Here is a 122,506-nt window from a genome sequence, read left to right as displayed (position 1 = left end):
ATCTGTACTCACAACCTAACCTAGTCCCTACCATCTTTCCTCCAGCTACTACTGCTAGGATCTAGCAGTCAAGTTAGGTAGCTGCGGGATTCGCCCCTGACAACAAAACTAAACTAACCGGCTGAAAAAAATAGAACACAAAAAAACTTTGTATTTTCTCTTGTTAATTCTGTGAGCCAATCATCTGCGCAAAAGGTGCAACAATGCAAGAGATGTTGTAGAAGTATTTGCAAGACTTGGCAACTGATTGGACAGAGAGGTGAGCTCCATTCACCTCATCACCTAGCACTCAGCTCCTGCCCTCAGGAAAATACAAATGTAATGGGGAGATAGGCCAGCAACACAGCAAATTAGTGCAATTAGCACATAAGGGTGTAAAGTACTAAGGCATTTCCAAATGGGGAAAGATTAGTTTCTGACTGTAAGGCAGTGACCAAAACAGGGATCAGGATGGTAGCAACTAAACTGAATCCTGAAAGATCCCTAAGGATTTCAGTAAATGAAGACAGCGAAGAGAGGGCCGTTCCAGACTTAGGACACAAACGCTTGGGATCTATGCCAAAAAAGAGCAAATCCAGATTGGCCATAGCAAGGGCAGCACAGGATAGGCTACAAATGTAGTTGGGGGCAAACCACAAAGGCTCTTGATGCTACGCTAAACAGTCAAAACCCATAAAGGGTGTCCCTCCCAACCCATCCACTCCCAATATATTATCAGTGATATAGGTGAAAAAATTATTCTGACAGGAGAATGGATTGGAAAGATGAAGCTGCAACACAGATACGAAACCATTCAGAGATAGAAGTGAAATGACCTGACAACTGGTGGGAGGTGGGGATTGAGGGAAAAAGAGGAATCAAAGTTGACCCAAGTGGCAAAATGGGTGACTAGCAAAAAGGTGGTGTCATTAAAAGAAACTAACAAGTCAGAAGGAGAAGCTAATGTGGCTGAGTGGGTTGGGGATTGAGAGAAGTAAGAGTTTGGTTTGGACATAAGTTTTTAATTGATTGCCTTCACTAGCCTAACCCTCTGCCAAGCATTATGAAGGATACAAGAAAATACATAATTCCTGCACTCAATCAGAAACAAGCCCAAAGAAACTTAGTATCATTTAGCAGACAAACATGTCAGAGTTAGAAGAGATCTTAAATAATATCTAATCAAACATTTCATTTTAAAGGCTCAGAAAGATGAAGTAACTTGTCCAGTCATTGAGCAAATTAGTTGTAGAGCTGATAAGAGAACTCAAGTTCCACCACCACCACCCCCAATCTAGTGCTCTTTCAACCCTATCAAAGTAGACTCTCCAAATACAAACAGACTTTTAAAATGTGCTTATAATAATAGTACTGTTGTAAAAAAAAAAGTTTTCCATCTCAGCTGATCCTCACAACATCCCAGGGAAGTAAAGAGAGCAAGTGTCATCACTTTCATTCGACAGAATCACCAATTAGCATTTATTGGGTATCCATTATGCACCCAGAGAAGAAAACAGCCCCGAGAAGAATCCAAATAGGTAGGATCTAGGGCTAGGCTTTGAGTATTAATATTATACAGGTTAATCCTCCTTTAAAAGACTTCTTATCCCCCACCCCCATTTAGAAATTCCATCTGCTTCAATGCCCAAGCCTCACAAGTTTTATGAAGACTTCTCCACTCAGACCCCTTTTCTACCACTTATTCTCTTGTTTAGGGCCAAAAGCACAGGATTCCTTCCCAAGCACTATAACTCCTTTTCTTCGGCACATGCTACCTTAGTCCACCCCTTAGCTTCATCTTTAGAGAGAGAAAAAAAGAGAATGGGAACTAATTGGAGCCCTAACCACCAGGCAAAAAAAAAAAACTGATTTAGCAACTAAGGACTCAATGTGGAGGGGTGCCACCATCAATGGAATTAGAAAGGAACTAGAGCAGAGGCAGCTACAGAGAGGGATGATATGAAAAGGGAGAAAAAAAAGAAATTCAGAAGAAGGGGGAAAGGACAGAAATAGGGAAGAGAAAAAGGGGGAAGGAAGAGAAGACAATGAGAGAGGAAGGTAAAAGTGGGAGAAAGGAGGTGAGATATTTGGTATTTGCTAAGAATAAAAAAAGAAAATTTTAAAAGGTATTGTACCTTTAAAAGGAAGGTATGAAAGAAAAAGGGAGATAGGAAGAGTGAGAAGAGGGTAGAAAAAAGTAACAAAGATAGGAAAAAAGAAAAGAGAAAAAAGGGGGCATTGAAAGAATGAGAAAAAAGGAGGATAATAAGGAAGGAAAGGAATTTTAAAATGGGAAAACATAGAAGGAAAGAAAGAGAAAGAGAAGGCAGGAAAGTATGTTAGCTCCTTTGCTCTTAAGTGTTTTTATTGTTGATAAAATGATCTATAGCACAGATGGTACAAAGTAAGCTTTCTCCACTATTTACCATTTCATCATCAGACATGCTTAAGGTGGGAAATCTGCACCAGAAAAATAATACCCATTAATACTATGGCTTTTTTTGAATATGAGTTAACTCATTCAATTAAATTCGATAAGCCCCTAGTATATGAGAGACACTGTGTAATAAGCTGAGGATACAAAGAAAAAATAAAAAAGTCTCTCCTCACAAGGAGCTTACATGTTACTAGGAGATATGATATGTACACAGATATATAAATACAAGAAAATTTGGAAAGAGTCACATATTAATAACTGGAGACTAAGGAAGGTCAGGAAAGGTCTCTGATAGAAGGTAACACCTGATCCTTGAAGGAAGCTAAGAATTCTTAAGAGGTAGAACTGAAGGGATTTGAATGCATTCCAAGAATGAAAGATAGCCTATGCAAAGGTGTGGAGACTGACTGCTGAGTTCAAGGAAAATCAAGCTGGCAGTCTGAGATCGAATATATTGTTTATATGAAGGGAAGCAACGTGAAATAAGTCTTGAAAGGTAAGCTGGAGACAGATTTGAAAGGCTTTAAATGCCAAGCTGAGGAGTTAGGATCTTATCCTTGAGAATTCAGGGAGCCACTGAAAATTCTGGAGCAGGAGAGATGGTCAGACTTGTTTAGGACAATTACTTTGGCAGCTGTTTAGAGGATGGGTTGGAAAGGGAAAAGCCTGGAAGCGGGAAGAACAATCCCTTGCAACGGATCAGGTAAGAGGAGGTAAGTGCTTGAACTTAAGTAGTAGTTCTGGGAGTGGAGACCAAGAGATGCCTTGGAAGTAAATTGACAAGACTTGGCAAGTGACCAGATGTAGAAGTGTAAGTGAGGGAGAATGCCCAGCCAAAGGTGATTCTGAGGTTGTGAACCTAGATGACTGGAGGGATGATTGTGCCCTCAAAGAAGTGGTGGGTTTTGTATTCATCCCTTTGCTGAGTATGGTGCTTACAGTCTAGAACAGGGGCAGGGTACCTTTGCCCTTGAGGCCACACGTGGCCTTCTAGGTCCTTGGGTGGGGCTTTTTGACCAAGTCCAAATTTTAAGGGGATTCTGTGAAGTTTGGATTCAGTCAAAGGGCTGCACTTGAGGACCTACAGGGCCACATGTGTCCTTGAGGAGGCAGGCTCCCCACCCCTGGCAGAAGGAGTCACAAGACAAGCATGCATGGGGAAAAAGTCAGAAATATACTCTTTTGTCACGTTTTTAATATAAAATTGGAACATGTAACTAAAATGTAATTTCTTGATCCTTTTACTTATACAGTCTGAATAATTAATGCCATTTAAATAAAGATCCTTCTGAGTTTACCTTTTAATTTTATCATTTCTGAAATAGTTTAGAGCTTAATCTATGCAACAGTTACCAAGATATGCTGGAAAAGTCACTAGGCATTTGAGGGAAATAAATGAAATTATAATTATCTAAAGACTAGACACTAGAAAACAGTTTGTCTTTTGCAAGGACATATTCTCCCCACTGCATGTGACTCAGCACTGCCTCAAAGGTCACCCCTTTCATAAACACAAGATTTATTTCCTACTACTTTAGTGCATATTTCTAAGAGACTTTCCGGCAAAGTCTTATTCTATCAAAATGTTGGTAAACAGCCTGGCTTAGACTCAATAGCAAAGCTATTATAACCATTCATCACCAGCTGTGACCTAATTTTACTTTGCTTCCTGCATCCTGACCAATTTACAATAAGCAAATAAAAAGTGGCCGCCTTGTTCTGTGAGAAATCAGCCCAATGCAGGATTGGAATAAAATTTAACTCCTTTGAACTTTAGCTTCCTCATTTGTAAAATGAGTTAGGGGCTACATGGTCTCTAAGACTACTTCCAGCTCTAAAGTCCATGATAAATCCACACAATCTCTAGCCAGGAAAAATTTCTCTTTCCAATCAAATTCATACTGCATCCCTTTTATGCTCAGTACTACACTGTAGGTGCTACACGGGATATTTAAAAACAAACAAACAACTGAGTCACTGACCTTGCTTTCCAGAAGTTTACATTACAATTGGAAAGAAAAGACTAACACAGATAAGACAACAGTAAGTTATAAAACAAACTAAATAATTAAGCACAAGATTATGGTACAGACCATACATAAGGACTATCTAAGAAGATACAGAGAACATTAGAGGGTTGGTGCAGTCAGAGGAGCCTTCATGAAAAAATGAGATTCAATCACATCCTAGAAAAAGAAGTAGAATCTTAGTGGACAGAAAAGAGATGGGCAGGCATTTAGGAGGTGGAAAGGAGATAGTATAGCTGTCTTTATGTACCAAGAAGGAGGTCATGTGACAGAGGGATTGGATTTGTTCTGTAATAGTAATAGAGTAATAGCTGAAAGTTAAATAGAGGCAAATTTGGGTGTGAAATAATGTGATTCAGTTAGAGCTGGCTCACAGTGGAATGAACCACCTTGGAGCTAGTGAGGTCCCCCTCAGAGCCCTCAGGCAAAGGCTGGATGACTGTGGGATTATGTGTGAAGAGGATTCTTCTTCAGTTATAGACTGGACCAGATGGCCTCTTAAGTACCCTCTTCCACCTCCAAGATTCTTTGGTAACAGATAACAAGGGCAGCTAGGTGGGTGCAGAGGATAGAGTACAGAGTCTAGAATCTGGGAGACTCATTTTCCTGAGTTCAAATCCAGCCTCAGACACTTACTAGCTGCATGACCCTAGGCAAATCACTTCACCCTGTTTGCCTATTTCCTCATCTGTAAAATGAGCTGGAGAAGGAAATGGTACCCTACCCCATTTCCTTTGCCAAGAAAATCCCAAATAGGGTCATGAAGAGTCAGACAAAACTGAAGAACAACTCAACCAACAAGATGTTTTGAAAAGTATAAAGCATCATATGATGTAAGGCTTTTACTATATTAGCAGTTGGTAAGAGAATTTGTATAGCACTTTAAGGCTACCTCATGTTATCTCATTTGATCCCCACAACCCTAGGAGGTAAGTACCATTGTTATCCCCATTTTACAGCTGAGGAAACTGAGGCAGACTACAGTTAAGTGGCTTGCTCAGGGTCACAGTTACAAGTGCCTGAGGCAGGACGTGAAATCAAGCCTCCCTGACTCCCAAGTCCAATGTTTTATCCAGTGAGCCACCTAGCTGCTCCTAAGGTGGTAAATATGAACCCTCTTTGATATAGACCTTCTCCTGCCTCTGGAATCCTCAAAAGTTTGGGATCATTGAAAGCATGCAATTAGTCCACCTTTCTTCACCTAGTCAAATCTGTGTTCAGTTCATTGCCCGTGTGCAATGCCTGCAAGATACATGCGCTGAGGGACTCATTCAATGGCTTATACAAAGAGGCAGTATGGCAGAACATCTTTGAAAGCAACATACTGAATTTAGTATATACTTCTTTTAAAAGCAAGTTGTACACAAAAGAGATTTTCAATTTCATATAATAATCTTTTTCTGTTCTTTGTAAGTGGAAAAAATGTTTTTGGTTGTTAATTAAATTCAGGGGAAAATAATGTAGGAGTTGGCCTTAAAGAAAATGGCCACCTCATTACAGAAAAAAAGCAAAGGAGAAAATAGTAAAGGATGAAGTAAAACAGTCGAGAGAGATGGCAACCAAAGGGAGATCACTGCAAATGGCCTTATTTTCTCAGTGAAGCATGAGGCAAGTTCCTCAGCTGAATCCACAAGGTCCTCATTTACCCTAAAATTTTATAGTCCACCTGTTCCTATCTACAGAGCACCTAACTCAGACTGAGTTCCTTATTAGACTAAATTCCTAGCTTCTGTCCTTAAATGTTGTCACAATTTGTTCCAAAGCTTGTTCTACAGTAATTGCCTATAGCAACTCCTTCAGAAAGGTAGATACAAAAAAAAAATATATATATATATATATATGTGCGTGTGTATATGTATACACACATATACACAGGCACATATGTGTGTATATACTCAGACATACACACACACACATACACACATATGCATGTGCACTGACTAAACTTCCAAAATTGAAATAACCAATACATACCCAGAGCCTGAAAAGGAATTAAAATAGCAAAAGAAAAATTTCCCTAAAGTTAGAAAATATAAACATGTATTACCATTCTGTGGTCCTAGGTTGACTAGAAATTTTTAGCTAATTTCAATGAACTCAATGCCATTTTACTTTCTTCTAAGCTCCAGAAAGGAAAATATTAGCAATCTCTTTACCAGCAATCCTAGCTTCCTCTCAGTTATCACCTAAAATTTTCTATGTATTTAACAAGGGATCTTCCAAACTGGAAGGGAATTTCCTTATCAGGGAGTTCCCTATTCCAATGAAATCACAGATCCAGTCCCTATCCCAATAACAAAGCAGAGAATGGTTCAAAATGTATCTACTCTGAAAAGATAAAATTACAGCTTTCAGGATCAATTTAAATAAACTCAAAATAAGCACATTAAAACAAAAGATTATTAAGAATTTAATTTCACTGAACTGGGGAAATACATAGTCCTGAATCCTAGAAAAGATTATTCTCTAAAGACTTTTGGAGCAATTTCTATTTTTGGTTTCACTCCTTCCTACTGGAGACAGTGGTAGTCCATTAGACACCATATTCAATTACATAAAAAAATCTGATAGAGAAAAAGGAAAGCCTAAAGTTTCTGGCCAGGCACATTTTTAGCAATTACAGCATGTGATGCTAGCTCGCCTGAAGGCAGGAAAGCCACCATTGCTAAACCAAGTTTCTGCCATTGGGCTCTAATTTTAGCAAACCCAAGTATTTTCTGGGAACAAATTTATAGCAAATAAATAAGAACTGTCTCAAACAAAAGTGCCAATTGAATACAATGATTTATAGGGCACAATGAACACGTACCAGGCAAGCCGAATGACCCAGTTGCCAGCTGATCAATTAAATGCAGCAAGCACTATGGCTTTCTAAATGACCTTCTTGCCTGACCCAGTTGCAAAGTGCAAAGGGAAGCATAATGAAAACACTATTCTTCCTCTTTGGTTTGAGTAGTAGTAGCTTGCTTCTGTATATGCCTTTGTCATTTGACCTACCCCCCAAAATGTATTCACTCAACAATCAATCATCTGACAAACATTTATTGTGCGCCTACTGTGTGCAAGGCACTGTGGTAAGCACTACATGGGATACAAAGACATTTGAGACATAGTCCCTGCCCCCAAGGAGCTTACACTCTGGTTGAGAAGACAAACATAAACAAATGAAAAGCCAAATAAAACAAGACACAAATAATGGCTTGAGACAATAAACAATGTCACAAAATGTTACATATAAGCATATTCTTCATCATTTGTTCAACACAGATTGCCTATGACTCCAAGTGAGAGACATGAGTTGGTGTGAAGTTATGTTCTGTGCAGAATGAAAGTATCTCATTAATTTGCTTTTCTTGGGCTTCTGGCATGCCTCCATTTAGCCATACCATTGCACATTGTTTTCTATGGAAACACTGGGATTGGACTTGGAGATGAGCTCAGCACTCCCAGTAAAGCAAAAGATGATATGGCAGGGGTGAACACTAGATTCTGTCTTTTGTCTACCTTGTACCCTGCAAATGAAGCAAGGGCCTCTAGCAAGTTTCCATTTAGGAGATAATGTCTCTTCTCTTTTTTTAAAAGTTCCAATTATGAAGAGAATAGCTTCTAGAAGTATCCATTCAAAGTCTTTATTTCAAAGGTTCACATGAGCTACAAGCAGTATTACAGGGCCCTGACTGCAAAGTAATTTCCCAATTTGTAGCTAATTACTAAATTACTTAAAAATTAAAGGCAAGGTGGCAGCCACTTTAATGGCAAGGTTTCCCACTTATCTCCTTAACGTCCAAGGACGTGGCTCTCCACCGAGAACAGAAGCTTCCTCTATTTGAGAACAAACTATTCCCAGACATGAAGTGCTGCTGTGCCAGATGTTTTCTCAACCACCATCAACTATATTGCTATCTTTGCCTTCACATGCTGAAGTCACAGAAGAGTTGAAAGACTCTTCTGATTAATGTTCAGTTAGATAAATCTAAAAATATCACACCTTGCTATCTGAAGAGGAGGTTACAGTAATGTAATTTTAAGAAACCCAAATGCTGGTCTAAGGTAATGGACTAAAGGAATAGAAAGAAAGGTAGACAAAAGCAAGCAACATCATGAATGAAGCAATAGCAGCAAAATTTGGACATAGATCACATGTGGGGGAGTTGGGAGATAACAAGAAGGAATGGAAAAGGACTCTTTTTAAAAAAAGATCTGGAATGACTGAATCTAATTCAAATGACACAAAGGTATCAGAAAGACATTTTAAGATATTGATTAATTTTATCATATCCCAAAAGTTTTTAGTTTCCATTACCAAACATACATTAGAAAGGCAGAAACAATTTGCTTTAAGTATGAATTTATTGACATCAACTTCAATAAGCTAATCATTCTAATACAGAGAGTGATTCGAGAAATAGAGACAATAATAAAACCACGACAACTAAGTTTGAATGGTCAAAAAAATTATGGAGGTTTCCATAAAGAATCTGGAGACTGCTTTCAATTATAGCAATAAACAATGAAAAGTTGCTAATTTGAACATTTTATCCAGAAACATATCTATTGCACTGATACCAAATCTGTTACCATATAATTGAGTTTGAAAATATACAAAATCTTTTTTGTTCTTACATACTGAAATTAAAGCCTAATCTTAAAAAGTGCACAGTAAAAACAGCTTAAGGAAATTTCTACAAGATCCATGGTATTGTGTACTGTTTTGCATTTTATTATTGACATCAAATTCTATATTTAACTTACTGGTTACAAATACATTCTAATTTTTTCAAAGCCATATACAGCACTGGCTTGTTACTAGGTCCAATAATACTTCAGTTTTTTGAAAAGGCTGACTCCAGAAATAGACAAGGATTTTCAGCACCTGCAGTTCTGGGCAGCAGCAGCATCAGAAAGGACAGTCACCTGACTGACCCAACTATTTGTAAACTATCGACTTTTGTTCTTTTTAGAATTGCCCTGTATGAAGAAAAACATCAACAATTAGAAAACAAACTTAAAGGAAAATATACTTCATAATTAACAAACCAGGTTACCACATTTCACTTCATCAGGCATTTCCGAAGGGATTTTTTGTTCCTGGCCTTCTTCTCCTCCCTCTCCAGCAATTTTCTAACAATACTGACCATTCCCTTCTACTTCATCCTCTCTCTTCCCTCTTGCAGGAAACTGCTCTCTTCTAGTTCTCCTGTTTTACTTTTGTATTACCTTCTTTGCAATTTCCTTTTGCTCCATCATTTTCCAAATTCTGCCCCATAAGTTTCTTCCTTCAAGGCTATGTCCTAGGCTTGCTTCCCTTCTCTCCCTGAACCCTTTCTCTGGATGAACACATTATATCCCATGGGTTCAATTAACATCATTTTGCAAATAATTCTCAAACCAAGTCCTAATCTCTCTCCTGAGCCTCAGTCTCATATAACCAATATTACCACCCAGAGGTCCAATCAATTAAGTATGATTAACATCCCCAATATGGGAGTCATCTCTCTACAGAGAACACTTTCAACTTCCCTGTTTCTGTGAGGAGCACTACTGCTATTCTTCTAGTCATCCAGATTCACAACCGTGGAGTCACCCTTGACTCTTCCCTTATCAACTATATCCAAGCAGCTGCCAAGTCTTGTTAATTCTACCTCTACATCTTTTGCAACAAATCCCATTCTATCCAATCATACTGCCTCCCCTCTAGTGCAGGTGATAATCATCTCTTGCCTGAATTACTGCCACAACCTATTAATTGGTTGGTCCCTACTTCTAGTCTCTTCCCTTTCTATTATATATTCCACACAACTGCCAAAATAATTTTCCTAAAGTAAAGATCTAACTATGTCATTCTCCTGCTCAAAAATTTTTAGTGACTCCTTAATGCCTTTACAATAAAATACAAACTGGCAGAAACTAGGCATAGACCAAAATCTCATACCACATACCAAAATAAAGTCAAAATGGGTTCATGATTTAGATATAAAGGCTGATACTATAAGCAAACTGGGAGAGTAAGAAATAGTTTACCTGTCCGATTTATGGAGAACAGAAGAATTCATGACCAAACAGGAAATACAATTGTATTATGAAATACAAAATGGATACTTTTGATTACACTGAATTGAAAAGTTTTTGCACAAATAAAGTCAATGCAATGAAGATTAGGAGGGAAGTAGAAAATTGGGAAAGAATTTTTACAATCGGTGTTTCTGATAAGGGCCTCATTTCTAAAATATAATAGAGAACCAAGTCAAATTTATAAGAATACAAGTCATTCCCCAATTGATAAATGGTCAAAGGATATAAATAGGCAGTTCTCAGATGAAGAAATTAAAGCCATCTATACCTATATGAAAAAATGCTCTAAATCACTACTGATTAGAAAAATGCAAATCAAAACAACTCTGAGGTACCACATTACACCTATCATACTGGCCAACATGACAAAGCAGGAAAATGATAAATGCTGGAGAAGATGTGGGAAAATTGGAACACTGATGCATTGTTGGTGGAGTTGTGAAATGATCCAACCATTTTGGAGAGCAATTTGGAAATATGCCCTAAGGGCTATAAAAATGTGCATAATACCCTTTGACCCAGCAATAACACTTCTAGGGCTGTATACAAAAGAGATCATAAAAATGGGAAAAGGATTCACATGTACAAAAATATTTAATACAGCACTTTTTGTGGTGGCAAAGAATTGGAAATTGAGGGGATGCCCATCAATTGGGGAATGGCTGAACAAGTTGTGGTACATGAATGTAATGGAATACTATTGTACTATAAGAAATGATAAAGAGGCAGACTTCAGAAAAACCTGGAAAGACTTGTATGAACTGATGCTGAATGAAGTGAGCAGAACAAGGAGAACGTTGTACACAGTAACAGCCACGTTGTGAGATGACTAACTTTGATATGAAAGGATCTAAGACATCTCCAAAGATCTCATGATGGAAAATGCTATCCACATCCAGAGAAAGAACTGTGGAGTTTGAATGCAGATTGAAGCACACTATTTGCTCTTTCTTTTCCTTCTGTTTTGTTTTGTTTCCTCTTTCTTGTGGTTCTTTCTATTGGTTCTAATTCTTCCTTACAACGTGACTAATGTGAAAATGTTTAATAGGAATGTGTATGTAGAGCCTGTATCAGATTATGTGCCGTCTTGTGGAGGGAGGTGGTGAGGGAGGGGTAGAAAAATTTTAAACTCAAAAGCTTACGGATATGATTTTGATAAATCAAAATAAATTCATAAAAAAAAATACAAATTCATGTTGACTTATAAAGCCTTTCACGTTTGGTTCCAACTGACCTTCCCAGACTTATTTCACATTTCACTTCCACAAACTCTATGTTCCAGCCAAACCAGACTACCAGCTGTTCCCAAAAATAGGCACATCTCCAACTTTTGTGTATCTGCCTGGGGGCTGCTGCCCATGCTCAGAATTCAGTCATTTCTCATGTTGGCCTCCTAGAATCCCAGTTTCCCTACAAGCTGAATTCAAGTACCATCTTCTAGAGTAAGCTTTTCCTGACTGACTGGACTCATCATTAGTCCTCCATATCTAGATCTCCTCTCAGGTTCCTTCCAGTTCTAGATCTGTGATTCTCTATGTTTGCCAGTTGATTATAAGATCTTTGAAGGCCGGATCTGTTTCTTGTTTGTCTCTGTACCTCCAGTCCCTTGAATATAGGGGGTATTTAATAAAGATTTGTTCAACTGGATCTTATTCACTCTCATGATTTCAATTACCTTTTCTAGTCTCCTAAATCTTTATTTCTGGCCCTGACCTGTCTTGTGGCCTTCAGACCCCCATCTCCAATAGCCTACAGGACAGGTTAGATCTTGTTCTAATAGTCACCAAACTGATATCACTGGCTTCAGGCTCTCCTCTTTCCAGGCAAGGCTTCACACAACTCCAAAAATAATCTTCCAGAATGCATAGGACTGGCCATTTCCAGTGCTCAAAAATCTTCATTGGCGCCCTATTTCTCTAAAGATAAAATACCAACTCCTTAGTTTGGAATTTAAAACACCTACAATTTGGTTCCAACCTTCCTTTTCAGATTTTATTTCACATTCTTCTTCGTGTGGTCTATGTTCCAGTCAAATTCAACTACTAGCTATTTCCCAACCTGATCTTGCCATATCCCACCTCGCTGTATTCACAAGGGCAACAACCCCCTCTCTCCCCTCACCTCATTTGCTGCAATGTATTTCTACCTTATCTCCACATTTAAATCTTCCTCTTCCCAAAGAGCTCATCTTAACTGTCAGATCTTCCATGAAGTCTAAATGATACTGCAATTAAGAGTGCTGGACCTGGAGTCAGGAACACTTGAGCTCAAATCCAGCCTCAGACACTTACTAGCTGTGTAACCCTGGGCAAGTCATTTAATCTCTGTCTGCCTAAGTTTCCTCATCTGTGAAACAGAAATAATAATAGCACCCAACTCCATAAGTTGCTGTGAGTATCAAATGAGGTAATATTTGTAAAGTACACTGCAAACCTTAAAGCATTTTACAAATGCTAGTTATTATAATAACAATATTATTATTAAAGTCTTTCCTGGTCCCCTCAGCTAGGTGTTACTTTCCTTCTCAATTTTTTCTAGAACAGACTGTCTAGATTGTTGCTTAGCTTTCATCAAATTCTACCTTGAATTATACACATACCATCCTCCCAGTAGACTGTTTACTAGTTGAAGTCAGGGTCTGTCATTTTTTCATCTCTGTAACCCTAGCAGTAACATAGTATCTTGAACACAGCAGGCATTTAATAAATGTCTGTCAAACTGAACTTGATTTCTCACTGAGGCTTCCAAATCGATATGTCCAAAACTAAACTCAGTATTTTTCCTTTAAATCTTCTCTTCCTTCTGACTTTAATATTTCAGTTCAAGCTACCACCATTCATCTAGTTTTCCACATTTTCTTCAATTCTTCCTGTTCCTTCTCTTCTAGTATCCAACCACTTACCAAATATTGTCAATTCAACCTAAACAACTTTTCTTAGATTCACATCCTCTGCTCTATTCCTTCCAATGTAAGTTTCCATTAATCACCCACCTGGACTTTTGTATCTGCTTCTTCATAGGTCTTCACACCTCTACTTTCTCCCCCCCCACCCCCATTCATCCTTCATTCTGATACCAGAACAATCTTTCTGATGTATAGATATAGTCATGTCTTGCCTCTGCTCAAAATACCTCAAAGTGGCACTCTAATACTTCACAAACAAAGTTCAAATTGTAATACTTGATATTCAAAGTCCTACACAATCTGGAACTCCTCTAGCATTCCAGCTCGATTTCATATTTTTTCTTCCTGATCCCTGAACATGCCCTGGAATTTTTTGTCTATGCCTCAGCTCATAATGTTACATAAGCTTAGAATGTTCTTCTTCCCTGTATAATTGTTGAATTCCTGACCATACTTTGAATCCACCTCAAATCTTGACTGTTACATAAATATTTTCTTGATCCATCCACTGGGTAAGGAAACTTCCTCTTTGAGCCTCCATAGAATGAGGGTTGTTTTACAACTTTAATGTAACTATCATGTAACATGTATTAAAATCCTGTTACTACAATAACATGAATTACAATAATTAGTTTTTATCTTATCCCCCAAGTGTACTGTAAACTCCACTAGGCCAATGGCCATGTCTTATCTATACTTCATATATTCCCCAGGGCCTAGCACTATGCCCCATACACACTAGGTACATAATAAATATTTATTAATTTGAACATTGTGTGACCTTAATCAAGTAATCTAACCTCCTCCCTGAGTTTGAATTTTCCTATCTGTAAAAGGAGGAAGTTGGACTAGATGATTTGTGAAGTCCCTTATATCTCTAAGCATATGTCACATTTTAACAATCTGACTTCCAAAAAAAAAAAAAAAGTGCTCCATCTGAAAACTAATTTTTATTCTCTTAAGTCATCTAACATTTCTCCTACTTATTAAACACTGTGCTTCTGTACATTTCACCAATTCCTTCTGTCCCACTCCTTGTAATTCTCCCTGCCATTTCCACCCACCCGTTATAATGAGAAAACTGACTTGGCATCCATCAAAACCACATATATTTATTTTAATCTTAAGGGCTCCATAAAGCTGGCAAAAAAACCTTTTCACCGGCACTCTTCTTTGTCGCTTAAATAGATTTTCCTGTTGTTATATTAAGTCTGAATAAACATACATGTCTTTATTTGAAAGAGGTGAGAAAAGGTTAATCAATAATATCCTCAGGAAGCCATTTTTAATCATTTTCCTACGTTTAACCATTAAACATATGTATTTAATGGAATCAATACAAATGAGAAATGCATACAATACAAAGAACATGCTAATGGCAGCCAAAAATTCTTCAGGATGTTTATGTGGTATCCAATGGTGAGAGCACTGACTCAACAATAGTCTGAGGCTTTATCTAACAGAATTAGCAGCAAACAGGAAAAAATAGGTACCAAACAAAAGAGAAAAATCAGTATGTAAATATGACTAAAATGCAGTCTAGAAGGGGAATACATGAATGGGCTGACTTTTATTAACTACTAGTGTTAGATGGTTTGAGGAATAGATTGAAAAGTTTTTCTTAAGGGTACTAGAATTCACTTGAAAATAAATACCCTATGTGCTTAAAGTAACCAAAATCCAAATACTTGGACAAGGAAGAAACTGATTTTAACAAATTTTTTCAGCTTAACTTAGCTCTTCAACCAATAAGGACAGATTATTACTGTTATCTGAATAATGGGAGATGAAATATATCATCTGTTAAAACTAGAGTTAGTGAATTATTTCTATGAGGAAATTCAAAATATAGACTTCCATAATGCTAAGTTTAAAGTTACCATCTGAACCACCAAAATGTTTGTTCCCTATCACTAATATACTCAATAGGATATTACTACTTTAATTTTGAACCTAACCTTGGCTTAAAAGACCTTACAGCAAATCAGACTTTTACTATTGTGCCCAAATAAACGACAAGAATCCACAAAATAGCAAATATCACTTGTGGCAAAATAGCAAGACAAAGGGCCCCAAGGTGCTGAAGATGAATTCATCTCTCCATTTCATTAGGTAAGCTTGTACTAAATAAACTAAGGGTGCTGTGAGAATATGGGCAGAGAGGGCCAAAACAAGAGATCCTGGAAAGATATGCCCCAAATTCAGTCTTCTTAGCTATCTATCACCTCAGAGGCCATTAAAAAGAATCATATTGGTTCATCTCATATGTTTTGCCTTCAGAGAGACATACACAAAAATAGTCTCCATGATAACCAGGGGGCCAAGCGAACACCATTAAAGTACAATGAGAAGCAACCTGGTGCAAAATAAAAATTCCTACATACTGACAGAATTGATTTCCCGATTGGTTCTCCACTAATCAGCTAGCCTACTGTAACCTGGATTAGCAATAGTGCCATAATTTGTAACTAGCAAATTACTGCCTTTGACTCCCTAATCCTTCTGATTCAGAGATGTAATCCACCAAGGTGTAACTGTAACTAATTGTCCTTTGTGACCTCTCCCCAGCATACTAACCTTTTTCCCCTAGTGTCTATTTCACTCTGTCCTTCCCTTCCATTTAGCCCCCCAAAATCTCAACCTTAAAATTCACCTTAGATTTCTCCCTCTCGTTCTTTCCATCTATCTTTCGTTTGTGCTGGCAGAGATCTAACTCCCAGAAAATACCTTATCTCTGGACATGCTCTCCTGTACTGGCTGATCCTTTCATCAGATCTCTCAAGCACATTCCTTGACTTGTAGGGACTGCCCTACCAAAAGCATTCAGAAACTTCTCTCCCTTTGAGACACACAATCTGTCAACATGGCCCTATCCAGATCCTTGTGGCTGTCGTGTCCTGGCCCCAACGTCACTCAACCTCCTTACTCAACAAGCTCAGTACCTGGCTCAGTCTTCTCTCTCCCAACTACTGCCCTCTTTCTTAGGGATGACTTCATATTTGCCTTGATAGACTCACAAATACCCTGTCTTTCAGTTCATCAATGTCCTTACTACATCTTCACTCCACCTCAGCTCCCCACAGGGGTAGTCACATATCTTAGACCTTACCATCACCTCCAATTTACACCATTTTCACAAACTTGAATGCTGAAATTTCCTTTTCTGATCACAATGTCCTGTCTTTTCATCTCTCCCTCTGCCTTGACTCCTCCAAAATATGTTCTTCACTGTCACTGTGGCCTCCAGTCACTGCTCTCAGTTCAAGTCCATCACCCCTTCTTTGGTTTAATTTTCTTTTCACAGTCTTCATCCCAAAGTAAAACAGTTATGATCATAAGCCATCTTCCATTCTTGACACTCTAGACCTGATCTGCTCTCACTTTTTCTACCCTGTCAGTCTTCACATCTGGGTCCCCCCTCATCATTCACTTTCTCTGCTCCTAGTTGCTGAAGGAAATAATGCAGTTCTTCCACCTGGACCCATGACAGGTTCATGTCACCAGGTCTCAACTGGGTCTTCACTGTAACACAGCAATCCTTTTAGTCTTCCTGGACTGACTCCTAGAGTGACTCGGTGTCACTCTCACAGCTGTTATTCCAAACCTTCTCTCTCTCACTCCTTCACCCCTTCCTTAAGCTCCCCCTCAGCAAAGGATCTTAAATCCTTTACTGAGAAAAAATAAGGCCATCTGCCATCTCCCTCAACTCCCTTACTCCATACTTCGAAATACTTCTATAGCATCTCCTCTTCCTTTCCTCCTTTGCCAATGCCAATCCCTCTGATTATACCCTGGGCCTTAGCCTCTGACAACCCCACACACACATACATCACCTCTTTCTCCTCTAGGAATTTGCACTCACATGTCATTTTCTCCCTCTTTCTCATCTTCAAACTTTTCCTTTTTACTGGCTCCTTCTCAGCAGCCCAGAAACATTCAGATATTCACAGTTTGTAAAAACCTATCCTTTCAACTACTGTACTCCATTCTCCTGTCACTCAAGGAGCTGTCTGCATTATGGGCTCCATTTCTTCTCCATCCATTCACTTCTCCACCCTTTGAAAGCTGGTTTCCACCCATATCTCTCTACTAAACTCATTGTCTCAAAAAATAATTTTAAAAAATCGAGCTGCTAAATTCAATGGTCTTTTTTTAGTCCTCACCCTCTTTAACACTTTTGACACTGCTGACCACTTCTCATTTAGGCTATGCTCTTCTTTGGCTTCCATGACATTACTCTGGTTCTTCTTCTATAGGCCTGACTCTTCCTTCTCAGTCTACCCCTGTCTGATGAAGAACTGGTGCAGCTTATGGGTTTTTCCTGGGCCCTCTCCTCTCTCTTCAGTCTCTCTCCTGATTATCTCTTCAGCTCCCATATATTCAATTTTTCTCTTTACACAGATGATTCTCACATCTCCAGCTCCAATCTTTGACCAGAATCCCAATCTTACACTGTCAATGACTGATTAGAAATCACCTGGACATCCCAACAGCACCTCAACATGTCCAAGATTATCTTTTTCTCCAAATTCTCCCCTCCTTCAAACTCCACTATTTCTATTAAGGACACAATCAGTCTCCAAGTCACCCAGGTTTACAACATCCTGGACTACCTGCCCTCCCTTACCACCTCTCTCATATCCAATCAGTTGCCACGTTAGCTAGTTAATTCTGCCTTCACAACATCTCTTGCATCTATACCACTTCTCTCCACTCAACAACCTTAGCAACAATCTTAATTCAATCCCTTACCACCTCTTGCCTGTTTTCTGCAAGGGCCTCCTAATTAATCTCCTTGTTTTTTGTTTTCCCTACTGTTCTTCTTTACAATATATTCTCCACACAATGGCCAAAATAATTGTTCAAGACACAAATGTGAATGTCATTCCCTTGCTCAAGAACCTTCAGTGGCTCCCTATTGCATATTTAACAAAAGATACATTTTTCAGTCTGGCATTTAAAGCCCTCTGTAATCTGCCTCCAACTTACTAGGTTTATTTCCTATTATTCCTTTCAAATAATTTAAAGAATACTAGCTATTCCCAGAATTCAACAAGCCATTGCCTGCCTCTATGCTTTCACATAAACTGTCTACCATGCCTTGAATGCAGTCCTCCCTCATTTCCAGATTTCAGAATCCTTTTGTTGTTCAGTCTTTTTCTGCCATGCCTGACTCTTTGTGACCCTATTTAGGGTTTTCCTGGCAAAGATACTAGAGTGGTTGGCCATTTCCTTCCGCTCATCTTATAGATGAGGAAACTGAGGCAAACAAGGTTAAGTGACTTCCCAGGTTCACACAGTTAGTAAGTTTCTGAGGCTGGATTTGAACTCAGGAGGATGAGTCTTCCTGACTCCAGGCCCAGCACTCTATCCACTGAGCCACTCAGCTGCCCTCAGAATCCTTTTCCTTCCTTAAAAGCTCAACTTCAGTGCTACCTTTTCTCGTAGCCAACTCTAATTTCCCTACTTCTTAGTGTTCTTTATCTACTCAAACTACCTTTTGTATATTTGTGAAAATGTTTTCTTTCCCCCCAGTAGAATCAATAAGCTCCTTGAGGGCAGGGTCTGTTCATTTTTGTCTTTGTATTATCAACATTTCATGTAATACCTTGCATATTTAAAGTGAATTAGAAATATCTATTGACTTAAATTGAAAGAAAAAGACAACATATTCCAAGACCAACTTAAAAGTGATCCATAAAGTCCACGGACCATGACTTCATATTTCTGTTAGAGCACTCACAATATGCTAAGTACTAAAGAATACATATGTAATATGGTACCTGACCTTCAAGAGTTTACATTCAAAAGTAATTCTATACATCTATATACAAACATCCTTTATTTGTGTATGTTTGTGTACATAGTTGATTTTCCATTGACCTGTGATGTGAATGTGGGTATAATCCCTCCACAGAAGAAGATCATAGCTCATCTATACTTGCTCCTCCAGTACAATTCTTGCCTATGTATCCAATACAAAAAAGTCCACCCAACTCATTGGGAGCCTTCTTCACATACTGTTGACATTGTGTGAATATCAATGGTGCGCACAGCCTTGTATATCAGTTACTCCTTACTCTTCCTATATGATTAGCCTATCTTCTTTTCCAGTCATATATTTCCCTCAAAATACCCTTTGTGCTACTAAGTCCTCATTTGCAATGTGCTAGAGCCTACTCATATCCACTAGGTGCTTCTCCGTTGCTTTTGGGAAGATCCTTAACTTCCATTCTTTGGAGAATAAGGTTCTGAGGCTCATATCCATCAATGAATAAAAATGCATGAAGGGCTTCTATGTGCCAGGCACAACATGCTAAGTGCTGGAGATATAAATTCAAAAGTGAGGCAGTCTCTGACAACAAAAAGCTTACATTAAAATGTGGAAGTGGTAGCCAGGGAAGGGAACTTTGGTCTCAGAATTAAAGGGATAGTGAGCTGATCCACAGGACAGTCAACTGACATGCTTTTCCAGAAGCAAAAATGTTGATCTGACTACTATTCAGAGTAAGGGGTAGAAGGTAAGGTGATGTGGGGGAGGGGAGGGTGGTTACTAAGTATGGCAGCAAGGCAGACAGCAAGAAGGCAAGATGGTCCGAATGGATAGCTGGGTGGGATGTGAAGAATGGTCTGGTCAGTGTTCAGCTGGATGAATCTGTGCTTACTCACTCATCAAGACAGCTTAACCCTCCCCCCCCCCGGAGGAGTTCCCAAACTGAACAGATTATGTCCTCCAGGGAATGGGAAGAAGAGTGGTTTCTAGAAGGATGGATTTACAGGATACTGTTCCGGGGGGAAGAAATGGGACAACGGAAAGATAGTTCACGTGAACACAATGTGAAGCACTGTCTTGAGATCAGTCAGAAGAGCCTGCACTCACTCACCAATCAAAACAATTTAGCCACATGGTGGGTAAAAGCTGAATGGATTACTTCCCCCAAGGACTAACATGCATCATCACTAGAAGAAAAACATGTTAAAGAGGAAGCCTTGTTTCAGGGAGAAGCTTGGGATCATTAAGAGAATTGTACAACTTCTTAAAGGCCATCTAGCCTGTCTTTCTGTTCCTGGTCAGCTTCTAGCCCAGTTCAGTGTGAGTGTGAGTGTGTGTGTGTGTGTTGTGTGTGTGTGTGTGTGTGTGTGTTCTGAATGAGCTCTATGGATTACACATTTAACTGTATATCACAGTCTGGGCAACAGGCATTCTACATCTATAATCAATCTAATTTTATGTGAAGAGTTAGGCTTAAATCTTTTTCAATGATTATGACTAAATTTAGGAGAGTATATAACATTCTAGGGCTTGATGCAATCAGCACAATGTCGTCTGCAAAAAGCTGCATCTGGAGGCCTTCACCATCTACAGAGAATTTCTCTTCCATTTGACTCTATACTAGGTTATCTTCCCTGATGATGGCAAACACCTTTGGCAAGAACACATTTCCTTGTTTGCCACTTGATATCAATGACAAGTTTTCTTGGTTAGAGTTTTCATAGAATTTTACATGTGTAATGGGGGTCTGGCACACACTCAGAACATCTCTGAGGGCATCTCCCCATATGAAGAGAAAGGAAACCTGCCTTCAGAAGAGTCATGACTACATGTCATGGAAGAACCTTGGAGACACTTCTGTAACTGGTTCTGGTCAGCTACCCACATGTTGGATACGAGGCTCTGACTGACTGCAGAAGCATTCAAAATGGACCAGCGGCAAGAACCTCAGCCATTTTCTCTCCAGCTGAACTATGATGGTTTGACTCCTTTGCTAGCGGCATCTGGTAAGCGACAATACTGTACCAGGAGGTTTTGTACCTTCTCCCCACTAAGACCATGTAGTCCCATGAAAATGGGCGTTGGTTCTTTTTTTGCTTCAGTATTTTCATTCTGCTCAAAGAAGGCAGTACAATAGACAGAACACTGGGTTTGAATTAGGAAGACTCGTCTGATCATGAGCTCAAATCTGATCTCACAGACTTACTAGCTGTGTGACCCTGGGCAAGTCATTTAACCCTGTTCACCTCAGCTCCTCATCTGCAAAATGAGCTGGAGAAGGAAATGGCAAACCACTCCAGTGTCTTTAACAAGAAAACCTCAAAATGGGGTCACAGAGAACTGGACACGACTGAAATGACTGAACAACAACAACAAAGGAGATTAATCCACACACTCTTGTCCTTGGGAATTTAGAGAGTTCAGGACCATAAACTTCCAGATCCCTGAGGAAGAATCCCAGGAGTCAAAATCTATTCTGAGTTCTATAGCTAGTTCAGCATCAGTGCTCCAGGGAGCAAGAAATGACCTTTGAGACCCAGTTCAGGGGGAGCTAAGAGGACTCATCCAACAGTCATGCTCCATTTGGACATAAACTTGGCAAGACCAATGTTACATAAGAACTAGTTTACTCCAAGATCACTCTTCCCAGAGACCAAGGCATGCCAGGAGAATATGCCTCTAAGGAGCTGGAGGGAAATGTCTGTACTTTTGTTACTGTTACATCTTCAAAGAAAAAACTCCTTAGAAAAAGCTAATTGATGTTAAGCGGTTAAATAATATTGAGGTGCTAGTCACTGGTGGCTAAGAGTGGGAACATAACTGCTGGGTGCTCAAGCCAAAATCATTAGAAAAGAGACATCCTCAGGCCTCTCAGAGCATCCCTAGAACCAAGAACAGACAGAGACAGAGCCAGTCTGGTTCTGGAGTGGTGGGCCAGAACATACTCGCTATGCATGATTTTGACTTGTGCATGGAAGATAGTTTGCCTTTTAGATGGCATTTTGCTCTACTGAACCAAACTTATTTTTGTAGTCAAACACAGTAAGTACAGTGGGATCCCATATTCTTGACAGCCTGAAACAAATGTGGAAAGTAGAGATATGGTCTACTGTAGAATTTGGTATTAAAAAGGAAGCATATGGGTCAGCAGTTCATGACTTTGGCTTTTTTTTTTTGGGGGGGGGATTAGACTTAAAATAAAGACCTGAGAAATTTTCCCCTGTACCTTTGGTATCCTCCTCCTCTGTTTAGTTACCTTGAGAATAGGTCCCTCAACTACTTCAAAACTGTGTCACCTCCATCATGAACCCCCTCTTACCACACTTAATTCTAGTTCAGCTGCTTTTTCTGTCTTTCTTTTCTCAATAATTTCTACCTCCTCTACAATTTTTAGCATTAATATGGTGCTTACAAGTTTGCAAAGCACTTTACAAACATCATTTCATTTAAGTCTCACCACAACCCTGGGAAGTAGGAGCTATCATTATCCCTGGGTTATGAATGAGGAAATTGAGGCAGGCAAAAGTTAGGTGACTTGAGGTCAGATTTGAACTTAAGTCTCCCTGACTCAAGACCTAGTGTTCTACTTACTGGGCCACCAGCTGCCTCTAAAAGAACAAGCAGTATTACTGACAATCAAGTCCTGTGTGGTGAGATGCTTCCCACCCCTTTACCAAGCAGAGGCTTTTTCCAATCTCCCTCAATGCTAGGGTCTTTCCTCTCTACTGATTATCTCCAATTTATCCTGTCTCTAGCTTGTTTGTAGATAGTAGTTTGTGAATGGTCTTCCCCATTAGATTGTGAGCTCTTTGTGGGCAGAGACTGTCTTTTGCCTTTCTTTGTATCCACAGTGCCTGTAATACAGTAAGTGCTTACTAACTACTGATTGATAAAAGTTTGTCCTAACTCATGATGGAAAATACTGTCCACATCCACAAAAAGAACTAGGGAGTCTGAATGCACATAAAAACATATTATTTGCTTTCTCTCTTTTTTGTTTCTTCTTTCTTGTGGTTTCTCTTATTGGTTCTAATTCTTCTTTACAACATGACTAATGTGAAAATGGGTTTAATATGAATGTACATAAGCCTATATTAATTTACATGCCATCTTGGGGTAGAGGGAGGGGAGAGATGGAGAGAAAATTTGGAACTCAAAATCTTATGGAAGTGATTGTTGAAAACTAAAAATTAATTAATTAATTAAAAAAAGAAAAAAGAAAAGTTTGTCATAAAAATTTTTACAGATTTTTCTGTTTTTTAGTCTGTTTGTTGTTCTCCTTCCAATTTCATCCTTAAATGTCACAAGGATGTCTTTGCCTCCTTGAATTAATTCTTACCAAGTTTCCTTTAAACTCTTTTTCACCTTTGTAGTTTCTTACTGTTTTATGAGACAATACCACTCATGTCTTTCAATTAGGTTTCTCTTTAAGGCTTAAAACTGAAATTATGTTCTAAACTGCTCTTGATTATACTATTGTTTTGCAAGAAGATCAAATGTTGGGGCAGCTACATGGCACAGTGGATAAAGCTCCAGTCTTGGAGTCAGGAGGACCTGAGTTCAAATTCCACCTCAGAAACTTGATACTTACTGGCTGTGTACCCTGGGCAAGTCACTTAATCCCAATTAGCTCACCAAAAAAACAAAAACAAAAAAACAACAACAAAAAGAAGAAGATCAAATGTTTGGTGGTTGGGTAGTTTCAGGGCTCCTTTGGCAATTCAGTTTAAGAAATAGTTGACAGCAATACACATTTTTTCCATTCATTTCCTATTTTTCAACCCCAAGTTTTCCTAAATCAATGACATTGGACTTATTTTCACAACACACACTTTCTTCTCATTTCTGTTCTTTCTTCTAGTTTCATATTAATTTTGATATCTGCCATATTTTTATCATTAATAGTCTATGCACAACTGATCTGAGGACTCTAACATCAATAATGAGATTTCTCTCAAAATATAATCAGTTTCCTTTCTGTGATGTTGTTTGGGGCCCACTATTTCCAGAACCTCCTAATTCTTTTCTCAAATAAATTATTCATGATATGTAGGTGCAAGCTTCTCTATAGACAACAAATTATAATTTCCAACACATTTTTCACTATGCCCATTTTTTGTTTTGTTTTTCTTAGGCAATGGGGTTAAGTGACTTGCCCAGAGTCACAGCTAGTAAGTATCAAGTGTCTGAAGTCACAAGATGACCAAACAAGAAAATGATAAATGTTGGAGAAGACGTGGGAAAATTGGAACACTAACGCACTGTTGCTGGAGTCGTGAAATGATCCAACCATTTTGGAGAGCAATCTGGAACTATGCCCAAAGGGTTATAAAAATGTGCATACCCTTTGACCCAGCAATAGCACTTCTAGGGATATATTCCAGAGAGATCATACAAATGGGAAAAGGACTCACATGTACAAAAATATTTACAGCAGTTTTCTTGTGGTGGCAAAGAATTGGAAATTGAGAGGATGCCCATCAACTGGGGCATGGCTGAACAAGTTGTGGTATATGAAAGTAATGGAATACTATTGTGCTATAAGAAATGATGAACAGGCTGACTTCAGAAAAACCTGGAAAGACTTGTGTGGTCTAATGCTGAGTGAAGTGAGCAGAACCAAGAGAACATTGTACACAATAACAGCCATGGTGTCGATGACTAACACTGATAGACTTAGCCCTTCTCAGCAATGCAAGGATCTAAGACATCTCCAAAGGTCTCATGATGGAAAATGCTATCCAAATTCTGAGAAAGAACTGTGGAATGTGAATGCAAATAGAAGCATATTATTTTCTCTCTTTTTTTTCCCTTTTGTTCTGATTCTTTTTTCACAACATGACTTATGTGGAAATATGTTTAACATGATTGTACATGTATACCCTATATCAGATCACATGTGTGCTGTCATGGGAAGGGAGGTGGGGAGGGAGGGGGAGAAAAATTTTAAACTCAAAAGCATATGGAAGTGATTGTTGATAAATCAAAATAAATCAATTTAAAAAAAGTGTCTGAGACCAGATTTGAACTCAGGTCCTCCTGACTCCAGGGCCAGCGCTCTATCTACTGCACCACCTAGCAGCCCCCATTATGCCCATTTTCGCATTAAAATCACCAAGTATCAAAACATTTATATGCTGATTTAATTTGGAGATTTTTTTTATCAAGTTCTTCATAAAATTTCCCTTCTTTTTCATCTTTTGTCACAATGGTCTAGAAATTTCCATTTTTTTAATGGTGGTCACTTGCAAATAATCAATATGAGCCATGAAATAAAAGATAAGCAAACGTCTCATGAAATGATTTTTCTTATTGCCTTTGGATACACAATAAAATCAACTCTGCCAACTCCTTTATTTGCCTCTCTAAGGAAGGCCTATGTGCAATCCTTTCATGGAGTTGCAACTTCTTGTTGTGCATATCTATATTTTTGTGTGTGTGTGTGTGTGTGTGTGTGTGTGTGTGTATACATACATATATATGAGAATTACTTATGTGTAATAACACAAATATATCACATGACATGTACTTAACTCAAGTCTAAAGAGATTTGTGGGAAAGTCAAAGAATTTCCCTCTCACAATCCAGAAGCTAATCAAGGAACCCTTGCCCTGAACGGCACAGAAACATCACAAAAGCATCTTTTTTACCCAAATACATAGAAGCAACCTTTTCAGGGAAGTATCTGACCTAAGCTACTCTGTAGTTTGTCATCAATGTAATAGCAGGCACACTATAAGTAATAAAGATGCTAATCGGCAAACACTGCACAGGGCTTCAGAGTTCAGATCTTCCTGGCATAGAATTCTACAAAGAATGTAATGTTCTACTTTTAGACACAGAATCTATTAAATGAAAGTACACATACTATCTGAGAAAATGGTTTACAACTACCTTCACAAAATGCTCTTTGGCTTTTATATTTCATGACTTAGCACTAAAATGCAAGTAAAAATATTGTATATAATAGTCTATTGATTATATGATACATAAATACACACACATAGTGATAGGGACTAGACCTATGAATTCAAAGACATAAGGAACTCCCTGAATGAGGAAACTCTGTTAGTGAAAATCAGCACCTTCTCTGCAACTTACAGAGAGATCCTCTAAAGCAATGGCTCTAAAGTGACCTCTAGAGCGGTTACTTGCTAAGAGTTACAGAGCCAGTACATGACGAGGCAGAAAACGAACCCAAATCTTCTTCACTCTGAAGCCAGCTCTTGTCCACTATGCCATGTTCCCTCGCTTATCTCTATCCACATGCAAGATAAGGTATCTACCCATATATACACATATATATGTTCAAAGATCTCTTCTTTCCAGGGAGAACAAACACACACCCCTTGTACATACCTTACTAGACATCTTTAGCGTATCAATTTCTTCCCTTTGTTTAGATAAAGTTTCATTCATACTGCAAAGGTGATCACTCATCATACTGAGCTGGTCCTCATAGCTCCTCTTAGTAGTTGTCAATTCATCCTAAATAGTAGAAGAAAAGAATCAAAAGTGGCTCCCTTTTCAAAGCTCAGTAGTATTCTTTGCATTCAGTTATTATAAAATTTTGGAGACCAAACTGCCTACAAAGAGCCTTTGGCTCAGGGGTGGGGAACCTGTGGCCTCAAGGCCACATGTGGCCCTCTAGGTCCTCAAGGGTGGCCTTGTGACTGAATCCAAACTTCAAAGAACAAAAGGATTTCTGTGAAGTTTGAATTCGGTCAAAGGGCCACCCCTGAGGGCCACATGTGGCCTCGAGGCCACAGGTTCCCCACCCCTGCTTTTGGCTGATGAGTGTGCACATTAATATATGCAGTTGCTGTGAAGCAAACGACAAAATATGTCAACAAATTTTTTTGTGTGGCTTTAAAAAATGTTTGCAATTTCTTCCAGCTAATCTTTAAAATTCTCCCAATACAATATTTAAAGTTTTACCATCAAAATCCATTTGCTCAATCTTACTTTGAAAGTGTTAAGTCTTTCTAAATATAGGCCAGTTTGAGGTGTCTCTCTTGGTAACACTCCTTCCATCATTCCCTTCTGCTCCCCTGATTCAAGGACTGCTCTCCTCCCCGCTCAGTTCTCCCTTAGTCAGTCCATTCCCAGATAAGCTGATGAAGATAAACACTAAAGTGTTGGCATCAGATAATTCCATTCAACAAACATTAATCACCTTCTACATGCATAACACACTATGCTAGGTACTGAATAACATTCTCATTTCAATAGGTGCTTAATGGAGACAAGGCCTTAATGCAAGTAAGTAATCTAATAATGAGGACTTTAGGCCTGGCTATTTTGAGGGGGACAGTCTTGCATCAGGAGGGAACTTTCAGCATAGGATACTGTTGATCAGTTATGGATCAGAAGGGGTAAAAGAGGGGGCAGCTAGGTAATGCAGTGAATAGAGCACTGGCCCTAGAGTCAGAAGGACCTGAGTTCAAATCTGATCTCAGACACTTAACACTCATGAGCTGTATGACTCTGCACGAGTCATTTAATTCCAATTGCCTCACCAAAAAAAAAAAGTGGTAAAAGAAAAAAAAAGGAGTAAAAGACACAGTGTAATGGCACAGAATAATCCCATTTGCCAACTCACCAAGTATTCATGTGGGGCAGAGAAGGATGTTAAAGTCTAGCCTATTAAAATGTTATCAGAGGATCAAATAACACAACTTCAACATTTATTTAAGCATTATTTAAACTACCTGGAAATGAGTTACTAGACAAGCATTTCTTTAACTCCTGACTGCCACCATTCTTGATAATTGAAAATTGATTTTTCTGCCCATGAAAATCCAATAGAAACCACAGATTTAAATTACTTTATTAACATTTCTGAACTTACCTGCAGTCTGCTAATGTTCTGACTGGCTACTTTCATTTCTTCATTCAATGAGTCTTTAGATTTTTCTGCTAAGGACAATCTTTTGGAGAGCGCTCGGCACTGTCAATTTAGAAAACATTAAGTTAGTGCAAGAAGAAAGGCTCTCTGTAATTCGTTTCAACTTACGGCAGAATTTGAAAACAAAAACCCAAATGCAAAAAGCTATTTTCAGATAAAAATTCAATTCAAATCAATAAATATTTATTAAGTGCCTACTATGAGACAGGCACTGTGTTAAGTGGTAGGGATACAAAAAGAGGTAAAAGACATTCCCTGCCTTCAAGGAGCTTACAATCTAATGGTGGAGACAACATGCAAACAAATATATACACAGCAAGCTATACAAAGGATAAATAGGAAATAATTAACAGAGAGAGGGCACTGGAAATCAGAAGAGTGAGGAAAGCCTTCCTACAGGAGGTAGGATTTTAATTGGGACTTAAAGGAAGCTAGGGAACTTAGTAGTCACAGTGGAGGAGGGAGAATATTTCAAATGTGAGAGACAGAGAATGCCCAGAGCTAAGAGACAGAGCATCTTGTTTATGGAACAGTCAGGAGGTCAGTGTCACTGAATCAAGGAGTATATGTTGGGGAGCAAGGTGTAAGAAGACTGGAAAAGTAGGGGATGATCAGGTTATGAAGGGCTTTGAATGCCAAACAGAACATTTTGTATTTGCTCCTGGAAGGGTGAAAAAGTTTATCAGGCAACACAAATGGTAAACTTGTTGCTGCCTTCGCCACAACTGACATCAGTAGTTTCTACTAACTGCGCAGCATGCACTATTTGTTACTTATCATCACTGAACAAGGCAAGTAATTATTTCCAAGACTACTGAAAGTTTCTGATTGTGTAAGATGGTCCAGAAGACATTAAGTGTGTTTTCTTTAATTTCTGTCCAAACTACATGAGCAACCAATGTTTTCAACAGTACTATCATTAAATCATATTATATACATATGAAAAATCTGTCATGAAATTCAAGATTCCTATTCTTTTCTTGGAAGGCTGGAACTGAATGAAAAAGAAGCCAAAAAAATATAATTCTGATTCATACTACTGTTCAAACAGGGCATATTACTGAAGTGCAAAGGATAAATCTGGCTATAAAACTTATTTAATTTCCTTCCAAAAATTTCTGATAAGCCCAAGGAAGCCAACAAAGAAAAACCAGATGGACCTCATTAAGATTCATATGTTCAGACTAATTATACTAATAAAAATCTGAAAGAAGTCATTACTTCCTATTTATAAAACAAGGCAACACTAGAGAAAATTTTTAAACACTTGTACCATAGCCATATTCAAGTGTTGCAAAGTGTTTTGGGAGTTCAGGAGCACAAGTGTCTACCCATTCTCCACTCCTTTTCTGAACAGTCTATCAGCTTCTCCACTACAGTTGTCACCTACTATACCAGGAAAGGAACAAAACCAATCAAAGACCCTTCTCCGTCTGCATATAATTCCTTCATTCTCTACCTCCCCCCAATCTACTCACTTCTTTAGCAAAGGGTATACATAAGCACAAATAAAGCAAAGAGTTCTAAGTGTCTTTTCCAACCAATTTCTTTTAGAACTTTAAAAAAAACTACAAGATTAAATGCTACAATTTACAACTGACTTTAGATAGGAAAAAAATACAACAAATGAATAATGAGGATATGTGAAGAATTCAAAGAAACATACATAGGAAGACCTATATGAAGTAAGAGGAACCCAAAACTAAACAAAAATACACAATGACCACAACATTTGAAGGCAACTTTTAAGCGGCAAAACAAATAAACAATGGTACTATCATATTAAAAGTTAAATAATATACCCTTCTTTCTTTTAACAAATGGTAAACTACTAGCATGTAAGTTTATCATCAGTCCCAATCTTACAAAGCACTTTCTTCACAATAACCCTATTAAGTATATATTTTAATTAATTAATGTACTTAATAAAAATTTTCAACAGGCATTTATTACACACCTAGTTATATGCAAGGCACTATGATACATATACAACTAATGTACTTTTTTTTAAAACTAATGTACTTTTAGCACTGTTTCCTAGTCTGGTCATGCTTACTTCAGTCCTGGCTCCACTCCTTACTCTCCAGACTTTTCCACCTCTGCTCCAATAGATTTACTCCAACCCTATCCTCCCCACTCCCTTCCCAGATGCCCTTTATAAACTGTATTTCCCCCCATTAGAATGTAAGCTCCTTAAGGGCTGTCATTTTTTCCCCTTTTATTTGTATTCTCAGAGCTTAGTACACAGTAAGTACTTAATAAGTGCTTAATCCTCATCTTTGTGTAACAACTTTATTTAAGTATTCTGGATACCACCAAGTATCTTGATTTGGAGACAGGTGGTTCAAAGGGAAAGGGAAGGCTGAGAAGGAAGGCAAGAAAGTGAAGCCCACTGTAGTCTGGATGCTACACTGCTTTTATACATAACTTCCGACCCCATCCCACACAACCACCCCCCAACCCCCACCAACAGTGGCTGAAGCTTCCATAGGGTGGAATGAGGAAAAGAGTACTGTCATCTTTTTGTTTGTTTTGTTTTTATTTTGGAGGTAATGGTGGGTAAGTGACTTGCCCAGGGTCACACAGCTAGCAAGTACCTGAGGCCACATTTGAACTTGGGTCCTTCTGACTCCAGGGCCTGTGCTCTATCCACTGCACCACCTAGCTGCCCCTGAATGCCCCCATCTTTGGAAATTAGAAATGAGCTAGGCAAGGGAAGGCCTTACAATTACCCACAATGCTATGCATTTTATTTTTCCTTCTAATCCCTCTGTGTGTTGTGTGTGTGTGTGTGTGTGTGTGTGAGACAGAGAGAGAGAGTGAGACAGGAGAGAGAGAGAGAGAGAGAGAGAGAGAGAGAGAGAGAGAAAGACAGAGAGACAGAGACAGAGAGAGAGAGAGAGATGTATAATTTTATTCTTGTTAAAAAGGAAGGGAAATTGTTTTAAAATATTTTTAAGGACTGGATTTTTTCCTAATATACCCCTGGGTTATTATGTCTAACGTCCATAATTTCACATTTTCCACAGATATTTCCAGGTGTATATTCTATACATTTAATGGCAATTAAAAACCAGTTTAAGTGTTTTGATTTTGTTTTGAAAACACTGTATAAGTGTCATACAAAAATCACTGCTAGTCTTTCCATTGTTATCCATTTATATAGATTTTGTAACATCAAGTTATTCAAACCAAAGTTTCAGAGGGATCATGGAAAAAGCTAAGGATACCTCAGTCTCTAAACTACAAAAACAAAGATGGCCCCTAAACTGAAGTATAGAATTAATTGTTTGGTATACAAGACAGGCAGTACGAACTATGACCAAGTAACTGTAGGACAAACAACTTTGACTTCACCTTCCTGTTCCTTAGCAGTGTCTGTGTAAGAGTCAGCAAAATTCTAAGGGACTTAAAAAGAAAATAACAAGAGATCCAATCATTGCCAACTCACCTCAGCATGAAAATGCACTGATTTGCTATCAGCCAACTGAAGTTGAGATGTAAGCTCCACTATCCTTGCCATATAATGATTTTTTATTAAATCCTCACGGGATTCAACATCTGCAACCTGGGGGAAAAGGAACATTCCTGAGATGGCTTAGTATTAGTGAAGGAGATAATCGTATAGCAATTGCAAAAGAGAAAAGACATTCTATGTTCAGTTAAAGAAGCAAATATGCTCCTTGCAACTGGACTTAATACTCAGTAGAGAACCACAGTTTTCCTGCCCCTTAAAGAAACTTTAGCCATACAACCAGAAAAGGAGAATGGACAGATTAAACAGGCTCAAACTGTTCAGTATCCACTACGCTGCTTGCTATCTTGGAATGTAATTGTAATCAGAGGCAAAGGAGCAAGAAACTCAATGTTTCAATAGGCTTTTACCTGTTCCCAACAAGCTTACCAGAGAAAAATGTAGGTAGATCACCATTACATAATTAATCTTTATAAGCAATGCTGTTTTCAATCTGGAGGAACTTAATATGCTACAGCACAGTTAAACAGTAACTCAAATTACAAAATTTGATTGCTTATCTAACAAGACACATTTTGGCAATTTTTATTATAAGGCATTCATTAACACAAAAATTAGCATAAAGTCTAGCCATGGTTCACACAATGCGGAAAAAAGCTAAACATTTCAGACATAACCTTGAACAAAGAAAAGACAAATCATGCCCAAAGCATAAGTATCAAGATTAATTTACTTTATGTCATCATCAAATATTTATCACATGTTCACTGAATACATGGCACTGTGCAAATGAGTCCAATTTTTACAAGATGAAAACTAATAACCCTTGTATAACAACCCAACAGGGATCTGTGTGGAAAGAGTTCATTATACAAGCTCAAGCTGTAGAGAGGGCCTCTTTGTGAAAAGTTAAGAAAAAGTTATCACAATTCTATACTCATAAGTAGAAATGAGGCAAGAGTGTCATGGATAAACCTCCTTTTAGAGAAATAAGCCACAAAAAGAATCAAAGAATTTTAGAGTTAGACTTCAAATTGTTTAAATCAAATCCATCCCTTTTTGACATACTTGATATCCACCTTCCATTTGAATAACTTTAGTGACAGGAAACTCACTACCTTCAAAGGATGTCAATGAAATTATTTGACAATTATGTTAGAAGCTTTTCCTGATACAGAGCATGAGATCATCTAGACTAAGAAATATAGATAGCAAGGGTTGTACTATTCTGAATTGCTCAGATGCCTGACAGATTTTTCTGCAGGTACACTGCCACATCAGATACATCCTGGGAGGGTTTTAATGGAACCATGAGAACCCTGTTTCAGGACCCTGGAAAGTTTTCCCAGGCTATGAAAACACAGAAAGGAAAATAAGAAACAGAGTCCAAGGTAGGGGCACAGCATTTCTCCCTAGGTGGGATACAGAAGGTAGGGAAGGGAAACATTTTCTACCTTAAATCTGAAAATGCTCCCAAATGGAGTAAACTCTCTTGGCCTCAATTTCCTCATCTACAAAATGAGGTCAATGACTAGATAATCACAAGGGTGACGTGTCTAATCAGCTCTAAAATTACATAGTCTTACTACTTATACTACCCTCAGATTTCACAAATTCATTCTACTGGATTTTCAAAGGAGAAATCTCATGCAGGTTTTCACAAAATCTCAGAAGAGACGTAACATTCAGAAGTCCCTTAAAAACATTTCATATCTAATAGGCTATTTCTCCACTCAGTGTTCAAGAGTTTTATGGTCCATAGCATTATTTATTATAATGCTGATAGATACAAACTTTTGGTTTGCTTACCAAGCAAGAGTCTGGTCAAAGTTTATCCTCAACAGCCTTGTAACAGCATTAAAGACTTTGCCAACACGAAATATATAACCAGTCCAGTATTCACCTGAGACCAAGACTGGCAGTAAAATGAATGAAATCCAATTTTAATGGTAATTTCCAAGGATATGTTAAAATTAAAAATTCAATGTGTAGATTCATTTGACCAGTGTACCTTGGTTTATTTAAACTCTTTGTATAACCTTGGAAAGAGACACTAAGTATGTTGCTCATCAATGCCCTAAAAGGCTTTACTGATTTTTCATTGTAAAATTCAAATATCATGCACTAGAAAGAAGATATGAGCAAGATGACTAATGAATGTAGCTGCTTGTCTCACATATCAAGCCTCTAAGTTTATGGAAGAATTTGGCTTGCACCTTGCTAAATTGCTAATTCAAGTCATTTAACAAGGTAATCGCAAACAGAATTGTAATTTGTCACCAACGGTTAAAACTGAATTGGGAGGGGAAAACATGGATCATTACTGCAAAAAGAAAATTGGTTTTCCATTTATAAGAATTTTCAGTAAAATGAAATGAAGATTGAGAATTTCAAGGAATTGATTTATACAAGTATGCTGACAGGTATGAACTGAGAAGTATGCTCAGAGTTGTCAACCACACAGTACCTCACTGTCTGATGTCATCACCAACATTCCAACCTAGAATACAAGAGAAAAAAATCATTTAGAATAAGCTACAATATTCCCCCTAAGGATTCAATGCACAATACTTTGTATGGTTGGGACATTTTCATGTCAGAGTGGAAAGACTGAAAGAACAAAAATTAGGAAGACAATTTAAACCCTACCTCAAATACCTATCATCTGTGTGACTTTGCATGAATTTCTTAACCTTTCTGTGTCTCTTCTTCCTCTTCTGTAAAACAAGGATAACAATACCCCAGTACCTATCTCACAGGGTTGTTGTGAACCTCAAGTAATAACATAACATTTAATATTATACATATAATGTATTTATATCATGCATCAGGTTTGCATAACACTTTATAAATATTATTTCATCTTCACACCAACTACAGGAGGTAGGTGCTTTTATTACTTGCATTTTATAGATGAGAAAACTTAGGTAATCAGAGGTTAAATGACTTGACCAGGGTCATAAAGCTGAGGCAACATCTAACTTCAGGTCTTCCTGACTCCGGGCCCAGCACTCTATCCACTGCAAACTGCCTGTCTCAACTGAAAAAGGTATGAAGTCCTATGGAAACTTTAAAATACAACGTAAATGTCAGCAATTATAAGTGTTATTATTACTCAAAAAGACTATTTATACTAGTCTTAAATGGTACGACTCATTTCACCAAATCCACCTGGGTATCAAACTCAGTTTACTGGTGAAAAAATATGTAGGTTATAATTCTAAATCAGGAAGATCTGGATGACAAAGCTCCCAGCTACTGGGGTAAAAACTACTAGGAAAACTAGAAAGTAGTCTGGTAGAAACTAGGCATAGATCATCATATCACACCATATACAAAAGATAAGCTCAAAATGAGTACATGATTTAGATATGAAGGGTGATATCATAAGCAAATTAGGAGAACATGTTAGAAATTACCTGTCAGAAATATGGATGGGGGATAAGTTCACAACCAAGCAAAAGATAGAGGGTTACAGGAGGTACAATGGGTAATTTTGATTAAATAAAATTGAAGGTTTTTTTTTTCCCCACAAACAAAACCAATGCAGCCAAAATTATAAGAAGAACAGGAAACCAGGGGGGGAAATTTTATAGCCAATGTACCCAATAAAGCTAGTATTTATCAAATATATAGAGAACTGGGCCAAATTTACAAAAAATTGAAGCTAGTCCCCAACTAACAAATGGTCAAAAGATATGAATAGGCAGTTTTCAGAGGAAGAATTCAAAACTATCAAGTCATATGGAAAAATATGCTAAATCACTAATAACTGGAGAAACACAAATTAAAATGACTTTTAAGTTTCACCTTATACACATCAGATTGACTAAGGTAACAGACAAGGACAATGCCAAATGCTGGAGGGGATATGGGAAAATAGGTACACCAAGGCACTGTTGGTAAAGCTGCAAACTAATCCTACTGTTCTGGAGGACAATATGGAGCTATGCCCAAAGGGCTATAAAATTGTGCATACCCTTTGACTTAGCAATACGACTACTAGGTCTGTAACCCAAGAAGATCAAAGACAAAGGAAAAGGATCCATATATTTAAAAATATTCATTGCAGTCCTTTTTGTGGTAGCAACAAATCAGAAACTGAGGGAATGTTCATTAACTGGGAAATGGCTAAACAAGATAGGGCATATCAATGTGATGGAATACTACTGTTCTATAAAAAATGACGAAGGGGGATAGTTTCAGAAAACCAGGGAAGACCTATATGAACTGATACAAACTGAAGTGTGCAGAACCAGAAAAATCTATACAGTAACAGCAGTATCGTAAGAAAAAATAGCTGTGAAAGATTTAATAATTCTGATCATTACAATGATCCACCACAACTCCAAAGGACTCATGATATAAAATGCTCCAGACAGAGAACTGATGAACTCAGAGTACAGACTGAAACATATCCCCCACCCCCTCTTAATTTTTTTTCTTTCAGAACATGGCTATAAAGTGGTATAGTCTTGCCTTCTCAATGGATGGGGCAGGTGGGGCTAGAGGGAAAGAAAGAATGTGAAACTAAAAATAAAATTTAAATTAAGAAAAAAAAAAAGGAAGACCAGGGTGCAAGCCCTGATTCTGACAGGTACATGAAACAGAATTTTGTGTGTGTGTGTATGGATTTATGTACCTGTCAGAAGCAGAACTTGAATGAATACAGATCTTCCTGACTCAGCAGTCTTGCCCTCTAGGTTATCTATGATGTTATGCAGCTTCTCATATGCGTACAACATTATCTACAATACACTATTATTCTATTATACATTATTAGATAATATAAATTGCTTCACTAGTTGAGTTGGATTTGATAACCATATGGATTAGGTGATATGTTACATTTGAGACCAGTATAATTAAGCAAAATAATGATTTGGTTTACTTAGCTATTCATATATATAATTCATTTAATGATTTATGAGTGTGTCTACATCCTCCACAAAGTTAACTCTGATGCATCACTGTGTCATGGAGGTGTCCCGACACATAAGCACTGGCAGGTGCTACCTCACCGTACAGACTTCAAGTATTATCCTAACAACAAACTGTGTTTTTTGAGAACCAGCCTAAGAACAAAGAAGGGAGTCTCACCACCAGCAGGCTGACCATGGCAACTCAGGAAACAAAAAAAACTATACTATAATATGGCCCTGCGCTCTATGCAACCCCCTTCTGCTTTTGCAGTAATCGTGGAAGAAAAGACGGCAGAAGTTGCTAAGAATCATGTATTTTTTAATGACCTATAAACATTAATTTAAGTGGTTGCATATAATTGTAAGATCCTTAACCAGTGACCAATTGACATAGGAGAAAATGAATCATATTAATCTTAACATTCTTTCTGTAAGTGAAAGCAGAAGACAGAAAGAGTAAAGAGTAGATAAATAGAGGGATGTCTCACAGGTTCTCCTAGGAAAGTCAAATAAAGGAATTACACAGTTGGTTTTATTGTGCATCCAAAAGAAACAATAAATATTTCACGGTACACATGATCATCTCACAGTATTCAGATGGATAAGCATTTGGAAAAAATACTATTATGAAAATAATAATTCCTTAAGCACTAATATATGCTGTAGAGGATGTGGAAATAAAGAAACTCTATTCAGAACTTGATTATACCTTCTAAATCAGGGGTTCTTAACCTCTTTATGTCATGACCACCTGTAGCAACATTGTGATACCTGTGAGACCCCTTTATCAGAATATTTTAAATGCATAAAATAAAATATATAGTATTACAAAATAAACTAATTATATTGATACTCAGCTTTCAAAATATTAAGGAAACGTGTTCACAGACCACAGGTTAAGAAACCCCTGTTCTAATTAAATCAACACAAACTTTGACACTCTAATTCAATGCAAAGGGAAGGATAGTGAAAAATGAATTAAAATGATGGTTCTGGAGTATTAAGTGCCAGAAGCCTTTGGCTTCTGAAAACTGAAAACTCATACCTATATATCTCAAATACTTTCTTTAAGAAGAAAGTCAGAGGGCAGCTAGGTGGTGCAATGAATAGAGCACCAGCTCTGGATTCAGGAGGACCTGAGTTCAAATTCAGCCTCAGACACTTGATACTTACTAGCTATGTGACCCTGTGCAAGTCACTCAACCCCATTGCCTGGCAAAAAAAAAAAAAGAGTATAAAGGAGTCCAAAGAAGAAATCAGTAGGCAACAGACATGGCAAACTCCAAACAACACAACAAAAAACTGCGCCTGACTATACTTTAACAGACAGTAATTTATTAATAACCAGGAATACTGCTGAATCAGTAATCTATGTACAGTCAGGCAAATAACATCTTAGAGCAAAGATTAAAATCAAAACAAGCTAGAAGAATTAAACTGAGACAATTACATGGCATACAATAGAGGAAATGCCAACCCAATCTATTTAAGCTATTAACATCAAAAATAGAACAGGGATTAAAAAAACTGACATCAATACAGATTTTTTCAGCATTTCCTGAAGCTTAGCCAACACAAATCACCACAATGAGGAGACTCCCCCTCCAAAAAACTACCTCAGTCAACACACAGTTGGCCTTCTTGCTAAGCACTGAGAGATGGCAAGCAAATTCAAGACCAGTTTCGAATACACATTCAATTGTAAAATCTTAGAGAGGATGATCCTAAACATCTATAAGCAGCAATGCCTCATAAAAAAGCAAGAAGCAGGGGAGGGAAACAAAGTTATGGAAAGCTTGATGAAATGCAACACAAAAGATTTTTAAAATGCAAAAAGTCTTTTAAAAATTGTTCTGTTTCCTCCTTCAATGACAGCAGAGGTACCACTCACCCCGATGGACTATATGTGAATGCAGAAACATCACTAAAAAAAACAAAGATGGAAAAAGTAGCTACTCTAGATCCAGTTTTTAGTCTGTGCTGGAGGTGAACATTTTGCAGGGAGAGAGGGAATGATTCTCAAAGTAGCTGAAAGAGTATAGGATATGCCAAAGGCATGGAAAAAATTCCAGACTTTATTTACTATTACCAAAAATAAGACTGAGAAAATATCACTACTTGCCAAACCATAAACTTATCATCATATCTATACAAAATATTTAAGAGAATAATTTACACATGCATCAAAGAGAACAGGCAGGCTTTTGCAAGTGATAGACAGCCTAAATCAGATCACATCTTTACAACGTCTCAACTGACTAAAAACTAAAAAGAACACAAGATACCACTGTATTTATTACGACAAAGGTGCTTCCTACACATATACCTACATCATGCAAAGTTTCTTAAAAGATATCACAACAGAGATAACTTTGTTCAGTGACTTTGTTCTGATTATCAAAATCAAGCAAGGCATAAAATTGGTAGACATATTTGTCAAAGGTATTTACTATCCTAACAGAAGAAGTACAGGACAGCAAGGGACTCACTATAGCTAGTGAGATCCTTTAAATACTTCTCTTTGGGGATGACACTGTGTTGATTGCTCCAAGCCCTGAAACAGTGCAGTGCCTTATAAATGAGATCGATAATCACTCAAAAGAGCTACCTAGCTGTGTACAAAAATATCTAACTATTCACATAGGAAAGACCAAGCTGATGAAGAACCTCTCTAAATGATTTCATAAAATACCAGAGGATGAACAATCACGAGGACTATTCATCAGCACACATGTCTTGGAAAGGTGTTGTATGTGGAGAATGTGCTGGGACCAGAAAGGAAGAGTCTGGACTTCCTTTGAGAAAGCACTTATACATTACAAAATGCAAAATGGATAACTTTGACTACATTAAATTGAAAAGTTTTTGCACAAACAAAGCCAATGCAACCAAGACTAGAGAGAAAGCAGAAAATTGGGAAAGAATTGTTACAACTAGGGCCTCACCTCTAAAATATATAGAGAATTAAGTCAAATTTATAATACAAGTCATTCCCCAATTGATAAATGGTCAAAGGATATGAATAGGCAGTTCTCAGGTGAAGAAATTAAAGCCATCTACAGTTATATGAAAAAATGCTGTAAATCACTATTGATTAGAGAAACACAAATCAAAACAACTCTGAGGTACCACATCACACCTATCAGATTGGCTAATATGACAAAGCAGGAAAATGATAAATGTTGGAGAAGATGTGGAAAAATTAGAACACTAATGCACTGTTGGTGGAGTTGTGAACTGATCCAACCATTCTGGAGAGCAATTTGGAACTATGCCCAAAGGGCTATAAAAACGTGCATACCCTTTGACTCAGCAACAGCACTTCTAAGGCTGTCTCCCAAGGAGATCATAAAAATGGGAAAAGGATTCATATGTACAAAAATATTTATAGCAGCTCTTTTTGTGGTGACAAAGAAATAAAAATTGAGAGGATGCCCATCAACTGGGGAATGGCTGAACAAGTTGTGGTACATGAATGTAATGGAATACTATTGTGCTATTAAAAAATGATGAACAGGCAGACTTCAGAAAAACCTGGAAAGACTTGTATGGTGAGTGAAGTGAGAAGAATAAGGAGAACGTCATACACAGTAACAGCCACGCTGTGTGATGGCTAATATTGATAGACTTAATTCTTCTCAGCAATACAATGATCTAAGACATCTCCAAAGGCCTCATGATGGAAAATGCTATCCACATCCAAAGAAAGATCTGTGGAGTTTGAATGCAGATTGAAGCACACTATTTACTCTTTTTTTTCTTCTGTTGTGTTTTGTTTCCTCTTTCTGGTGGTTCTTCCCATTGGTTCTAATTCTTACTTACATCACTACTGTGAAAACATGTTTAACAGGAATGTATGTGTATAGCCTACATCGGACTGCACGCCATCTTGGGGAGGGAGGTGAGGAGCGAAGGGGAGAAAAATTTAAAACTCAAAAGCTTATGGAAGTGATGGTTGATAATTCAAAATAAATTAATTTAAAAAAAAAAGAAAGCACTTATAATTACTCACAAGATCCTACCTAAAACAAAAGCCAAGAGGTTTAAGAACAATATTTTTCCAGTGCTGATGTTTGGCTATGGAATGGCCACAGTCACCAAAGAACTGAAGTTTAGAGTCACCCAAAAGGCAAAAAAGAGAAAACCACAACACATAACCAAAGAAGATGCATGCACCTAAAGTGGCATTAGATATACTATCAGAGAGATTTATGACTGAAAAAGATGGTTGGGCCAAATATGCAGTGAGAACTCAGGATAACCGATGTAAAGCCACATAACCCACTGGCAGCCAGTCAATGTTAAGAAATGTTGAGGCAAGCCTCTAGGATGTCAGATTGCCCTTTCCATCTATCCCTGTAGAGGACTTATGGGCAGACACAAAAAAGAACATTTACAGCCTGCATGAATACAGAGAATACCACATTGATGAGGTCACACATCCACTGAAAGCATTATATACATCTGGAAACTAAGGCTGAGAGGAGTTAAGTGACTTGCCCATGGCCACACAGCTAATAAGCATCAGAGGCAGGATTCAGATCCTGGTCTCCCTGATTTCCATCTTGCCCTCTGTCCTCTACACCATGACAAACAATGCCTCTCTACTGGCAGTGTTGTCCTTTGAACAGCATTCTGACTAGTAGGCTGCATTTTGCAGGATAGATGGAGTCTTCCTTCAGTAACATGGTATGTGTTGCATGTGTTTTTTTATGCTCATTCTGGAAAGGCAGGTGAGACCTTTGCCACTGAGGATGAGGAGAACAAGGGAACGCTATTAGCCAAGACAGAACAAAAAGCCTTACCAGACTGTTACTCTGAACAGGCTCTTGCCAAGCCTTGTCGGCTGATTCTTCCTGATCTTGTACAGTGGCATTCACTAGAACAGGATTTTCCTGGGTGCTCTGTACTCGCTGGGCCCCACTTGCATTCTTCACCTTATCTGCCATCCTCTGGTTTTCCTTCTCTAACTTGATTTTGGCTAGCTGGGCTTCCAGCATCCAATGTTCCTTCTCCTGTTCCAGCTTGGCAATCTTCTCTAAACTCTGCTGGACCTTAAGAATTGAAAGATAATTATTGATTTGAATCTGAAATGAAAACAAAACTGTAAGGTCTAGAAACTTTATGTGAGCAAATCAAAGCCGCTTCAAAGGGCACAAATATGTTTAGAAAACTGCTTAGACTTACTAGATAAACCACTGAAAGATAAACTCAAACTGCTACTTGGTTTCTGCACTTAATAGAAGTTTTTCCATTTATTTTTAAACCAGAAGGTCACAATCCTTGAAAAGTCATTTCTAGCTAAATATGCTTTGTCATATGAAATGTGAATCTAAAATATTAAAAGAGCAAAATTTGGCCTTATTAGCTATGCTCCCAAAAATACAAAAGAAAAGACAGCAATTGCCTGTCTTGGTACTCTCAAATGCCATCTTCCCCAGAGGGCCCTCTCCCAAAAAAACTCCCCAATTTCTAAGTTTTCCTCTTAAATGCATAATTTTGAATGGGGAACAAAAACTAAAATGTATATTCAGGGATAACTTTTAAGAATTCTACACTATGCTGTTTTGGTCTGAAATTAATTTTGCTAATTATTTTAAAACTGACACTTGAGTACAGCAATAAAGGAAATTAAAACTGAATATTTGAGAAAAATAATGGATATCTATACAGTAAGTTGTCCCATGTACATTTTATTCTTTGACTGTAACAATCTGACAGAAATCACAAAACAAATAAATTTGTGAAATATCTTGAATTAGTATTGCTTTGGAACAACCTCAGTAACCTTGGACTAAAAAAACAAATGACCAATTAAAGACAGAAAATCAAATAGTTTTCTACTGACTTAAGAGGCAAAAATGAACCATGTTGTCTCACTTACTTTAAAGTCATCTAGTTCTATTGCCTGCATCAATAATGATCATCAATGATCAGGGCCAAAGTATGCTAATACTATTTAAATAATGGCCTTAAGGTCATTAACTGAATCAAGATACTAATTAGCATATTAAGCAATACTTCATGCCTGAGACATTTTTTAAATGCAATACAAAATGAAAATCAACAAATATGGTTAATTTAAGTATAGTAGCAAACAGTTCATTTCAAAAATATGAACAAATCCTATTTTTCACTGGCCTCTATGAAACTGAAAACTATACTCAAACATATAATCATGAAGGAATATAATAATTAGTAGAGTTCAGAAATGATCCTCCATGTTTAATAACAACAACAATAATAGCTACCATTGACATAATACCTACTATGTACCAGGCACTGCACAAAGCGCTTGATAATTATTATCTTATTTGATCCTCACAAAAACCTTCAGAGGTAGGTGGTTTTTAAATCCTATTTTACAAATGAGGAAACTAAGGTGACTTGCCCAGAGTCACACAGCTACTATATGAGGCAGGATTTGAACTCGGGTCTTCCTGACTGTAGTCTGGGCACTGTATCCATTATACCACCTAGCTGCCCCATACGTTCATATGCAAGTCTGTCTGTATGCCCTTTAAAAAGTCATTGTGTGAAATCAGTATTTTCATTTTTCTATCACCAATGTTATTTGAGGTTCCATACCTGTTGTGTAAGACCTTCTCTGCTTTCCGTGGAACTCAAAAGGATACGACGGTTGGCCAGAGCTTCTTCATAAGGCACTGACTCCAAACGGGGCTGCAGCAAAGTCATCATCAACAATTAAGGGTGGGGGGAGAAGCTGAGAAGTGTTTTTTCTATTCTCTCTCATTCTATATGTACCAACAGGAGTACTAAATGTTATATACTTTCAAGTTCACACATTTTGGAGTTGAGAGGAAGCCCAGTATCTGTCATGCACTTTCTGAAGTTAAAGCGGTTAATTTATTCATAAACATTTTGTCAAGCTTTATTTTTATCAAGATGAATTACGCCCCTGTCCTGATCCACTGCCAAAAAGAATGCACTGAGTCTAAATAATATGGACCAAAAGGATCTTCCCAAAACACTTTGGAAATATTTCCTTCTTTTCCTTGATTTTAAATGGTGGTCTGGTAGAAAAGGCATGGGACCTGGAATCTTGGGATCTGGGTTAGAATCTCAAGTCTATCACTTCTTGGCTGTATGATTTTAAGCAAGTAAATTGGCCTCTCCTTCTGGACTTCAGTTTCCTTATCTGGGAAGTGAAAAGAGCACTAGTTCTGGAGTCAGAGGTCCTGGGTTTAAAATCTTGCTTCTCATGCATATCTCCTGTGTGACTATAGGCAAGTCATTAAATCTCCTTGCACCTCAGGTTTCCCTTGCTCTAAAATGAGAAGGCTGGACTAGATGAGCCCTTTCAGTTCTAGACTGATAATAAGAGGATACAACTCTAGGCCATCCCCGAGGTCCCTTCTGTTGCGCCATACTAGATATGCATCTAAGTGCTCTTCTCTAACCTTCTTCAAAGACTTCATATAGGCAGCAGCTTTTTGCTTGTACTGCAGCATACACTCTGCTGAGAGAGGGCTGATGAATCCACCTGTCGCCTTCGGCCCATAGCTCAGTGAAGCAATGAAGTAGTCGACGTTGCTACTGAAGAAAGATGCGATCTAAACAAAGGACGGCAAGAAGAGAGGATCACCTTTCAAACAAAAGTTTAAAAGTTGGTGGGAATGAAAATTAAATTTCATTACCCTGCCCCAAATCTCAAATGCATCCATTTGAGGTGAATACTCAGGCAGTGACTGATCAAAGAACAGGTTAAGCGTCCTAAATTCTGGGAGCAGACTTGTCACATTGCTGGTCATTTTTATTTTTCATGAAGTGACAGAATTTTGCTTTACCTGACAAATGCCTTTCATGATTTTACTTTCTTAACTTCAACTACTGCCTTGAGACTCTTAGTATTTAAACAATTTATATTTTAACTTTTTAAAAGGAAATTGCCTTCCAAAGGAAGACATCATGGGGCAGCTAGGTGGCGCAGTGGATAGAGCACTGGCCCTGGACTCAGGAGGACCTGAGTTCAAATCCGGCCTCAGACACATAACACTTACTAGCTGTGTGACCCTGGGCAAGTCACTTAACCCCACTGCCTAAAACAACAACAAAGGAAGGCATCAAAGATATACTGAAAATTGTACTGACAAGTACAAAGGCAGAGCCAAGATGGCGGAGTGAAAGTAGTGACTTGCTTGAGTTCTCCCCCAAACCCCTCCAAATACCTATAAAAAATGGCTCCAAACAAATTCTAAAGCAGCAGAACCCACAAAAAGACAGAGTGAAACAAATTTCCAGCCCAAGACAATCTGGATAATTGATCAGAAAGGTATATCACGTTGGGCTGGTAGAGGAGCGCAGCACGGCGTGGGCGCGCAGGCCGCAGCAAACCTGGAGCAGGCCTCAGAGGACTGAATCACAGGCAGCTGTGGTGGTTTCCAGACATCTCAACCCACCAACGCCAAAGACAACTTAGAAGGTCAGTGGGAAAAGTCTGTTTCTGCGGTGCTGAGAGGGGAGCTAGGTCTCAGAGCCAGTTCCAGAGCGCACAGCGCGGGCCCTGGGGTGGTGGCTGCGTCCTAAGCTTCCAGCCCACAGACTGAGGGGGAATCGGGTGGCTGATCACAGGGGGATTGCAAGGATCTCTTTGCCAGCGTTGAGGCAGGAATCTCCTGCTTTGTCCGTGCTTGGATCTGGGTCACAGTTCTGGGCGGCAGTCCTGGGGCAAGGAGGAGCACTGGTGCGATGGATCTTGTAGTGGCTGTGGAGAGGAAACCTTCCTCACAGTTCCAGGATGGAAAGGAGTGTTTGTGGTCACTAACAGACCACAGAACAGGCCAGGAAAGGAGTAAACATCTCGCCCCTTATCATACCACCTTGCAAAAACTGAAAATTTACAGGTCTCTACAAGTTTCTCTGAAAACAGCTGTATAAACCCCTGAAGCTTGGGACACTACATTCTCCACACTGGAAGCAGACTCTTACCTTAACAAAGTGTTTAAAACTCAACTAATTGGCTGGGATCATGAGCAAGCAGCACAAAAAAAGTCAGACTATATTATCTTACTTTGGTGACAAGAAAGATCAAAACATCAATCAGAAGAAGACAACAAAGTCAAAGCTCCTACATCTAAAGCCTCCAAAAAAATATAAATTTGTCCCAGGCCTTGGAAGAGCTCAAAAGGGATTTTGAGAAGCAAGTAAGAGAAGTAGAGGAAAAACTGGGAAGAGAAATGAGAGTGATGCAAGAAAATCATGAAAAACAAGTCAACAGCTTGCTAAAGGAGACCCAAAAAAAATACTGAAGAAAATAACACCTTAAAAAATAGCCTATCACAAATGGTAAAAGAGGTCCAAAAAGCCAATGAGGAGAAGCATGCCCTAAAAAGAAAAATTGACCAAATGGAAAAGGAAGTCCAAAAGCTCACTGAAGAAAATACTTCCTTAAAAATTAGAATAGAGCAACTGGAAGCTAGTGACTTTATGAGAAATCAAGACACTGTAAAACAAATTCAAAAGAATGAAAAATAGAAGGCAATGTGAAATATCTCATTGGAAAAACAACTGACCTGGAAAATAGATCCAGGAGAGAGAATTTAAAAATTATTGGACTATCTGAAAGCCATGATCAAAAAAAGAGCCTAGACATCATCTTTCAAGAAATTATCAAGGAAAACTGCCCTGATATTTTAGAACCTGAGGGCAAAATAGAAACTGAAAGAATCCACCGATCTGCTCCGGAAAGAGATCCCCAAAGGAAAAATCCTAGGAACATTGTAGCCAAATTCCAGAATTCCCAGGTCAAGAAGAAAATATATTACAAGCTGCCACAAAGAAACAATTCAAGTATTGTGGAAACACAGTCAGGATAACACAAGATTTAGCAGCTTCTACATTAAAGGACCGCAGGACATGGAATATAATATTCCAGAGGGCAAAGGAGATAGGATTACAACCAAGAAATCACCTATCCAGCAACACTGAGTATAATCCTTCAGGGGAAAAACACGGTCATTCAGTGATATAGAGGACTTTCAAGCATTCTTGATGAAAAGACCAGAGCTGAATAGAAAATTTGACTTTCAAATACAAGACTCAAGTGGAACATGAAGAGGTAAACAGGAAAGAGAAATCATAATAGACTTGTTAAAGTTAAACTGTTTACATTCATGTATGGAAAGATAATATTTATAACTCATGAGATCTTTGTCAGTATTAGGGTAGCTGGAGGAGGAAAAATTATATTAATGTAGGTAGATAGACAGATAGATAGATAGATAGACAGATAGATAGATAGATAGATAGATGGATGGCACAGGATGAGTTGAAGATGAAGGGGTCATATCTGGAGAATAAAATTAAGGGATGAGAAAGGATTATACTAGAAGAAGAAAGGGAGAGGTAGAACGGGGTAAATTATCTCACAAAAAAAAACCGAAAAGAAAAGGCTCTTACAGTGGAGGGGAAATGGGGAGGTAAGATGGAATGAGTGAATCTTATTCTCATAGGATTTGGCTTAAGGAAGGAATAACATACACATTCAATTGGGTATGAATATCTGTCTTACCCTACAGGAAAATAGGGGGGGAAGGGGACAAGAGAGCAGGAGGATGATAGGGAGGAGGGCAGATTGGGAAAGGGGGTAATCAGAAGCAAATACTTCTGAGGAGGGACAGGTTCAAAAGAAAGAATAGAATAAATGTGGGGGCAGGATAGGATTAAGGGAAATAGAGTTAGTTTTTCACAACATGTCTACTATGGAAGTGTTTTGCATAGCTGCACATGTATAACCTATATTAAGTTGCTTGCCTTTTCAATGAGTATGGGTGGGGAGGAAGGGAGAAAATTTGGAACCCAAAGTTTTAAAAACATATGTTTAAAAAAAATTGTTTTCACATGCAACTGGGAAATAAGAAATACAGGAAATGGGATACATTAGTCTATCCTGCCCTAAAGGAAAACAGAAGGGGAAGGGGATAAGAGAAGGCAGACTAGGGGAAGGGGTATTCAGAATGCATGTCATCTTGGGATGGGGGGAGGGGCGAGATGGGGTGAAAATTTGGAACTCAAAATCTTGTGGAAGTAAATGTTGACAACTAAAAATAAATTTATATTAAAAAAAATGACAAGCACAAGATACAGTTTGGTAAGAATATATCTCATCAGCTATTAAGTTGTCATCAGTCAACATCTAGGAAGAACTTTACTGCTTCTGGTCAAAGCCTACTATAAAATTTCCATAGTGAAAAAAACATGTGTTCTCTATGTGTTCTCTAAAAAAAAGATTCAACCTTTCAAACAGAGCAAAGCTTTAGTGATTATAAGTACACAGACATCTAACATTTCAAAGTTAGTTGCATCAACAAACAATCATTAACCATGCTGTCTATTGTTCAGGCAGCCAGTATAAAGACAAAGTCTAAATGTCTGATGTGTTGACTTTGGAGAGCAAGCAAATCATCTTTCCTAGAAATGGTTTTAAGTGAATTCTAGATAAAATTACCTCCAAAGATTCATAGGAAATGATGTACAGGGAAATAAGCAGAACCTATGAAAGGATAACTAAGAGGAAGCTGACCTTTGAGTAAATGAAAAAGCAAACATTTATTCTGGAGATGAGGAAACGAGATATCCTTCCTCCTCCATGGCAGAGAGGTGGGAGACTCATAGGAAAGAAGGCTGCATATTTTGTCAGGGCTGGAAACTGTAGTGGGTATATTTGCTTAATTATTTTTGTTACAAAGAAGGATTGAATCTGGAGGATCTGAAGGCATTTTTTTTCTTTTTCAGTGGGGTATTTTGGTTTGATTTTTTTTTTTAATATCTTTGTACAAATTATTTGATGAATCAAAAGGGGGTTTTTGTTCTTTTCTAGAAATGGTTGTAATATAAAAACAAAAGCCATTAAAGAAATATATGTTAAAAATAAGACTAAAATAAAGTTACTTCTGAAAAACTTAGAATACATTCTAGACATGTAAACAGAATAAGAAGAAATGAAGAAGCTTTTCTAGCTCAGGAACCCTACAATAACAGGTGTAAAGGAATCCAATAGTTGCTGCCTTCAATCATGATCATAAGCACTAGTTGGTCCAGAGTCTATGAAAACTTACTGGAGTTTAGAAAAGTAAGCTTCATCAGGTATATAACATGATCTCAAGAAATTTTTTTTTTTACCTAGCATGTTCTACCTGTCAGATAGTATTTTGTTCAGAAATCCAGTCACAGAAATTAGTGCCCATCTGTGAAGTAACCTGTGAATTTGCTGAAACAGAGTTAAGACTGAAACAATCTCTGTAGTAACAATGCTATCCAATTCTTACAGTTCTACAGCTTGACACAACTATTTTGACATATGGGTCAAAGCAGACTCTATTTTTTAAGTATTTGATAAAAACAACAGTAACTACAGCCATACAAACTAAGCTCTAATTCTGCCTAAATCAAAATGGCTAAAATAACTAAGGGATAAATAAAAAATTAAGAAGGTACAATTTTGTCAGGTCATATCACTTAATATTTTTGTTAATGACCAATATTTATTAAGTGCTCACTGACAGCAAATTTATTGAACTAGACTGTTTTCTATCCCCAAAGTTCTTTTATTCAATCAAACTGATCCATATGATTATAGAATTAAAGCTAGAATGGACATTAGAAGGCCATCCAGTCCAAACCTCTCATTTCACAGAAGACTCAATTGAGATATAAAGAGGTTAAAGGGTAGCTGCCAATATAATAATAGTTGTACTCACAATAGTAGTAGTAATAGCTAGCACGTATATAGAATTTTAAGCTTTGCAGAACACTTGACATATGTTGTATCACTGGATCCTCACAAGAACCTTATGAGGTAAGGAGGCAGCTAGGTGGCGCAGTGGATAGAACACTGGTGCTGGACTCAGGAGGATCTAAGTTCAAATCCGGCCTCTGACACATAACACTTTATAGCTGTGTGACCCTGGGCAAGTCACTTAACCCCACTGCCTAACCAAAAAAAGAAAAAAAGAAAGAAGCTTATGAGGTGGATTATCATTATTATCACCACTTTACAGATGAGAAAACTGAAGCCAGGGATGCTGAAGGGACTTGCCCAAGATCACACAGCCTGTCACTGTCTGCGGCATGATTCCCAGAGGTTCTCTTGTCTCTGCTGTACCACTAAGATGTCAGTATTATCATTCTATCATCTAGGTAGAAGAACCAGGATTGGACCCGCAGGCTTCTACACCTCAATTACAGATTCTTTCCACAGTACTATGTATGCTTTTTAAAAAACTGGGCTTTATGTTAATAGGAATAAAATGGGAAAAATTACCTTTCCTGCTCCATTTGTTAATGCCACTACTGAAGAAAGGATGCAGTCATTAGTTGTTATAAGCTTCTGAGTAGCGGTTGGAAGTTCATGCTCTATAGTAGCTTTCTGACTATAGTGCATGGAAATATCTAAAAGAACAACCAAATAAAAACTCGTGTTACTTCACATGACCTTCACATATGTTTATATGCATATATGCATCAACAGCCTTCAAATCCTAGATCCTAGGACCTCAGACGTTACCCGTCCATTGTTTTATATTTACTCTTACAAATGTCAAAGGGGGCAGAGGAAAGGTAATAGATCATCTATAGATATCCTTTGTTAATTAGTTTGCCTAATTATAATTCCAACTTTCGTGAATTTCTTAATTTATGTCGCCAAAAAATTCAAAGGAATACTACCAAAAAGAACTAATATATTAGGAGACTTGTCCAGGGATACCACCTACTCTCTCAAGGCAATGGAACAGAAAGTGTGGTTTCCCTCCAGCCATATGTTAGCCCTAAACTCCCATAACTGGCCAATGACTTTCCTCTAGGCTGAAAACAGGATTTATCAGGTCCTAATGAGGAATTAGACACCAACTAAATAAACAAAGTATTAGACTGTAACAGAAAAGCCAGCACAGGCACACTTTCCTAGAGTCCTTGCTGGATCTTAGCTAGGTAGCCACTCCATGTCTCACTGCCAAGAAGGGTTTAGCCATATCAATCTTTAGCTTTCAATGCTGTTGTCTCTAATCTAAGAACTTTGTAACAATTGGTTCTGGTATTATTGGATGAAAATGTTGGGGAAAAAGGCCCATACACTCACATGAGTAAAAAAGTGCAAAAAAAAAAATAATCCAAACAAAACTCACTTTCTCCAGAACATTAGAAACAGCAACATGGTACAGTGCAAAGTACGCTAGACTAAATTTAAGAAGCCTTGGCTTCAAATCCCACTTCTATAATCTACAAGGTGTGAGCTTTTTTTAACCTCTCTGGCCTTCAGTTTCCACAACTATAGCATGTAGATAAGAATACCTTCAGAAGGCTGGTGTGGAAATCAAACGAAATGTATGTATCGGTGCTTTGTAATAAATAATAAAAGCATTACATGTGGCAGCTGTCAACATAATCATTATATGATGACTGACTACAATTGTACACTGGCACCCACAAAATACAAAAGTGTCCAGAGAAAGACCCCCTTCAAAAAAGTAGGAAGATCCACTGTGGACAATCTGTGGGAGAATATGGACAAAAAGTTTAAGTCATATGGTTAATATACTATAATTTGGGGGTAAGCAGGCCATTATTAAAACAAAAAAAGTTCATTAAAATTTTGAAAATAAAAAACAATTCTGTATATGTTTTCATCAAATGCCTCTGACTAAATGAAAATTCAACTGGACAGCATTTCTTATACAATCAACTTTCTATTCACTGAAATAAACACTTTTTCATGTGGCTAAGCTAAATTTTCCACACAAACTCTTTCACATTTACTGGAATTCTACAAATCTGTAAGAATACCTCTAGCTGTCTGGCAGTCTTTCATGAAATCCCTAATATAACTGGAAAATAAGTACATATACTAAAAGACTGCCATAACCTTCACTGCAAATAGTAATGCTACCAAAGTACCACTACCATCATATCCATGGTTTCAATTATTTATCCCAGTCAAGTCCAGTTGTCTCGATTACTTAGTTCTTTTCTTGACAACTCTAATACCAAAAAAAGAAAATGATACAACTCAGATATAAACTCTTTTCTTATTTCATGTCTAGCCATTTACTCACTTTTAATCTCCTAAAAGATTCAACATTAGCCAAGTTTCAACATAATATTTAAAATGCACAGTATCACATGCTAAAGATTGAGTCTTTAACTTTTGTTACAACTAGGACACATAGTGTTCCAAATTTTGCTTTCACCCAAAAACTTTCCTGTTAAATCTTAGCACAGGCATTTAATCAGAGTAGAACAGGGAGGGGAGAGGTTTGAGATAATACTAAGTTGTTTACATAGGTTTTTTTTTTCCTTTGGAGGAACTCAAAGAACACTCTTAAGATCTCATCAAATCCTCATATTATTTTAATCAAGTTATCTTCACACTATCTTTTAGGCATGGAAAAATATGTAAAAATTTAGGTGACTTCCCATAATTCTTCTTCTCTCCCTACTGCTATCCTTTGACACTCTCTCTTTCTCTCTCTCTCTCTCCTTCTCTCTCATATATATCAGTGCTCAGGAACAGACCAAATTCTAGTATCAGCACAGCATAGTCAAAATTTTAAAACTACAATACCGCTTCTTCAGAATGCAGAAGGCCCTATACCAGGGCCATAACTAGGGATGTCTTGCCATGAGGTCCCTATAAGGAGAGCAACATAGAACAAATAGCAATTACCTGACCTTATGGTTCTGACTCTTCAGTGTGGGATGGGGGACTGATATTCTAATCATATGCTGTATGCCCAACAAAGTAGCAAATGACCACTAAATAGTCCAAAATAGTCATCTTGGACTATTTTCATGAGGCCATGGTATAATATCCACTCCATCCAGAAAATAATAAAAAAATATATATATTACCCTTCAGGTCAAATAGTAAAGTAACTGCCCTGATTCAGATTAAATTTTCAGGGCAAGGTTCTTTACACAACGTTACGTACCATCCCATAAAAGGGCCCCAAAGTTACTTATCCATTGTATTGTTATCTATTTCCACATATGACGTGATCAGTTAATGATTGACATTACTTTTTAAGGACCTATAATAAGGTAATGGACGTGAAAGCTCTCTGTAAAGTATCAAGCACTTGTCAAGAAGGTATCATAGTATCAATGCTATTTAACATGTCCCAAGAGATAAAGAAAACACACAAGAGGCATTTCTTCTGCCCTCCTGATTACATTTTTTAAAGTAAACAAACCTTATACAGACTGATGATAATGAAAATTTTAAAACAGACTTCTTTTTAAACTAGATAACAAAATAAATCCTACTTAATAGACACTTCAAACATAACAGAATATGTGATAAAGCAGTAGGAGTTCAGAAGGATTTAAACCTTTGTTTTCTCAAATCTTTGGAATTTGAAGTTCAATAATAAAGGTTGTGCATTTTACATAAGATGCCAAAATCGATCACATGAAAGATACAGAGAATACATAGTAGTAAAATTCACACACCTTTCCTAAATGTATTCAGTATTTCAGCATCTTGGTTGGTTTTAGAAACTAAACAGATGTTAAGAACAGAAGGACAGTGAACTATGCACTTAAATACAAGCCAAATGCTAATAATGAGTTTAATGTGGAATTTATAAGCATTGACGGTATCATGAAATAGCAAGAATTTCAAAGTTTATTCGCATTCATTTTTTGAAACTTACCTTTCATGACATCATGAAATTCCTGAAGAACTGTAGCAATATGTGTTAATACTGAATTATAGTTTGCCCGAAGTAGTCCATCTGGCTTTGTACCTGAAGTATCAAAATCACAAGTCTAAACATTTTTGCAATATACTCTCCCTGAAAAATTAAATACAATCTATCACCATCATGTAGTTTTAGAAAGGGAAAATGGAAGATCACAAAGCAATGTATGCTGTATACTGCAGGTGTTTACTGAAATCAATGCATGAACATTAACACATAAATCATGATCATTAAAATATACACAATAATTTTTTTCTTTTTAAAGAGTACATGAAGAATTTTAAAAATGCTTCAAGTTGCATCTAGAATCCACAAAGTATCCACTTAATAAACGGCTGCTGCTTGGTTGAATGAATAAATCCTTGAATCTCCAAGAACGCTGTGATAGTTAAGAAAGGAAGTAAATCATTAAGAGAAACCAAATCTTTCATACCCTTTTCCAAATGTGAGTCCTTTAGAAGACTGCTTACCTCATAACCACTGATATTTTCCAATACCTCTTTTTTCTGATTATATTCAGTGACCATACACATTTCAGTATCTATTCAATGCTGCTAAATATACATGATAATTAAAATATCCCAGCACCAAGGAAGCTATAAAGCTCTTGAGAAAGCATCATATCTAACTACCCATTCAATCACCTGGGAGAAAAAAGCTTTTAAAAATAAAGCACAGAAGGGAATAAATTATAATCATGCTACTAAAGATGAGCTTATTCAGTAAAAAGTTGATTTGAATTCCTAAGACTTATTCTCCATTTAAGACTTCAGAAGTCTTCACTGAACTTTTGGTAAGGCCTAAGAAGAGTAAATTCTTCCATTTGAACCAGTAAGAGAGTCAAAACAAACTTACTTGGCAATGCAAGAAGAGCAATATAAGTCTGGAGCTTCTCAAACACAGCAGTCATCTTTTTCACATCACTGTATAATTCTAGATTTCTGGCTCTTAATGCAGATGTGCAAACAGAAGATTCACATTCTTCCTCCAAACTGGGAACAGGTAAATTTTTAAAAGTGAGCACCCTGGATAATTTTAAACTAGCAATAGTAAGCTTTTATTACTACCTAAGTTCTGAAATAGTTATATACTGCTAAGAGGAAAATAAATGTACTGAAATGATTCCCCATGGTTTCTGTGCAAGCAGAGTGATTTAACAGAAACAAGAATTCAATCTTACAAAGTTCTCATTTTTTCCCAATGACACACAAAACTGCTGCTTCCTCTTTTGCTATAGCTACCAATGGACCACTGAGACCAAGAATAAGGTATATATATATATATATCAATTATCTTACTATCCTGAAGTCAGTACTTCACATTGCCAAAAAGACAAAAATCACTTAATACCTGAAACCCTCTCCTGAAGAGGTATGGGCTTTCCCTAACAAAAATAGCCCCTAGAGAAATATTCTGGGATAAAAAAGATCATTTTATATGACAATTCCTACAGAGAATTCATCAAAACAACAGCAGATACTATTGTCACAGATACAAACTACTACAAGAGGCTCAGTAAAAAAACAATTATCAATGTAAAATGGGCATTTCATTGTAAGTCATCACTATCTAAAAATATCTTTCAAAGAAAATAACTGTGGAAAGGGGTAAATCAACATTCTTATGTTGAAAATTAACTCCTAACATACATAAGCTCAAGTTCATGATTTTAAAACCGAAAAAGCTACCTGAGAAAGCTTTACCTCAGGGAAAAAACAAAAACAAAAATAAAAATGGAGTCTTTTAATATAGAAAACCTTGGAGATTATCATCAGAAAGACTTCTTAGGAATTCTTTCCATTTTCCCCCCCCCCATGACCTAACTGCATAATTTTATTTAAATTTCAGATATACTTAATCCCTAGGATACCAAGCCTTTGTGCTATTGAGTCTTTTTTTTTCTGGTCAATTACCTCACCTGAACAAATATAGTAAAGTTCTACTTAAAATGATTAGCAACTTATTACAGAAGTCTAAGAGTTTATGAAGGACATTCTAGGAAAAAACCTTAGCTCAAAAAAAGGCTTTTCAATAAGTCCCTTTTTATAGACAGCCTTAGGTAGATCTCTTGTAAGCATAAGCCAAGTAAGGCATATAACAAAATGGAAACAAAAGAACACTACTCTGTTACTCCATATATAAGACAAGTTTCAAAAGTTTTAAATTCAGTTAAGTTGTAAATATAAGTTCAAGTTTCCTGAAATGTTCTGGAAAAGTCAAGTCTCAAACGTGTAATTCTACTGAACCTTAGGATGTTCAGATCAAAACAAGTAGTTACAGCTGCTGCCAAACCTGGCCGTGAGATCAAAAGATGGAGGCTCAGGCTGTATCCAGTTATATGTCTCACATGTGATGATAATTCAAATACCATAGAACCTTTCTGGGACCTGTTATTGAAATTTCCAGAAAGATACCACCACAATGGAAAAGAAATGCCCACTTGGTTACTGAAATGTTGGCCAAGTTCACCGAAACTGAAGCTTTAGAAGGAAAAATTACGTGACTGGTGTTAACACAAAGCACAGGAAATTTTCCTCAAAACTAGTTACACTCACAGAAGCCCAGAAACAGCTTATAGCGTATTGGCTACCACAGGATCTTAGACTACACCTTAAATGATTCAGGTGGTCAGGGAGTAATCCCAGAGAGAAAATAGGAGTACATTTTGGTTTTGATGAAAGTCTAAAGACAGAGCCCTATTGACAAAGTCACTAAAGTCCCTCAGACCAGACCGCTTTATCAATGATTTGTCCGCTATTGTCATGCATCGGGAGAAAGGGTTTGACTCAGGACACTACACTATATATTGCTTACAATACTGAAGGTTTCTGGGTACAATGCAGTGATTTCAAACTTAACGGGCACTCAGGAAGAAATGTGGAAGGCCCAAGCTTCCATCTTATTTTATACCAAGAGTTTCTACTGGAGGATGGACATTCTATACTCTCAGCTCCTGAATAACTGTCCCCTAGCAAGCAAGCCAGGGAAGAAGCCAACACTCCTCTTACTAAGGAGCTGATCCAAAGACAGTGACTTTCTTTTGTAGCTTGACAGGCTTTGAAATTGGCTGAGGTACACTTTTGTATTCTGGGCATTTTTTTTGTTTTTTATATCTCTTGTCAATCAGTACATAGTATGTTTCTGTGTGTGCGCACGCGCACGCACACACACATATACATATATATACACACATATATATACACACACACAACTTTCTTTTTACAGAAATAAAGTTGGCATAAATTAACATTTGTATGGACAAGAGGTAACTTTTAAACATTTTGTAAAGTACCTGGAGTTTTCCTATATTGCTGAGTTGTTTTGGTTTTTTTTGCAGAAAAAAGTCATTTAAATTTTTAATGTTTACCTCAGACTAGTGTTTATTCTTTTACATCTTTATTTCTAGTCTCATTTTTTTTAAATCATGGATTTCTGAGATTGTCTCTAAAATTCTGGTTATACCATTTTATGCACACTCATTATTACTGCCTTTTTCTAGGCTATTTCAACTGGGCTAATTCTTTTAGGCATAAATATCACTTGCTTTGATAAATCATACCATTTCACCAAAACTGGTGGTCTTATTTTAAGCCAGGTATATATTAACAAAATACTTATTTTCATTGAACAAAACATATTGAACACTGCCACGTGCAAGACTCTGGTAGACACAGAAATGTGCTATTCTTGGCCTTAGTCATTTGAAGAGGAATTAAACCTCCTAGTATAGCTTAATGGTCAACTTTCCTCTACTCCCACCCCCACCCCCCAAAGAGGGCTTTTCTTACAATTTATTTTTAGGTACAGCTCCCTTTGGATTTTATTCTAAATACAGCCAAGTAAGTGACAGCAGGGCCCAATTCAGATAGGCCAGACTATGTAGGAATGTTTTCTTTTCCTTTTAAATACTAGAGCAAAGGAAAATTATTCTCTACTGGGAATACTCAAAATTGTCTTTGTTCAAATGAAAAAGGCAGGTTATAAACTTCGTGTCTTTAAGAGAGCTTAGTATGTAAGTATGGTGAAGAATAGACAAGTACAGCAATAATGATGAATAGGGCTTAGAATCATAAGATTCTAAATGTACTAAATGATTTGTTGTCCACATAAACATCTGTCCAAGTTCCAATAATGAAGACTATTCCTGCCATCAGAATATGTGAATTTAGTGAACGTTACGCAAAGATCATAAGACAAAACATAAATATAGTTTGAACTTTTAGGTATCAAGGTTCTTATCTATTTCTTGCTTAGTAAGGCTAAATCTCCTAAAGAAGCTTTATGTGGTGGTGGTCATCTTCTATTTTCAGTTCACATGAATAGAAATGGAAGGTCTGGAAGGCATGGATTCAAGGAAAGATAACTATACAAAAAGCATGCTTAAGAATCAGTGTAGTATCTATCACACTACACTAAGCATTTTTCCTAAGGACTCGGGGTGGAATTTATTCTCTTGCTGTAAGTATCTCAAGTGTGCATTGTATGCTATTCAAATAGCTTAAAGCCCCAATTAATTTAACTTCCCTAACATTTTAACCAGATTTATCTTTTTAAAAGGTATAGATAAGTAATTCCTGCTTCACGTAACTGGACCTCTACATAAAGTGATCTTTACATAATACAAATTTGTCCAAGGACATGGAGAAGGGAGGAATGAAGGAAAGAACAGCTCAATTATATAGGGAGGGGGCTGGCACAGAGCAGTGAGAGCAAGAGGAGGAATACTTGGGGGCTAGGGTCAGCCACGTGGGAGCCCAGCCAGAATCAAAAGGAAGAACACATGGGCAGGAGGTGGGGGCAGACACGTAGGGGGAAGACACAGACAAAGACAGGAGAGGACGGGTGAGGGGTAGGGGCCAGGAACAGACACACAGTACCCAAGGGCAGACAGAAGGAAGACAAGGAAGACGTGCAAGAGCTGGATACACAGATGAGTGGATAGAGTGAGGTAAAGGTCTTCTCTCTCCATGCTGTAAGCCTCTAGCCAAGCCCCCAATCCAGCGGCAGCAGTGGTCTCTCCATGCATATATTTTTCTGTTTTCACTTGAAGGGTTTTTTTAGGTTTTAGTTTTTATTGTTTTTGGGTTTTGTGGGGGGGGTTTTGGGAGGGGCAAGCCATGAGTGCTGAGCGAAGGGGCAGAAAGCAGAGAGAGCAAGCAGAGAGTATTGTAAAGTTAACATAGGTTATTTTGGGGGATAGATTTCTTTCAGAATTTTTTATGAGAAGTCAAATTTACACTGCATGTTTTAAGGGGCCTAACTAGTAAGTTTCGTGATTACTTTCCTTGTACGTCATAACTGAGGACTACTGTATCTCTCTTTTGGAGGGTAGGGAATGGCAACAGTAGTGCACAAAGCCTCACTCTTGTCATAGGCAAGAAAGATGAACTACTTACTACTGTTCAGATAACTTCCCCTCTTGCCTTGACATTCATATACATCACATTTTTTTTTCAAAAAGTCCTCCTAATTTTCCTGCTTCTTAAGGAAGTGCAAAGATGTGACCTTTCCTAATGTTAAATACTATATATGTCCTCCTTTGGGATCACAAGCCTTAAGCACAGGAGGAAGAAAAAATACCTTCTCCATCACTACTACTATACTGTTAAGATGTTATGTGTCTCCTGCAACTCTCAAAGATTAATCATAAATGTGGAGAAACTCCATTGAAAAACTCAAGCTCAGAAATAGATAAAAGGGCAATGGTGATATTTAACCCAACTCTGTGCAATGAGAATATACCACTGAATAAACAAATGGTTTCTGCCAAAATACAACTTGAATATCAGCTAAATGCTAGCATTCGACATTGTTCATTTCATAAAAAACTATCCAAGTTGTTACTTCAAATTTCAGATATTTGTACCTCATTAGAACTTAATTTTGGGGGAAAAACTAAGCAGTTATTTTAAGTCATAATTTCCTAATACCAAAATATATTCTTATAAGCATAATTCTAATTATAATTCATGCTTATAATGTAAAATTATTTCAACAAAGGAATTAAAGAATAACTTGGCCTTTACATACTTTTTAATTCAAAAACACAAAATAGATATGATTAGGGAAATTTTACTATTTCTATCACAAATAGTACAAAGCTAGAGACCTAACAACTAAAATTAGCTGCATTTTCTCACTACAGCATAAGGAGATCCACATTTAAACATTTTCTAAATTTTACTTTGCAATATATGAACTATTGTTCCTTTTTCTATTATGCTCCAGCCTTGTTGTTTCTTGGTGGTTACAATGACAAGACTTACATATCTTAAGGTGAAAAGAAGAGATACGCAAATTAGAATTCTCAATAATATCTGACACAGTCATAAACAGTGTTGGCATTAATAGGAATAAGAAAGCTGAGAAAGCTTATTTTTTTCATAGGGGGCAAAAAAGTTCAATGTCTATGCACTAATATCTTATTAATGTTAGTATAGAACAAAGTTTCCATTTTATTTTAGCTTTCCCTTTCCCCCTCTTCACCTTAAAGGTTAAGCCCAAAGACAACATTAGGGAAGAATTATGATTTGTAGAAAAAAGAAGAGTGTGCCAACTCCGATTTTTTCATCTCCCTTTCAAGTTTTAGTTAGCAGTCAGGACAAGCAAATATCCTATTTTTCATATTATTTTCCTCCTCTGCCCCAGAAATTTTAAGACTGAAAATTTAGGGTCATCAAAGGAAGACTTTTATACCTGAAATGTCTATTTGCAAATTCAAATTTTAAAAAAAGGATTTACAAAGAATATTTGCATGTAAAATTTACCTGTCACAACATAGGGACTTGGTTTAATTTGACTACATCAATATATAATATATCCCCAAAACACCAGAAAGTAACAAAGAAAAGCTACCCATTTTTCATAAATGTATTATTTAGGAATGATAATTATAGTGTTTTTAAAAATTGTTTCCATGCATCATAATCCATTGGAAAGAAGAGTTGGAGAAATTATAGCTTAAGACTTTGTACCAAGTTCACTCGGAAATTTAAGTTTATCTGTGGAATGACATGACTTCAAACCCTTTCCTTCAGCCAGTCACTCCCTAAGCCTTAGTTTCCTCCTATGTAAAATGGGGATGGTTGAGCTAAACATCTCACAGCATTGTTGTGAGGAAAGCACTTTATGAAATATAAAGTACTTTATAAATATGAGGTATCATTGTTACTCAAACCAAGCTTTTTTTTTTCAATAAAAGTTCAAACCTGGAGTAGATCAAACAAGTTCAGGTATGACACAAGATGAACATTTTCTATTTTAATGATATTCTGAGAAGACCAGGCTACAAGTGGGCAATTCACGAAGACTGACCTCAAGGGAAAAGTACCTTTTTAACTGATAAGGAAGGATCTTCCTAAGGAAAGATACATAGCATGTTAAATGCTCTGAAAAAGTTTTCAATTGCACAGTGGTCTCCTAGAAAAGAAAAATAATCACAATGTTAATAGAATTACTTGCACAAAGAAGAATTCTCATTTCCTAGAAATAGTAAGTGGAAGAAAATTACCAGGACTGTCACAGTATCTTCAGTAATACTCTCAAATAAGCGAAGCATTCCTTCCTCAAGAGGGCGAACATAGGATGCATTTTCATGAAGGTACTGTGAAAACTGCAGAGAAAAAAAAGGCCTGAGCTAAATTATTGAAAATAAAAAATGTCAACAAGTTCATTAGTGAATTTACTGGGCTGTATAAGAATGCTCAAGAAAATTTTGATAAGAATAAACTGCCTTGAAAGAAAACTCAAGCTTTAAATGAAAAGTGATTCCCCCCTTCCCTCCCTATGCCCCCTGCTCTGGCTGGTTTCAAAATCTTTACTCTCCATTCAAGGCAAGGATGGGCAGCAGCAAGAAAGACACCAAAGGAAGCAGCTAGATACATGTCTTTTATCCACAAAGCACAAGGATCAAGATTTTACTGAGAAAGTTTCTGCTTCAAGGAAAGATCAGTTGGGAAATTGGTTACCCTAGGGGTAGGGAACCTTCAAGGACCTTGTAGGTCCTTGGGTACAGCCTTTTGCCCCTGAGTCCAAGTTTTACAGAATAAATCCTTTTATTAAGGGGACTTGTTCTGTGAAGTTTGGATTTAGTCAAAGAGCCACACTAGACCTAGAGGGCCACATGTGGCCTCAAGGCTACAGGCTCCCCACCCCTTCCTTATCCTCTAACATTGCTTTTAACCCCAAGATTCTAATACAATGGAGATTCACTACAAGTTGGGTTCCCAAACAGAACTCCACTCTTTCCTTACAGGTACCACATAAAAACGGGGGAAAAAAGGAGTGTGTATGTGTGTGCGTATGTTAACCGTCAATTACTATGTCAGTGAGTCAACGTGCCAGCATATCTCCCTCTTGTTTAAGAACAGTAACAAGTGGCTATCTTCAGTAGTCTTCATTACACATGCTGTGTACCACGTCTACTACATTCTGGAAATTCAAATATTGTCCACAATTCGAATATTTTGGCAAGGAAAATGTCTTGATAATAATGATGACGCAAATTCATATAGCACTTTGTAAACCTTATGGATGTTTTCTCCCAACTTCCCAGTGCAGGTATTATTATCCCCAATTTACAGAGGGAAAAACAGCTGCAGAGTGAACCCCAGTCTATTGAAGCCAGCACTCTTTACACACTACCATAATGTCCCTTTAATGATGTCAGGCATTTTTCTGATATTTTGTTTTTAATTTTGACCACATCTGTGATTTCAGGAGTGAAGAGACTGATGTTGTTGGTGCTTTGAAAACACATCAACCAATTTAGATTTTTTTAAAAAATATTTTAAAAGAAGTAAGGACAGTTAAAATGAATAAAAAATATTACACAATTCAGTAAGAGTGGTGTCAGGAGTACTAAAAGCCCAGAATGAGCTGGGGCTGACAAGAACTAATGACAATAAAAAGGACTGAGATTTTTAAAAAATTACACTGGGAAAATTATCAGAAAGAAAGAAGAGATGGTGCTGAGCAGATGGGGGCTAAAATAATGGAAATAAGAGAAAAGAACTGCCAGTTTCTTATTTTGTTTTTGTTTTGTTTGTTTGTTTTGCTGAAGAGAATGACTTTTGGACTGAAAAAGACCGAACAAAAAAGTTAAGAGACATTACTAACCAAGATAAGGAAGGATAGAGAGACCATTTAGCTTCTCTTTGATTACTACAAGTCAGCAGGCTCAGATAAACTATATCCTATCGTGATCATCATTGCTGTTGTTGTTACTGAAAACTGCCATTCATAACTGGAACAATGGGAAGTTACAAAGAGGCAAACTAGGCTTGATGTCAGGAAAAAGTTCCTAAAAATGTGAGCTTTCCCAAAGTGGAATGGGCTATCTTGTAGTTAGTGGACTCCCTAAAGGTTTCCAAGCAAATGAATGTATTATCCCTTGTTAGTATGTCAAATGTGGACTTTTATTTACATAAGTACTGGCTTGAATGACTTCTGAGGCCTTTCCCAATCCTAAAAATCTGTGATTCTGTCTTGGGCCACACTGCCTATGTCCAGAGGAATACAGATACTACAACATAAAGTTCTTTCATAATTCTTAGAAGTTGAATGGAAGCAAACATTTGGTTCAAAAGCAGATACAATATAGCAACAAACTAAGTGGCATCTGAAAAATGGATGCTCATTCAGCCACATAACTGAACCGTATTTTCAGGCATCAAATTATTACACAATCACTGAAGTTTAGAGTCAGAAGGGGCCCCAGGATCCACCTATTCCCACTTATGCCTGAAAAAAATTATCTTTTTTCCAGCAAAAAATCATCAAATCTTCACTGAAAAATCTTAAGTAAGGAGGGAGCACACTACCTCCTGAGGTAACCAATTCTACTTTTGGAGACCTCTAATTAATAGGAAATTTTTCTTTATATTAATCCAAAATTCCCTCTTTGCAATTCCCACCCACTGCTCCTAGTTCTGTCCCCTGGGGCCAACAAGTACAAGTCTAACCTCTTTTTCACATGAGAGTCTTTCAAACATTTTTCAATAGCTATCATGTCTCCTTAAGGCTTCTTTCTCCAGGCCACTGGCTCCTCCTCAAATGGCATGAATTTGAGAACCTTCATTTTCCTAGTCATCTTCCTCAATGTTCTTCCTAAAATATGTCACCCAGAAATGAAGACAAGAGTCCAGCTATGGTTTGACAGAATTTGAAGAGACTAAAAGCACCTAATTCCTAGATACTAGGTACCTCTTAAGGCAGTTGGAAATCACATTAGCTTTCTTGTCCACTATATCTCACTACTGACTCATAATGAGATTACAATTCACTAAAACCTCTAGATCTTTTAAAAAAAACTGCTAAAAAGACATAACTCTACCTTTTATTTGCCTTTTATCCACAAGGCACAAGGGTCAAGATTTTATTGAGAAAGTTTCTGCTTCAAGGAAAGATCATCTGGAAGACTGGTTAGCCCAGGGGTGGGGAACCTGTGGCCTTGAGGCCACATATGGCCTTCTAGGTCCTTGGGTGCCACCTTTTGCCCGAGTCCAAGTTTTATAGAACAAATCCTTTTTTTAACGGGGTTGAATTTTCAATCCCATTCTGGAGATGCCACTCATGAACCTAATTTGCAGGAAAACAAAGGATTACCCCAGTTTGGGAAGCTTCTCCTGCTTTCTTCAATGCTTCCCTGGGTGTTTCTAGCTAAGCCCTAAAATATACCAAGAATTTAAAATGGCCTATCATGAATAAAATGGTGGCCTAAACATCTCAGCTCAACAATTCAAGATGCCATCTGGCCCTAAACTATATTTCTAGTCATATCTGCCATGGCTCCTATAAATTAATTACAGGTAAACTGGACTATCACCATCTCTCCTACCCCACTCCTTCCCAATCTTCACCTCTATACATAAACACAATCTTCACACACTAGTCCCCAAAATTTTCTTGCCTACCTGTGTCCTCTTTGCCTACCAATATCCTACCAATTCTTTTAGAGTAAGCTGAATTGCTACATCCAACATGAAACTTTTGTCAATTACTCCCATCCAATGAATGATTCCTCTTTGACTTTGAACTCATATTTTTTCAGACCATTCTTTAATAATTAAGCATGAACTACCTTATGACATCTCTTACATTGTTGTTACTTCATGCTTGTATTGTTATTTAACTTGACTTGTCATCCAACTAGAATGTAAACTTAGGAGGACTAGCCCTCTTCACCCCCTTCAAGCACCTAGCACCATGCATTATACATAGAAAGCACTTACTAAATGCTCATTAAACTGAATCATAGATAATAAGTGCTAAATATTTGTTGATTAAAAGTGTTTGAAGAGTAAAATTTCTTGTTCATATGAAGGTGAAAAAAAACATACTGAGACAAATTTACCTTCTGATTTAATGGCGATATAGTATCAATGGCAGAATCAATGGGAAAAATCTGGACTCTTTGTTCTGTGTAGGTATGAAAGTTCAGAAGAGCTGTCACAAGATCTTGAATAAAAGCCAAGGCCTGCCCAGCAATTTCCCGCATCTTCAGCTTTAAAATTACAAATACATAATTAAAACTGGGGCATAGTAATGCAACTGCTAAACTATAATCCCATAATATTCTTGAAGTTGTTTCTCCTTTTAAAGCTATCTTAACATTTATAAATAAATAATTTCTTAATTTAAACGGCAGTATCCCACCCCAACTGTTAATATTTATGCCTAACTAATAAAATTATATATGAAAACTTGGCAAATATATCCCTTTCAATTAATTGAAATAATTTGTATCACAGATGCCTTACTAAGTCTAACATGACATGTTAACCAGCTGGAAGCTCTACTTACCTAAAAGACGGTATACTTAAAGAATTAGTGAGCTTCATATGTCACACAAGATAGTAAAAAAATTTTAAATGGGCCTTGTTTCTGATAGCCGTCAGCAACAACAACGTGAAAATTTCATAAGTAAAAACAAGTTAAACCTTCTGGTTGAATGTCCTTCAACGACATCAATCAATTAATTTTCTGATATTTTTAAAAGAATGAGCACTGAAAAAGAAAAATGTAGCTTGTGGTTTACCTGATGTCTCCTATTGTGTAGTGGAACATTCAAAGCATTATACTGACTAAATCCTAGAAGACAAAGAGAATTACACATAAACAGCAAAGAAAACAGTTTAACCCAAAAATCATGATAGTTCTACAATATAAGGGAACTTAATATCACCAAAATCTACTTTTTGATCTGATATAAGTTAAACCTTTGGACAAAATCAAGAGAGCAAAAATTGGCCACAATTAGTCTTCTATCCACATAAATAATAACCATTCAGCCCAACATGTCCCAACAGTGAATCAGAAAAATTATATGATACCTACTTGTGTCATTAAAAGGTACTTTTTCATTGATGATAGATAAGGATTCCTCTAATCTACTTGACAAATCCTCATGAAGGTTATTTAACTGAAGTTGACTGTAAGAAAAAAAAAAACCCTTAATATTATAAATCAAATTCTAAACCACATATTTACACATATCAACTGCAAGTTACCTCATTTTCACACTACCATACCTTAGACCTGGAATAAAGCATGAAGAACTGCTGGGATTTCAATGAATAAAAGACCAAAAAATTATTCAGTTACATAAGCACCTTATTCCTAAAAAACTATGGCTTCTAGTGAAAGACTTCAGTAGTGTGAGATTACCATGGTTACATCACTTAGTTTACTTCTCCAAACTTAGACAGATTCATCTTTGATTTCAAAATTATCAATTTTCTCCCTATGATATAAGATATAAAGTAAATAAAACGGATGTTACATTAATCTGATCTCAGAAAAGAAAAGTTTGTCATTTAAGTTTTGTTTTTAACTCCACCAAGCGTTTGCTGAATCACTCATGTGATCCCTTCAATGCCAAATAAACCAAAAGAAAAAAATTTAGTTGACTTTATCTCTTTACACTCTAAAGAACAATATGACATATGTCTATAACATCTCTAGCTATTCTACATATATAACTGTAACTATAAATTAAAATTTTATTTTTACAGTTTTAACAAAAATAAAATTTTCACTAGAATATTTAGATTATTTTGAAATGATCATAAACCTTTATTTCATTAAAAGCACAGTTTAAAGAAATTTAAAGCACAGCCAAGATTTGGTACTGTGCCTGAATTTCATAGACCATCTGCAGGACACTTCTGATTCAAGTCACTTAAAATGGGAAATAATATAATCCTTACAGTGCAGCTCATGGTGCTATACCTCTAAAATTTTGAAGTCATGAAGACAAACCACAAACTATACTCTCAAGTTAGATATTAAGATACAGACCACATGAACAAAGTGCTTAAGATTATAAAATTATAGATCCAAGAGATACATTAGAAGTTATCTAATCCAACCCCTTGATTTTTACAGACGAGGAACATGAAGCACAGAGACATTAAATGACTTGCCCATATGTAGCTATGCAGTTAATGGCAAAGCCAAGACAAGAGAAGTCAAGTCTTCTGAATTCCTACTTCAATGCTCTTCGAAATTTACATCTGTGACATTCAACATCCTTAAACATACCATTCTTCTGTTCGAAGTCGACAATCCTTGGCCTCCTTTTCTAGTGTTTGTGATTTTACCTGAATTTAAAAAAAGAAAAACCAAAAATTCCCATTTCGTAAATAAAAGCATATTAAGAGAGGGTTTCAGATAAGATTCTCATCTTAAATAACATCCTATTTTTCAAAGCACATAAAATGAGGACCTCACTCTTATTCAGATATTTTTAACAAATGGGGAAGCTTACTTCTAACTTGGCCTTGTCATTTTGAAGTTTTTCTATGGTTTCCATATACTTCCGTGTTAAACCATCTACGACTGCTTGGTGCTGTGCTGCTTCTGTCTCCAACGTCTCCAGTCTACTTCTCAGTTCTGCCTCCATGTGTTTATGTTGTTCATCAGCTTCAAAAAACTAAGAAAGAGCCATTATTCTATTAGCAAGAATATCTTTGTCTCCTCTCAATTAGATTCTGGAGGCCAGGGAATCTCATTGGTTATGGTATAACTTTCTACTGCACGATACTTCAATCACAAACACAAATAAATCTTTTTTAAATTATTCTCCAAAGGCCTGTGCTGTTTTTCCCTCTGGTAAAAGTCATTTACCAATTCAGATAGATGTATCAGAATATTAGCCACAAAATACTGAATTTCAGTATTCACTAAAAACAGGCCTAGATCACTTAAGAACCATTGGACTCCTTAAAAATGATTTTTTTAATAGCCTAAACTTCAAGAAATCATAAATGAAAACTTTCCAGGTCTATCAGAAGCAGAGGGCAAAATGAAGATAGAAAAAATCCACCAATCACTCCCTATAAGAAGCTTCCAAAAGGAAAAGTACTAGGAATATCAAAGTCAATCCAAAATTCCCTCATAAAAGAAAAAAATACTGCAAGAATTTAGAAAGAAGCCACATATGGGAACTATATAAATACAACTATAAAACATTTACGCAAATAAAGGCAGAGGCAAATAAATGAAAATTAATTGTTCATGGCCAATTTATATAAAATTTATATAAATTTAATTTATATAAAAATAATGATAACTAAATTATTGGACTTATTCACTATCATACTAATAGAACTATCAAAGTATTACTTTATAGAGCTAGAAAAAGTAATAAAATTCATTTGGAGGAACAAAATGTCAAGAATCTCAAGGAAATAATGAAAAATATAGGAAGGGAACCTATTAGTAACATCACAAAAACTATATTATAAAGCAATAATCATCAAAACACACTGATACTGGTTTAAGAAATAAAGAGATCAATCAGTGGAACAGATAAGATACACAACCTAAGGAAGCAAATGAACACAGAAGCCGCATGTTTGAAATGCCCAAAGATGCTCACTATTTAACAAAAACTGTTGGGAAAACTAGAAAACAGTCCAGCAGAAACTAAGCATAGATCAATCTCACACAGTACATCATAGTAAGTTTTAAACAGATATATCACTCAGCCATTAAGAGTGACATTAGAAACAGATCAGAGAAGCAAGAAATTACCTGTCAGATCTATGGAAATGTTCATAACCAAAAAAGAAGTAAAAATGATCACAGAAAGAAAAAAAAAGGACAGTTTTGATTATATAAAATTTTTAAGTTTTTGTACAAGCAAAACAAATGCAGCTAAAATTAGAAGGAAAACAGACAAATTAGGGGAAAACATGCACAACAAATTCCTCTGATGAGGGTCTCATTTCCAAAATATATTAGGCACTGACTGAAATTTGTAAAAATAAATGTCATTCCCCAACTGATAAATCATAAAAAATATGAACTGGTTGTTTTCTAAAGGAGAAATCTAAGTTACGGTCATATAAAAAGACATTCCAAATCACTAATAATTGGAGAAACATAAATTAAAGCAAGGTTCTACTTATACCCCATTAGATTGGCAAAGCTAACAAAAAAGGAAAGTGACAAATATTGGGGCGGCTGCAGGGAAGCGGGAACATAAATACACTACTACGGAGCAGCAGTTGGTCCAGCCATTTTGGAAAGCAATGTGGAACTATGTTCGAAGAGTTACTAAATTCTGCATACCTTTAACTCAGAGATACCATTCATTACTAGATCTATGGCCCAAAGAGATCAAAGAAAGAGGAAAAGGATTAAATGTTAAAAAATATTTATAGTAGCTCTTTTTATGATGGCAAAGAACTGGAAACTAAGAGGGTGTCCATCAACTAGAGACTGGTTAAACAAATTATGTCATACAAATATAATGAAATACAAGTGTATTTCAAATACAATTGTATTCATATAAGAAATGATGAAGGGGATGGTTTCAGATAGTTTCAGAGAAACCAGGAAAGACTTTGTGTGAACTGAAGCAGAGTAAAGTTATTAGAATCAGAACAATGTAGACAATAATAACACTGTAAAGACAATTAATTTTAACAACTGACAATAATTAATAATAAATTCACTAAACAAATTAATTTTTTTTAAAAAATAAGAAACACTTAAAGTAGAGGAATCATAGACAAGATCACACCTGAGAGATTCTATGAAAAACAGAAGAAAATCTTGTAATAATTTAACATTCCAAAAGAAGCAAAAAATATAGGCTTATAACCAAAAATAACTTTTCCTACAATACTGCATACAATCCTACAAGGGGAAGGGGTTGGGGGAAGGAACTTTAATGGAACAGAAGACTTTAAAGTATTTCTGAGGAAATGACCAAAGTTGAATAAGAACTACAAAATAAAAAACACAAGAGTTAAGATAACCCTAAAAAAGGTAAATTTATTTGAGGAAATGGAAGATGTTACATAACGATGAAGTCTTAATATTCCAATAGGAGAAGAAACAAGTATTAATATTTTTAAAGAATAATAGAATTAAATAAGAAAAACAAAGGATCTAGTTTTAGTTCTATGGGTTTTAAGAGGAGAAAGAAAGAGGAGGATGAAAAGAATATATTAGTATAGAATGGAGGAAGAAAGGAGTAGAGTTTGCTATTTCTCATAACCAGGTTGTATAGAAAGAAAAATATACAAACATGGAGGAAGGGGTTGGGGAGGAAGAGACATTAGACAAACCTCACTCTTATCAGAAATGGACAAAGAAAGGTCAAATACGTGTAGAGTTTGGCATAGAAATAAATCAAACTCAATAGGGAAACAAATGGGGATGAGGAAGGGGGGTAATTAAGACAGAAAATTAGTCATAAGCAAAACAAAGGGAAAAAAACCTCAAAATTGAACTGGAATCTAAGGTGCTGTCTATTAATCAGGGAATGGCTAAACAAATTGTGGTATGCCCCTTGCAGAGATGAGAGGTCCACAAGAGTTAACACATTGCACATATTTTCAGACTTTTCTGATACAGTAAAACAAATATATTTTTTCCTCTACTTTTCTTTCTCTAGAAGATAGTATTTGTTATATAGGATGGCCATCTGGGAGGGAAAGGGGAAGGAATACCAAGGGAAAATAAGGTGATGCTTTAAAAAAAGGATATTAATAAAAATGTATTTAAATTTTTTTTTAACTGTGGTACGTGAATATAATGGACTACTACTCTAACTTCTTGTTGTTGTTCGTCTTTCATACTCAAAGAGGACTAATAACATCATGATGTTGGGGTCAAGGTACAATTTGTCTGACTGCGGCTGATCAGTCCAACATGAACTCAGAAGGTTCCACTACAGGAAGGGCACAAATAGTCCATGTGAACACTGGGGATGGAGATGTCTCTAGGTTTGCCCATCTCATGTTTCCTTTGTGATACTGTGATTCTGTTTTGCTCATGAAGTACAAAGCCTTCTTTGACACAGGCATGCCAAGCTGGAAGGTCCTGTGCCAATGTCTCCTATATCTCACAATCGATACTAAAGTTGTCTAGCAAGACCTTGAGAGTGTCCTTGCATCACTTCTGACCTCTGTGTGAGCACCTGCCTTGTGTGAGTTCTCTATAAAATAGTCTCTTAGGCAATCATGTCTTCAGAGGACCTATGATGAATGAAGCATATTACCCACTTCCTGATAGAGAGATGATGAGCTTAAGATACAGAAAAATACATGCAATTTTAGAAATGGCCACTGTGTGGATTTGTTTTCCTTTGCTATGCATGTTTATTAAGACTTTTTTCTTTCAGTTTTTTAATTGGGAGGAAGGTCTCCCTCAGGGGAGATGATGGCAATAGGGATTTAAAAAAAAGAAAAAAACAGGACCATTAAAATTTCTTTTTAAATGCACAGAAGCAAAAAGAAAGAAGTTCAGGAGGAAATACAGAGTAATATATGGAATTTATTATATACCTTTTTTTTAAGTGTTTCAAATGTAATCCTCTTTTACATTATTGCTGCGTATACTCTCTCCTAGTGTTTAAATTTAGAACAAAAAATCAAATTAGTTTTAAAAAACTCAACAGAAGAAACATATTTACTCACTTGTATATGCAACCGTTCATTCTCTTCTATCTTCTTTTGAAGGTCTTCATCAAAGACACTTTTCTGCTCTTGACTCAACTGAGAGGAAGACTCTCCACTTTTCTGTTGGAAAGAACAAATCATGTTCACATAATTTTCATCTTTTAGAGAAAAATCTCTGGTAACTCTTTGAGATGACAAATAATACATAAAGAACAGATCTGATCTGGTGCAGGGAGTATCCACACTGAGAGTTCCCTATGCCAATGAAATTCCAGGTCTAAACAAGCAACAGCTTACACTCAGTTAGTACCTTAAAGCTTACAAAATGTTTTCCTCATAACTCTGTGAAACTGGCAACGGAAGTATTAATGTCCCTCTTTAATTGAAGAAGAAACACAGTTTCAGAGAAACTAAGTGACTGGTCCATGGCCATACACAAAGCAAATTCAGTGCTGAGAAAGGAGCCCCCTCAGAAACAAGTAACTCCCTTAACCACATTCCCAGAGATGAGCTCATACATCAGTCTACTCTCATTTCTAAAGCTCTAAAATTAAAGGGACTTGCAGAACTCTGGCACAGCTTTTTTAAAAACTCTAGTTAGCTATTTTTTAATCCTTTCTTGATTTTTTTACTCATAGAAGAGTAATATTATGCAAATTATCCAATAATGAGCATTTGTTCCTCCTTAACACAGGGACCTGGGACTATCAAAGAGACTTGACCTAACAGTGACACTGTCCTTTTGGCATTATCTCTATACTTTTCTGCCTCTCACTTCATCTCATTTCCTCATCCTGTTTAAAAATGGAAATACTAACAAAAGCAAATAACACAAAAGCTCCAAATCCATGGTGATGTACATGGAACAGAGAGATGCTCAATAAATTACCAGCTCATGATGCCACAAAACCCTGAAAGGTCTGATTTTTATTGAACAGATTCAGCTAAAGATCAGTGAAGTATGACATACAAAAAGTATTTTCATGAAAACTTTTAAGAGTTACTAGTCTGGGGGCAAGTAAGTAGCACAGTGGATAGAGCCCTGGATTCAGGAGGACCTGAGTTCAAATCCAGTCTCAGACACATAACACTTACTAGCTGTGTGACCCTGGGCAAGTCACTTAATCCCACTGCCTAGCCAAAACAAAAAAAAAACCAAAAAACAAAAAACACAAGAGTTACTAGTCTGAATTATTTTTCCAATGAGATATAAAGGATTCAATTCCATTTTGCCTTCTTTGAAACTTCCAAGTACACCATTCTCTTCTATCAAAAAATATGAGAAAAGAAGTTCTGCCTTATATTTTATAACAAAAGTAATCATCTACTTGTTAAATAGTTTTGCCAAGAAACACTTTTTGGGGTTTTTCCTCCAACAGATGATACTTTAATTACCAATATGAATAAATGGTCAAGTAAAGAAAACACTGACAAACTGCTGGCTATGTCTTCTGCAATAGCTAGCACATTAATCAATAAACATTTATTAAGCACCTACTATGTGCCAGGCATTGTGCTAAGTACTGAACATACAAAAAGAAGCAAAAGACAGGCCCTGCCTTCAAGAAACTCACAATCTAATAGGGGAGTCAACAAACAAACAGATATGTACAAACAAGCTATGTATAGGATGAATAGGAAATAATTAACAGAGGGAAAGCACTGGAATAAGAGTGGTTAGAGAAGACTTCCTGCAGAAGGTGGGATTATAGTTAGGACTTAAAAGAAGCCAAAGAGGTCAATAGTTGGAACAGAGGAGGGAGAACATTCCAGTCATGGAACACAGCCAGAGAAAATGCCCAGTCAAGAGATAAGAGTGTCTTGTTGATGGAACAGCCAGGAGGCCAGTGTCACTGGATCAAAGAGTAAATGTTAGGAAGTAAGACTGGAAGGGTAGGAAGGGGCTGGGTTATGAAGGGCTTTGAATACCAGAGCATTTTGCATTTGATTCTACAGGCAAAAGAAGCCACTGGGGAAAATTGAGGGAGGTGATAGAGGTGACATGATCAAACCTGCACTCTAAGAAAATCACTTTTTAGCTAACTAGATAGAGGATGAACTGTATAAAAAGCTTCTGGAATAAAAACTCTAAAGTCAAACAGTTCTATACTTCTGAAACAAAAGGTAAATGAATCCCAGGATATTTAATTTTAGTCCTTCCCAGTTGGACTTAAGCAACACAGTCCTAGCCTCTTAGGTGCTGGCCTCCATCCCATGCAAAGCAGTTCATTACTCTTCAGGTAACAGATTATAATAATGATTAGAATCTAGAGTATCAAAAATTACCTTCAAAATAGCAAGTTTTTACAGAATTCTTGCTCTCCTTTGTCTGACTGAGAAATATATCTACCTAGAAAAAATATGTATATACAGCTACAATCCCCAAGAGGTCCACAAAAACAGTTACCCTGGAACACAGAAGATCCCATAAATATCCAAGACAAGAAAGAGACCTCAAAGTTGAGAAAGCCAAAATTTATCTTGACAGATGACTCTGCTTCAGCTTCATACATAGCCAAGAATTATAGTAAAAACCTAAACTAAAATCACAACCTAAAAGAAGTCATTAAGAGTCTTCCCAAAAAGGAACACATAAAAAGTCTACTGCCTTGTCTTAGAAAGAGCATTCTTTGAGCATTTGGTACAGTATAGAAAAAAAGATCGGTTAAAAGTAATTCCAAATGGTCCAAAAAAAGTAAGAATTGGTGATTAACTTCTATATTTATAAGTATTAAAAGAGAAATTTAGAACTGGAGTTGGAGAGGTGTGAGAAACTGCACAGTGGAAGGCAGTCAGCACAAAGGCCTTGAGGTCCATATAGCATACAGGCAAGATCTGGAGGGATTTTGGCCAAAAGTTCTAGTACATGCCATGTTCTCTGCCTACAGCAGGGTGCTTTACACTGGTGTACTTTTTCCAATATTGACCATAATATAGTGAAGTAGTGGTTTAACTGGTACTGCTTTTCCACATGATATAAAATCTTACAGAGGCTATGGAAAAGACTGATGGCTTCACAGCCAGGGAACCAGGATTTCAATCCCAAGAGACTTAAGAAAAGTCATAACCTCTCTATGCCTCAAATTTCTCATCTGATTTCATCAGTGTATAGTGCTCCCAGTGAGTGCCATGGATGATCAACCAATGTAAATTGGCACCTTTTCTTCCCTGTAAAGAGTTGCCCAAGATGATGAAAGGTTAAGCAGCTTGCCCAGGGTCCCACAGTTACTATGTCTCAGAGGTAGGACTAGGAACTAGGTCTTCCTTATTTATAGGCTGACTTTCTATCCACTATTCCCAGTGATTCTCCAATTAAAAACCAGACTTCTGAAATAAGCAATTTCTAAATCATAATATCTCCAAAGGTACTGGGCTATCTACATACAGCATCAAGAAAACTGTCATATTGTATAAAACATAAGGGAAAAACAACCAACTTTTTCAACTAAGGAGACTTCATTTGGCAACAAAGAAGCCAAGCTGGTTTGTAAGTGATTTCTTTAGGAATAAATGTTTAGAAACTGTATTCACATCCTTAAATATCTATAGTAGGGATATGGTCCAATTACTCCCTCCAAATAGCAGAAGCAGTGGTGTGATACCTTAAATGTGTTTCAGAGTCAACAGTACCTTTTACTAGCAGCAATACACTATAGCAAAATTACTGTTGTTGCTATTAATTACTATTAAGGACAGGAATTAGACTTGTAATTTAATTGACAAAGGCAACTCCTGGGTGAGGAAATTCCCTTTACCAATGTAAGTTAGCACCTTCTCTGTAACTTAAAGGCTTAGAGAGCTGTCTAAAGCACTTAGTGATTAAGTGATTTGGCCAGGGTCACACATCGAGTTACTGTCAAAACTCAGTTTTCCTGGCTTTGAGGCTAGTTCTTTACTACTGCTGGCTATCTCTGTCAATATTATTGTCCATTATTACTACAGATAATATTCATAATAGCAATAGTTGTTATTGATAACTCTATATTAAATTTTAAGGTTTACAAAGTGATTCTTTCATATTAACCCTTTGTAGAATTTTCTTTCTCGTTCTGGTTCTTCCTGGTTTGGGTATCAGCACCATATTTGTGTTGTAAAAGGAATATATCACAAGGATCATACATTATGACCAGGTAGGATTTGAATGTAAGGCTGGCTCACTGACCACGTGAATAATAAAACCAACAGAAATTATATGATTATCTCGGATGCAGAAAAAGCCTTTGACATAACACAGCATCTATTCCTATTAAAGACACTAAAGAGCATAGGAATAAATGGAGCTAACCTTAAAATAAGTAATATTTATCTAAAAATCATCAGCAAGCATCTGTAACAGGCATAAGCTAGAAACCTTCCCAATACAATCAGGGGTGAAGCGAGGATGCCCATTATCACTTCTATTATTTAACATTGCACGACAAATGTTGGCTCGAACAATAAGAGAAGAAAAAGAAATTAAAGGAATTAGAACAGGCAATGAGGAAACAAAACTATCATTCTTTGCAGAGGATATGATGTTATATTTAGAAAATCCTAAAGAATCAACTAAAAACCTACTTGAAATGATTAACTTTAGAAAATTTGCAGGATACAAAATAAACCCACATAAAGCATCAGCACTTCTATACATTACCAACAAAGTACAGCAGCAAGAGATAGAAAGAGAAATTCCATTTAAAATAACTATAGACAATATAAAATAAAATATAAAATACCGTCTACCTGTCAAGACAACCCCAGGACCTATATGAACAAAACTATAAAACACTTCTCACACAAATAAAATTAGATCTAAACAATTGGAAAAATATCTACTCACAGGTAGGCCAAGCCAATATAATAAAAATGACAATTCTACCTAAATTAATCTATTTATTCAGTGCCATACTAATCAAACTATCAAAAATTACTTTATAGACCTAGAAAAAAATTCATCTGGAAGAACAAAAGCTCATCAAGGGAATCAGTAAAAAAAAAATGCTAAAGAAAGTGGTCTGGCCATGCCAGATCTCAAATTGTATTATAAAGCCATAATTGTAAAAATAATCTGGTAGTGGTTAAGAAATAGAGTGGTAGATCAATGGAACAGATTAGGTACAAATTACACTATAGTAAATGACCACAGTAATCTACTATGATAAACCCAAAGATCCAAGCTGTTGGAACAAAAACTCATTATGTGACAAAAACTGCTGGGAAAACTGGCAGAAACTTGGTATAGACAAATATCTCACACCATATACCAAGACAAGGTCAAAATGGGTACATGATTTACACATAAAGGGTAACACCACAAGCAAATTAAGAAAGCACAGAATAGTTTATCTGTCAGATTTATGGATAAGTGAAAATCCAAAGAAGACATAAAAAATATTTCATAATGTAAAATAGATAATTTTGATTATATAAAGTAAAAAGTTTTTGCGTAAACAAAACCATGCAACCAAAATTATAAGGAAAGCAGAAAACTGGGGAAAAAATTTTGCAACATATGTATGATAAAAGCCTCTCTTCTCAAATATACAGAGAATTCAGTCAATTTATAAAAACACAAGTCATTCTCCAAATGACAAATGATAAAAGGATATAAACAGGCAGTTTTCAGACAAAGAAAGCAAAGCTATCAATAGTCATATGAAAAAATGCTCTAAATCACTATTGATCAGAGAAATGCAAATTAAAACAACTCTGAGTCACCCCACACCTATCAGATTGGCTAATATAACAAAAAAGGAAACTGAATCAGACATACCACTGCTAGGTCTATAGCCCAAAAGACATCCAAAATAAGGGAAAAGGACTTATTTGTACAAAAATATTTATAGCACCTCCTTTTGTGGTGGCTAAGAACTGGAAATCAAAGGGATGCCCATCAATTGGGGAATGGCTGAACAAGCTGTGGTATATGATTGTAAAGGAATATCATGGAAATGAACAGAACCAGGAGAACACTGTACACAGTTACAGCAATACTGTTTAATGAAGAACTGTGAATGACTTAGCTATTCTCAGCAATACAATGATCTAAGATAATCCCAAAGAACTAATGATGAAGCACACCATCTGCCTCCAGACAAAGAACTGATGTTGACTGAGTATAGACTGAAGCACGCTATTTTACACTTTCTTTTTCTTTTATTAGAGTCTTCTTGTACAAAATGACTAATATGGAATGTTTTACATAATTGCATATGTATGACCTATACCTGATTGCTTACTGTCTCAGGGAAGGAAAAAGAGAGGGACAGAATTTGGCACTCAAAACTTTAAATAAAAATGTTAAAAAAAATTGGAAAAAAATAATTATTTAAAAAAAACCCAACTAACAAAGGTCAGATCCAGAATTCAAACCCAAGTCTTCCTGACTGGAACGTTGAGTCTTTTCATTATACTACACAATAAAATAGTTATAACCAACATGAGACAATTTAGACAGTTTTTTCCCCAGGTACTAATGCAGCTGTGGATTTAAGCATATACTTGGGGCCAAAGAAAAGAACTGCTGTGAATGTACGTCCAGACGAACTTGGAGCGCATCTATTTTTTGTCTTAAAATTTGTCTTTTTGACCCAGGAATCCAAGGGCATATCGCACTTCTGTGGGCAAGACTGATGAAAACTTTATAGACTTGTACAGTTGGATACCTGGCTGGCGAGATGGAACTCAATTATTTTTATTTGAACCTACCTTATTTTTCTTGCCTCGGAGTTCACTCAAAGCAAGTTCATCCTGAAGTAGTTCAACCCTCTTGGCAAGCTGCAGATTGCGAAAAGTCAAACTATCCATTTCTTGTTGGAGTTTTCTCAATGACTGATCTTTCATTTTTAGTTGTTCCTGCATTAACATGAAAAATAGACCACTGCTCAGAATTCAGTCTTCAGGCTTAGAAATACTGAGTTTTTTGTTGTTTATTCTAAATTACACCAAAATACAAATGCAATTCCTTACCTCTGGGAATTTTGAGATGTATGTTTACCAAGCTAGGTTCTCAAATATTACGCTCAGGTACAGATAATAACTTATCTGTTAGGTGACCAACTAATTTCTAGCCAAATTGCATAAATCCATTCATTCACATACTCATCAAATGCAAGCCACAATGCTAGGAGAGAGGCACCAAAACATGGTCTCTGCCCTCATAGTTGCTCTCATGGACTTTATAGTCTAATAAATACAAAATAAAACATAAGTACATAAGAGAGGTTCAAATTCTCAAGTGAGATACAAGGGAGGAACAATTAATTTATCAACTGGAGATAAACAGGAAATGTTTCATCCAAAATTTACTAGGGCAAGTCACTTAACTTCCCTCAGCCTCAATTTCCTCCTCTTTAAAATGGGGATAATAATAGTATCTACTTCACAAAGGTTGTTACAAGGAGTAAATGGATAACAGATGTAAAGCACTTCATAAACCTTCAAGTGCATATATCTGTTAGCTATTATGATTATTACTAAGAAAGCGATGAATATGGAGGGCATATTCTATGAGGGCATTTCGGAAACAAAGACAAAGTGCAGAAAAACCACAGGACCTCTAGGGGTAGCCTAGTTTTGCTGAATGCAAATACCCAGAGAACAGCAATGTCAAATAAGACCTAGGAATGGAGGATACCACCAGGTCACAGGGAACCTTGAAGGTTATGCTAAGGAATCTGAACTTTATTCGACAGCCACTAGGCCATTCTTAAAATCTCTTAAACTCTAAAAATCTCTAAGAGAGATTTTAAGCAAAATGAAATTACCAGATCTATACATAAGGAAGATTAATCTGAAGTGTGAAGAATGTGGTGAAGGTGAGGGAGAATGGGAATGGTGATGGGAGGAAGGCCTCTGAGCAGCTTATTACAACAGTTGAGGCAAGAAGGCCTAAACAAGAGTAATGGCAATGGGACTAGAGAGGAGGAGACAGATATAAAAGATACAGTAAAGGTGTAATTTGTCAAATGATAAGATGTGGGAAATAATAGGGTAGATGAGCAATAGGAATACAAAGGGTTCAAAAACTATAGATGAGATAAATGGTAGTGCCACATACAGAAATAAGGAAGTCAGGAAGAAGATCAGGTTTTAGAAAAAACATAATACTTAATTTGGAAGCTTTTAACTCCCCCGATCCTGCCTATCCACCTGGCCAGACATAAAAGACAGTCTCAGGACCCAGCAGGAGCAGGCCCTAAATGGGCCCTTCCCCTTTCCTAGGCCAACTCCCACTGCTCATTACCCACCAGCACTGACTGTCCCATTCTAGGTGGATGCCCCATTCTCACTCTCATAAGAGTATACTGAGAGCCCTCAGTTCTCTCTAAAATTCAAGTCTTCTATACTCTTCCAATAGTTGTGGTGAAGAACATGGCTATTCACACTACGTGGATGAGCAGGGAGTCACCAACTACAATCCTTCCAGTAAGATGGTAAGCCACCAGGCTCTGCCATCTGCCTTGCCATTGTTCCCTAAGATGCACTGGCCTTTCACCATCTGCTCTGCCTCTACATCCTCTCAGCCCCCAGGCATTGGCATCTGTCATGCTGCAATACTCTATAAATCACTAGACCTTTCCATCTGCCCTGCTAAACCCTCCCACATATGAGTTGTCTAATTAGAGTATGAGCTCCTTAACAGGATAGACTGTCTTGCTTTTCTCTTTTTATTTCCAGCACTTATCAGTGTTTGAGATTTTTTTTTAAAGAGCTTAATAAATACTTTTTCCATTCATTCATTTTGAGTATGTTGAATTTAAGGTATTATCAAGATAACTAGGGGGCAGCTATGTGGCGCAGTGGATAGAGCACCGGCCCTGGATTCAGGAGGACCTGAGTTCAAATCCAGCCTCAGACACATAGCACTTACTAGCTGGGTGACCCTGGGCAAGTCACTTAACCCCACTGCCTAGCCAAAAAAAAAAAAAAAGATCACTAGGTAGCTATGTCCTATAGACAGCTGAAGGTACAGGTCTGGAGATACAGATTTGAGACCTGCATGAAGCTGACAGAGTGAATGACAACATAGAGGAAGACTGTATAGGTGTTCTTAACCTGGGATTGGTGACTTTGTTTTTCTTTTATATTCTGACTACTGTATTTCAATACAATTGGTTTCCTATGAATCTCATACATTCAAAACATAATTCACAGAAGAGGTTCATGGACTTCGCCAGCCTGACAACACAGCACATGACCTATAGATTAGCACAGAGCCTGGAACACAGTAGGCACTTAATAAATATTTGGTGATTGACTATAGAGGGGAAAAAAGAACAGAAACAAAGACAAAAACTTTGGCAAACACCAAGCAATATTCACAGCTGAGGAAGAGGAATTAGCAAAAGAAACAGAGGAGTAATTAGAGGGAGGATTTTTAAAGATGGATTTCTTCCTAACTATATTTTACATGAGATGGCACACAGAAAAAGATTAATATTTAAACGCTCCATATACTCCTTTAAAGAAAACCAATGAAGTACCATTAATTTAGACATATTCACATCTGAATTACAAAAACAGAAGTACTACTTTGAACAGAACTAAAATGTGTTACTCAGCATATCATACTTCTTTAGATGATGATGAAAGCGAATTTTTTTTTAAGTCACCAAAATACAGGTCTAACTAGTAAGCTCCCTTTCTCATGCTGAGTTTGAGCTACCGATGGCACATTCAGGTGGTGTTGTCTCAGCAGACTGTGGAAATATGAGACTGGAACTCAAGAGAGAAGTGAGCGCTGGATATGTAAATTTGGGAATCTTTCGCCTAGAGAGGTTAGTTGAATTCATGAGAACTGATGAGGTCACCAAAATGGTATAATGCAAGAAGAGCAGAGGGCCCAGAATCCTGGGACAGCTCCATAAAAAGAGGGGACCATGGATGATGATCCTACAAAGAATACTGAGAAAACTGGTTATACAGGTAGGAAGAGAACCATTTTTAGAGTAAACAATTTATAGTTAGCATATCAAATTACCATCCTAAGTAGCACAAGTCTGTCCACATCAAAGGGCATCATGGAATAGTGGAAAGAGGAACAGATTAAGAGTCAAGAAACCTGAGTTTTGGTTCTGACTGCCTAGTCTAAACTCTTAGTACAACCTTGAACAAAAAAAACACTTTCACTCTCCAAACAACAGTATCTTCATCAGTAAAATACATGGGCCACAAATAATCTTGAAGGTTGCTTTCAGCTCTGGAACTCTTAATGTACTAATTATGTTGTCTATATGTAAATTTTTCTTAAGTGACTGATTATGGGGGCTACAGGTAAACTACTCCCTTGAAATTTTTACCTACTCATTTGATTTTTTCACTGATAGTTCCAAGACAAATTTAGTCCCAACCTAAATGATCACAGTCTCCAAATGAGAAACATTTGAATGATTTTACTAGAAAATTCTACTACTAACTACAGAAGCAAACCTATTCAAATGAAGATTCTAGTGTAATACATTAGACCAAATTCTTGTGTAGTTATGGATCTCTTCCAAGTGGTTCTGCAACGTTCCAAGGTTTGATACAATCAGCAAAATGTCATCTGCAAAAAGGAGATTGGTTTGATCACCTGTACAAGAAAAACCAAATGGATGAAGAATGCCTATTCTCCAGATAATGACATGCACTTAGATGAAAAGCCAGCAGAGCCTAGATAGACAGATAGACAGATAGATAGATAGATAGATAGATAGATAGATAGATAGATAGATAGATAGATAGATAGATAGATGTGTAGATATGCAGACAATGAAAAGAGACAATGAATCAGGACTAGAATTAAACATAAGGAAAAGGGCAGGATGAGAAATTTAAAAGCTCTTTTAATTACACCCAACTTTTCCATGAAACAAAGGCCCATCTTTCTTAATACCAATATTCTACTGATGATATTGCATGACTGTGATTCACAGAACACTGGTTTCTATAATTCTATAACTAGCCAGACACCAGACTGAAACTTATCACATTCAACCATCATGCCTTTAGCCCCTGAGTAGGATATCAGGGCCTTGCCAGTGTTAAGTATGTTGCCAAATGTCCTTCTACCAACATACTCTGCCACCAGGGCAGCTAGGTGACACAGTGGATAGAGCACTGGGCTTGGAATCAGGAAGTTCCTGAGTTCAAATCCAACCTCAGACTTTTACTAGCTGTGTGACCCTGGGCAAGTCACTTAACTCTGGAAAATGAGCTGGAGGAGGAAATGTCAAACCAGTATCTTTGCCAAGAAAACCCCAAACAGGGTCACGAAGAGTCAAACACAACCAAAACGAATGAACAACAACACTCTGCCACCTCCGTTTTCCATTTCTTCCTCTGGAAATAATAATCAAATTATCATTTCTACTGAAAAGGTTGTGAACACTTAATTGCTCCATTCACAATCCATTCTATGATTCAGTTAAAGACTACTTAGGCCAAAGCTCCTTGGCCTCTATTCTTTGTTCCTGCACACACACCCATGTATACTCCCTACCCTACTTTACTCTCCCCTTCCAATGTGCCCTCTGGAACATCTAGTCTATTAACAGCCCTCCACATCAGACTCTTCTTCTCATACTCCTCTTAATCTCCTTGCAAACAAGGAAACCTACTTCTTCCCAGAAAATGACATCCCTAGTCACCATCTCTAGTCCCCTAACACACTGGGTGAAGAAGGGGAGTAACACACTCCTTGCTTCTATTTTCTCACCTCCCACTTATGTCTCAACCCCTTACAATCTGGATTGTCTTCACCCGTTCACTGAAACAGTCTAAACTCAATGTTCTCTACTGCTAAAGCCAATGACCTTTTCTCAACACTTATTATTCCTGACCTCTCCACTACATCTGACACCACTGACTACCCCCATCTGCTGTCTACTCTCTCCTCCATGAGTTTGGTGATGCTGCTTTGTTACGGTTCTCTTCCTACCTGCATAACCAGTTTTCTCAGTATTCTTTGTAGGATCATCATCCATGGTCCCCTCTTTTCATGGAGCTGTCCCAGGATTCTGGGCCCTCTGCTCTTCTTGCATTATACCATTTTGGTGACCTCATCAGTTCTCATGAATTCAGCTAACCTCTCTAGGTGAAAGATTCCCAATCTACATATCCAGCGCTCACTTCTCTCTTGAGCTCCTGTCTCATATTTCCAACAGCCTGCTGAGACAACACCACCTGAATGTGCCATCGGTATCTCAAACTCAACATGTCCAAAACCAAGTTCACTGTCTTCTCCTACTTCCACCCTCAAAACCCATCTCCCTTCTTAGTCTCCATATTTCTGTGGAGGGCATCAACATTCTTTTAATCACCCTGGTCCACAACTTAGGATTCATCCTTAACTCTTCCCTCTCCTCCACCTCCCATAGTCAAGCATTGACCATATCTTGTCAATTCTACCTCTTCAATATCCATCCACTTTCTCCTCCATTCATACCATAACCAATCTAATTCAAGACCTCATCACCTCTTGTCTGGACTATTACAGTAACTTAATATTTGGTCTCCTTGCCTTTCCTCTTTCTAATCCAACTGCCACAAGGTTGCTAAGTTGATCCTTTTAGAAGCACGTATGTGGCGCAATAGAACACTGGCCTTGGATTCAGGAGGACCTGAGTTCAAATCTGGCCGCAGACACACAACACTTACTAGCTGTGTGACCCTGGGCAAGTCACTTAACCTCGCTGCCTAGACACCCCCCCCCAAAAAGTTGATCATCTTAAAGTGCAGGTATGATAACCATTCTCCTGCTCAAGAAGCTTCTGTGATTTCCTATTGCCTCTATAATAAAATACAAAATGGCACTGAAAGACCTTCACAATCTAGCACTAGTCTGTATTTCCAGCCTTAATATATGCTTTTCCTCCTCACATGCTCTATGCTACAGTCAAACTGATTATCTTTTAATTCCATCTCTTAACTCTGTCTTTGCACAGGTTGACCCCAAACCGGGAATGCTCCCCCTTTTCACCTTGGCCTCTTAGACACTCTACTGAAGTGCCACTTCCTTCAAGAAGGCTTTCCTGATTCTTCCAGCTGTTAGTGCTCTCCTTCCCCTGATGCCCTACCTTAATCACTTGGTATTTATTTTGCATGTATCCTGCCTTTAACTGTGAACACTGTTATCACCAGAGTAAAACATGAGCTACTTGAATGCAGTAACTATGTCATTTCTATCTCTGCAAACACAGCACTAGCACAGTGCCTGACATAAAGTGAGTGCTTAATAAATGCTTGCTAACTAACTGATCTAAAGCAGTAAAAAGTGAGTATCAATAAAAGAGACTGGACAAGTACACAGTGGGTATAAACAGGTTGTAATACAAAAATAAGGAACTACAAAGAACTCCAAGTAAAAAATGTTAAAGAAATGTACAACAAAGAATAGCTGGTCATAAGGTTGATAACAAAGGATAACGAAGAGACAGACAAGGGGCTACACTGCATTACTAGCAATGTCGGGAGAAAGTGAGGAAAGTACCCAGTATGTAGGTGAATTGCCTCTCCCCCCTCCAGGGAAAATTATAAAAAGGAAAAGACAAGAGCCACACAGCAAGGAGGGGCCTGGATTGGATATAAGCCATATGTAATGGTGGATCCATCCACAGTGAGATCAAGATCCGTGAGTTTAAGAGATGACATTCCAATTTTCCCATCTGACATTTTTGTTAAGATGTCATCAGCACTTTAAATGAAATGACTACAAAGAAATGCAAAAAAACCTGATTTCTTTATAGTCTCATCACTAAAACAGCTACTTTTTCCAAGTGGCACACAAATAAGTCATGTAACAGCAGTAGAATTAGAAGTAGCAGGAGCAGCAACAGCTAACATTTATATAGTGCCCACCAAGTGCCAAGCACTGCACTAAATGCTTTACTGTTATTATTTGATCCTCACAACAACCCTGGGAGGTTAAGTATTATTACCTCCATTTTACAGTTGAGAAAACTGAGGCAAATGAACCTAAATGACTTGCCCAGGGTGACACAGCTAGTAACTGTCTGAGGCGGGATTTGAGCTCTAGTATTCCTGACTCCAGGCCTGGCACTCTATTCACTGGGCTACCTGCTGCCTCAATTAAGTGACTAAATCTCAGGTTCTCCAACTAATCATTAACTTTCAGAAGACATCCACCTGGCTAATGAATATAGTCAGTAACTTCTATTTAAAATTCAAACACAAATAACCCTGGAAGGGTTATTAAATACCAGAACAGGTTACCAAAAAAAAGGTAACAATTTCTTTCTTTAGAAGTTTTCACAGTTGTTTAGAACACATGATAGTGGCTTTCTGTTGTTTCAGGTTAAGGGACACTCTGATTAACACCTCTTCAGAAAGAAAGCCCGTTTAAACTGTCTGTTACAGCATGGAAAGGTCAAGAGAGGCCCCCAGACTCCTGAGGACAGTGGCAGGCCCAGCAGCATCACTCTCAGGCACAGGATTCTCCTTTCCTACCAGAATGGGATACCTACAGGAAATTGGAGTGAGGGAGGCACCACTTGGAACCTGGCCCTGGAGTGAAAGTCATGAGAAAAGCTGGCATATTCCTTGAGAAATTAACTGGGCAGGGGAGCAGAGAACTTTGCCCTGGAGAAGAGTGAGGGAGTAAATGGCCTGGAAAATAGTCAAACAGAATCCACAGAGGGAACTTGTTCCTATCCCTTCTCTGGGTGTTCTATTTCTATTAAGAAATAATGATGATAACAGCTAGCATATATAGAGAGAGCACCTACTATATGCCAGGCCCTGTACTGAGGGGTTTACAAATATGATCTCATTTCACCTTCACAACAGCCTTGGGAGGGAGATGCTATTATTATCCCCACTTTACAGAGGAGGAAACTGAGGCAGACAGGGGGTAAAGTGACTTGCTCAGTATCACATAGCTAATAAATGTCTGAAGCAAAAGTGGAACTCAAGCCTTCTTGACTCCAGGGCAGCACTCTACCTACTGTGACACTTAGCTGCCTCCTGAAACAGTATGTGTGGAGACATGAGGCCTGAGAGTGACTCTCAATTCAGACATTCACCTGTCAACCTGAGAAAAGTTTCTTAATTTGTAAAGTGGACAAAATAACCTGGGGTTGCTCTGGAGAAAGCACTTTGTAAATGCAAAAGCATCAATAAAAGTGATTTATTAAGTGACAAAGTTTCTTACAATGAAGTGTGATATCAGCAAACATGTTAATAAAGGGATCCTGTATAGTACAATCTGGAGGCAAGAAAAGAGGTTAGAGACTTACCAGGTTTCTTCCTGCCACCTAAATAAGTCTTGAATAGTTTGATAACAAAATCATAAAATTACTTTCGAATAAGAATTTTGTTTCCTCTAAATACATCTATATGAATAAATGTTTTAGGATATGGGAGGATAACATTGTATAAATAGAACTTTTTTAATAATAAAATTCTTAGTCAAGAAAATCACAGCATACAACACTCAAAACAAAGCTGATTAGTAAACAGAAAACTGTAGCATAAAAAGTTAAGGCCCCTGGCCCATGCTTCCTTGTGAATCAAAGGCAGAGCTGGGCCTTTAACCCAGCATTAACATTCCTCGGTAGCCTACATTAAATACAATCAAACTCTGTCTAACTTGAAATATGAACTCAATTCTCTTATACCTTTAAAGCAGCAGAATTTGCTTGTTCATCCACAACACCTTTTTTTAGGACCTGGTTCTGAGCTCGAAGCTGAAAATATAAAAAGTATTAATTACTTCCAAATGCATATAAGTATAAAAATAATTTATAATTTGTTTCAAGTATGTTTCTGAAAGGAACTAAATGCTGATCTTCCAAATACAGTATCATAAATACTTAGCATACATACACATACACACACACACAAAATGTAAAAAATATCAATGCATTTGCTAGTTTCTTTTTAATCCTGGCAAAGTGATTTTCATTTCCTTCATAGTTCTCAGTTTACAACTCTTCAATTCTATGCATAACGTTTCTATTGTACAATGATCAAATTATGTCATTATAATCAAATAAAGCACTCAAAAAAAGATGTGCTACTGCATCTCTAAATTTAGTTGCTCACACAAACTGACAAATATTTATGGAGTGCTTACTATTTCTAAGATAATCTATTTGACTAGACATCACAGGATTATAGATGCAAAGTTGGAAGGGACCTAAGAGATAGTACAAAAGAGAGATTCTTACAGCATAGCTAAGGAGACAGGATATACTGATAACTAACAATACACATAAGTGCTAAAAAAAAAAAGCATATACAGTGAGTGCTACAGGAGTTCAGAAGAGGAAGAAATCAATGGGGTAGTCATGGAAAAGTAGGAATTCAGCTGGTTTTCAGAGGAATGGTAGAATGCAGACAAAAAAGAGGCAACAGAAGGGCATTCAACCACAACGAGAGAACATAAATAATGACAACATATTTTATTCAGTTTGAATAAGGCACTAGAACCCTGGGAAATGAGTATTAGAATTCTGGGAAATTAAAGCAGATTCTTTTCTGAGGAACTGAAAGCTTAAAGAATATGGCCATTCCAAAGTCTCCATAGATTCAGGCTGTCATCTGGAAAACAGAGAACAGACCTGCTTCTTTGTTCCCCAAAAGAACCAAGTTATTTTAAAATATTGAACACTGAAGTTAAGACTCCACAGAAAACTAGATAAAGTGCTAGAATAAAAGGAATTAAGCAGGATCTTCAAAGAATAGACTAAAAGAATATGATGACTGCTGGCTACAAAAACAATGTACATTTGGACTGTGCCATCCATGTTAGTTCATGTTAAATGATTGCATCTGTATATGATAACTAAAGTATTAAGAGATTTAAAGAAGATAAAGACAGAGAAGTCTCCAGCAATCTAACTGAAAGTCTAAACTGAGTAACTGAAGCATAACTAGGTCCAAACCTCACAACCATAAAGGACTGAAATTTAAGACAATGACACCACTTTTCCAACTGCCCAAAATTCAATCAACCAACCAGTATTTACTGAATATCTATTTTGTACGAGACACTTCTAAGTACTTTCAGGAGAATACAGAAAAGAGTGAAATAGAGACCTTGTCCACAAGTAGTTTGTAATCCAGATCATTTGATCCTCATAACAACCCTGGAAAGTAGATGCTATTACTACGCCCATTTTATACATAAGGGAATTGAGGCAGACAGAAGTTAAGTGACTTGCCCAAGTTCACACAGCTAATAAGTGTCTGAGGTTGGATTTGAAAGAGATGTTCCTGACTCCACATCCAGGGCTCTATCCACTTTGTGACTCAGCTGTCATAAGGCAGCTGCAATTGAGAAATTTCTGGGACTCAGAAACGCTGAAGTTCAGAATGAATTAAGGCTGGCATTAAATTCTAAGGGCAAGAGGAAAATTAGTCTAGCTATATAAGGAGAAAATTAATATCTAAGGAAATAAAAGACCATTACTCTGAAAATGACAAAATAAAAATATACAAATTTCTTAACTCTTATTTTACTTCATTTGTTTTTTCTGCCAAGAGGAATTATGATTGTACTGGAACGAATATAATGAGAGTTAATAGGGGCTTGTAATCCAAGTTAAAATAAGTAACTAATAAGAGGGTGATTGGTTGCCCTGGATGGTTTTAGGTCACCAGGCTCAAATGAAAGATATCTGGCAAATGTGATTCCTGAGATATCAAGGAGCTTATAAACATAGTGAACACAGGCCTTAACACAGGACTAGGAAGGGATAAATACTGTTCTGATTTAAAGAGAGAAGAGAATGGAGAATGCAAAATTGAGGCCAGTGAGCTTGACTTTGTCACTAGGAAGATTTCTGACAAGCTGGTGAATACCCACAAGAGGACAAATGGAATGGTGAAGGGCCTTGGACCATGCTATACACACAAAGATTAGCTGAAGAAATTGGAGGTGTTTAATCTGGAGGGGGGAAAAAAAGGCTTAGGAGGGACGTGATACTATCTTAGAGGGAAGTATTAGATTTGGTGTGTTGGGTACCAGAGAAGACAACTAGGCTCAATGGATGAAAGCTGAAGAAAGCTCCTTAATTGTAAGGAAACCTTCCTATCAACAGAGTTATATAAATGTAGAATGGGCTGAACTAGAACACAGGTTCCCAAAGTGAGCCATACTACCCCCTTGGGGGTGCTGAAACAATGGAGGGGGGTGATAGTAGCCTTGGGCGCAATTTGGGGGCATTGAATAAAAATAAGGTAGCAGTGGAAACATAAAGAAAGAGGAGAAGAGAATGTTTGAAAAACCACTTGTACATGTTTTATCAGTTGTGTAAAAGAGTTAAAAGTCATAATGATTACTTTATTTTCCAACTAAACACACAAAATTCAAGTTATAACCAATCAGTGGTAAAGTTCACTAACAGGTCTTAACAAGCAAATGTTGGCAGGCCAGCGTGTCGCACTGTCTGCAAGTCCAGCACACATTGACAGGAATATGTGTGTGTAACGACTTGTTTATAATATGATATTATACAGTTACATGACACAATATTGTGTCATCAAAATTTCAATGCAGGTAAAAAGCCACAAATTTACCATAAACCATTAAATTTAAGATGCATCATTTTAAAAAATATATTTACATATTACATATTCTTACATATATTATATATGTATATTTTTTAAATGATGCAAATTTTTTTTAAAAACTGTTAAAGAGTTAAAGAAAGTAGATTTACAGGGGGGTGCTGAGTAATTTTTTTTTAAAAGGGGGCAGTAGCCCAAGTAAATTTGGGAACCTCTGCACTAGAAAGTGATAAACACTGCCCCCTCCCCCATGACACAGGTCTCCAAGAGGAGGATAGATAACAATTTGACAGGAATATGTTAGAAAAAATTCCTGTTCATATATAGTTTGAACTAGAAAGCTTCCAAGGTTCTTTCCACAGATTCTAAGATTCTGTGAAATATGCTAATATCACAATATCAATAAAATTTAATCATTTGTTACATATGCTAACATGGTTACCTAAAATAAAGTGAATAAAATAGAATATTACAAAAGCCTTCTTTCAGTGTTTATGGATTCAGTTTAACCATGCAATGGTTTGGATGCCCTTTTATGATACACTAAGGGGCCAACACACTATAGTTCATGGGCCATATCCAGTCCACTGCCTGTTTTCATATGGCCTGCGAGCTAAGATAAAGACCATTCTTAGTTCACTGGCTACACAAAAACGGGGAGCAGAACAAATTTGGCCCATAAGCTATAGTTTGTCAGCCCCTGCACTAGATTACACTGCTACTGACAATATGGAGCACAAGTGCTTTAACTCAAACTCCTTCCAATTATTGTTGTTAGGGCAGCTACATGGCGCATTGGATAGAGCACCGGCCCTGGAGTCAGAAGAACTCAAGTTCAAATGTAGCCTCACTTACAAGCTGTGTTACCCTGAGCAAGTCACTTAACCCTGTTACCTGCAAGTAAACAAACAAACAAAAACAAACTAAATACTGTTGTCATTAAAGGGCACAACTCTGACAATTTTTTTTACCATATCTACACTGTCTCTCTTGTTTGTTAGAAAGAGGATGACATAAGTAATGATAACTGACAGTTTCAAGTCACTATAATTGTACTTTTTAATCCTAAGACATTTGATAAGTCTATGCTTCAGCATCACTATTAACACTAGTCCTCTCAGTACCTCCATTTCCTGATCCGCAAAATGAAGGACTTAAAACATGATTTCTAAGAACCTTTACAGCTCTTCATCTTATATTTAGCATTTAAAACGCTTCAAAATATGGCCCCTTCCTACCTTTCAAGACTGCTTACATTTTACTCCCCTCTAGGAATTCTACAATCTAGCTACACTGCTTATTTGTCATTCCTCAAACACAACACTCCATCTCCCAACTCAATGCATTAGCACTGGCATGCCTAGAATGCTCTCATCCTCCACCTCCAATTCCTGTATTTTTGGCTTCCCTTTAAAACTCAGCTCAAATTCCATATTCTACAAGACATTCTGGGCTCCATCCTCCTTTTAGCTCAATGCTGATGCCTTCCTTCAGAATATCTTTCATTTACAACATGCAAACCTTGAATGCACATAGTTATTCACATTTTCTCTTCCTCCTTGAGAAGAGGAACCCCATTTTTGTTTCTACCTATCTTTATAACTCTGGCACTTAGCAGAATGCCTGCCACACAGAAACACTTAAATTCTTGTTGACTGAATGACTAACCCAAGAAAGGTTTGCACATCTCTATTAGCTGTGCATCAAGAATATCACCAACTCTGAAAACCAAGTCTCTAATATCCTTTTGGCTTTTCATCAGCTTCTTTTAGAAAAACTGACTAGTTCTTCCCCTGCTATTTTTCTATCACCTTCTTCAAATGAGATAAAATGCATAATCCTAAATAGAAAACAAGGCTATTTCCAAACACTGCTGCTGCCTCTTCAGCAGAGCAATCTTCCTGTACAGTTTTTTGTTTGTTTGTTTCAGGACACTCATCATTGACCAGACCTCTGTGTGAGTTGTTTTTCCAAGAACAGCAGTGAACTAAACAGAGCTATTCACAAGCTCTCTCTCAGCCCCAATGTGATCAACAAAATTTCACAAAACTTCATGCTTAGAAGAGAACTTTCAGGCCAATTTGTCCAATCTATGCCCATAAAAGAATTCCGTCTCTGATATACATACAAAATATAAGCATTCAGCAGCCTTTCCTTGAATATTTCCAATGAGGGTGAACACAACTTCCTGAGGCAGCCTCTTCCATTTCCATATAGTGCTTGTTATGAAAAAAAATTCCCCTTACAGAGAACCTCAATTTCCCTCATTGTAACTTTTACCCATTTTTCCGAGGTCTGCCCTTTGAGGCCAAGCAGTGGAGAACAAGGCAACTCTCACTTCACATATAATAGCCCTTCAGATACCGAAAACAACTATCGTGCACCACAAATTTTTTCTCCTGGATAAATATTCCAGAGCCTTCAAACCATCCTCAATCAACATTTATGACAGGATGGCTTGTCAGGGAATTCATTCTGAAACAGTGAGTTTTTTAATATCTCCTCCTTCAACAACCAAAACTGGGCTCTCATCCACTTAATGGGCTGTTGGTAAATAAAGCACTTCCCCCTACGGAAATTTAAGATGATAAGACATCATCCACTTTAGTTAATCCTCATTTCTTAAGTTTGAAGGTATCAGAGGACATCAATGATGAAATATATGTTATCAACCAACTCTGAACTCAAGAACAAACAGTGTAAGGTACCTGCTAACATTTGAAAAAATTCAGATATTCTTTCTCCCATGGGTAGGGTCTGGGGAAACTCTCACCTTGTCTTCCAGTCTTAGCCACTGATGAAGATAGTCTATCCTTAATTTATCACTTCAGGGGATAAGATCGTCAACTGGTTAAGACAAAATCAATTAAAATAATTTCAATAACCTGAACCACACCTGAACTATATCTTTATCTGGAGTAGGGCTCTATGGTATTCTGTCTCTAGTACTTTGATTTAAAGGACTCTTAAAGAGCTATGATAAGAATACTCAAGGTAGTGATTAGAAGAACATCTAAGTAACTAACTCATTCAGAGCCCTAAACAGATTGTAGGCCAGCATCATTTTAAGATGTCAGGAATGCTAGATATCACAGACCACTCCATGTAGTAGAGTGGAAAAAGTAATGGAACAGGAGTCAGGAAACCTGGGATTGGGCCCCAGCTCTACTACATATTACCTGTGAAGCCTTGGGCAAATCATTTAACCTCGTGGGGCCTCAGTTTCCTCATCTGTAAAATGAAAAAGAGCATGATGTAGTGTAAAGAGCACTGGATCTGTAAACAGAAGACCTAGGTTTGAGTCTCCTGGCTCTGCTTCTTAATAATTGTCTGACCTTTCTGAATCTCAGTTTCCTCATTTGTAAAATGAATGAAATGGACTATACAATCTTTCCAAAACATCCCTTCTTAAAAATATAATCCTATGAAAGCCTTGTCTCTGCCTTTAACTAGCTGTATATATTATTTAACCCTGTGGGCTTCAATTCCTTCAATTGTAAAATTATGAGATGGACCAAATGGTCTCTTGAGGTTTTGGTGTTTTGTTTTGTTTTGTTTTTAAACTGAAATTCTATTATTTTACATCTCTAAGTGTCTAGAAAGAAAAATACATAGTATCATAACTGTAATCCTACCTTCCCAAATATCAACTACCCTGTGATCACAAATTAATAATTTTCCTAAAGGCAAGGTCCTCCAAAAGACAAATTTAAGCAACAACAACACTGCAAAGTGGTAGAAAGACAGACTTGTGGAGAAATAACTGAAGTTTAATTTCCCTAATGTTTTTTCAAGCTCTAAAAGGAGTTTTGAAAAGAGTCATCTTAGGGGCAGCTAGGTGGCACAGCGGATAGATCACTGGCACTGGAATCAGAAAGACCAGAGTTCAAATCTGGTTTTAGACCAGACACTTGACACTTAATAGCTGTGTGACCTTGGGCAAGTCACTTTAACCCCAATTGCCTTGCAAACAAACAAACAAAAAAAAGGAATCCAAAAGCTCCAGCAAAAAATTGAGGATTGACAACAGATTTAACAAAAAGAAAAGGACAGAGTATTTCTGCTGCAATGGGAGTAGAAGAAATATGGATTGGACACAAAACCGGGTGTGAAGATAGTATTTATTCTTGGAACAATTACAGTTTCTTTTTGGATCCAATATTGACAGAGGAGTCCCCCTGTTCTGGCTTTAGACCAGAAAACTTCTGAAAATGCACTCTTGAAACTTATCAGTAATCTGTCTCCTAAGTAGCCAAACAAATGGCATTTTCCTGAGTCTTTAATTTCCTCTGATCTCTCTATAGCATATGACTTCGATTACCCCTTTTTCTATAAACTCTCTCTTCCTCTTGCCTTACAAGATAACACTATGCAGGGTTTTCTTTTAGTTCCCTGATCAATTATTTGTGTCTTCTTAGCTAGGTCATCCCCACATCAAAGGAATAACTCAAGGTTAGTCTCTGGCCCCAGTTGTCTCTCTTTATACTCTCTTCCCTGAGAAACTAATAATTCTCAAAGCTACAACTATTATCTCTACAAAGATGACTCCCAAATCTTTATCTTCAGTAATGACTTTTTATCCCCAGACATATATCCAACTGCATATTGGACATTTTCACTTAGCCGTCCTCCCCTATCAAATGGCTTAGATGATCTCAGAAACAGCAATGCCTCTCGGACTACCAGCCCTACTTCTAGCCTAGCCCTCAATATCACCAAGGGGAATATCTCCTGTAGAAAAGAGGACTTTCATTTCAACTATCACAAACACCAACCACTGACAACCTGCTACCAATGAGCAGGTAATGCCAAGAGCCAGAGAAACAGCCGTGCCCCTGAGACTATTAGCCCTGCTTTCAAGCTTTGCCCCTGCAGTCATAGTCTAGGAAAGGAAGGCTGGTGGATAAGGGGCCTGCCATCTTTGCCAATACCAACCTACAGCCACTGACAAACAGGTTAAGTCCTAAAGCCATGGACAAAGAATCACTCTTCACAACCCACCACTAACCCCTATAGCCACAGGCCAGAAAAGCAATTATTTCTACAGGTACTGCAGCCCCAACCTCCTCAGAAGCCACAGCTAGTAAAGATCTGAAAAAGTTCTTGTCACTTGCCACCTGTCAAATGGTTCAATATCAGAAACCAATATGGATTTATTAAAGGAAGTAACATTAAATAAGATAAATTGTCATCTGCTTTGCCCCTGCACCCAAGGATCATGGGTCTTTCCACATAAGGTACAGCTGAAATTTCAAATATCTTGTCTCCCCCATTAGAAAAGGAGCTCCTCAAGAGCAGAGATTGTCTTGTTTTCCTGTCTGCGTCCCCAACATTTTACACACTGTACTTAATAAATGCTTTTTCCTTTCATTCATGCATTCATTTTATGTGTTGGGGCCATGCAACATCTTTCCCTTCCAAAAAGTAGTTTCCCTCCTCCTCTCCCGATCTCTCCAGCAGCTAGTGCCCTGCTTAGCACAATTCCTGGGACAGAGGAAGTACTATAAATGGTTATATCCTACCCTTCCCACCCACCATCAAAAATACACTTTTATTTATTTCATATATACTTCTGTGTAAACATGTTGCCTCCCCCAATAGAATGGAGGTTCCTTGAGGGGAGAGACTGCTTAATACTTGTCTTTGTATCCTCAGTGCCCAATAGCACCTGGCACAGAGGAGGTACTTAATAAATGCTGGCTGATCGACCTCCTTACTTTTGTCAGTAGCCCTAACAAACTTTAAGGTCATTTCTGAATTCTCCCTCACAACCAAGAATCCAATTAAACACACAGCTTGTCCTTTCTCCTACAATATCCCTTTCTTCTAATTCCTATTTACAACATTCTAGTCTAGGATGTTGGAAATAGAAATACCTTCATACCTCACTCCAAGATTATTACAATAGCCTTCTCACTGTTCTTCTTGCTTTCACTGTCCTCTAATATACCTATACTACACACAACCACCAGATTAACCTTTCTGAAATACCACTGGCATTATGTCACTCTTCTACTCTAAAACCTTCTATTACTCCACAGTCCACAGGATAAAATCTAAACTCCTTAAACTTCAATAGCCTTTTAATAATCCTACATATTAAAAGGGAGAAAAATTTTCAACTCAAAAGCATATGGAAAAAAAATTTAAATAAAAAAATAATCCTACATATTGATAATAAGAGTAAACTTTGTAAAGTTTTGATCATATTGCTTCCCCAATCAAAAGCTTCACTGGCTTATAGAAAAAAGAAAAGCACACAATTTCCCATAACTCCCCATCATATACTCTCTACTCTGGACATGTTAGTCCCAAAACATGCCCTGTGCTTTCCTATCGCTGTTCCTTCGTTCACACTATTCGCTCCACCTAAAAATGCCCTTTTCCCTTCTCTCTTACGCATTTTTCATGACCCTACCCAAATTCCACTTCCTCCATTATCTTCCTGAAACCCACAGCTGAAAGTAAATTCTTCCTCCTCTAAATTCCCACAGGATTTCGTAAATAACTCCTTTATGTCTCTTCACATCCTGTATGGTATTATAGTTATTTAAGTTTTCATCGTATCTCTCTCAGATTTTCATTAGCGTGAGAAAAGGAGGGGAAAATTCTTCATATTTGTAACCCCCAAAGGGCAGAGCATCATCATGCAAAGAACAGACATAAATTAAAGGTTGTCACCATGACAGACCAGGCCAAGACCCTGTTCAATGTTGTTTTCCAATATTCCTCACCAGTCAGTCAACAATCATTTATTAAACACTTACTATGTTCTAGGCACTGAGAATAAAGAGAAAGACATAAACACAGTCCTAGCTATCAATAAGCTCACATCCTAATGGAGAAGACATCCAAATAACTATGTAAATACAAGATATATGCAGGGTAAATGAAAGGTAGCTCACAGAGAAGGCACTAGCAGTGAGCGGAGAGGAGGACTGGAAAAGTTCTACAGAAGGTGAGATTTAAGCAGAGTCTTGAAGCAGGTCAGAGAAGTCAAGAGATAGAAGTGAAGAAAGAAAGCATTCCAGGCATGAAGAACAGCCAGTGAAAAGACAGAGGTGGGCAATGGAGGTCAGGTGGCGTATGAGGAGCAGCAAGGAAGTCAATACATCTGGATCATAAAGTTCATGAAGAAGAATAAAGTGTAAAAACTCCCGAAAGGTACGAAGAACCAGATTGTGAACCCTTCCTAATCTGGTGGGTTTATCCAATCACCTCATTCTCATCTCTTCACTCATAATGTTCTAATTCCTCACCCAACCAATATGAAATATCATCTCCTCTCCTCTAACAACAAATCCTAGCCAACTTTTAAATCAGCTACAAAGCCCCACGATGCCTTCCCCAAACTAATAACCTGCATTCTTCCTGCTCTGTATTCCTAACACAGTTACCTTCTGTGTTGGAATTAATCATATCCTGCCTTGTATCTTAACTTTTTAATGTGGATGTCTTGTCTCCTGGATGAGGTTAAAGCTCCTCAAAGGACATGCCATGTATTTCTCTGTATCTCCTTCTGCATCTAGTATTATACAAGAGTCAGAAAGCGGTTTAGTATAGTCAGTATCAAGTACTCTATCAAGCAGAAATTCAATAAATCTAAGAGTTGTGTCCATACAGTAATGAAACTTTAGTATGGTTGGTTGAATGTGGGTATTTTATTTTAAAGATTCCAACCTTTAAACCTTATTCTATATCTTTTCCTACACACTTATTCCAGGACTGATAAAGGAATTTTTGGAACTCCTTCAAAGCAAGTTTATCAACCAGACAAGTTACTCAGTCTCACTATTTTCATTCACCTCTTGTGAAGTATGCTGTTTCATTGTCACTGTTGTTAGTAACAAAAATGGAATTATCTAGTTTTGTAATGTGCCAGGTGGCACAGTGACATAGGAATGCCAGACGTGGCGTCAGAAAGACCTGAGTTCAAATCCAGCCATTAACAAGTTTCATAACATTTACAAGTTTCATGACCCTAGGCAAGTCACTTAATCTGTCAGCTTCCTCAACTACAAAACTGGGATAATAATAGCACCTAACTCCCAGAGGTGTTCTGAAGATTAAATAATATTTGTAAAGCACCTGACTCTACAGAAAAAGGCTTGTTACCGCTCCCTCTTAACATGGCTTTTCACTTTGGCCACAAAAAGTTTTTGGATTTTTCAAAAATGCAAAGCACAGAGATTTGCCACCATTTAAGATACTACAGGATTCAGAGTTGAATGGGACCTAGAGAAAAAGCATCTATTCAAACTCCTTCACTTTACTGATAAAGAACATGAATCTTACAACGTGTGTAACTTGTTCAGGGTCACACGGATAGCTGAAAAACAAGGATTGGAATCTGGGTATTCTGACTACTGCAAATCCAGCAGACTTCCACTATATTACAATTACTTCATATTCAAAAGAATGTGATTCATACTCTGAAGGCAGAGACAAAATTCACTTAGAGGTAGAATTTTGGAGTCATATAATTACAGAAGGTCAAAAGCTAGAAACGACCTAAGAGGACACCTCAACCAACCAATGTGGATGCTTGTTTATAAATGGGTTACTTTGCCTTACTGCTTTTATAGCTATTTGATGAATGAAACGACCACAAGATAAGAAAGAATTCTTTGTCTCTGGATTCTCAGGACCCTAAAAAGGAAATAAGTGCCTGTGTGCCTCACTCCCCGCACAAATGCAAAGGCTTTGAGTCCCACCCAGGGAAGCCACAGTTTTAATCTTCATTACATACTCTTAAGAACTCTTTACACACCCGCCTCTGAAAAACGGCTGATAAAAAGTTTCTGGCCACAAATGGGAACACCTCTTCACCCCGCCCGTTAAAACAATTAGCAGGGCAGGAAACAGGGCAAACTGGACAGGGTCTCCATTTAATTTCATTCAACAAGTGTAAGAGCATCTCTATGGATAAACAGATGACTCGGGAGACTCAGTTCAGCTGCTGGGCTCAGAGCTGGATATAAGGCCCAGATCTTCAAGGGGCTTACAAAATCTTCTCAGACTAGACCCTCCAACGCTCTCAATAGATCCAGTACTTCCACGCCCAGGAAATCAAAAAGGTTTCACCGGGGGATGGGATGACCACGAACATCCGCATGTTAGTGCAATCGCTAATTCATCCGTTTGGGAAGGGTGCAGTGGTCCCTGTCGTCTGCCTGGGGAAACTGAGGCTAAGAACAGGGGAAAGCAATGCACCTGCCCTCCTCCCCGAGCCTCAGGGATAGCGCCCGGGACTTGCAGGCGAGGGGGCGCCAAACTCTGCCTCCATCCCTCCGTCCGCGAGGAGCCCCGGACCCCGCCCAGCACCCCCCGCCCAGCGCCCCGGGCTGCAGGTGCACCGAGCGTCGCGGGGAAGGGGCCGCTCCAGGAGCCTCCGCCCGCCCGCCCCTTTCCCCAGGAAGCCGCCCGGGCCGCTGCTATGACAACGGGAGGCGGCGGGGCCGGGGTCCCCCCGGGCACCGTCCCGGGGGGTACGGGAGGCTGGCTACCTTCGAGTACTCCTGAGCCAGCTTCTGGTACTTCCCCTGCAGGTCCGCCGCGGCCATCGCGCCCCCCGCACCGTCCGGGCCGGGCTGCCCGGCCCCAGTCCCGTCCCCTCCACCCCCAAGCCCCTGAGGCTCTCGCCAGCTCGGCTCCGCCAGCGCCCTCACTGGGCACCGGGCTCTCGGCAGGTACTCGCCGCCGCCTCAGCCGCCGCCGCGAAGCCTCCACTTCCGGGTTCGCCCAAGGGAGAAAGGCGGGGAAAGAGGCCGAGAGGGGAGGGATGTGGAAAGAGGGCGGGCGGACGTCGTGGGGCCGCCGCGGAGCCCCGCCCCTTCACTCTGGGGACGCCGGCGCGCAGCCTCGCCACCACCAGTGCCACGAGGCTCCGCCTTCGGAGCCCCAGGGGGCGCCATTTTGACGCTCGGCCCAAGATGGTGTCAAAGGCGAGGGGGGAGGGGAGGAGCTGCTAGAACCGGAAGAAGCTTGTGGGGAAGGAGGAAGGGAAAGAGGAGGAGCGGAAGGAGTGAGTGAGACACCGGGTGAACTCATCCATCAGCTCTTTGGTTTCCATGGCAACAGCCTGGCAGCTAGAGAGAAGCCTCTCCTCTCCAGAGATGGAAAGATACATCCCGTCCCAGGGCATGGCCCTCAGGGCATGGCCTTGGAATGTCCGCGACTAGAAAAACAGACCACCCTGCACCATGGTCTTTGTACATCAGGGTCTCTATATAGCCTGTTTGCACGTAGTTGTTTACGTGTTGTCTCCTCCATTAGACCATGAGCTCCTTGGCAACAGTTCGTCGGCCTCCCTCATATCCCCATCACTAAGCACAGCGACTGGCACAGAACGGGCAGGTGATAAATATTTATTAGCTGCCTCCCACCTCCTTCAGGGCCTTTCTCAGAAAAGGAGTGGGGGGGGGGTATAATAGAATTTGGGAAGGAAGGGGAAGTAATATATGAAGCCATCTCACTTCATTTACAGTTTGTGTCTGCCACTAAGTATGGAAATTTGAGGCACGTTCATGAAGAATTAAAGCAAAAACGGTTGTCTGGAATCTTTCTGGGTCTTTTTGCTTTAATTAATTACATCATCATCACCACCATTGTCCTATGTGGCCCTCCACTTCATGGTAGATAGATAGTTGGTCAATAAATATTTAATTTGTGCCTATTCTAGAAGAGTGCATTTGGGTGGGAAGGGAAGAGATGGCTTTCCTGGGCTCCCTCCTTAAAGAGAGGAGGAGGAGCCTTCCACTTTCTAATCCCAGGGGGAATGGAGGCCTCAGGAGCAAAGGATTCTGATTAAGTTTGAGTTCTTGGGCTGAAATGGTACTGCAAAGTGAAGAGGTTCATGAGGCACTATTGAGAATCTCAAGGAGTGCATCTGGGTGGAAAAAGACTGGTATATATCACCTTCCCTCCCTTCGTTGCCAAAAACAAAAAAAAAAGACCAAAACCATGCCTCAGTAAATTCAACCTTTCATCTCTGTTTGTGCTGTCAGCTTTATTGTATCTTCTTCCCACCACCACATAATGCCAAGATTCTCAGTTTTCAAAATTTTTTCTGTAGCAGAGAAACTGGAGTTGAGATAGTGGTGAGGTAAGCCCTATGTGTAGAGAAGGTCCTGGATCTTACCTAACGTGAAAGTCCCTGAAGTCTTTAGAGTAGTAAGGTGGGAACAGGTACATGATGGGGACTGCCAGTTCCTCTCATATCTTCCTAGAGTCTTTTCCTTCAGCAACCTGAAGTGGGGCTGGCCTCTTCCATCTTCTTTCCAAAGCTGGAAGCCAACTGAAGGCTTCAGGCTCACTTAAAGAATCCTAAAGGGGAACTCTTCAAAGGGGAACTCCAGCTTGAAGAGACCACACACACACACACACACACACAGAGAGGAAGAATGGCTGAGAACTGAAACTCTTGCCTGTCTCCAACTCTACTCACCTTTTATGCAAAGCAAAGCCTTCATCTTCACCAATAAGGAGAGAATCCCATATTAATAGTCCTTGGGACTGGGCTTATATTTCAGTGTTTGAACTTGAGAGCAATGCTGATAGTTGGTTTGGGATTAACAGCAAGGTAATGTATTGGCTGCTGAGTGACAGCAGAGTTGAAAAGAGTGAGTTTAGAGTGTGATCTCTAGCAGAGTGCTTCAGGGATCATTCTTTGGGCCTGTACTACTCAAGGTTTGTTGTTGTTTTTTGTCTTGGATGAAGGGACAAATGGCAATTAGATTTGATTGTTCATTAGTTTTGTAGGTGGCATGAAACTAGGAGGTATCACAGTAAGGATATCACAGTAAAGGATGCAAAAAAAATCTCTACAGACTACAATGATGGATCAAATCAAATAAGATGAAATTAAATAGAGACACACATAAAGTTCTTTGCTGGGGTTAGAAAAAAAATCAACTCATAAGTAATATGTCATATTTAGAAAGTGATTCTCTGGACACTGAAATTTACAGAAACCTGCACCTATCAAAAGAGTCAGATCATTTTTATTATGTAAGACTTTAAAGGAGATGGAATTTTCCAAAGAAAATCAAGTTGCTTATTTTCTTGTACCTGATCTTATAAATAAATGGGTAGTCAGTGACAAAGTCATCTTTGTGATTCAGAATCCCTGATGCCGACACTTCTATAAAATCAGCATCTTCTGTGATTTCTAAAGTTGTCTGTAAACATATAAAAAACTACTCATTTAGTCTTTCATGGTTCAAGTGAAAAAAGATCTTCATGTTTTAGTGGATTGAAAGTTCAGCAGAAGTCAATAATTGACTGGGTTTTTTGGTCCAGAATCATGATTTCATTGGAGTGGAGAGTTCCAACACATGTTTATGACTGCTCTGTAATTTATATCATTAGAGAGTTCTTGAGACACTAAGGTCAAATCACTTGCCCAAGACACAATGTGTATAAGAGTTGGGACTTGAACCTAAGTCTTCCTAATTCAGGAGACAACTCTCTACCTACCATACCCCAATGCCAGTATGAAATGGCAGCCAAAAAAACCCTAATGCAATATTAGTCTTAATTAAGAGAGGCATAGTAAAAAGCCTTGAGATTATGAGATATGATCATGGATGAAAGGAATTCCTACTGTGTTATGTAAAGACAAGGTTTAAGGGAAGTATGATTGGTGTGTTCCAGTATCTGAAGGACTCTTGTAGGGAAAAGGTGTTAGAATTTTTCTACTTGGCCTCCAAGGGTACAATTAAAAACAGTAAGTGGTTGGTAAAAAAAAAAAAGACTTTAATGAAAGAAAAACATTCTAACAGTTAGAAGTATCAAAAAGTAGAATGAACTACCTCTAGAAAGCAATGGGTCTCCCATCGTTGGAGGTCTTGAAGTAGAAACTAGATGACCTAGATGATCACCTCTCAGGCATGGTTTGGAGAAAATTCCTGTTCAGGTATGAGTTAAATTGAATGATATGATGTCTGAGAGCTCTTCCAGCTCTTAGATTTTCTGAATCCAGGAACAAATTGAAGAAAACTCTACTTGCATTAGAAAAGGTGTCCTTAAAACTTGTCTTGTTTTATACATTGGCCAGCACAGAACCACACTCTGTGCAATGGTTAACAAATTCTTGATGATGGTGGGGTAGGTGGAATATACATGTGCTATAGACCTAACAAACAGAAAAGAATTCCTTTTGGGTCCTCCCCGTCTCAGCATGCAATTTCCCTTAACTCACTAGCTAGAGTATAACATATCTATTGTTTGTTAACTACCATTAACATAATGTTAATATATTTCTTTTACATACTTAGGTTTTACTAGTACAATAATTGCCCCTCTTCACATGTACCTCTTAGTATCTCTAATTTTTTTTCAAAGCTTCAAATACTACCTTCTACATGGAGTTTTTCCTGATTTCCCACCTACCCTCACTCCCTCAGCTGCTAGTGCATATATACTTTGTATATTTGGTGTACATTTTGTATATCATTATGTTACATATGCTTAAAATATGCACATGCTATTTTCCTCCAGAAAATAGCAACTATAAACATTTGAAAACAGTCATTCATTTATATGTGAAGCATTTAATCTATTCAGGGTATTATAGGAGAAATAACTCATCTTTAAGTTTGTATAGTAAATAAATCTACCACAATACAAAAATTATAGAGGTAAAAACCTCGGCTTTATTTTGCCTAAGCACAGGTTTAAGGTTTAAAAAATAATAATAATCTCGAACAAGGATTAGGATTCTAAAGATGCTTTTTATAGACAATATTATGTCAGAATGACAGAGAAATTCTTTTACATATTACAATCTTATACATTCTTAGGTTATAAAAGCTTAAAAAAAAGTCAGATTCATAATCCCATGCTTCCTTCAATGTCATAAAAGTTGAAAAAACTTAGTTAAACAGAATTATAATCTCATACATCCCTAAGGAAACAAACCTAGTTAAACAGATTCTATAGGTAAACCAAATCAGGTTGGGGATTAAACTATGTTTAGAGATTTCACAATGGGCTGATCGAGAGGGATAGATTTACACACCTGCAGAGAATCCTTCCTCAAATAAGGTAAGTCAAATTATTTCAGGAATCTGGGCTCTTTTGGCTTCTTATCTGAGGAATGTTTGAGCCCTTAAGTAAATTTTCACTTGCCATGGGACAGGTGTCAGCCAGCTCAATAACCTCCTAACTAGGAGAATCAACCCTGATCCCCCAACACCAAATAATAAAAATTAATAAAAGGAAATCAAGAACTAAAAATTCTTGTAACAAGGGTTTATTTCCTTGTCTGGAAATTCAAGGATGTTTTACAACAATTCTGCTGCCTGGCGCACAATTGAGAACTATTTATCCTAGTTATTTTACAGATGTGGAAAATGAGGCACAGAGGTAGAATTCTTCTTTTTCTGGCACAACTCAGCCATCTTTTGTCCTATGAAATTCATTCAGTCAAAACTTATTTAAGTCATGGTGGCTGTTTCTCAAGGAGTTTAATATTTGGCTTAATGTCTTTCTCTTCTCTCCAACTCTTGCGCTTATACTAGGGGATTTCAGCATCTATATCGATTCCCTCTTAAACACTGTATCCTCTCAATTCTTCCACTTCCTGAATTCCTCAGACTTCGCCTTAGCCACACACAGAATCTTGAAATCACTCACAAATGTTCCATTTCCATGATCCTAAACTCTGACATTTCTCAATCTAATTGATATGTTATCATTCCTTATCCCCCTAAGTCTTACCCCTCCTAAACTTGTTTTTTGACCTCATCCTGACCTTCAATCTCTCCACCTCCCAGTACTTTCTCAAACTATTTCCCAGCTCTCACTTTACTTTCCTCCCTTATCAATGTCCACCCTGTAGTTAACTGGCCAGCTAATCATCAAACATTTTTTAAGTGCTTACTGGATGTCAGACATTATACTAATCTCTGGGATACAAAAAAAAGTCAAAAACAGTTCCTGCTCTCAAGGAACTCACATTCTAATGAGAGAGGCAACATGTAAATATCTAGGTTCAACTCCATACAGTTCTCTAATCTTGAATACCCTTGTTCCCTCGTCTTATGCTACTGGACCCCAATCCTTTCCCTGATTACTTCCTCCATTGAGTGCTACTGAATGGTAAATATAGAGAAGTTGGGGGGGGGGGCACTACAAATTTCTTTACTCACCTAAACTGGACCCTCAGTATAGTAAAGCAATCTTTTTGTCTCTTCCCTAAATGATTTCCTGTCCTACTCTAGAGGCTAGTCCAAACCATCTTTAATTTCCTTAAAGCTACCACCTCCCATTCCTCTCAGCTGAAGCTCTTGCTTCATACTTTACTGAGAAAATGGAAGCCATTCTCCAAAAGCTCCCTTTTCATGTCCCGTAATCTCAAAACCTCTCGACACCATCTCCCTCTGTCTCCTTTCTTCCAGATAACAAGATGATCCTTCCTTTTGTCAAGGCCATGCCCTTCTTATATATCCTTAATCCCATCCCCAAGCATAGACTCCAACAAGTTACCCTATCACTGCTAGGTATTGCAGTAGATGCTATTGTGGGCCTAGAATCAAGAAGACTTGAGATCAAATCTGACTTCAAACGTTGACTAGCTGTCTTGAGCAAGTCATTTAATCTCTGACTGCCTCAGATTCCTCCACAGTAAAACAGGGATAATAAGAGCACCAGCCTCACAGGGTCGTGGTAAGGATTGAATGACATCTTTCCAAAGCACTTAACGCAGGTCCTAGTATATAGTAAGCACCTAATAAATGCTTGTTTCCTTCTTTAATCTCCTTTCTCTAACTTTCAGTCTCTATCTTCTTTGAACATATCCGAATGATTCCTATCCTTAAAAAAAATTCACTAGATCCTCAGCTGTAATCTCTTCAAGCTTTGATCCCATATGTCTCTTCCCTTCCTCAGCCAAATTCCTGGAAAAAGCTGTTTGTACCGACTTCTACATCTTTTCCTCTCACTCCTCATTCTTTGTACTCTGGCTTCTAATTTCATCCCTCAACTGAAACTACTCTCTACAAAGTTACCAATGATTTTTCTGAAGCATCCCCTCTGGCTCACTCTCCCAAATCTCATAGCTGAGTCTCCAGAGAAAGGCTGCCTGTTCTCTCCTCAATGTTCTAGGAGTAACGTTGAATGACAGGAGTTTCCAATATTATTTCCATGGAGCTCTCATCCAGTGTGCTTCTTAATACCAACTAATTTTTGTTGGTTTATAAGATGTTAGCTTATAAGAGCATATTTATTGAGAAGGTATAGGAAGGACAAATATTTTTAAAATATTTCCAAGCACTCCCACCTCTTCATCCACTCAATACTTGGGGAAAGTGGACTCAGGTTTAAAGTAGTTGATATAAAACATTCCCTGCTCCAACCTGTCAACTTCCTGTGCACACACTCAGTCCCTGAGAAGAGTAGATTCAAACTCAAAGCAAAAAAGTAGTGAGACACCTGTGTCAGGGGAATGTGTGGCCACGTGGTATCTCCTGGTCCCAGGAGACGTTTTCTTTCCTCAGAGAGCCTCCACCAAGTTCACTTCTAGGTGTGGTAGATCCAACCAATTAATTGCTCCTTTGCTCAGTTGCTTCTTTGCTCAACTAGTTCCATGAATTCAGTGTCCGTCCACGGATAGACTGGATCAAGCGGATCTCCTTCACATTAGATGCAGCTAGCCCTACTACCAGTTCTAGTGGTCTCTGCCACTCTGAGGGGACCTCTGATGGCTCTTCCAATTTTTAGAAACTCATACAGTGGCAGTCTAGTCCAGTCTGTCTCCAGAGATCATTTACCTAACATCAGGAAAGAATAGACAGAGCAGAAATAGGCACCATGTGCTCAGGAACACATGGCAGTCACGTGAATAGATAAAGCAGATGCAACTGCTGCCCCCTTTTCCTACCCAGCTTTCAGCTATTCTTCATTAGAAAGCCACCAGGGGGGATGGCTAGGTGTCGCAGTAGATAGAGCTCGGGCCTTGGAGTCAAGAGGACCTGAGTTCAAATCCGGCTTCAGACACTTGAAACTCACTAGGTGTGTGACCCTTGGCAAGTCACTTAACCCCGATTACCTTACCAAAAAGCAAAAACAAAACAAGAAAGAAAAAGGAAGGAAGGAAGGAAGGAAGGAAGGAAGGAAGGAAGGAAGGAAGGAAGGAAGGAAGAAGGAAGGAAGAAGGAAGGAAGGAAGGAAGAAAGAAAGAAAGAAAGAAAGCCACCAGGGAAGACAGAAGAGCAAAAAAGAACTGAGGGCAAGACATATTGATCCTTTTGCATATGATCTCAGTTCTAGCTCTGCTCTGCTGACCAGAAGTATTTTGTGGGGGCAGCTAGGTGGTGTGGTAGATAGAGCACTGGCCTTGGAATCAGGAGGACTCAAGTTCAAATCCAGCCTCAGACACATAACACTTATTAGCTGTGTGACCCTGGGCAAGTCACTTAACCCCAATTGCCTCACAAAGAAAAAAAAAAGTATTTTCTATGGAGCCAAGTAGGGAAGACATGTCTATACAAGCTAAGTCCTTCAATATCCTTCTTAATTATCTTTCTATGCTCTGGCTAAGTAAACATTTTTTCTTAATTGTTGATTGAGTTATGAGTAATAAACTTAAACTAATAGGACTGGTTTCAGTGAAGCCCACTCATTACCCCCCCTTAGCTTCAGCTACCATCATTTCTCATTTAGACAATTGCAGCGGCCTTTCCATTGGTCACCCTGTCTCAAATATCTCCCTGTTCCAATCCTTCTCTCACATAGCTTCCAAAGTGATTTTTCCAAAGCTCAGGTCTGACCATGTCACCATATTTTTTCAGTAAACTCAGTGGCGGCCTCTTAATTCTTTTTCATAAAGTATGAACTCCTCTGCTTTCGCTTTGAAGCCCTTTTAAAGTCCTCCACAACCTGGCCTCAAACTATCTTCCTAGCTTAAAATATATCACTTGTCTTACTGTACTATATAGTCCAGCCCAACTGACCTCTCCATTCCATATGCAGACTCCATCTCCCACTTCTGTGCCTCCACATTGGCTCTCCCCATCCCTAGAATGCACTTCCTCATCATCTGTACCTCACAGAATCCCTCCCTTCAATCACCTTCTATATGAAGCCTTTCCTGATCCCTCCAACTATATGGGCCTTCCTATACTATGTTTTATTTATTTTACATTTTATCTGTATTACTGGTTATGTATTATTTATAAATCAATCCACAAACATGTATTAAGCACCTATAACATATTAGGCACTGTACTAAGTTCTAGAGATTAAAAAAAAAGGCAAAAGTCAGTCCCTAATCTCAAGGAGCTTACAATCTAATGGGAGAGACAACATGCAAATGTATATAAAGCAAGCCATATACAGGAAATAGGATATAGTTAACAGAGGGAAGATGATGGAATTAAGAGGTGTTGTAGAAGGTTTCAAGTAGAAGGTAGGATTTTAGTTAGGACTTAAAGGAAGTCAGGAAGGGGAGTAGTCAGAGCTGAGGAAGGAGAGCACTCCAGCCATGAGGGACAGCCAGAAAAAATGCCCAGAGCCAAGAGATAGAGTGTCTTGCTCATGGAACAGCCAAGAAGGACATTGTCATTAGATCAAAGAGTATGTGCTGGGTAGTAAGGTGTAAGAAGACTAGAAAGGTAGGGGAGGGCTGGATTAGGAAAGATTTTGAATGCCAGAACATGTATTTGATCATGGAGGCAATAGGAAGCCACTACAGTTTCTTGAGAAGGAGGTGACATGACTGGGCCTTTACTTTAGGAAAATCACTTATTGGCTAAAAGAAAGATGTATTAGAGTGAGGAGAGACATGGGGCAGGCAGACCCACCAGCAGCCGATAATCCAGGCCTGAAGTGATGAAAGTTTATGAGAGAGTGGTGGCACTGTCAGGAGAGAAGGGGGAATATTTGAGAGATATTGCAAAGGACTTGACGGTAGATTGGATATGGGGGAGGGTAGTAAAATATAGTGAGGAATCCAGGATGATATCTAGATTAGGAGCCTGAGGGACCAGGAGGATGGTGTTGCCCTCTACAGCAATAGGGAAGGTAGAGGAGGGGATATTTAGGGGGAATGATAATGAGTTCCATTTTGGACATATTGAGTATAAGATATCTACTTGACATCCACTATGAGATTATGAAAGGCAGTTTTAGATGCAAGATTGGAAGTCAGCATATATTTTGTGCACACATATAAATGAAAGCTTCTTGAGAGTAGGAATTATTTAGGTTTTTTTGTCTTCATTTCCCCATCACCTAGCATAGTATCTAGCACATTGTAGTTGCCTAATAAATTATTATCTACTATTGATTGAAATGTTAAAGCACAAGTGGAGGTGAATTGATTCAATTCTGAGGATTTTAAGAGGGGAAATAAAAGGAAGGGTAAAAGGAATACATTAATATAGACAGGAGGTGTATATATGGACACATTACATATATACATATGTGTATATATATACATATGTATATATGGACACATTACATATATACATATGTGTATATATATACATATGTATATATGGACACATTACATATATACATATGTATATATATACATATATATGTGTGTGTGTGTGTATATATATATATATATATATATATATATATATATATGTATGTATGTATTGAAGAAGGGGTAGAAGGAACAAGCGTTTAACAAATCTCACTTGTTTCCCTTGTTTCCTTAAGTTTCCTTATCTATAAAATGGGTATGATAATAGAACCTACTTCCTAAGATTACTGAGATGATCAAATGAGATATTTGTAAAGTTCTTGGCAAACTTGAAAGCACTATATAAATACTAGCAAAAAATAAAACAGAACAGAACAGGCAAAAGAGGATTGGACACGCAGAGAATTTGGTGTAGAAATACATTCAACTCAACAGGGAAATAGGAAGGATGGGGGCAGGGGAGGAAGAAAGAGTTTAGAGAGAAGACAAGGTGCCCTCCCCCCAAAAAAGAAAACTATTGAAACATTTTTTTATTGCATAGAAGAAAACAAAAGGAAACACAGAGAAGAAGAAAAGCTTTGAAACTGTTTTCAATTTGTCATTGTTGTTGTTCAGTTGTTCTTCAGTCATGTCCAACTCTTGGTGATACCGTTTGGGGTTTTCTTGGCAAAGATACTAGAGTGGCTTGCCATTTCTTTCTCCAGATCATTTGACAGATGAGAAAACAGAGGCAACCAGGGTTAAGTGACTTGCCCAGGGTAACACAGCTAGTAAGTGTTTGAGGCTAGACTTGAACTCAGGAAGATGAGTCTTCCTGACTCCAGGCCTAGCACTCTTCCACTACACCATCTTGTTCATCCCCATTTTTTAAAAAAATTAAAATGGTATGCAGTAGATTCAGTTTCATATACAATCCTCTTTTTGTGTTTTACTTCATATATGGAAATTCTAATTTTTTTGGTATTTGTTATTTTCAGAAAATTTTAGAATAATAATATGAAAAGAAATATCCAAGCTTTTTGAGGAATATATTTTTAAACTTTCTGTTACAATTTCTGTTTTGTTTGTTTTAAACGGCACCACCAAATGACAAAATTACATGTTATAGTTATATTGTTGTTCTATGCTTTATAATATTATTTGACTCTTATTACAATAAAGTCTATCATTATAAAAAAAATCTATTCCAGGAAAAAATGTACATTTAGGTCAAAGCATCTATCAAAGGTCTAAGCTAACTGTATCATTTTAATTTCTACTAACTAATCTGAGATGTTTGTCAAATTCATTGTAATGAAATCCCAATCGTCTCATATACTACTCTGTCATTTTCTGACTTTATTTGCCCATTAAATGGCTTGCCTTCCTCTATTCATGTCCCTTTTTCAGTGTTCTCCAAAAGGAGAACAAAGAAGAAATGTTGTTGTGATAGTTTTTACCTAACTATAGGTGATGAATTCTAGTTGGTTTAAAGTCATTTTTTAGATGGAGGAGGAGGAGGAGGAAGAGGAAAACGAAGAAGAGGGTTATATTTAAATGTACTGAATATTTAGTCTCACATCTACTGAAACTCAAATTATGTAAACAAAAATGGGATTTTACCAAGTTATAAACAATTACTAGTTTGAAGTTATTCATGTAGATGATATATGGCATGGGATTTCCCACTGGCAAATAGGAAAGCATCTATGATGTTGTCAAATGGCACGGTGCATCCAGTTGTTGTTCACTTATTTCAGCTCTGTCTGACTCTTCATGACTTCATTTGGGGTTTTCTTGGCAAAGTTCCTGCAGTAGTTTGCCATTTTCTACTGCAGCTCATTTTACAGATGAGGAAACTGAGGCAAACAAGGTTAAATGACGTACCCATGTTTAATATACATCTAATAAGTGTCTGAGGCTAGATTTGAACTCAGGAAGATGAGTTTCTGTTTCCAGTCTCAGTGCTCTATCCACTGTGCCACCTACCAAACCATACTACTTTATGGTAAAGTAGAGCATAGTTGTTTGATATTCTGTTGCTGGCATTTGATTCATTAGCTTTGTTTGCAAAGACAAAATCCACAAACATCTCTCAGATATCTTAAATTGTGTCTATATTAGTCAAATGAAGTACTTCATTTCTAAACTGAACGTCTTTTTAATATTGAGGCTAAGCACTAGACTTAGTTCCTAGTGCTTGCCTAAGTAGTATTTCTTCCTCCTCCTTAATCCCAAAGCATCATGTATGGACCACTCTTATACAATTATTAATGTAATTCGTGCATGTGTCATATTTTCTGTACTAAATTTTAAACTCCATGAGAAGCTTGAATAAGACTGTATTATTTATCTGCATATTTTTCACCATTCTGCCTAACACAGCAGACATTTAACAAATGTTTATTGTCATTAAATAGTCTGGAGGCAGCATGGCATAGTGAATAAAGAGCCAACCTTAGAATCAGGAAGATTTGGGTTCAAATCCCACCTTTCACACATATTGGTTGTTTGTAATCTTGAGCAAGTCAATTAATCTCTCCATGTTCTATCTAGGCCAGTGTTGTCAAACTCAAAGGGAAATGGGGGTCACTAAACCATACAATAAGCATCCCTGTGGCAGCATATTGACTTAGAAAACCATGTATTAACATTATCTATGTTATCATCATTTATGTTCGCTCTATTTTTATTTATTTTGTTAAATATTTCCCAATTACATTTTAATCTGATTCTTATACATTTAACACCTCTGTTTTAGGCAACTCTCTTAGACCATAAGTTACTGAGAAATTGTTGACCTTCATTAGTATGTGGACTTTCCTCACCTGGGAATTCCTTACATAAAAGAAATATCAGATACAGTCCTTATCCCTGTGTTTTAGAGCAATAAGCTTGCCTTGACTTTAAATTACACAATATAGCATTTCCTCCTGATTTCAAGATTGAGTGAAACAGCTATGTAACATTAAATATGTAGCCAGTATCATCACTGACCTCCCACTTTCTCATTCCAATCATAAAGATAAATTAGCAAGGTTCTGCTATGGGTTGATTTCATGTTAAAAGAGAACAACAACAGATAGGGAGTCAGAAGACTTGGATATGAGTGTGGGCTCTGTTTTCCCTACATGGGAAATAACTATCTTGAGATAAGTCATTTTTACCTTGACCCTATTTTCCTCATCCATAAAATGGGGTGGTTGGACTGGATGCTGTCTAAGATCTCTTTCAGTATGAAATCTTACCTTTTATGAACATCGGCCATGTTCAGTTAAGACTAGGTAACAAGTGGTAAGCAAGGGAGGAAAGTGTTGGGTTTGGTTATAACACGCTTTTTCTATAACAATTTCAATCATGCCACAGAATTTGTAGCACTCAACCATGAAATGAAAAAAGTTTCCCAATGTAATCTTCCCCTAAATAATTTCAAAGGCTGGATATAGGAATGATATCATCAGCACAGTGCTTAATGGTGCATAACTTTAACAGTATCAGGGGATTTTCAATTTCGAGGGCCCTAACTAGAGAAAAGAATGACTATAGACTATTAGTAATCTCATGTATTTGTATCAGTGTCTGTAAAGGTTGGTTATGTAAGGTGAAAAAGAAAGATAGCCACTCTCTCTTGAGTGCCTCCACCCCTCTTGGAATGTAGGTGTCTTTCTTCTTTTCCAGCCACATTATCATTCCTCCCATTGGCTATGCCCTACTCTCTATTCGCTGCCCATGCCTCTACCCCATAGGAGGAATCTGTGAATATTTGTGGAAGGGTACAATGGGAAGCCAAGCAGTTTACCAATCACAGTGAGTTCTCTCAAAGGGGAAAGTGCGGACAATTAGACCTGTCCCTTGCCTCAGCCCTAGGTGTTTCCTATGTAAACATACAGGTTGAAGGTGGCTCCCCAGAGCACTGGACATGGTTTAATACTGGCCAAGGGCTCTCTGCCTTGCCCATCTATCATAGTCTCTCAATCTTCCATCGTTTTGGAGTCAGGAAGACTTGAGTTCAAACTGTGTCTCAGACCCTTACTAGCTGCATAACCCTAAGCAAGTCATTTAACATCTGCCTGCCTCAGTTTCTTCATCTATAAAATGAGAATAATAAAAGCATCTACCTCACAGGATTGCTGTGAGGATCAAATGATATGCACACATACATATATACTACCTATTATTCTTATACAAAAATACTGATGATTTATGAGTTTATTTTATAACTTTGCTAAAGTTATTGTTTCAATTAATTTTTAGTTTACTCTTTAGAGTTCTCTAGATTATATATCATCTGCAAAAAGTGAGAGTTTTGTTTCTTCTTTGCCTGTGCTTATTCCTTCAATTTCTTTTTCATGTCTAATTGCTATAGCTAGCATTTCTAGAATTATATCAAACAATAGTGGTGATAGTGGATACCCTTGTTTTAACCTTGATCTTATTGGAAAGTTCTTTAGCCTTTCTCCATTATATATAATGTTGGTTCTTATTTTTATTTATTTATTTTTATTTTTTGCTTTTTGGTGAGGTAATTGGGGTTAGATGACTTGCCCAGGATCATACAACTAGTAAGTATCAAGTGTCTGAGGCTGGATTTGAACTCCGGTCCTTCTGACTCCAAAGCCAGAGCTCTATCTACTATGCCACCTAGCTGCCCCTTGGCTCCTATTTTTAGGTAGGTACTATTTACTCTAGTAAGGAAAAGTTCATTTATTCCTATGCTCGTTAGCATTTTTAATAGAAATGGGTGTAAAATTTTATCAGAAAAAAACCCCACCCTGTCTTCTGGCGTATTGGTATGACATTTTTGTTATTAACCTTGTTTATTAGGTTTAAAGTGTTTCTTATGTTGAACCCACCCTGTATTCTGAATTTAAATCCAACCTGACTGACTTAGTTCCCCTCTGGGCAGTGTTTCTGATTCTCTGAATTTCACCCTACAGATACTTTCTCCTTTCCCCACCCACCCATCTCTTTGCAGCACACTTTTGTGTGCAGTCTTTCTACATTAGAATGTAAGCTCCTTGGGGGCAGAGACTTTCTTTTTGCTTGTTTTTGTATCCCTAATGCCTAGCATCTTTCCAGAAACATAGTAATCACTTAATAAATGCTTGTTGCCTGGCCGTAATGTTGTCTACCTAACTCCAAGTCTAGTTAGTACAAGTTAGTACTAGATAATACCACAACCATGTTGTTGCTAACATTTTATTTAAAAGGGTTTTGTTTGTTTGTTTGTTTGTTATCAATGTTCATTAGGCATAGTAGACTATAGGTTTCTTTTTCAGCTTTGTCTCTTCTGGTTTAGGCCATATCAAGGCCATAGTTGTATGGAGTTTAGTAGGATGACTTCTTTTCCTAGTTTTACAGTTTATATAATATTAGAATTAATTATTCTTTGAGTGTTTGATATAATTTACTTATAAATCCATCTGGTCTGGGGTTTTTTTTCTTTGGGAGTTCACCTATGGTTTGTTCATTTTTCTTTGGGAGTTCATTTATGGCTTGTTCAATTTCTTTTTCTGATAATAGGTTACTTAAACAATCTATTTCCTATTGTGAGTATTTTATATTTTTTATAAATATATCTATTTTATCTAAGTTATCAGTTTTGTTGACATATAATTAGCAAAAATTTTCTGATAGTTTCCTTCATTTCCTCTTCAGTTAATATGAATTCTCCTTTTTTCACTTTTATGCCAATAATTTAGTATTCTACTATCTTTTTAAAATCAGACTAGTTATTTTTCTATTCTATATTAATTTATCTCAACATCTTGTCAATTCAGTCAGTCAGTCAATAAAGCTTATTAAGCATCTGTTATGTGTCAGTCATTATGCTAAGCATTGAGGATATAGAAAAAGACAAAAAAATAGTCTCCCATGGAGCACACAGTCTAACAAGGGAAACAATGTAAGGACAAATGTACAAACAAGATAGATAAATATAGTTATAGCTAGATAGCTAGATACCTTAGAAAGATAGATATAGATGATAAATTGGAGATATTCAACAGAGGAAAGGGACTGATTCATTTTTACCATTTATCTCCAAGGACTAGCACAATACCTGACACCTAGTAGAGGCTAAATATTCACTGAATTGAATTGTTGATTTCCTATTTTCTTTTATTATTAGCATAATGAATAGAGATGTTTAGAGAAATGTGATTATCATGGAACTTCAGAATGGAAAGATATCTCTGAGGGTGTAAATTCCAACCCTCTTTCCTAATACATGTATCTTTCCTTCAACTCCAATTAGTAGTCAACTGTTCTGCTTACAATCCTGGTATGGTGGAACTCTACTTTGAAAGGTAGCCCATTCCATTTTTAAACAGCTCTGATTATTATAAAATTTTCCTTTATATTAAGAGCTACCTTCTACTAATTGGTCCTAGTTCTTCCCTTTGAAGCTACATAGAAGAAATCTAATTTTTCTTCCACATGCTAGTCTTTCAAATATCTGAATATCCAGATTTCTATCTGGAATGAGAGAATAGGGTTTAAATAACAATTTTGCAACTTACTATTTTTACCATTTACTTGGCCAGTCTCTGTATCTCTCTGGTCTTCAACTTCTCATATATATATAAATGTATGAGTTGGACTAAATGACCTCTCAGGTTTTTTCATCTCTGACCATTATTGTTTTTAATTACATGTGAAATATATCTGAATCACTGCAAAAATAAGACATGTAATAATTCTGTACTTCCTTCTTGCATAGGGGAAAAAATAGTTTGAGGATTTTTTTTAAAAAAATGTCCTCATATTCAAACAACATTTTGTGGCGATGAGGTTTCCTGGTCTTAACTGTTTTTTAGATTTTCTCATCATCAGTAAAACAAAAGAAAATCCTGCCCTGAGAAACTGAGGAAATAATTTAATGCACTCCACAAAACAGAAACCATTTAGAGTTTTCAAAACTAACCTCTCCTTTTTTATCAGCCAAGAAATCACCTCTGACTGCTATTTTTCTTTCCAAGCTATTTTCAATTTTTTCCCCTCAAAAATCTCACATTCCAAGATCAAAATCACATGTGGAGAGTAGTGTTAGGCCATTCTTTTTATTCTCTCACTTCTTCAACAGATATGCATTGGGAGCCTATTGTGAACCTCTAAGAGTGGTCCAACATAACTAAACCGGGGCATTCAGTCACAATTCAGTTCTCTAGACCTTGGGACTCTGCAACACTCCTCTGACAGAAATGAGGCTTCTCTTTCTGTATGGTATCTTTCCATAGTCCACTAGGGGGAGCCTCCTCATTGAATTTTCTCCTTTGCTGGAGGCCTTTAGTGATTAAATCAAAGTCTACTGGCACTGGAGAGATGAGCATCTGCCAGTAGTAGCTACAGTTGTTTATGGAGTTCTCAGGTGACCTCCTCTTACTACACCTGAGTCTTTTAGGGAAAACAATTAGCCTGTTTGAACAGAACAGGTAAGGCAAATGGATAAGTGGAAAATTACTAAGTTGTTCAGTAGGACATGTTGAAACATCTCAAATTCTGTGAAGCTTGAATTTAGGGCGTGGGTGTGGCCACCTCACCTACTGGGCGCTTGAAAAAAGTAGATGTCATTTCCCTGTCTTTGTAAGGCAGCTCTCTCTGAAGGAAGGAGTCCAGGCTATGCGATCTGAAATCATGTTGACCAAGCTACCTGTGGGGAACGCTCTATTTTCTGTGCCATAGGATCATAGATTTGGAGCTGACTGGGACCTTAATAAATGTAAATTTATTAATAAATATAAATTCCTCATTTTGTAAATGAGGAAACTGATGTTCAAAGAGGTTAAATGACTTGTCAAAGGTCACACAGATAGTAAGGATTCAAATTCCAGTCTTCTGGGAACTTTCCCCAGTACCTAGGACCTTCTTACATTCCTCCTTCACTCCAGCCTTCTCCTAGTGGAGAGGAAGGGGCCTCCATTTCGGGAACTGGCCAGGCCAACCTGATTTAGCTGCCCTCTAGGCAGTGCTTCAGAATTTCACCCAGCCCCGGAAGCAGATACTTTCTCCTTTCCCCACCCACCCACTTTCCTTCATTAGAATGTAAACTGCTTGGGGGCAGGGACTTTCTTTTTGCTTGTTTTTTGTATCCCTAATGCCTAGCACCTTTCCAGGAACATAGTAATCGCTTAATAAATGCTTGTTGCCTGGCCGTGATGTTGTCTACCTAACACCTAGTCTAGTACTATCTGCTATAACACGTAGCTGCCAGTGATATATCTTCTACAGACTTATGTTTCAATGGCTTTCAGGAAATAAATACAATGGTCTTTTCTGTGTTTGCTGCAGGAAAAGACTTTTGGGCTGTTCTGACAGCCTGTTCCCCTCACAACATCAAGCTGTTCTGTGGAATCAATTTCATAGAAACCTCCTGATTCTTGTAGATTCAGGTTTGGTTTGGGTTTTTTTTTTTGTTTTTTTTTTTTTGGTGAGGCAATTGGGGTTAAATGACTTGCCCAGAGTCACACAGCTAGTGAGTGTTATGTGTCTGAGGTCAAATTTGAACTCAGGTCCTCCTGACTCCAGGGCCAGTGCTCTATTCACTGCAACACCTAGCTGCCCCCTCCTGATTCTTTATGAGCAGGAAAGCCTCACCTTTCAAGGGGCTGGCCTTTAGCAAAATCATGAAGCAGGGAAAATTTGTCTTTGGATCCAGCCTCCCCCACCCCAATTTGAACTTTTTTTTTCCTGTTCCCATGAACCCCATCCCCATCTTCACTATTATCCTCCAGGCTTTTCCCCAAATCACAGTTTTTTGAATGCTGAGCCTAGAGTCTTCTATGCAAAACCCCAACATTAAAGCAGTTCCTGAGTGTAGGTTTCCTTCATAGAGAGTGGGCAGGTACTGGGGAGTGGCCCCATATAAGTACTGAGGGAGGCCACAGAAAATGAAGGCACAAAAGATGAATAATTTTCTGACTCACAATTTTCTCATCAAGGGCCAACCCTAAATACACTGCTGAAAAGCTAATGAAATCTCCTTTTCCTGCTTCTATTCAGGAGCTTTTGAATCCTGGAAAAGTTTTAAACCTTATAAACAAGAACAGAAGTGTAAATTCTGTCCCTTCTCTAATGATAACCGCTAAGAGAAAGATGCGGAGATCCTCATCAATCCTGGCCCTATGTCATCTGCAGATAATACTCCAACTCAGAATGAGCTTCCTTTCCCAACTCTTATCACCTAGCAACCATAGGAGAAAGTCCATCTTAATACTCCCTTGATTCTTCTGAGCCCCAGCCAATACTGGGAAGATTTGAATTCATTTATATTGTTGTTGTTGTTGTTGTTTGTCTTTCTTCTGGAATAGGACTAATGACATCAGGAATGTGATGTCTTGACTTGCAAGTGAATTGGATTTAAGTGAGGCAGGGCTGTGCAAAGTCACCAGCCTCACTTTCTCCTCCAGAGCCATCTGGCAAGTGGCAAGACATAGATCAGGATGACTTGGAGATGGTCACGGATTCACCTACGAGTAAATGCAGGAAGAATAAGCCTGAAAAGGAAAATGTTCCCAACTAATGTTGGAGTAGCCAGGTGGTACAATGGATAGACTGCTAAACCTGGAGTTGAGAAAATATGGCCTCAGACACTTATTAGCTGTATGACTTTAGACAAGTTACTTAACTTCTGACTGCCTCAGTTTCCTTAACTGTGAAATAGGGATAATAATAGTTCCTCCTAGGGTTGTTGTGAAGATCAAATGAGATAATATTTATAAAATGTCTGGCAGGTAGTAGACTCCTAATAAGGCTCTCATTAAAAACTTGAAAATAGTTCATATGTCTTTAAACCTCTTCCTCCCTCTCTATTTCTCCTTTCCTCCCTTCCCTTAGGAAACTCATGACCTGTGAAACACACTTCTTGAAACTTGGCCAATACCTTACAACATGCCCAATAGAGTCTATTGTACCAGCCTGAAAGACACCATTTACATTTATATAGTGCTTTAAAATTTATAAAACTCTCTCAACAACCCCATGAGATAGGTATTATAAGTACTATTGTCCCCATTTGACAGATAAAGAAACTGAGGAGGTTTGGAGATGTTAGGTGACTATACAAGGTCACAAGCCTAGTAAATATCCAGTATAGCCCTCTTTTTTGTCATAACTTTCTGCCTCTTCCATAAAAAATCTCTATGTTATGTCTTCAAATGTTGCTCTCAAGGTGTCTAGCCTATGAATGGACAGGGTCCAGAGACCTTGGCACAGATGTATCCATAGGGCTGGGGAGAAGATCACAGAGAGTGTTCCCAGGATGCAGCATACACTGACCCTTGGCCACATTTTTTTTTATCACTGTCCTCTCCAAAGCAAACTTCCTAGCTTTGGGGCAGTAGGTACACACATTGAGCATCTCAAAGCTCCAAATGCCACAGCTTCCTGGAAGCATGCCAAAGGCAGGATAACCAGGAAAGCACATGCAGCACCATGGATAGGTCCAAGATGAGCTGCCCACTCTGCCTCTGCCTACACTCACCCCCTGCACTTCGTCCATTCTCCATTTCATGTAGGTCAATTTGACTAGTGTTATACAACTTCTATTACCTCTCATTCCCTTAAAAACTCTAGATGACAATAAGACCCAGTTCCCGAAACCCCAGTAGAATAGAAGCTTCCCCCAACATCTACATCAACCATAAAGCCAGAGTTTAGTCCTTTGACATGCAGCTCAGTGCTGGAAGCTGTGGATGAGTGGCCTTGACTAAGTTACCTAATATTCCTAAGCCTCTGTGTCCTCATCTATTAAAGGGGATAATAATGCTTGTACTGCCTCTTTGATGAGTATAAGAGGGGTGTTCAAGAAATGCAGAGGGGCCAGACTTTTGGACTGAATCAATAAGAAGAACAAACTAGATGTGAACAAGGCCTAGACATCTCTATGAATCAATCAAAGGCAAAAACTCGCTTCTCACAATCAATCAGAAGGAGTGAGCATTGGATGAAAGCAAATGAGGACACACAGGAAATGTCTTGTGACTGACAGGAGAGTTGGTCATGCCTGGTGGGCCTTTGATAAAAAACAGCAAGCCTATTCAGAAACTAGGATTCTAAAGCAGGCAAAACTAGTTTTGGAACAGTTCCAGCCAAGCCCTTGAGAATGATTCACTTTTGGGGGAATAGTGGGGAAGGGAGAGGGGCCGGACGGAGAAGGTATTCTCTATCTCCTTCCCTCTGCACGCGATCAGAAGATGACCTTATGAACTTTGAAAAACTTGTACTTCCCATCATATCCTAGCAGTAACTTGGAATAGCAGTGGCTGATGGCAGCATTAGAATTTCAGGACAAACTAGACACTTAAAAAAAAACAGCCTCAGGACTATATAAAGAACCCAGAAGAAAGTAATACCAATGTAGAATTTCATAAGAACTCCACAAAGGGAGAAAAGGATTTCATTTAACTAGGATGATTTCCGATTTGCCACATGTGCTCTCTAGAACTGAGCCCACTTTCTCCAGTACTCTATATGAATTTGTGGGAGGCTGTGTCCTAGACTTTTGGTGGAGATTGGTTTTATGCCCATTGTTCTTATTATGCCTCTTTAGTAAATACCTCTAACAAAAAACTAATTAACTCTAGGTGGCCGATTGATATCAGTAATAATCAATGGGGAAGACATGGCTGGGGGCTTGTGAATAATACTATTAGGCATCTCAGACTATGCCTAGAACCCTAAGAAGAGAAGTAGTCAGCTGCCTATTGGAGAACTGACTTTCCTGTGTAAATAGGAATTGAGAAGTAACTCAGACCCTGCACTACAAGAGGAAAATGTTTTGTAAATTGTAAAGTATTTTATATCTAGAGAGAGACAATGATATATAGTTTCTAGAGAGTCAACCTCAGAATGAGAAAGATATGAGGTGTGCCTTTGACACATCCTGTCTTTGACCCTGGGAAATCATTTAACCTCTCAGAAATAGAGATAAATCTTTAAGACTACAAGTTGCAGAACAGATGCTGATCTCAGTTGGTGGAAGGAGTTTCTTCACTGGAAGCTCTATCAATGAAATCAGTTCCCCACAAAAGTGTGATATAAGTGTCAGTTATTTTTATAGTACTATGTCTGGGCCACTTTTGCCCTTTTCATATACTTCTTTGTATCAGTTATTTCTGCACATGTCTTAGCTCTTCTTGAGGACAGGGACTATGAAGTTTTTCATTTTGTATTCCCAGCACTTACCATAATGCCTTGCATATAGTTGGCATTTCACAACTGTCTGTTAAATTGAATGAAATATTATGGATCAGTAGCAGATAAGGTTAAAAATCCACCACAGACAGATTGTGGTGGAAGAATTTGAAACTATATCAAATGATAGTGAGGAAAGTGGACATCTTGGTTTTGCTCCTGTATTTACTGGAAAAGATTCTAGAGCATCCTCATTGCATATGATGATTGTTTTTGGTTTTAGATAGATGCTTTTTATATTTAAAAAATCCTTCTATGCATATACTTTGTAGGATTTTTAGCATAAAAAAGTGTTGTACCTTGTCAAAGGCTTTTTCTGCATCTACTGAGATGATTATGTGGTTTGATATGTTTTTATTTTTAACATTGCAGATGCTTCCATAAGTGATCCATAGACATTCGAAGTAATTTGGCCTGAACTTTCAAAAAGGAAAGTATGTGAGGAAAAAGAAATATCTATTGCTCAAATTTTGATATAAAGTCAAGAGGCAACCTATAGAACTTGCCCATCAGTAGGCATGTCTGGGTTAGTACAAATGGGCAACAAGTTTGGCCTAGAATAAGGTGGAAGCAGAAGGAGATGACTGTAGGAGGATAGTGAAGTTAAGGAAGTTTTAGAACTCCTTTAATGACCTCAAATTTCTCTTAGAAACTGGTATTTATATAGCACTTTACAGCTTACAAAATGTTTTATAAACCTTATCTCATTTGATCCTTATACCTGTGAGGTGGGTTCTATAGGTATATGATTATCTGCATTTCAAAGATGAAGAAACAGATCCAGAGAAGTTAAGTTACTAGCCCATGGTCATATAATGAGTATTAGAGACAGTACTTGGATCTCATCTTGGGGACCCTAGTTCCAAGGCTCTACCCATTATGTTCACTGCCTCTCAGAGTCATTAATATACATAGTTTTTTTTTTAATTAAAGAGAATATGGGTGATGGAAAAATCTCTACTTTGCTTCTTTCAGAAGTCATACAGGACCATCACCTTTAACTAAGGCACAAGACCATAAGAAATTCCTCCATGGCCAGCTCCATATTCCTTCTAATCCAAGGGTCCTGGTTGAAGGGACACTAGAGGAACATTTATAGGAACAATCACCCTTCATGACAATATCCTTAACCATTTCCAGCTGCCATTAATAATTCATTCTTGATCTAGAATCCATCCATTTGTTTTAACCCTATGACCTACGAAATCTATTTATACATGTGTAAGGGATGGGGGTTGATTAATGGATCCATGATCAACTGAGAACCTCAATCCATTTAA

The 122,506-nt window shown here is 37.8% G+C and overlaps 1 protein-coding gene across 4 annotated transcripts; it reads right to left on the bottom strand.

The window, feature by feature from the left end:
• Positions 1–7,469: 7,469 nt before the first annotated feature.
• Positions 7,470–100,889, bottom strand: PPP1R21 (protein phosphatase 1 regulatory subunit 21). Of its 4 annotated transcripts, XM_021001272.2 has the most exons (24): positions 99,130–99,188; positions 92,803–92,854; positions 92,397–92,470; positions 86,728–86,796; positions 77,819–77,965; positions 71,150–71,251; positions 66,985–67,149; positions 66,759–66,817; positions 65,553–65,647; positions 65,254–65,306; positions 64,570–64,719; positions 60,727–60,828; positions 60,547–60,635; positions 54,072–54,208; positions 53,169–53,261; positions 49,781–49,908; positions 43,920–44,072; positions 43,087–43,179; positions 41,304–41,552; positions 34,044–34,076; positions 31,553–31,669; positions 28,045–28,143; positions 26,553–26,681; positions 7,470–9,411 (listed from the first exon to the last, which is right to left on the bottom strand). In XM_021001272.2, exons 5-24 carry the CDS (start codon positions 77,951–77,953, stop codon positions 9,382–9,384), a joined length of 2,211 nt encoding a protein of 736 aa, XP_020856931.1. In that variant the 5' UTR covers positions 77,954–77,965; positions 86,728–86,796; positions 92,397–92,470; positions 92,803–92,854; positions 99,130–99,188; the 3' UTR covers positions 7,470–9,381. The 4 variants fall into 4 exon arrangements, with proteins under 4 accessions (XP_020856931.1, XP_078005628.1, XP_078005629.1 ...); XM_078149502.1 differs by lacking the exon at positions 92,397–92,470 and having other exon boundaries at positions 99,130–99,187; XM_078149503.1 differs by lacking the exons at positions 92,397–92,470; positions 92,803–92,854; positions 99,130–99,188 and adding an exon at positions 100,764–100,889.
• Between the last annotated feature and the right edge of the window lie 21,617 nt (positions 100,890–122,506).

Source organism: Phascolarctos cinereus, unplaced genomic scaffold (genome assembly GCF_003287225.1).
Source record: "Phascolarctos cinereus isolate Bilbo 61053 unplaced genomic scaffold, phaCin_HiC Scaffold_2;HRSCAF=192, whole genome shotgun sequence".
In the NCBI taxonomy this organism is placed as follows: Eukaryota; Metazoa; Chordata; class Mammalia; order Diprotodontia; family Phascolarctidae; genus Phascolarctos; species Phascolarctos cinereus.
Note: the sequence above shows the minus strand (reverse complement) of the source record. Positions and strands in the feature narration are given on the sequence as shown.

Bases quoted from the DNA above. Each gene is read 5' to 3' on its own strand.
- PPP1R21 (XM_021001271.2), bottom strand. From the start codon at position 99,186: ATGGCCGCGGCGGACCTGCAGGGGAAGTACCAGAAGCTGGCTCAGGAG. The intron at 66,818-66,984 runs GTAAGCTTCCCC...TTTTAAATTCAG, and splicing joins ATGACAAGGCCAAGTTAGAA to GTAAAATCACAAACACTAGA. The intron at 60,636-60,726 runs GTAATTTTCTTC...TTTCTTTTCTAG, and splicing joins AAGATACTGTGACAGTCCTG to GAGACCACTGTGCAATTGAA.